The 130,006-nt window shown below is 36.6% G+C and overlaps 7 protein-coding genes and 3 pseudogenes across 14 annotated transcripts; 4 read left to right on the forward strand and 6 right to left on the reverse strand.

Annotated features, from left to right (window-relative positions):
* The first annotated feature begins 7,416 nt into the window (after nt 1-7,416).
* LOC105038537 (glycosyltransferase BC10) lies at nt 7,417-12,658 on the forward strand. Of its 3 annotated transcripts, none has more exons than XM_073259803.1 (3): nt 7,417-8,010; nt 8,611-9,217; nt 11,621-12,658. In XM_073259803.1, exons 2-3 carry the CDS (start codon nt 8,702-8,704, stop codon nt 12,260-12,262), a joined length of 1,158 nt encoding a protein of 385 aa, XP_073115904.1. In that variant the 5' UTR covers nt 7,417-8,010; nt 8,611-8,701; the 3' UTR covers nt 12,263-12,658. The 3 variants fall into 3 exon arrangements, with proteins under 3 accessions (XP_073115904.1, XP_073115903.1, XP_010912680.1); XM_010914378.4 differs by having other exon boundaries at nt 7,418-8,010; nt 8,614-9,217; XM_073259802.1 differs by having other exon boundaries at nt 7,417-9,217.
* A 4,393-nt stretch (nt 12,659-17,051) lies between these two features.
* LOC105038539 (uncharacterized protein At5g01610) lies at nt 17,052-17,795 on the reverse strand. Its single transcript, XM_010914379.4, has one exon. It carries the CDS (start codon nt 17,711-17,713, stop codon nt 17,192-17,194), a length of 522 nt encoding a protein of 173 aa, XP_010912681.1. The 5' UTR covers nt 17,714-17,795; the 3' UTR covers nt 17,052-17,191.
* A 5,470-nt stretch (nt 17,796-23,265) lies between these two features.
* Nucleotides 23,266-23,767, reverse strand: LOC105038696 (uncharacterized; annotated as a pseudogene).
* A 2,832-nt stretch (nt 23,768-26,599) lies between these two features.
* Nucleotides 26,600-32,511, reverse strand: LOC105038540 (endoglucanase 9). Its single transcript, XM_010914380.3, has 6 exons — nt 30,101-32,511; nt 29,005-29,214; nt 28,300-28,593; nt 28,058-28,207; nt 27,574-27,849; nt 26,600-27,264 (listed from the first exon to the last, which is right to left on the reverse strand). Exons 1-6 carry the CDS (start codon nt 30,305-30,307, stop codon nt 26,935-26,937), a joined length of 1,467 nt encoding a protein of 488 aa, XP_010912682.2. The 5' UTR covers nt 30,308-32,511; the 3' UTR covers nt 26,600-26,934.
* A 92-nt stretch (nt 32,512-32,603) lies between these two features.
* On the reverse strand, nt 32,604-37,237 carry LOC105038541 (uncharacterized). The gene is made up of 2 exons (XM_010914382.4): nt 35,970-37,237; nt 32,604-33,001 (listed from the first exon to the last, which is right to left on the reverse strand). The coding sequence occupies exons 1-2, from the start codon at nt 36,924-36,926 to the stop codon at nt 32,873-32,875; spliced, it is 1,086 nt and encodes a 361-aa protein (XP_010912684.1). The 5' UTR covers nt 36,927-37,237; the 3' UTR covers nt 32,604-32,872.
* A 6,085-nt stretch (nt 37,238-43,322) lies between these two features.
* On the forward strand, nt 43,323-55,646 carry LOC105038542 (uncharacterized). Its single transcript, XM_010914384.4, has 8 exons — nt 43,323-43,716; nt 43,963-44,064; nt 45,075-45,286; nt 47,309-47,494; nt 47,621-47,716; nt 47,799-47,870; nt 47,984-48,100; nt 54,174-55,646. The coding sequence occupies exons 1-8, from the start codon at nt 43,407-43,409 to the stop codon at nt 55,440-55,442; spliced, it is 2,364 nt and encodes a 787-aa protein (XP_010912686.1). The 5' UTR covers nt 43,323-43,406; the 3' UTR covers nt 55,443-55,646.
* Nucleotides 55,647-58,789: 3,143 nt separating this feature from the next.
* On the forward strand, nt 58,790-76,683 carry LOC105038543 (uncharacterized; annotated as a pseudogene).
* Nucleotides 58,943-59,047, forward strand: LOC114913934 (U2 spliceosomal RNA; annotated as a pseudogene).
* Nucleotides 76,684-79,973: 3,290 nt separating the features above from the next.
* Nucleotides 79,974-85,516, reverse strand: LOC105038544 (cytochrome c). Of its 6 annotated transcripts, none has more exons than XR_012142212.1 (5): nt 85,252-85,516; nt 82,828-82,961; nt 81,298-81,398; nt 81,092-81,183; nt 79,974-80,667 (listed from the first exon to the last, which is right to left on the reverse strand). XR_012142212.1 is itself a non-coding variant. In XM_073259837.1 (4 exons), exons 1-3 carry the CDS (start codon nt 85,361-85,363, stop codon nt 81,303-81,305), a joined length of 342 nt encoding a protein of 113 aa, XP_073115938.1. In that variant the 5' UTR covers nt 85,364-85,516; the 3' UTR covers nt 81,017-81,183; nt 81,298-81,302. The 6 variants fall into 6 exon arrangements, 2 of the variants coding, with proteins under 2 accessions (XP_073115938.1, XP_073115932.1); XR_012142213.1 differs by having other exon boundaries at nt 79,976-80,524; XR_012142205.1 differs by having other exon boundaries at nt 79,976-80,667; nt 81,092-81,398; nt 85,252-85,515.
* An 11,540-nt stretch (nt 85,517-97,056) lies between these two features.
* On the reverse strand, nt 97,057-100,192 carry LOC105038545 (uncharacterized). The gene is made up of 2 exons (XM_010914386.4): nt 99,959-100,192; nt 97,057-98,564 (listed from the first exon to the last, which is right to left on the reverse strand). Exon 2 carries the CDS (start codon nt 98,387-98,389, stop codon nt 97,205-97,207), a length of 1,185 nt encoding a protein of 394 aa, XP_010912688.1. The 5' UTR covers nt 98,390-98,564; nt 99,959-100,192; the 3' UTR covers nt 97,057-97,204.
* Nucleotides 100,193-130,006: the final 29,814 nt, after the last annotated feature.

Raw genomic sequence — 130,006 nt, forward strand, 5'->3', positions numbered from 1 at the left:
TCCACATAAAGTATCTCTCCAACATCCAATAGAATCAACTTAGCAAGATATCATAAGCTTTCAAAGATCCATCTACTATGGTAGAATGAATTTTTAGACCATGTACACTCACTAGTCACTAAATGTTCCAATTCAAAATTATAACACACAATAAGCTCTTTTTGGAGAGATAATTGTATGCAATAATTTTGTAATGCTTTTGAATTTCTTCAAGGTATCATACCAAAATATCTTATAAATCCTAATAAATAGGCCACTTTGGTAGTCACCATCCATTGAAATCCACAAACCTTCAATTAAGGATCGACTACTCATATGCATAAATTCATTTATCCAACTTAATACACTAATAGTAAGCAATTAATCAAAGATTAATATATCTAATTCTATGAAATACCAGATAGAGGAGTCCCATAAATTTCAATAAATGAGTCACTTTGGTGGTCATCATCCATTGAAATCTATAACTCTTTAAGTCATGGATTAATCAACCATGTCCATAAATGTATTCATTCTTCTTGATACATCAATATCAAAGAATCTATTAAAAAATTTAATATATCTAATTTTTTTAAACATCAAATAAAGAAATCTTGTAAATCTCAATGAATGGGCCAATTTGGTGGTCACCACCTATTGAAATCCATAATCCTCTAAATCAGAAATCAATACCAAATATATCATTATCTAAACCAAATGTAAGAGTATAAAATTTATAATGATATATTTAAGGATCTTTATGCAATTAAAATATATTGCAGGGGTCAAAATATAATTATGTAATAAACCTTTACAAAATTGAAATCAAATAATGTATTCTATAGGGTCTAAAATGCAAAAAGGCTATAAAACTAGTTAACCGGATCGGATTTTGGGTGAAAACCTAAAATCCGAACCCGTTAAAACTCTACTATCTTTTTTGGGATCATGATGGAAGGGGTGTCTTGAGCCGGCGCTCCCCTTCTCCTTAATCGGGTCTGACAGCCAGTGAGAACCTGAATAGGTAGGTCGCCGGCCACCTCCACCGACCGGCGATTTGTTTCCGGCACCCACTGCCAGTGGGGATGAAAGCCGGCGCTTCAAAACCTTTTTTTTTTTTTATCTTTAATGGGAGGAAAGGAGGGCTTGACGCTTGGCACCATCGCCCATCGAGGCTGTCTGCCGCCGCCTGGCAGGACAGCCACCTGCGGTCCATGCAGGGAAGAAGGAGAGCTCGGCAGCTGGAACCGCCGCTCCTCTCGGTTCCGCTTTTTTTTTTTGTGTGTGTTTGGATCTATGGATCCATATGGGGATCAACGGCCCTCGACCGCCATTTCATCCCGATCACCATCTGCCGGACACTGCCGGCTTTTCTCCGGTTGCCGCTTTGCCAAATGGCAAGGTGCCATCAGCCGTGGAAAGAGGAGGGCATGGCAGGAAGAACCACCGGCCCTTTACCTTTTTTTTTTTTTGATTGAAATCCAATGGGAAGTGGCCTACATCTGGTGACTCCGCTCGCTAGGATCACCGTCGACCTCCCCCAGATGGCCGCCAGTTATCAACATAAAAAGGGAAGAGGGCACGACGACGAGAACCACAATCCCTCAATTTTTTTTATATTGTATCCCAAAACTTTAATTCTTCCCACTAAAAAAAAAAATTGATTCCGACATTTTAAAAAAATTCAGTCTTTAACATCAATTGTTGAAAATTTAATGGAAAAAATTTTCTCATGAATCCCATGCAAAAAATTAGAACATAAAAAAAAAATTAAAAAAATTAAAAAAAATAAAATCTAATCAATAAATCATTCTTTAAACTCTGAGCGACCATTAGGGATCATTGTATTAGCATCTTGTAGAAGAAGAAATCAATGATAGAGGCATAGATCTTTCTAAATCAATGATAGAGACATGGATCTTCCTCTCTTTCTTCATCTTATGCCTGTCTCCTCAATAGGATGAGTTCCACCCTAGAGATGCAAAGATCTTAATGCTCTAGGATTTCTCTATAAACAGATATATATAGGAGTGGAGTAGAGATGTAGTCCAATTAGTAATGCTAAGGGGTCCAGCCATTACAAGCCTATTAGATGAGTCAAACTTACACCGATATCTGTCACATCACATGATTAAGACAATAAGATCCAAAATAATATGATTGTAAGTAATTATGTGCTCCTTGACCATTCATTCAGATGACAACTTAGTCTATATTTTTCGTAACAAATCAAAATAAGAAATCAGTTTATAATTATAAAAACTCACTTTATGAGAATTTTCAATAGGTAAAGCCTTGTTATATATTATATCTATGAGCTATGGAGAGAGCCTAAAGCTAGAATATTTTCAACAAGGAATTCCATTATTGCTAAGATTATTAGGTGCATCAAGAGAATATTTGGTTGGAGGGAATAGGGGTCTGAAATCGGAATCGAAATGGATGACTCCCATTCCAACCATTTGATTGGGAGGAGTCCCATTTCGATTCCGATTTCAGAGTGAAATGGGAATGGCTCAATTTATATAGAATGCAATCTCTACTCTCCTATATGGATTCAAATTTTCATTTCAATTTCGATTCCGGTGAAGAAATACTTTGAAAATTTGACTATTTCAATTTCGATTCTTATTTTTTTTTTAATTTTGATTGCAAATCAAACATTCCTCAAATGTAGTGGAGCTTCCTGGCTGCCTTCATGATTTGGTTATATCAGACACTTTTGGATATATTTATATAAGGGCTTCTTAATGCAGCTTGATTCAACCAAAAAAAAAAAGAAAAAAGAAAAGAGAGCTTATTAGGCGCATCGCGGAGAACTTCCCACTCCGGACCTCACGTCTCTCAAGCAAAAAAAAGGCTTTAACTCTGCTGCCATAAAAGGTATGATAGCTTCTAGAGCCACCATATCAACTTTGTTTTCCTTCTCCTTCCGCCGCTTTGCAATCAAAGCTTTCATCTCTGGCTCACTTATTTTTTATTTTTTTTAGATAAATGACTAGAGATAATATATACTAGTCAATGAGGATTCATTTGATTTATTAAAAAAAAATTAATTAATTTTTTAAAAATTATTTTAAAAATTATTTTTTAAAAAATTATTTTCTGTAAATAGAATTTTGATATATTTGGTTGATCATGAAAAGATGACTTATTATAAAGTAGCTTATGTTTGGATGAACATTTATTTTTAAAAAAAATTATAAATATCTTTAATAGATATAAAATTATATATTTTTATTCATAAATTTTATATAAATATTAATATTATATTTATATTAATATAAATATAATATTAATATATTATAATATAACATTAGACCATAATAATTTATTATATTAATATAATACTAATATATTAATATTATATTAACATAATATAAATATTTTAATATAATAAATTTATTAATATAGATATAAATATGATATTATATTAATATAAATATTATATTAATATAAATATTAAAATATAATAAATATTAATATTATATTGATATGAATATTAAGATAATATTAATATAAGATTATATTACTATTCAGTATTTCATCTTAATCACCTATTGATATTTTACTAAATTTTAATTATGGATCTTAAAAGGATATTTTAAGAAAGAAAAAAATACTACCACTTTTCATGTTATGGGAAGTGCCAAAACCTACCTTCTCTGTGGGTTTTCACTTTTCATGAAATGTGGAAAGTGACTTTCTATGAGAAATACTTTTTTCACTTTCTCTCCTCTTAAAACTCCAATCAAATAAGAGATACTTTCTTTACTTCTCATGAAGTACCTCTTCTCTCCTCCACTTCCTGACAACCAAACGAGTCATAAAAGATCAACATATGTTACTAGGCATGGCAAATGGTAATTTACATGGGGAGAGCTGATATTTCTTTTCTTCTTTTTAGATTCAAATAATTTTTATTTTAAAGCACCAAAATAATGACTTCACCCTTACCTTTCCTTGCTAGGTGACATTTCCCAAATTTAATATGTTATGTATGGCAAATTTAATAGATTTTACTCAATCAATGCTGACGCCAATATTTCTTTCTCTCTAATAAACTTCATGGCTTTCAATAGGATTTTGATAAGTTTTATGACAGCAACCAGTTTAGCATTTAGGGTCTGTTCTTTTGAGGATAAAATAGTTATCTAAGAATCTATATTTTTTTAAATAAGTATTTTATAAATAATATTTAGATAAAAAAAATTTATCTATATTTTGTTATGCATTAGAAAATGGTTTGTAAATCTGTTACTTATATTCTTTTATATTATTAGTTTCCTGGATAAGTTATTAAGATCTATTTATATTTTTTATAATATTTTTTATTATATATAATAATATAGTATAATATATTATATTTTATATATTATAATATATAATATTATATATGTTGGGTATAAAATACCTCCAGTCGAAGTTTGTAAAAGGCCGATCCTTCCAGGACTTTTCCGGCTTCCGACCTTGTATGGCGTCTTTCTGAACTCTCTCGACCGTCCGTGCTTCCACAATACCATCCGGACTTCTCCGATAATGAGCTCCCCCATTCATCTACTAAACTGCTCTAAATGCTCTCTGGACTTCATTATCAGTCGATTTTCTATAGTGATCGATCATTCTCCAAATCTCTTCCAGACTTCTTCCGGCCACGAACGACTTTACTCGAATTTCTTCCGGACTTCGTCAATGTCCGAGCTACTCCAACAGCAGGATTTCTACGGTAACTAGACTCCATCCAAGTTTCTACGATGGTCGACCGCCTTCCGGATTTCACCCGAGCTCCTACAAGAATCGAATCTCTACTCCGAACTTCTATTGCAAGCAGACTTCTTCCAAGCTCCTACAAGAGTCGGACTCCATCCGAACTTCCACAGTGGATGGATCACAGACAACGGACAGGCTCCACCAGTCGGATCTCTACTCCGAACTTCTTTCGGACTTCGTCAATGACTGAACTTCTCCAGCAGCGAGACTTCTACAATAAGAAGTCTCCATCCGAGCTTCTACGACAACCGATCTTCGTCCGAACTTCCACAGCAGAATTGAATATTGAATCCTGGACTCCTCCGACGTTCGACCTTCCACAGTGTCCTCAAGACTCCTCCAGCGGACAAACCTCCACAACACCATCTGAACTCCACTGTCGGACGACCCCCTACCGGATTTCTCATGACACTGAACCTCTCCGACGGACAATCTTTAGACGAGCTTCCACATCAGGCAAATCCCAGACGGACTTCTCTAGCAATCGGACTCCTACCGGACTTCACCAACAGAAAGTCCCCGTCCGAACTTCTACAGCAGATGACTCCTGCCTGTAGCATCAGCGCCCAAGGCATTCGACAACAGTGGACTCGTCAGCAACCTCGAAAACATCCGAGCTTCTCTTGGATTGCTGAGACATAGAGCCATTCCGCTCCATCAAATGTCCCAGCCGAGCTTCAACCGTCAGGTCCGAACTCTCTGGCAAGTCACGACAATGGCCACTATCCTGCTCCACTCTCTGTAACGGATTCCACGTGGCTCCACCACTCTCTGACAAGTCGCGATAACAGACACCACTCCACTCTCCATAACAAACTCCACGTGGCCCTGAACGGCCCTCTGATGCCACTACTCTCTGTAACAAACTCCGCGTGGCCCCGAACGGCCCACTACCAGACGGTTACAAACGTCGCTATCAATTAGTTACGCTCTCCGTCTATAAAAAGAGACCCTCAGATACGTTCTTCTCTAAGCTCTAAACTCTATCTTGAAACTCTGCTAAAATCTCATTCGAGTGCTCCATTTTTGTTGAGGCAGAGTACTGACTTGAGCATCGGAGGGTCTTGTCGGAGCACTCCCAACTCCGGTTTAGACTTTCCTTGCAGGTCCCGACGGCAGATGCGATCCCTTCGACTCCAGCTTCTCCGGCGTCGGCGAAATTCTGCACCAACAATATAATATATAGTCATAAAATTATAAAATTATAAATTAAATAATAAAATAATTATATTATATTAATAAAATATTATTGGTGGATAATAGTATTATATTATGTATAAGAAGTATTATATATTATTATTATTATGGAGTTAGAGTTATATTAGGAATGAAATAAAAAGATTATTTTTTTATTAATAAAAAATGATTTATTTATCTCTAGATGGATAAAAATTTTTTTCTATTTCATAGATAAATGCTATACATAGAAGAATAATTTATCTATATAGAGAGGCATGAGAACATATATAAGTTGATCAATGAAAAAATTGATCAATTTTTTTATGATATTTATCATAAAAAGTAAAAAATTTGACTTAGTTTTAGAAGCTTCATCCAAATCCACCTTGCTGAGACTTGGATTAAGACCAATATGACTTGACTTGAGTTCCATTTGTATGACCTCAACTTGGACTTAACTAGTTTGTATTTAGGCTTAAGACAACAAAAACTATCATGATCAAAGTATAAACATGTGCCATCGCTTTCACAAAAGTGGCACTCCTTGAAAAAACCAGCACATGGAAGCTAACTTAGGGGAGGGGCAGGACTAACAAAAATTAATATCTTAAACACAAGAAGGAGATGATGACATTATCTAATTCATATCCTATGAATCTGGTGTCACAAAAAGCTACATCACACACATTTACCCCACACACGTACCCCGTCTTCTCAGCTAGTCCACCCATTGCTTCTCCCATCAGGCCTTAGTGCTCAAGGGGCCCACCACATCACGAAGAAAGGTTAAAAACAAAAAAAGTTGTCTCAACAACGAGAGGCTGCCAATGCCGTGCCACCCAGTTGAAGGTCGAAAATTGATATTCCCTCGGTGAACCGGCATCTTACATTTGCTTTCCTATCTTCTGGATACTAACATAAATTATATATATATATATATATATATATATATATATATAGAGAGAGAGAGAGAGAGAGAATAAAAATATCTAATTAAAAAATAAATATATCTTTACACAGTATCCTAGCTACATAGAGGACTAAATATGAAACTTCAAATGTACCTATAATAAATATAAAATAATAATATACATGACTCCATATTGATCATACGTAATTGCACATATTATTTTCTATTAAAATGTTACGTATCTATAAAAAGTGAATATTCAAACATTACTCTTTTTCGAGGTATCATATATTTACATAAAGCTAATATTGTAACTAATTGAATGATGGCTTATGTAACCAACTGTATTAAGATTGTATTATGAAATTTCATTGTAGTTCATTTTGAATATTATAGACATTTAGTTTCGGATGGTTTAATTTATCTTATTTATCTAAAAAAGAAAAACATATAATGTTGTTAATTTTTGGAAAGAAATCAGGTGTTCATCAACGATATTCCAAAATGGAACAGATATTTGAGAAGCACCCCCTACAATGCCTCACCTTTCATATTGAGTCCCTATTGACCAAAAATTTCGTCTTTGTTCTTTGATTTCATATATAATGAACTATGGAGAAAATTGATATGACGACATACTAATAACGGCAATAGTGGATAAAAATTGCCGTGTATGTGCGAAGACTTGGATGAACTACAGAGCAGTGAATACACAGCGAGTTTCTTCTGGATTATACCACTGGGTCGATATCTTTGCGCAAGATTTCCAAAGATTCCCAAAGATGGGAATCTGGGAATATTTATTGGTGACCAGCTTCGATCTCCAGATGCGCGCACCGCGTCCTCGTCCTTCCGCCGCCTTCTCCGCCTTCCATCTCTCTCCATAAAAGCCATTCAACCTATCTCGATAACGCCGAGGATTCGACGGAGAAGCGGAGGGGAGTAAAAAAAAAAGCGACATTTTTCACTCAAAATCTCCTAGCCTTGTCTTCTTCCCTTCTGTTCCGTCCAATCCTTCGGTCTTGTCGTTCGTTATCGAGGATTCCAATGCGGTCAGATCAGTTGATACTACCCAAGTTCGGAGCTTGATTCGTTGCTGTTGGAGTTGCAGGAGCCCTAGGATCGTCCCCAGTGATCGGGAAGAGAAAAAGGGATCGCCTTTTTTGCGGGAGGTCAGTTTGTTTATCCGGTTCCTTGAGATTCTGGTTTGGAGTATCGGAATCTGTCAGTTTTTACTTTTTGAATCTTCTGATGATTTTGGTTGCTTTTGAATCATCCTGATATATTTTTTGGATAAGAAGAAACACTATTTTTCGTTCCTTTTTTTTTTTTGCTGGATTTTTGAGTGTTTTCTGCATGGAAATCGAATAGCTTACTGAATACATTAGGGATTTCAATCGAAAGGTGGTGTTTTTCTTTTTAGTTTTCATTTCTCCCATCAAGTATTATGTTCTGATCATTGAGATTAAGCTTGATTTAGAGTACTGGTTTTGACGAGGTAAAATAGTATTTTTCATTTTTATTTGTTTAGTTGATCTTTGATCGTTTTCTGCAAAGAAACAGAATATATTACTGAATAGACTGGGGATTTCTGTCAAAAGGTGTGTTTTATTACTGAATGGATTGGGATTTCAGTCAAAAGGTGGGTTCTTTTTCTTTGATCATTGATGGGTTGTGTAACTTCAGTTTGATGTTTCTTGTATAGTTGTTTTAAGGGTATATAATTGATGTATAAAGTTTAATCGGATTGGAAAAACTCTGCCAACTGCTAGCAGGGAGATGGTTTTCATAGCAAGGATAGAAAAGAGGTGAATTTTGTAAATTTAAGGGTGTGGGAGAGTTTGGAATTATAGCAGAATTGAGATGAAGCCAAGGAGGGAAGGGGATGAAGAGGAGGAAGAGTTGTGGGCAAACTCTCCAAAAAAGGATTCGCTGCTTAGGCTCATAAAAATTGTTACGGGCGTAGTTGTTTTCATGGCAGGGACAGTTCTTGGCTTGTCATGGGGTGTGCGTTTCCATCGGCATATATCGCAGACTGATATCTTCTTCCCGACAGAGCTATACACAAAAGATTGTGGGAAGGTTAACTTGAAGCTTAAAAATTTCATTGAGCCATGCCATTTGATGCATGGGATGACAGATAAAGAACTCTTTTGGAGGGCTTCATTGGTATCCAAGATAAAGGAGCATCCATTCAATAGAGTGCCAAAGGTGGCCTTTATGTTTATGACTGAAGGACCTTTACCATTCTTTCCATTGTGGGATAAGTTTTTCAAAGGTCACCAAGGGCTCTTCACAGTTTATGTGCATACATATCCAGGATACACACTAAAGGTCCCTGAGACCTCTTTCTTCTACGATCGTCAAATTCCAAGTGAGGTACAATTTTTCGTATGATTTTATTTGTGCTAAATTGGTTTGTTTATCACATATTTAGCTTGATCTGCTGTTCTCAAACTCATGCCACGTTTTCAATCTATCATAGAGGGTGTTCTGAAGATATGGTAATGCATCATCATTGTTCAGAGTTGCTGAATATGTTGCTAGTGACAATACTAAAGTGAAGAATGAAAATATTTAAAAGTAATTTCAGTTAGTATTATGATGGAGACACAGCAACCAAGTATTTTTGTAACTACAGAAGAAAGTTCCATAAAATCAGATTTTTCTGAGATATAGTTATTTACAACAAAGTTCCAAATGATCTCATTTTTCCAGCATTACAGTTATTTTGAATTCTTTGGAATTTTATTCTATATACTTAGTTTTGTAGTATCCTTTCCGAAAAATTTGCATGCTGCTGCTTGCTGGTATCTTTTATGAAATAAAATTTCCAAGTACATTTTGTTTCTTATTTTCTTCTTTATCTTCTTAAATTTCTCTGTGCTTAAAATTGATGCAATTAACTTTAGTGGCCTCCTTGCTGAAGGAGTGTAATTTTGGATATGATTTGGTAACTCACGAAAGCAGTGTACTTGGACTTTGGAATTTGTAAATCAAAGTATGTGTGCTTTTATGTGGTCAGCCTTTGTAGTTCTCTCAGAGTTTGTCTGTTATTTTGAGGGTTGCTTAAACTAGTAAACAAAACAGTGCACCATGTATGGTCGAAAATTTGTCATCAAGCTTAATGCCTCAATCCAGTTTAATAGTGATTATGATTCTTTGTGCTGAGTTTGGGGAAACATCAGCAAGAACATTAACATACTTCTGTTATGTCCTTCCAACTGCCATTCTTTTATTTGAGAAACGGCATCTACCGTTTCCTCTGTACCCTTGGCAATGATCATTCTTGATTGTAGAGATGGCCCATGATCTGTATTGTTGAAGCAGGGATCATTGTTTGATCTTGTCTATCCTGATCCTTAACTATTTTCTCTCTCCTGTTCTAGTTAACATGTTGAAGTATTAATGTTATAGAAATATCTCCTATAATCTACCCTTGTTCTCATTTTGTATTTGAATTCCAAACATCTGGTTCCTGAATGAAATTCATTTCATCAATATACTTCAATGCAGATTGCTTGCATCTTTTTTCTAGATAAGTCGTGCGAGTTAACTTTTAACAAGACATGTAATCATTTGATTTATTAAGAAGAAACACTTCCATATTCCCAATTGAAATAGAACATTTATGTTCCCACAACTAGTAGATGTACATCCACATCCATATCTGTAAATCTAGTTAAGACCTGTCATACTAGTTCATGCTTTCCATATCATATGATACTTAAATTAATTACTGGTCCTGCCTGAACTACTCTAAATTTGTTACAATAATAAATTGAGTTGGGGCTGGGAAACCCTTCCTGTTACTGTTTTGGTTTTATGAGTAATGGAGATATGAATGGTGCAGATTCCAAAAGATGGTACAGGTTTGTTTCAGACAATGTTGGCTTCTAAACCAGAGACCATATTGTCTTTATGCTTGAATAGGTTCTTATCTAATCATGTCTCTTCTATACTTTTTTGCTTAAACTCTAAGCTTTTTCTCTCCTCTAAATTGCATTTTTTTAATCTACTATGTTGGTGCTTCATGTTAGTATGGTGAATATATGCTGGGGACAACTTTATCTCCAACTAACATGGGCCTTTAGTATCACTTTGGATTCTAAATTCATTTAGATGAGTCATAATTATGTTTTGACTGTTTGCATGCCTTTCTTCCTGTTACAAAACTTTTTTAATTAGTCTAAAAAGCAGAAGATATACCTTCTTTTTCCAATGTATCTTAGTATGTTTATTGTGCTTATATTTTGGTAGTGCACTTTATCTTTTTGCCATAATGTTTCATTTGTTGGCTGCTCGGCATGGTAAAGCACGTTAAAAACAGGTCTCCTTAAGAAATTGATAATTTTGTTGATCATTACTTCTTACATGGAAAAAATCAGCGCAGCAGCTGAGATTGATCCATTAGCTACTCACATAAAATTGTTTGCTTAGACGGTCTTCAGCTGCACATGAGTTCTCTGTCCAGTCGCATTAGCAGCAGTATTATGTTTCTGAAATATCTCTTCTATTGATTTCAAAAAAGTGTTTTTTAATGGGCATTCCAATTGAAGTTTAGTCTATATTTCTGCAAATTTCTTGCCTTGTTGTCTTCTCAGTAAAGATGTTCTCATCCAAGAGTGAATGAATATCAGAAACTTATAGAAATTAAGATGTTGTACACCATACATGTAAATAATTGTGAATTTAGCATGACCAAAGTCTTGGTTGAATTGAAGCATTCCTTTATGAAAACAGCTTAGCTGAATTATGTTTTTATTTGATGTTTGTATGCAGAAGACTAAATGGGGCTCAATATCACTGGTAGATGCAAGAAAGCGCCTCTTGGCCAATGCTTTGCTGGACTTATCCAATGAGCGCTTTGTTCTGCTCTCCGAGAGTTGTATCCCGGTCTTCAATTTCCCGACTGTCTATAATTACCTCATCGACTCTGCCTACAGCTTTGTTCAGTCTTATGATGAAAACCCAATCCAAGGCCAAGGATACTATGACAGCCACATGGCCCCTGAAATAAATCATTCTCAATGGAGAAAAGGGACTCCGTGGTTTGAAGTCCAGCGTTCACTGGCGGTTAATATAGTTGCAGACAACAAATACTACTCTATTTTCAGGAAATATTGTAAAACTACTTGTCACTCTGATGATTCCTACATTCCTACATACTTGAACATGCTGGATGGGATCTTGAATGCAAACAGGACAGTTATTTGGGCTGACTGGTCAATGAGAGGAAGCCACCCTGCAACATATGGCCACGAAGACATTACAGAGGGTATCATTCAGTCTATCAGAAATAATGGGACCATCTGTAGATACAACTCCAAGCCAAGTTCCGTCTGTTTCCTTTTTGCGATGAAGTTTTCTCCTGATGCATTGGAACCCCTGCTCAACCTCACTTCAACAGTTATGAAATTCTAAATTCTTTCTCTACACCTTTGCCCTTGTTTCTTCCTCTCCCTCTTCTCCGATTGGCAGAGGAAATATACTCTTCTCATCAGGGATTCTTACCTTCTGTGTATTTGGATTAGAGGAGGTTTCAAGCATGTGTTTTATGGTACTAAGAACTTGTGTTGAAAAGTCGGATTGTCCCTAAGTTTAATCGAGAGGTTGGCAGGATCACCAAACATGAAACATCTCGGTTATATTTTCTTTTTCCCCAGTTTTAGCTTTGTGAGATATGTATTCAAAGAGGAATTTGAAATTCTGCAGCAGAATGTGGTTGTACACTAGTTTAGTGAATACAAGCTCGTCATTTGTTAGGCCGTCAGACAGTCAGCAAAGTTCAAGTAAATTTGACCTCTTTACATTAGTATATTTGAATTAGCTCAAATAATTGTTGCCTGTTCTTGAGAAAACAGACTTATAAGTTGTTTGGTGCATGGTTGCTAGGCCAAGGGATGATGGATCCATGGATACTGCGCTGCTAAAATTCTAGAATTGGAGAATGGAAAGAGGGAAGTGAAAACCCAGGTCACCAATTATTTTGAAGAGGCCCAAGCATTCTAATGTGGTTGTTCTCATTTTCTTTTGCTTGTTATCAATGACTGCATGCAGCTTAACAAGTTTAGCATATTTAAATTTAACTCTTTGAAATTAGGAGGGAAGCCCCAAAAAATGAAAAATTTCCCAGCTATTAAGAGATTCTGCCTGATCTCTTGAATTCTTAGTGGCATCATATTTGATAAAGTGCTAGGTGTTTGAGCATTATCATAATTTGTTGCCTTTACCTTTTACCTTCATGCTCGATCTTTATTATTCTACTTCATGATTTGGTTTTACTGAAAGATGCCAAATGTGCTTGGTTGAGTCTATTTTTTATGTTGCCCTTAATAATTTTGATTTCTAAACTCCTTGTTTACAATGGGGACAGATCAGATGCCTAATAAGGGAGCCTCTCCCTGCAGAACCACCGAAACCAGAACCGAAACTGTAAACCCTAAACTTGGATCAAAGAACACTGCTATAAAAAGTGGGCAAAAATGAAAGGACAAGTTTCACCCGTTTTATTGAGAAAATGAAGGAAATATCAAAAGGCGAAACAAGAAGCCAAGAACAGATTAGATACAGGGAAACAAGTTGCACTTGGCTAATAAGGTGCGCACCCTGCACTCTAAGGTGTTCGTTTTGACAACTGCCACCAATGATGAGCTATAATGTTTCCTTTCGAATTAGATGTGGGGAGAAACCTAAAATTCATTGCCAGAAAACATTGCTAACTCATCATTTCCTCAGCTGATGGGATTATTATCATCTATTAATAAAGACTATTTTCCTCCTTGAATCAATCACGCGCTTAATTGAAGGCGATCAAAAATGTCCCACAAAGAGGAAGCTCGCAGTGGGATGATTTGGAGATTGGAGATATGAGAGCCTTTGGCCCGCCGTAGCTCAATTGTAGAAGAAAATAATTTCATTCTCTTTCCAGGGAGACTTATAAACTGTCTGGGAATCATGCGTGCATCTAACTGTAAATATTTTTACTGTTCATTTGTTCATTAATTTGAAAATTTTGTTCCAATAGATCGCGGTCATAGAGTTGCCATTATGGCTGTGTTGGAGGCTACTGGTTATGTTCTATTTTTCTTTTTTTTTTTTTTGAGAAATTCAAACTACAATGATCCTTATTTCACATTTTTAATTATTCATTCGAGCACAAAAATTAAAAATTTTATTCTGCAAATAGTAACATAATGAATAACTAAATATCGCTGCTAGCAAATAACTATTATTTGTCATTTTAATTTTTGTAAACTTGGAATTACTTTATAACAGCCATTGTCATGCCCAAAGGGGCGGCAGGAAAAAAAAAAAAGGGCCGCTGGATGAAACCTAGCACGAATCGCGAGGTCATCCGTGCATCACCCCAGTTCCCTGACCGCCACTGCGTTGAGAATTTATCGGGGTGATAGCTCAAAGACCGGTCAGACGTAAACGGACGGCTGCGATTGTAAATCATAACGCTCCGATTCAGACGTTCACGATTTAATCAGATGGTGGGAAACCCAAAAGTACTAAATTTTCGAGTCCGGATGCTTAAATTTTTAACTCAGAAGTACTACCATACCTCCTTTCATACGAAAGAAAGGCTGCTTTCTTGGTAGCCACTCAGTGGGGTCAGAAGAAGGTGATATGGTTCTCATGGGAGGAACAGCTTTCTTCTATCATACGTTCCGAGTTTTCTGGAATTCTATGTATGAATGCTTTCAAGACTCAATTGCTTTCGGATTCCAGATCGCTATCTGCCCATTCGTCGGCGTCGAGTCAACTCATTGCCTTGGAAGCTAGTTCAAGCAGCTGCTGCAAGAGAGCAGGCCGAGCCGGTGCAGGCTCTGCAATCTATGGTCTGAGCTCTCATATCGGAAGAAGCTAAATCAAAAGAACAGATGGATACCAGCATCCTAGGAGATCTCAATTCTGTCATCCCACAGAAGAAAGCAACTGATCATGCTGCATGGTTCGAGAGAAGGTGTTCATAGGAGTCGATGAATTTACTCTTGCTAGAACTTATGTTGGTCCAAAAAAAAAGGAGAAAAAACAGGGCATGATGATTCCACTTTGGTTACAACAACAGGAAGCAGCAGCAGGAGCTGAGAACAGAGTTTTTGGCTGCTGATAAACAAATTGGAGAGCCGAGTGAGTTGCAATTATAATCGGCATTTATACCAATCGTGTAAGATACATACTGAAGCATTGCAAGGCAATGCAATTTTTATCCTCCACAATACTTTTAGAATATCACTGTTCTTTGCCATAAGTTAAATTATATGAAAGTCAATGCTAATTGTTTATTGTTTGTTCCATCAATCATCTACTATCCTCATGCTGTAAAATTGTGACTAAAAATTTAAATCAGCCAGCTTTCCTCTGAACACTGCTCACCAAAATTTTTCAGGTAATATGCATTCAGTGATTTCATACTCGATATTTTCAATTGCAGGTGGGGAGCCCTCATATTAGTTGATAAGGTTGCCTGCGTAAGATCTTGTGGTGGTGGAAGGCAGTAATTTTTTTCCCTCTTTCTATTACTACATTGGAAGGTAGTGTTTCAAGGTAATTGCGGTCATGTCCTGCATCAGGTTGACTGGTTACTCTAGGAAGCAGTTATTCTGTCAGCATGCTATGTGCAACAGCTTTGCCTCCATGTTGCCTGCGGCGAGATTTTATCCTTAGATGCCAATGTGAATCATCTAATGTAAAATTAATAGATGGTTGGTGAGGCATTTAAGGTTCAGATAAACCGAATGGGTCTCCCGAAGTCATATTGAGTATAAGAATCAAAATAGCTAACTACACAATAACATAGGCTCTACTAGAAATAAAGAGTACAATGGATGTGAAAAGTTTTTACCACATGAATTTATATTTCTGTTTCTGGTGGTGATATTGGATTAAAATCAGATGTTCTTTTCTCATAAGAAGACCAGAATCTGTGTGAAAGCAACAGAATCTGTGTGAAAGCTACAGGCTGAACAACTATTAGCCATTTAAATGGAATTCCAATTAATGTAAGCCTTATCCAAACTACAAATTATAACTTAAATTGTTCAGAATTATATTTTATAGATAAAGTAAATAAAGCCTTGCTTTCCTCCCAAAGAAATCAATTGAAGAAAAATGAACCTTAATATCTGAGTTAATAGAGGGGAGGAGAGAACATCATCAAAATCAGAAACCACAGATACATCCAACATCCCAATGAGTGCAAATTAGCATGATAAACTCCCTGAATAAATGGTTAAGGAAGATGCATAATCAAGTTGACACAAACTTATGAAACATGGCTTGCTCTTTACATCAATATGTCACTGTTTTAGGATATTAAATACCAAAAGTAACCAGAAAAAAGAAGATCCAAGTCAAGGATAAAAGCTAAATATTCTGGTTATTCCATATTAAAGCAATCCGTGCGCCACTTAAACCACCATAATTGAGCACACAGATGAGTCTATGTAATACATTGTATTGACCTGTTAAGATAAGCAGATCCAATTAAGGGAGGAAAAGATGATTAAACTGGATACCAGAGTACCAAAACTAAAGCAAATTTCCAGGTTCATGATGCAAAATACTATTATTGAAACACATACTTGAACCTAGTGCAAATTATAGTCCAATTTAATAAATCCAGATCTTCTGAAAACCAAACAAACCAATCTAGGTCAATTTCCCAGCAGCACAAGAAATAAATGATCTTTATTCATTCAACGTCCAAATTCATATAGTATCTCCACAATCGAAAAACCCAGGCTTAAAGTGTGAAGAACAAAGAAGTCTGTGGGAGGAAAAAAGGTTGTGCTGCAACCAAATAAGCAACAGCTTCTTTTGCAATCCTCAAAGTTGGACAGGGGGATGGCACCATGAGAAGGCCAACAAAAAAGATCCAACTCTAATCTCTACTTGTACCACATATAAACGATTAAGTTAAAATGAACCAATTAAAGAAAAACAAATCCAAAAGAATCTAGAACCTAAAAACTCCATGGACATCATTCTCATAAACAAACTACCATAATCAAGCAAATAAGACCCCAATACTTCCAATCTATATTTTTGCAACATCCAAATTCGGCACAAGAACACCAAATAACATCGAAAAGAAAGAAAGGAGACAGCCAATGATATAAAAATTCTAATCTTGATTTAAGAATTTGCTATAAACTCTATGCATTTAAATCACACATAGATGGATCAAATCTACCAAAGCACATTAAAGTATAAAATCCTTATTCATTCAATAATCCAAATTCCAATACAAAAGGCTTATCACCATTAGATCCATCATCTAAAATCGAAGGCATGCATGAAGAGATCAAAAGATTGCTCGTCACCCACAACAACAGAGTCCTCCTAAGCATCAGAAACCAAGGGGGTGGCGCAATCGAATCCGCAGGGGCACCGGGGGCACTCCTCGAAGTTGGACAAAGGGAAGGAGGCCGACAGCGGGCCAACATAGAAGTTGAGCTCGTCGCCACTCCTCACGATCTCATTGATGCCAAACCACAAGAACAACACCTTCACACTGACCCCATTCAAGTTCTTGAGCGTCCCCGACTCCACCGTGCCGGTGATCTTCGTCTTATACTTCAATAGATAGCCGCCGGTGACCTTGAACTCGCAGTCTCCACTGAGATAAACCTCAAAGGTGCCATCTTTCCTCAGAAGGTAGCTCTGTACTCCCTGTGGGAGGATTCCTCTGGGGAAATCGAAGCTCTCGAGAAGATCGTAAGCGGTGGGAGCGTCGAAGAGATTGGTCTCGGCAAAGCCTACGGAGAGGGAGAGGGAGAGGAAGAGGGAGAGGATGAGCAGAAACCCTAGCAGGGTTTTGGGGGTGGGAGCGACTGGTAGGTGGGAGTTTGAGGGGAAGGTCATGGTGGCTGGGAGTAGGATGGGATTGGGTGTAGGGATCAAAAAGATGGGATCTGTTTTCTGATGCGGTGGTGTTGAGGTCTGCAAGGGGATATATATATACATATAGAGACACACACAGATTCCAAGAGTATAAACCTTGGGCCATGAGAAAGAGACTGTCTGGTCTTTGTTTGTTGGTTAAATCGTATCAAAAATTTTAAATTTTTTAAAAATATTTAATTTTATCTTAAATTTTTATCTAGAACATTCCGATCACTAAATTTTATATTTTTCAATTTAAATTTTGACTTTAATTTTTACCTACTTATCATGATTGTGTTGTCACATGATATATATGACCCATTTATGTGGTCTTCTTTTGTTGATCTGAAAAAAAAAAAAATTCGCTTCTCTTTCTCCTATCTTCTTCCGTCTAGATTTCTATCAATAAGAAGATAAAAAAAATCTTTTTATTCTAAATCTCTATCCTTGTTTTTTTCCATCTACTTAAAATAAAAAAAAGATATTTCAATTTTAAATTGGTAGAGATCAAAGCTAATACAACTCTATCTCCTCCAACCTCCTTTCACCCCAACTTCACTATTTCACTCGCTCTCATCAATGGGAAAAATCCTCACTTTCAGTCATTCAAGACCCCCTTCCTCCCAATCCTTCCTTCTTAAAGACATCTCTTTTAGGCCACATTTTCATGACAATAATGGGAAGATCACTTCCTAATTGAAAGTCCAATGCTTTTGCTTTGTATAGACTTTGCATCTTCTATACCCTTCTTAAAGCTAGCCTCATAGACTTCGAATCTAATCCATTCATCTCTTCGGATCCTGAATCTTTCTTTTTATTTATTTTTTATATTTAATTTAATTTTTGGCAGTTCTCTATCGGCCTCTTCTCGATACTCAATCCCACCATTTATGTTGTTATTGTATTTGTTTGGCAAAGAAAGGTAATGATGGTACTGATTTTGGATTTTTCAATTAGATTGAAAGCTTGCAAAGGAGATCAAGTTTGTAGGCTCTAGAATTTTTTTTTTATTGATCTCTTCTCTTATATTTTGTTTATCTTATAATCTTATGTGTCAACACGAAATACCATCCCTAATACTCGTATATTACTTTACTATTATTATATAAATAGATAAATTTTTTTATCACACTATTTTTATTTTTATTTTTTTATTTAAAAAAATATAAAAAAAAAATTAATATGTGATATTATGAAAGATTATCCTATAATCTTACATATCGACATAGAATGTCACCCTTAATACCTATATATTACTTTACTATTATTATATAAAAAATAAAAAAATAAAACTTGACGCATGGCGTTGTAAAAAATTATCTTATAATTTTACATGTCAATATGGAATGCCACTCTTAATATCCGTGTATTGCTTTATTATTATTATATATATAGATAGATTTTTTTATCATACTATTTATATTTATATTTTTTATTTAAAAAATATAAGAAATAAAAAAATATAATTCAATATATGATTTTATGGAAGATTATCATATAATCTTACGTGTCAATACAGAATGTCACTCCTAATATTCATATATTGCTTTACTATTATTATATGAGAAATTATCCTATAATCTTATGTGTCAATGCAGAATGTTATTCCTAATATCCATATATTATTTTATTATTATTCTATAAATAAATAGATCTTTTTATCATACTATTTATACTTTTATTTTTTATTTAAAAACTATTAAAAAATAAAAAAAGACTTGACATGTGGCATTGCGAAAGATTAACCTATAATCTTATGTATCAATACAGAATGTGACCCCTAATATCCATATATTACTTTACTATTATTACTAGCATAGTGGTCGAGCGATACTCGGATCTATTGATTTTACAAATATAGAAGAATAGCCACCATAGTAATAAATTTCAACATAAAATAAATTATTAATATAATAATTTAATTTGCAATCTAATTAGAGCAAACAGAAAAATAAATCAAACATTCAAAGTAATAGTTTAGATCAAAATGAATTAGAATAGTGAAATTATTTAGAAATTAGTAATTTATGGTGTTTAGAATATAGTAGGTATGATGAACTACGGAACATAATTTTAAGATTTTAGCATATAATATTTTGTTTCAGATCATTCAATCTTCGTCAGAATATACGATTGCATTCTTTCTTGGTTGTTTGAATATGGTTGATGGTTGGTATTTATGGATGATTTCATCAGTTATTTTTTCAAGATCAATTTCTTTTCAAGAATCATCTTTTTCATACTTGTCCATACCTTTGCTATTTTGTTATTGCTGCATTACAGAACAAATTTATTAGTAGCTGATTATTTATAAAAATACAAATAATTTATATTTTCTGTCATTATATCAATTTTGTCCTCAAACTATAGTACAAGATTCTTCTTAATTAATTTACATTTGATCTTTTAAAACTCATTGGTATCATTGCTATTTTTTTTTTAATTTTTCGATTCCTACATGAGTGACAATGCAATCAGTATAAGATAAGACGTGTATGATTACTACAAGGAGTCAATAATGAAGTATTTTAGCACAAGCCTAAACATTTGGTGTTGGTAATGTAGTTGATGCCGATATTTCATTCTTTTTATCTGTAGAAATAATCTGAAATAGTAAATTATAGTTAAAAGCTGGTTTATGTAATAGTATTAGAAATATGAATATGAAATTAATGACATAGTAGTTTAACAAATATCTTGAAATTTATAGGTCGTAGTTGAATTGATGCAGAAGTATCAGTTACTTTAGCAATGCTAATAGCCTGCAATGGTAGCATATGGTTCAAGGATGAACTTATTAAATAATTAAATAATATAATGATATAAACCATCCAATATATATTTGATCTAGAGTTATTTATTTTTTGTAAATTCTTCTTCTAGTTTTGTATTTGGAACGAACGTCTTGATCACTATGTAATTATTAAAACCTTGAATTACATTATAGGCTACGACCTTAATCTAAAAATATATGTCCTGCTACATAATTTGTTGATAATAGGAGAAATATTTTCAGCATCACCATTTTGTACTTTTAGAAGCTTCATGGCTGATACTTGGACTATTTTTTTATTTTTTTATCGAATATTACAAAAATGACAGATCCACTATCATCTTCGATATCAATTTGTACTTTGGATCTATAGATTTTTAGAGACTCTATAAGCATTGGGGATCTAAAAATAATCTGAATGAATGATATATTATGAGATTGTGGAATATCTCACCTTGTCGTTGGGAATTTAGAGATTTAGGTTTGGTGATATATATGGCTTAGAAAGTCTCCTAAGTCTATATATATACATAGGAAGTTATTTTGAAATGAAAATCAAGTGATATTTGAGACAATAAATCTTCTTTTATGATTTCTTAATTTTTCTTATCCAATATATATATCAATCCTATCATACTTCCACTAACTCTATCATAATCAAGTATTTCTCTAAGAATTATTATATTGTTATTAGTTTAGACTAATATATAGTATTTATTTATCGAGATATAATCACGAAGAAGAGCATACCAAGTCATGCACAATCATAAAGATCCATTGTAAGTTACTAATAGGAATAGCTATGGTTTCAAGCACTAAAAGATTAAAATCTTATATTATATATATAGTGAGATCTACGTTCTGCTAATCCAAATTAAGATAGAAAAAGAAAAAAAAAACACCATCATACAATCAAGCAAGCAGCAGATCACGATACCTTGGAAAAAATAGTAATATTAATAACTATGATAAAAAAAAATATGAGTTTTCATCTAAGACTGCAAATGGGTCGAATTGACCCATGATCCGATCTGATCCAATCTGCGTAGATCCGATCCGAACTATTTTAAAAGATCTGAGTCGGATTCTAAAATTAGATCCGTTTCATTTTTCAGATCAGATCTGGATTTACTGAATTTTGACCCAACTTGATCCGATCCGATCTGACCTGACCCGTTTCATGAAGACTTATGGGTTAATTTAGATCTTGAGATAAATAACCCGATCTAACTTGATCCGATTCGATCTGAACTCATCTCTTATCTTCTTTTATTCTTATATTACATGAATGTTAATTTTGATCGAGCCTTCTTTAATATCTGTTGTTCTTGAAAAGATATTCTATTGATTTTTAGATTCTCATCTTTTAAAATTTTATTAAAATATTTTGAATTTGGATTAACCAAGTTAGGGACAATGATGAAGAAACTATGATTAGACCTTTTGGATTCCTGGATGAAGAGTGTGGGACATTCGGGCTCTAATAGTCTCATATATTAAGATCAAAGTTTGTAATACAAATAAGATTTATTTATAAATTTTTTATTTATTGATCTTGTTATTTATAACTCATATTCGAATTGACTCAAATCCAGATCTATATCGAACCCATATTTCATAGATCGGGGTTGAGTTATATATGGATCTCATCCGATCTGAATGACCTGTTGGGTCAAAAAATTTAATCATCGATCCGATCCAATCCAATCCGATCTTCTGTTGGATTGAATTTGGGTCTAATATTTAGATTCGATCAAAAAATCTAATCAGATTGGGGTCACTCATGATCCGATCCGATCCAACCTATTTGTACCCCTATTTTCATGATCATCAATCCTCTTTTACTTCCCAAATTTTAAGAATAACTTTGGGAAAAAAAAAAAGAAAACCAACAAAAAATCTTCATGCCCCAAAACAGCCGGCAAGGTGAGGGAGGTGGCTGTGGTGGTGAGCGATGGCGGCGGCCGTGAAGTCACGATTGATGGTGTGGCCTCGACATGACAGAAGTGGTCAATATCGTAGGGAATGGTAATGGCTCCATTTTGCCTGTATCCAAAATCCTCCTCCCCCTGGTGCAGCAACCCCATAAAGAGCAGGTGCTTTAGATACTCCATGGGCACCTCGAACTGTCGCTGCTCCTCCCCTTCCTGCCCCACCCTTTTGGTGGCATCGTCATCACTGGACTCTTTCTTTTCTCATGCTCATGCCTGTGGCCTAGGTGCAGCACCGGCCACTCGAAGCCTCCCAACCGATTGGAGACAAATGAAGAAATTAGGGATCTGGGTGGCGGTCCATCAAGGGTTCGCCCACCCCACGTCCGCTCAAAGCCTCCCAACTGATTGGGGATAAACGAAGAAATTAGGGAAGGAATGAAGAGACAAAAAGAGATTCAAAGAAAGAAGACAAAATGACATACTATAGGAAAAAATATAAAAAATAAAAAAAAATTTGACATGTGATATTATGGGAGACTATTCTATAATCTTATATGTCCACATAGAATACCACCTCTAATATCTGTGTATTGCTTTACTATTATTATATAAATATTAATAATTATCATTATTAATATTATATTATAATAATAAAATAAGATATTAATTAATAATCCAAATTTCGATACGACCATGCAAATAAAGGATTATCACCATTGGATCCATAATCTAGAATCGAAGGGCATGCATGACTACTACCCCAAAAAAAGGGCATGCATGGCGAGACAAAAAAATTATTCGTCACCCACAACATCAGAGTCCTCCTAAGTATCAAAAACCAAGGTAGTGGCACAATCGAATCCACAGGAGCACCGAGGGCACTCCTCAAAGCTAGACAAGGAGAAGGAGGCCAATAACGGGCCAACATAGAAGTTGAGCTCATCGCCGCTCCTCATGATCTCGTTGATGCGAAACCACAAGAATAACATCTTCACACTGAACCCATTCAAGTTCTTGAGCATCCCCGACTCCATCGTGCCAGTGATCTTCGTATTATACTTCAATGGATAGCTCACAATGGACTCGAACTCGCAGTCCCCACTGAAATAAACCTCAAAGGTGCCATCTTTCCTTAGAATGTAGCTCTGTACTCCCTGTGGGAGGATTTCTCTGGGGAAATCGAAGCTCTCGAGGAGATCATAGGCAGTGAAAGCGTTGGAAATTGGTCTCAACGAAAGCTAAGGAGAGGGAGAGGATGAGGAGAAACCCTAGTAGGGTTTCGAGAGTGGGAGCAATTGGTAGGTGATAGTTTGAGGAGAAGACCATGGTGGATGGGAGTGGGATGGGATTGGAGGAATATTTTTGGTGCAGTGGTGTTGAGATCTACAAGGAGAGATGTATATATGGAGAGAAAGAGAGTGATTGTTCTTTGTTTGCTTATTAGAGATTTGGCAACAATTCAGTGGCTGCAGTCAATTATAATATTATAGATTAATATCAGCTTTATGTGCATCAAAAATTATGCACAAAATATCTATACAAAATCTCTTATTATTAATACTGAACCCAGATGATGCTTATCTATTTATCATGTCCAAAGTTATGACTAATTATAATAAATGAAATACTCCAATATTCAGCCACAAATTTTAATAATGATAGGAAGAGAGATGGTAAAAAAAAGGAAGAGAGAGATGATAAAAAATTTAATGGACCCATATTAAGTTTTTGGAGAGAGAAGTTAAAACAAATACTATAGAGGGTTGATATTTGATAACTTTCTAAGTGGTGATAATCTATACTTAACAAAATATCCCTAATAAAGCTGTATATATAATCATTAAATTTATTATGATGTCTTTCCAAATTCATTCAATAAAGAACTTTTATAAAAAAATTAAGATGAAAATGACATTATGTAAAGGACTATGTGATTATAGTCATTATATAAAAATTAATTGGAGATGACAATACTATCCTATTGTTAAAAAATTATTTTATATTGAAAGATATATTTGTAAATTTATCATATTTCTATATACATTTATTTCTAACCAAATATGATAATCTTTTTTTAGTGTTATTTTATGAAATAATTTTTTCACCAACCAAACATAATAAAAATTATTTTTTTTTATAATTATTTTTTCAGATAAATGATATCCAAGAATTATCAAATCAATATAATTAACTAATATCAGCTTTATGTGCACCAAAAACTATGTACAAAAATATCCATACAAAATCTCTTACCATTAATGCTGTCCCAACATGATGCTTATCTATTTATCGTATCCAATGTTATAACTAATTATAATAAATAATATACTTCAACATCAAGCAATTAATATTAATAATGATCAAAAAAATTAATACTATATCATTAATATTTATTCTATATTAAGTAAAGAAATTTAACTGAGCATGTTAATACTAGTATCCATATAGGGATATGGAGAAATCTATAATCTCTATTATATATTGTTATATATATTTATATTTGTGTGTGCATATATCTAATGGAATAGTTACCATCCTCGGATCCTTTATAGACCTCTGTCACCATACTGGCAGCATTGGAAACATATGCACCCTATTCTTCTAATCTTCCAATTATTGAGTGAAACTTCTCTTCTTTGACTACCTCCTTAAGTGTTTTTGCTCAAAATAGGATTTTTAAAACCAACACACTTCTATCATTTAAACTCTAAGTCCTTCAACCCTAGTGGAGACTCTCATTTCAAAGTTGCAACCTTAGCTCCTTTGGTTCACTTGACCATCTTTTTTCAAACAAAGGAAGAATCTTCCATCCACTCTATAATCATCCATGTTCATATTTTTGGGATGCATCACCTAGAGTTGAATCCAGACTTCTAGTTGGTAAGTAGAGGGGTGTTCCTGCTTGAATAAGCTGCCTGTTTGCAAGTTTGCTTGACTTAAAATTAATTTAATGTACACTTAATTTGATTTGGATTTAGTTAAATCTACATTGGGTTGGGTTTGCCGTTGAGCCTACCCACCTCACATTCTATGCACGTATGGTAAGGCTAATATAAACATTGGTCAGTAAAATATTCTTTTCTACTCTGGTCATGTAAAACATTCAAGTACATTTAACCCAGATGAATGCTGAGCAAAGAGAGCATTTTAATTTATTGATGTTGGAGGAATCCAAAGCATCTATGAAACATTCTTTTTAGTTAAAATCAGCCACATACATGGGATGTCATGGGATTCATCCATCCATCAAGTATTAATTGTTAATCAATTCCATGTATCTGTGGCAGTTTGATGGTGAAAACATTTTTTTTTTTTTTTTTTTGGCTTCCCCCATTCTTTTGTAGGAATAAAGATTTAGAAAAGGGAGGAATAGCAAAGAAAACTCTTCAGTTAAAGGAAAATAAGTGGAAAAATATCTGCTCTTCTCTAGAATCTCACCCTTCAGGTTTTCCCTTTTCAGCTGCTTATTTACAAATTAATATTAGCAGTTTTGATCTAGGGGTCCTCAAAAATCTTAGCCTGACTCGACTCGACAATTGTGAAATTTGTGCCCAGGCCTGTCAAAAATTGGGTCAGGTAGGCTGGACGTTCTTGCTCAGGTCTACCGAGACCCAAGAATAAAGTTGTCCATGTACCCTTAAATATATTTTGTTTTGCCAAAAAAAAAAAAAAAATCTATGGGTTTTATTCAAAATTCATGTATATATAATATTGTTTTTCATATGTTTGTAGACCAAGGCTTCTCTTATACTAAAAGTTTGCTAATAACAACCCCAAGCAAACTTTGTAATTAGCCATAATGGAATATTTATCATAATTTTTCCTGTTCCACTCCTTATTCCGTCGTTCAAAGATTCTAGTTATTAGTCATTCATGCTACACAATGTAATTGTAATCAAATTTGAGCTTCTTGCCACCATCATTATTAGAATTGAGATATTGTTTTTATATCAAAATTTGAAGATGATAGCATTGAGGAGTAATGTGGGTTAAAAACTTCAAAGGACCCAAAGAGAAGAGGGAGGGGAAGAAATGCAAAAAAGAATTCACCATTACTAATGGAGTTAATTAGGATCCCATTTGATAACTTGGTACTGAGATAGATCATGAGTTGCAAATATATAAAAAACAAGAGAGGAGTTGTATGCCAAAAAACACTTGTTTTAAGAATTATAACTTTTTGCCTAAAAAGATTACCCTTACGAATTTTTACAAAAATATGTTTACATGTCCATGGTCCGAACTTGCATAGAACAACAAGTTTCTGATTGTAGTTGGCATATAGTGAACAACAATCAGAAACTGAACTATTGCATTGTCTAAAAGATTGTCCAACTACTCAAGCTTTGGAAATATCCAACGGGTAGGGTTGCAGAGGATTCGAACTCCTTCAGACTGGAGATACATATTTAAACAAGTTACTTTGAGACATTCTTGTAGCCAAGTTAAAAGTTATAAATAGTTCGGTAGAAGTCATCAATAAACAACTTCTTTCAAGGTCTAAAGCAAGCTGCCAAGTAAGAGAGAGTTCCAACAAGTGGAGCATTGATGTATGTGGCTGGCTCCGATTGAGCATAGTTGCTCCGGTCATCAGAGAATTCATCATTCTGATCAGGCCCTCCAACTACAGCCCCTATCAAAACATTTGGATTGGCATTGGTAGCATAGTAAAACTGAAAACCCTGGTTGCAACCAATGTTTTGGGAGTTGGACAGAATGCTAGAGATCGATGAGCCTCGGTGGTGGATGCGCTGAGGGAAATTGTTGCCAAAGCCTACCATGTATGACAGCCCCCTTGGATTGTCTCCCAAGATGTAGTCCACCTGAAGAAGAGAAGCAAAGAATAGAATTTAGACACTAAATGATGTCTATAAACCTACCTACATTGGCATTACTTGAGTCTCTGAGCCCATATAAATTTTGATTCAGATATAGATCAAACACAATTAAACAGGCATGATAAAAAAAGTTTTGTCATATGATGCCTGTAAGTCTACCAATACATATGCCCCTTGTTCTCTTAGTCCAGCTTTTGCTAGCAGCTAAATAGAGAGCCTCAACATGAGCTCAAATTTTGAAATCATTTTAGACTAATTAAAAATCAAACAAACAAGACATGAGCATGCAGTTACCTGTTTCTGAACTACTTTCCTCAAAATGGATGGGGTGACAACCATATCACCACAGCTGAAGGTTTGTTTGGAGATCTTCAGGTATTTGGCATAGACTGATAGTAAGAAACTGGCAGAGGTCACATACTGCAGGTTGCTCCCATTCAGCTTGTACAATAGCCCTCCTGGTGTGTAGTTTACACTCCGAGATGAAGAGTCTGGTAGAACACTGCACACAAATCTCTCTGCTTGCTCTTTGAACACGGAGGCTGCTTCGTTCTTCTCCACAAGATACCCCTGTAAAATTCAAGATTCATTATATGCATCTCCTCCATGATCCGACATACTAGAATGACTCGATCCATCTTATAAGAACATATGAAAGAAAGCAATTAACGCGATCAAATATAAGAACTTAAGCATGTTAGTAATTTGATAGAATGTAGTGAGAATTCTATAGAAATAACCAGGTGATATCAAAAGACAACTAGGAAAAAGAGCATACACGAGCCAGGAGAACGCGAGCACCAGGAATCTTGTTATCCCAGCTAAATGTATCTGAGTCGGAGTTGATGCCAAGAGACTGAACATAGCTTAGATAGGAAGAGTTTTGGGTGGCCATGAGCAGCCATGCAGCACCCCATAGAAGTTCATCCTAGATCACAATATAGTTGGTGATTTTTTCTTGTTAACGTGCATTACATTGAAAAAGTGCACACATCAGTGCATGAAAGTGGGCAGCATTACTTGGTAGCCAGAGTAAGAACAATAGAAGGGGCAGACAACAGAAGAGAGGGAATCACTATAGTTTCCTCTGTATTGGTTGGCGAAAGCAAAGGCCTTCTCTGCAGTCTGTAGAAGCTTCTTGGAGTAATTCCCATCGACGCGCCTGAACACAAGGGAGGCGGCTGCGAGGGCAGCAGCTGTCTCAGCTGCAACATCAGAGCCTGGGTTTGAAGGGGTAACCTTGTAGACAGACCGAGGTGTGCTCATGTCCTCTGCTCGTTGCCAGCATTTGTGGTCAGCATTTGGATCACCAACCTGCTCTCAGTTTACATCGTATGCATCCGGGTCAGATCATAATCTCTGAAAAAATTTCTTTTTTGTTCTCTATTGGATTCCATATAGATAATTTGATGAGTCCGTAGTTCTCTCATCAGAATATTATTGTTATCGATCCAGACATAGGCTTGGTACTGTAAATCAGAGAAAAACATACATACAATGGCATGAAAGGATTTTACAGATACAGTGGCAAGGCCACCTCAATTTCTGTTGGCAGCATTTGGTGTCATCAAAGGAAAACAAAACATGGTACAAGTAATGGTACTAATTAAATGTAATATAGAGTCTGCATTTGTGAAAAGTTTTTGTTCAAGTAAACTGAAATGGGTCATTGTGACAACTTTTCATAGCAGTCTAACAAAGAAAAAAGGACTTGATATAACAAACCTGAACATAAAGAGCTTCAGGAAGAGCACTGCAGGCCTTGAGGAGGTAGTCAGTGCCCCAGCGCACTGCTTCTCGAGCATGATCTAGTTCCCTGGGCATCCATATCCCAAATTCTAGGACACTCCATGCGAGCATTGTGGTTGTGAAGGCCATGGGGAAGCCAAATTTAACATTGTCTCCAGCATCATAGTAGCCACCAGTCAGATCCACCTGAACCATTGGGAGTTAGACTGTTGGTCAGAAGGATGCTTCATTATTTACGTCACAAAAATGATCACCAATTTATTTTTTTTCTTAAAAAAAAAATCTACACTTGTTGTCATGAGCAGGGTGACAGGAATTCACCTCTGTCATTATTACACAGGACATTACTATTAGCAAAGGAAGAGTGAATAAGATTAGGGAAAAAGAGACAGAGAAAGAGATAATTAGATTTGGGTGCTCCGATGTGGCAGTCATGGATTCTGTTATCAGTTTGCGTGTTTGAAGATTTGATTTGGAATTCATACCAAGCATACTATCAATACCTTTTTAATTATGGGCTAACAAGAAGCACAGTGCCATCAACTTGTTGCATATAATAAGATTCTCCCAAACAAGGTAACTCTATATTATTTTTCTGGCATTTTAAATTACCTACTTCTGATCTTATCCTCCTTGGTTATGCAATAACTCTATTTTTACACTTTCATTTCGTGATATAAGCATTTAGCGAAGTGCTATTGGATGGTTGAACATTAACAACTGTTCCCAAATTTAGATGGCTGATTTTTTTGAGGGGTGCAGAGAAAGGCATTTAAATTAATCATTTGGATTTGTTTTTTTTGGTAGAATCATTTGGATTTGTTAGTGTGATCAATTATCTTACCAAGTCATCCAACTGGTGAGTGAGGTGCTAACTGGCTGATCAAAGGCCCATTGGCATTCTTTTTTTCTTTTTTTCAAAAAAAAAAAAAGAAAGAAGCCATGCAAATTATTTAGGCTATTTGAAGCCTCATGAAATTACTAATCAAATTATGGAAATCTTAAACCAACTGAAGAAACCTTACAGAATACTATAAAGTTTGTTAGTTCAGATGATATGAACAAAACCTACGTTCTCTGTCAATCCATCGGTGAGCCCGGAGTCGGTCCTCCACTTTAAGTTCTGTCCTGGTGGAAGCTTTCCTGAGCGTTGGCCCTCAAAGAAAATGAGGGACTTTGAAAGAGCATCCCGGTAGTCATGGTAGCCTGAAACACCAACTGCTGCAAAGCCGACAAAAATGCCGAGAACCAGAGTCTTCTCCAATCCCATTTTTCGCATCAAATTGCAATAGTCTGTCCTAATGTTCCCTTCATTAGTTTAAAGCAAAAGGGAAGAGGTGACAGGGTTGTAAGTCAGTTATTTGCATGTGAAGGGCTATTGTCCTCTAAGCCAGAGAAATCTAAACAGCATGTAATCAGGAGAGAAAATGGTCTAATTAAGGCAGCTAACTCTGGGATAACTATATATGGGTGGCAATGAATGAACAGGGATAACTCACTATTTGGAGGGGATTTGCAGTTTAACTAAGAATGGGAAACTTGGATGCTTAACAAATAACAAAATAGTATGAGTGACATAACATAAATCTCAGATCCATTTCTTTATGAATTCCAAAGAACATTGCAAGTTACACTTCAGTCAAAGAAGCTTTAGATTTAAATTTATAAGCAAGCCCATAAACTCTGGTAGTGTTAACGTAGTGCACTCATCCATGCAAAGAGTGCAACATCTTTTTCCTAGCTATTATTTACTACCCTAGGTTCCAACCAAGGAAGCGAGAGTACCAACAAGAGGAGAATTTATATTTTTAGCCAGCTCTGAGTGACTGTAGTCCGTCTGATCATCTGAAAAGGCTTCATTTTGATCAGAATCACCGACGATGGCGCCTGTTCAGATATTAGGGTTAGGGTTGCTGGATTTGTAGTACCGAAAACCAGTTGGCAGCCAATGGCAGTGGGGTGGCTAGCCTAGGAGGGCAAGGAAGAGCCTTTGTGGTGCATCCTCCTTGGTAACCATGTACCAAAACCCACCATGTAGGACATCCTTAGAGGGTTTACCCAGAATTTAGTCCACCTGAAAGTATAATTTGGGGGCACATTGATAGGATATTTTAATGGTTATCATGGCAAAAACCTTATAATCCTATAATCTACCTAACAAAATAATACATGAGAATAGAATACTATTACACTTCCATTCTAAGAATTTACTAATGGCTTTTTCTTTTTGGTGAAGAATTCATTTGTTTACTTTTTTCTATTCTTTGAGGAATAATAGAGGAAGTGAGACACTCTCCCCAAATTTAGTAATTGGAAATCAGAGTAAGTGCAGACGTGGGAATATTTACAGATTGGGAGTATATACAAAAGGACCGAAACAGCTAGAATTGGGTGCAAGTTACCAATCAGCAAGAACCACTGCAAGCTATTAGACACCAATATGGATAGTGCCACCCAAGATTTTGTGACTGCTGTTTTAACTGAGCACAAATTTTCCAACTTAAGGTTTGGAGTGTTCTTCAGAGAATTGTACTAGTAGATGCTTTCTTTTGAACAGAAAACCTCATATCCCACTCTTGCCAAATCTGCCAGCAAAGAGCCATTGTGAGTTCATTTGTTTACTTCTCACTCTACGTACATAGCATATAAAATATTATGAAAGTCCAAAAGCTATTTGATTCTTATATTTTTTATACTCAAAATTTAGCTTCCACTGGTTGATGTTCGTGGTTATCCATGCTAGAAAAGGGAAGTGCCACCTAGAATTATGCTATCAATGATTTACACAAGCTGATTGCTTATATATGACTCCACTTATGTGATGACCCTCAAAGTAGGAGGAATATGGCAACTTGATAGCTATGCAAAAAGCTTGATATCATATTGTTCTTTGATACTCAAAAAGATTTTGTTCTTGTGCTTCCAAGGAAGGATTGCAACCTGAAATTGTTTCCCCAGCATCCTGAAAAGATTTTTATTGGCATTTACTACAATAAAAAAATCATGCAATCTGCATCAGAACACAAATTTCGAAGGCAAGGGATTCAAGGGAGTTTTCTTGCATATTCAGGTAGAGGTTTTTTTTAGAAAGGGGATAATGTGCAATAAATAAAGATTGTTCAAACTTTTTTTAGTCCAAAGGATGTAATGTTCCACAAAACAAGCGTATACATGATACTTATGATAGCATCCATCATGTCATGTCATAGCAGACTTGATTGCTTCCTGTAAGTTGCTAAGCTGCAACATTTTAAGAACACAACCCTAAAGAGAAAGGCAAAGAAAGAACCAGGTCATAAAATAGACGTGCAATCCTGTGCTTCGTGACATTCACCTCACAGGACATACAAGAAGCATGCTAGCAGCAACTCGAATGGCAGCCGAACAAAGGACCACGTGTTAAGGATGTAAGCTGACTTAATAGAATGTCAATCACTTTGAGATCTGTGCAGATGGATGGATGACATGGCATGCCCTGTTAATGTTCACTGAGACTGCTGCATCCCTCACTCTTTATTAATCTTGGATGAAATTTGATACTCAATCAAAGCTGAACTAACTGAACCCTTTTGCTGTTTCAGTGTCTGAAATCATAAAATTGGGAATCCAAAATGATGTTTAACAATGTTATTTATGGGTGACTTTGGAATTATGAGGCATCTACATACTTTCTAGACTAAGAAAACCATAAAATAATGTGGTTCTAGTTCACTGCAGTACTCAACCAAATATGGAGAGCTAACCATATTCCTGTCCTGGAGATGCATAGCAAGAGGGAAGGGGCAGAGAAGTACTGTCCACCAGCCACTTTCAGCCCCCACCTAGATGGTATTACGAGATGAGATCATCTCAAATTCACCACGGGCCATGCAGTGACACCACCTGCTGGAACTCTTCTGATGACGGGCACACGTCTCACCACCGTGAATGCTTCATTGAGGCGTGCAGCACGGAGCTTTAACTGGGACACCTTCTGCTTAATTTAATACACAACAGAGAAAAATGATATTCAGGAAACAAAATGCTTAACCATGCCAGAAGAAGGATAGGTCTTTTATTAAGAGTTTTATGTATCAAGTGATTTGAAACCATATATGTAGAGATCCATTCATGGGAACTTCAAAGAAATAGAAGGGATCATTTTCATGTTAGATTTATAATAACTTGCTCATTAGTCAACATCATTCCTTCTTGATCATAACTTCAGAAAAGCTATGCTTTATCTGTAGAAGATCAATATGGAACTAATTAACAGTTGACGAATTGGTTAAGCAGTAGCAACCAAGAATGCAGAAAATCATGTAGCAGCAGATGTCCAAGAGGAAGATTAGTCTGGACCTGAAACTGATGCAAAAGAACTAAGAAATGCAGGAGTTAACTGTTTAAATAAGCATGTTGCAGGAATTACAAATATCAAGGAACTGCACTCTAAATTTTAACTGCCTCCTGTGATGTAGGCAATATACAACAGTCAGAACAATAAAGATGGCAAGAGTTTGATGGGCTCAAAGGAACACTGAGAAGTAGTACTGAAATCCAGACATGCTCTTTAAATAAAAAGGAACAGCTTGACTTCAACAAAAAGCATAGAAAATTATATCTTGATATAAGGCAAGATCCACTAAATCATATTGATTAATAATGACTATCAAGTCATGACAAAACAAAAAAAAAAAAAATCAGTCCACCGCATATGCATGAAATTTTCATGAACCTGCCAAGAAATTTTGCACCACAACAAGCTGATGTCAATAAGATAGTACAGCTGACAAATAAGATATATGTTTAATAGTTCACTCCTCATTTTACATTCAAAGGAATGATTCACTAAATATCATGGGGGAGACATTGACCTGAACTGACAGAAACTACTTTCTCATAATTCATTAGTAGCATTTTAATGTTTTGCTGAAAACCACCCCAATAGATGCAAGAATTAAACATATACTAAGCATGCACTAATGCTAGTAATGGATAGGATAGAAAACAGCACCAATGACAACCAGTCAAGAAGCTGGCATAGTGAAACAGTGACTAGTATGGAGAGTGAGCATGTGCAAGGGCTGTGTGGGGGTGAGGATCTGGTGAATGGGCAGGCAGCCTGATGCAAGCCCGGTATCCAAGCAAAAGATGATACATAACCTCCACCAGGCATTGAGAGGCCTGGGGGTGTAAAAGATGCTGGAGGAGGTCGTGGACAGCAGTTGCAAGGGACAGACCCCTGCATCGATAGGAGACTCATGTGCTCACATCAGCTAACATCGAGCAGCTCCAGGCACATCTCACCAAGTTGGTCATGTTTGAGGATGCAGAGCTACGTTCTACAGCAGCCCCAGAAATTTTACCAGGTAGGAAATTCTTGGGGATGTGACCACCTCTGGAGGTCATTGCCAGAGAGCTTAAAGCAAAGTGGAACCTTGAATTCCAACTACTGATAGTGCTAGAAGAGGTTGTTGGGTTTTGGTTTGTAGTGAGTAAGACATGCTCCAAATTTGGGCACTAGGTCCAGGATGGTTGCTTGCCACGTGCTTGCACTAGAGGCCTAGCAACCAAACTTTATCGCTGCTACTAATGCTATAAAGACCTGTGTTGTTTGTATGAGTCTACTGCACTTGCCCTGCAAGTACTGCAACAAAGCAGCAGCCCTCAATATTGCCTCTGCTGTGGTATTCGACTGCAAGTGGATCTGTGCACTCACCAGCCCAGTTGCGCTGGGATGGCATGACTTTAATTAATAGCTTTAAAATATTACAGATCATAACATGATATTATGTTTGATAGTATATACTAATAGTATATACTAATGGGTTTTTCTTCGATTACTGATTCATGATTAAGGCTTGGAGGGGAATGCAAGGTTAAACTTTAATTCAGGCTTGACTTGATTTAGGTTGATTTAAGGTTATGAAGCAATCAAAACAGGATATGCTCATCCTACACCATATTGCTGCATCTATTAACTTACATCCCCAGCATCCCTCTCTCTCCAATTCAGTTCTTTTAATGTGGGTGAAAAAAATCACCACCGTCCTTTTTACCCCACCTTAATCTTAGAGATAGTAAGGCCTAGTTCTCTCCCTCAAAGTTCTCATTAGACATATAATACTTTCCTTTAGGTGCTTCCCTTAATTAACTTTATCACTTTCATATGAATTTCCCTTCTAACCTGCTCTTGTGAGAATCTAAATGCTAATCTCTCCTTGCAACATATGAATTTCTAATTAAAAAAGAACTCAATTTTGTTATAAGATGAATTCCGTGAAAGGCTAAGACAAGACAATTCCACTTTGGTCATGCTTTTGGACAACACCATGAGGAAAACAGGAATGCTTTTCTTGTATTATTGGCAATAGGACAAATCACCTTTGCATAAAGAGTTTGGAAGACATGTGCATGCACATGTGCCTCCACCCACTCAACTCCCTGAAGCAAGTAAGCCCACCATATTCCCATGCAGTGCATGATTACCATATTCAGTAATCTCAACATTTGGATATATGTTATATTGCATCACTTTCCACTCAATATTAAGAAAAAAGTTCTCTCTATATTAATCACAACTACAAAATTTTTGTTTCACCATAACCTCAAATTATATCAAATTCAAGAAACCGAAGTGCTGTAAATTGAAAGCATGCATTATCCACAACAAACAAAAAGATATTTTTAATCAAGATTCACAAAGATATGAAGCTTATTCAATAACTTATAGCTAGGGTTTTTTTTCCCATTATATACCTTTGCTATGACTAAATTATATCATGCTTGTTTTGACAGTCAGTTCAACCTACTCATAAATCCACAACTACTTTACCATTAAATTTGTAACAGACATCATCAAAGTAGTCAAATCACAATGTAACATTTCTACTTTCTTTGGTCTAAGAACTGTATAAATCGAGACAATATACGTTCAATACCAAGACCAAAGACAACCTCACCTTGTCGTCAAGGGCAATCTTAAGCTGAATGGTGCGGCTCTTGTGTTTCATTTTGTACAATTTCCTTCCCAGCATAACAAAAGCCATAATCGCAGCAGCTATGGAGATGGACCAAACCGGCCTCATCTTACAAACATAAAATTTAATGAAATCCAGTGGCATCTTCCACCAAGCCAATATTTTCTTCTTTCCTTCGCTGTTAGACACACCCTCCGAGGAACCCAAGCCATCTCCCATCTTCGCCAATTCACCAGATTCCTCCACCCCATGCTCCTCATGCCCTGTCTCGATTCCCTCACTTCCCCCACTTCCTCCAAAATCCAAACTTTTTCCACCCTCATCATCGCTAGGTTCCTGATGCCCAGCCTCGATTCCTTCAACACCGACTTCCGTTACGGAATCCCCTTTATTACCAGGTTCCCCCCTTTCGCTATCAGCCGGCGAACTCCGGTAATCCGACGACCCATCGGACCAAAAACCACTGGAATTCTTCACCGGAAACCCACTTCCTGTACATTCCACCTCTCCTCTCGACCTCCCCATGTCCCTAGAGTCTTCCGTTACTGAATCCCCTTTATTACCAGGTTCCCCTCTTTCCCTATCAGCCGGCGAACTCGGGTAATCAGACGACCCATCGGACCAAAAACCACCAAAATTCTTCACCGGAAATCCACTTCCTGTAAATTCCACCTCTCCTCTCGACCTCCCCATGTCCCTGGAGTCAGAACCGGGATCGACCCGAGTAGGGTTATCCGAATCAACGCCACCTTCTTCGCTCTCCTCCTCCAAGGACGCCTTCTCGATACGGCGATTCTCGGAGTCGAGGGAGAAGTAATCCAACTCGATGGCACCGCCATAGGAGTCGCCTTCGCCATCTAAGCCCTCGAAGGCCTTGGGATCCTCGGAGGACTGGGAGCTGAGCAATTCCCAGTCTTGGAGGTCGGCAGCATCTGCCATGGCGGCCGGAGACCTCGAAGCTGGATAGAGAGGGAGAGAGAGAGAGGAGTTGTTTATGGATTTATTTTTTGGGGTTTCTTCGCTCGACGGGAAAAGGATAAGTTCAGAGAGTGATCCGAGGGATAAATAGAGCGGAGCGAAAAAAGTAGAGCGAGAGAGAGGAGTTGTTTATGGATTTATTCTTTGGAGTTTCTTCGTTCGAAGGGGAAGGATAAGATCTGAGAATGAGGAGAGGGAAGAATAGAGCGGAGCGAATAAAGGAAGAGAGAGAATAGGAGGAGAATAAAAGGGGACGGTGGGGGAAGGGGAGAATAATCACTGCCACGGAGTGGAGGAGATACCTTCTTATGCTTTTTCTTTTGGCATTTTGCAGGTGTTTAAATTTAATCCAAGATGGGAATAGATAATTCTGTTGAGATACGTAGGATTTTGAAATTTATAATGGTTACTCTAAAATCTGAAATAAAATATTTTTTTTAATTTTTTGTTCTTTCAAAAAATATTTCTTTGATTTTTTTTTTTATTCACCCGAAAAAGAAAAGATTTTTGGGTTGCTACGCTTAAAACAGAAATAACAGTCTTTCTTATTCTTATCTCTTGGTATTGGATTATCATCAGTTTAGTAAGAAGGCAAATAAGGCTTGACCTAATCAAGTTATCGACTTCTTGGATTTTGGTTCTGTATGCATGATTATAGGTTTGGATTTGTGTTTTGGCATATGGTACAAATGAATATCGAGGTTCGTAGTGAGATGTATCATCCAAGGACATGGCATGGATGGATGAAATGATGAGTCTTACGTTATGGTAGTGTTGATATCTTATAGTTGATTAATTTCCTGTCACTAATTGCCTTCTTGATAGTTATTATCCACTTCTTTCTATAGAATAACAATGAAATCGGCTCCTCTACAATATGTGATGTACCACAATGTGCAGTGCATCTCGCCATTCATATGGATGGCCTGTGCGATGCACTATAGAGGATACATGCTCGCCAACAATAGCAATGATAGGAGAGAAAAATGGTTTGATTATATCCATCCACTTGCTATGCAAGTAAAAGATGGTTTTCGTTTACACATTTTCAACTAGAACAAATATTTTATATTAAGTTCATATGATATTTGCTTGCATTGAACTTTGGCACGTTTTCCACTCGTTGATCCAAATATCAAAATTTTGTCCATGGCTCCAAGTTGGATGCTATAAATCTTCGTCTCTTTCATAATACGTCATTATCATCTCATGTCCTCTTCATGCGTCAATAGCCTTGTAAGTTTGCTAATTCTATCACGTCGCATTAAAGATATGTTTGGATATTTTTATAGAATTGGACTAAAAAATCTATAGAGCCCATAAACTAAGCCATCCATTAAAGGTTGTTCTGTATCAACCAAATACTATCTATCCCAAAACTTTATGGGAGGTCTTTTTTTTCTTTCTCTAATCGAAACATTAAGATTTAGGTTGGATTTGAATAGGTTCTTAGAAAATATGAGCTAGATTGGCCAAACTTGATTCCTATAGAATTTTGAGCCAAATGTTATGGGAATATCTAAACAAGCCTTGAAACTAAAAAATTCTCCATCAATTACTGGAGATGGGGAAGTAAACAAAAATCAAACAAGTAGATAAAAGATCTATCTAGACTAGGCTTGAGAGCAACTTGTGCCCTTTGAGTTTTGGTATAAATTTGGATCAACCCAATAAAACGATGAATAATCTGAACATTAACCTATATTGACAAGTATTATATTTTTCTTAAATATAACTTGGGGACGGTAACATTTTGAGTAAAACTTAGACCTCTTTCTAATATAAGCACTAAGAAGAAAAATGCATTTGATGGAATAAAACCCCATCAGCACACCATGCAATTAACTAAAAAAGAAAAATTTAATACCAATATGCAAGTTTAACCTATTTTTATTGAAAAGTAAAATCATCAAACTTCATCTTTGGCAGCCTGAATTTGTTTTAGGACGACTGACCTTCACTAAATCCTAGATTCATGAATGTCACTTAAAACTTTTAGTTTCGAATAATTATTCGACTGACATATTAGGATATTATTTTTATAAATATTTTGGATATTTTCTTAAATGCTATGTGTTTAATATGATAGTAAGCATAAACTAAATTCAAATTAGTGAGGATGAGAATGGTCTGTATTGGATCTTTTGGACCAACATAGTAAACAAGTTGGATGATGATGAAATCGAGTTTGAAGGCCTAAACTTTTATCCAATTGACATCGAAACTAATATCTATCCTACAAATAGGAATAAAAGTGGACTGGATAATATTCATTCGGACCCATTTTCATAAATGAATCTATCCGAATATGGATAAAAATTTGAGCATCTGACTCATATCTTTATCTGCATTCATATCTGTTAAAGAAAAATATATATAAATGTAAATAAACAACTACTTAATCCATATCCAAATATCCGGTTCAATTTATAATCCTATTTAATTTTATATATCACTTAAAAATTTTTAAAATATATATATAATCATATTAATATGCTATTAATTTGATTTACTATCAATTAAGTAATATCCTCGATTTTGTAGCCATAAAATTTAATTATTCAATTTATATATATATATTTATATTCATCCTTCAAGTATCTGATTTGTATCTAGATCCGTTTACAATAAATATGGATATAAATTTTTACTTCCGATTAACATCCATATTCATATCTATATTCATCAAATAAAACAAATATGCATATGAATATACTCATATCAGATCCGCATCTAATCCAATTTTCACCCTACCTGCAAATGACCTTTTTAGGCATCTTAATCGACTTGATTATTTATTTCTTAACAAATCTAAAATTCAAAAATTCAAACAAAAATCTTTCAAGAGTTTCAAAAAAGTTATTCTAACCAATAAAAAAAAAGGTAGCTCAATGTACAGAGCTCTAGCAATTGTGGGGTTTGGAAAGGATTAAATTTATATGACCTTAGCCCTTCATGTGAGAATATTCTCAAACATACACTTTTATTTACATGAGATATGTTTGGAATTATAATAACAATCTCTATATTCATTGAGTAGATAGGAGGTAGAAATCTCTACTTTATTCAAAATTTTCAAAAAAAATCTTAAAAATACATAGAAAATCAAACCCACCATGAAAAAGATTTATCTTTTCTAAAATTATATGAAAACAAGAATTTTTAAATTTATCTTTTTTAATTAAAAATTTCACTTACCTAAAATCTTTTTGATTAGAACTAAGCTTCTATACTCAAAAATTCATGGATTAAAATTAAACATGCCATATCATGAATACAAATCAATTGGATTCTTGTCCCCTAATCCCATCATAGAAAAATAAAAAAAATTCTAGAATTCTATAAAAATAAAAATTTTCTAATTTACTTCTTTAATTAGAAATTATACTTATCTAAACCCTTTTGATTAGAACTAAACTCAAATTCATGGATTAAAAAAATATTAGTTAATATATATTATTTATAATATAAAATAATTTTTATTAAAAGATTTTATTATTGTCTGTGCAGAATGCTAGTGGTCATTCAATCCTAAGTCACATATTGCGTTACAAATGGGACCAATATTAAGAGAAATTCTCTGTGCACCGCAGGCGGTGTAGAAAATCAGACATGAAGGACACCGTCTTATTTGATTGATTCATGTAGTTATCATTTTTTAACACATATTTAATATTTTTAATTTTATTTTTTTATTTAAAAATTTAAATGATGAAAATATCTCTGCTCTTTGAAAAAAATCATGACATCCTATATCCATATTATGACATCCGGCATGCAATAAGTCATAATTTGATACTGGATGTTGTAATATGTCATAATTTTTTTTCAAACAACAGGAGAATTTTTATCATTCAAAATTTTCAAACAAAAAGTAAAACTGTAGGCATTAAATATATGTTAAAAAATGATTAGACAAAAATATCCTTTCCATATTATGATATCTTGGGTCATGTTATGATATCCTACGTGCAGAAAGTCACAATTTAACGTAGGATGTCACAATTTTTTTTAAAAATGAAGAATATTTTTGTAATTCAAAAAATTAAATGAAAAAGCAAAACTATGACCATTAAATGTGCATTCGAAAGTGATTGGATAAAAATACCTCTCTCATATTATGACATCCTGGACCATATTATCACATACTGCATGCAGGAAGTCATAATTTGACGCAGAAAGTCATAATTTGCTTCAAATAAGAGGGGCATTTTCGTCATTTAAAATTTTAAATGAAAAATAAAACTGCAGACATTAAATATGTATTGAAAAGTAGTGGTTATGTAGACCAATCAGACAAAACGGGCACTCTATGTCAGATTTTCTACATCGTCCGCGGTGCACAAAGAATTTTCCCTAATATTAAATCGAGAAATTCTTTATGCACCATCCGCGGTATAGAAAATCTGATGTGAAGCGCACCGCTTCATTCTATTAGACTACGTAGTCACCGCTTTCCAACGCGTATTTAATGTCCATAGTTTTACTTTTTCATTTAAAATTTTGAATGACGAAAATGTTCTTCTTAAAAATTATGACACCTATTCTTAAAAATTATGACATTCTTTTACAAAAACTATGACACCTCTTTTCTTTCAAAAAAATTATAACACCCCTTTACAGAATTATGACATCCCTTCATAAAAATTATGATATATCTTCTTCATAGAATTATGACATCCCTTTACAAAAATTATGACATCCTTTCACAAAAATTATGATATCCCTTCATAAAAATTATGACACCCCTCCTTCATAGAGGTGTCATAATTTTTGTGAAGGTATGTCATAATTTTTAAGGAGTATCATAATTTTTAAGAAGTGGTGTCATAATTTTTTTCAAAGGACGGGGGTGTCATAAGTTTTATAAAGGAGTGTCATAACCAAAGGGTAGGGGTATTTTCATCATACAAAATTTTTAAATGAAAAAAATGATCTGCATGTATTAAATGCGTATTGAAAAGTGATGACTATATGGACCAATCGGACAAGGTGGTGTGCTCCACATCGAATTTTCTACACCGCCTGCGGTGCATAAAGAATTTTTCCAGTGAGTTCTCTGAGAAGGATTGATTGACTTACCTTGATCCTCGGAGCTTTGGTTGCTTATATAGAAGATTGTCGAACAGCTGTGAGATCGTATGATCATGAGATTGTAAGATCATTGAACATGCCATTACGGACAAGATAATTTAATCCTTAATCACTCTCGCAAAATTAGAGGAGTCGATTATGCCTAAGTCTATCCACTCGGGGTGGATAGCTATCACACACATCATGAAGCGAGATGGCTGTGAGAATAGAAACAACCCACACATTAAGGCATTGGTCTGCTGAGGCAATGGAGTATGCCGAGCAGACCCTACAATAGACCAGACGCAAGTTGCTCTGCATAGATATGGCTCTGCCCTTGAGTCAGTGGTCCTGGTAATAGCTTGAAGACCTGAGGTGTTCCATAGTTGTCGTGCTAATCCGAGATGATAGCTTGAGAAAATTCTTTGAGCACCGTGGACGGTGTAGAAAATCCGATGTGGAATGCACCATCTTGTTCGATTGATCCACATAGTCACCACTTTCTAACGCGCATTTAATGCCTGCAGATAGTCTTTTTCATTTAAAAATTTTGTATGACGAAAATACCCCTTTATGAAAAAATTTTTTGTGCATCGCGGGTGATGTAGAAAATCCGATGTGGAGTGCACCGCCTTGTCCGATTGGTCCATATAGTCACCACTTTTTAATGCACATTTAATGCCCGTTGATCATATTTTCATTTAAAAATTTTGTATGATAAAAATACTCCTGTCTTTTGGTTATGATATCTCTTCATAAAAATTATGACATCTCTGTCTTTTGAAAAAAATTATGACATTCCTTCTTAAGAATTATGACATCCTTTCACAAAAATTATGATACTCATTCACAAAAATTATGACACCTCTATGAAGAAGAGGTGTCATAATTTTTGTGAAGGGGTGTTATAATTTTTATAAAGAAGTGTTATAATTCTGTGAATGAGGAATGTCATAATTTTTATGAAGGGATGTCATAATTCTGTGAAAGGTGTCATAATTTTTTTTTGGAAGAGAAGGGATGTCATAATTTTGTGAAAGAGTATTATAATTTTTTTAAAAAATATCATAATTTTAAAAAAATATTTTTATTATTTAAATTTTTAAATAAAAAAATAAAATTATAAATATTAAATATGTATTGAAAAATGTAGTCCAATAAACAAAAGAATTTCTCTAAATTTGGTCCATTTAGTTTTCCGACGGCCCATGTAGTGGCAGGCCCATCGAAGGATGCCAACCCTACTATAAAAGCAAGGCGTCTCCAACTCTCTCGATCCAGAGGCCGCTAAAACCCTTTATCTCCACTCCACCGCTTCTTTCCAAATCCTCTCACTCTCCGACCCAAGCCATTTCCTTTCTTGCCCAAATGGCGGATACCGACGCAGCGGCGGCGCCGTCGGTTCCGGCGGAAGAAGAAGCGGTGAACGGAGCGGAGGCTCTCCACGAGGACGCCACGGCTGCCGTGGAAGAGATCGCACCCTCCGCCGCGGATCACAAGAGGAAGCTGGGCGATCTCGAGCCTGGCGAGGACGAAGAGGCCCCACCCAAGAAGCAGGAGGTCGCGACCGACGACCCGGCGCTGGCCGCCGATGAGTCGGGGCCGGAGGCGAAGGAGATCGCCACCGGCGCCGGCGAGGCCGAGCCTGCCCGCCTGGAGGGAGAGATCGACGGCTCAGGTATCGGTCATAACGATTTCGTTTATGACGCTGGATGATTGGGTTCGGTTCGTTCTCGTTGACGTTTTCTTGATTTCTCGGTCTTTCTTGGAGCTTAGGGTTTTATCACGGTAGAATAAAGGTTATTGATTAGGGTTGTAGATTTTATCTCTTTTTAGGATTTTCCGACATTTGATTTGGTTTTAGAAGCCTTGTGATCTGTGATCTACCTCATAGGAATGCTAACCAGTGAGATTCCCGCTGCAGTGTTTGAAAAGGCGAAGTCGGATGACATGCTGGGCGCTGAACCAAAGCCAGAGGAGATTGATGCCGAGCAACTACTTCCGGATGAAGGAACTAGTGAATTGGGTATTTGTCTCTTTTAATTTCTTTCCTCTTCCTCTTTTAGGTGCTTGGGTCTCCCACTCTTGCCCCATCGGAATGGAATCCACTCTATGAGTGTCCAGAAAATGGGGGAAAAAAGAGCAAACGGAGCTTTATTCCTAAATGGCATTCCTCACCTACTTCATAGGATCCTGTAATGTTTCATTGGAAAAAAAATCCCAAAATCGACTGCCATTTTAGATAGAAGATGCTATGACTAATGAAATATGTATGGTACAGACCGCAGGAATGATGGTTTTACTAGGCATTAAACTTCATCTAGGAAAGATTTCCACTATAAGCAAATCAATAATTTGAGGATTGATAGTCATCAAAATGAGGTTTTCATTTTGTTTGGAGTAAATACATAAAGTAGGAATTTAGAAGAGGCATGTAGAGGAGCTGACATGTTGAGTGTACCTCCCACCCGCCTGCTCTCTTCATCAAAATGAAGTTTCGGTTTGTTTGAAGCAATTTTGTAGAAGAGGCATGTCACAGCTGCCCACACATGTAGTTGAACGCACCCAGCTGCCCACATATCTTGAGGATCGATCTTCATAAATCTGAGGTTTCAATTTGTTTTGAGCAAGTCCATAAAAAAAGGGCATGGTATAGCTGTCCACACATGTGGACAAGTTAACATGCTGTGTGTACGACATGCCAGTACTTGTTTGGTGTGGAAGCTACATTAAGGCCTAGTGATGCCTGCCTATCAAGGTGGTGGTAAATGTAGCTTGTGGATTGTTTCCATTGACATGCATGTAAATTTGGACCTCATGTGGCTGGTGGCCTTGTGCAGTTTGCAGGTTGTAAATGCTCCTTGGCTCCCCCCTCTCCCCTCTTTCCTTTATTTTTTTTTTAAAAAAAAAATACAGCTCTAACACGTGGGAAGATCGTTATTTTTGGGCAAATTTTGCTCAGACCACTGTGATGGTGCTGAAATTCGAACAGTTGAATATGAAATGTAACAGTTATTCTCTTGTTTCTGTCGACAGCTGCTGATAGAGGTCATGAAGTGCAGAAACCTGAGGCTCCACCAATGAATGGTCAGCTTGCTTCTGCTCAAAATGTTCAGCAGGTTCCTCCAGAGAATCTTGAGAAGTCTACTCCTGAGGATTCTCAGCAAGGCAGTCTTCCCTCAGCAGGACAGCAGCCTTCAGTTGAGCTAGCAACTTCTTCTGATAAGATTGAAGTTCCTAACAGCAAGGTGATTTCTCTTATGTGATTCTTTTATTGCCATAATTTTCCTTAGTAATTGCATGTTGTGGTAACCATCATTTGTGCATGAGATTGTTTTCATTAAAAGAGTGGTTGTTCTGCAAGCCTTTTTATTGGCAAACATGGCATGTAAGGAAGTATTTATATGAAAACTTCTTTTCCTATGATGCTTGAAAGTTATACTAAATTAGCGGTGAAAACTGAAAATTATGTTTTCTTTCCAACGTGGTAGAAAAGAGGAGCTCTACATGCTTCATCTACCACAGTAACATCCTCCTTAATCTGCGGCCTCAGTTACCACTTGACTTGGCCCCTGGCCTCTCAAAAAAAAAAAAAAAGATGTGATTCATGCAGCATAGTAAAGATACTTACAACGGTTAGAAAGACATAGTATTTCTCAAAAGTTTGATAAAAAAAAAGCCATGGCTTGCCATGATTTAGAAGCCGGTCATCGATCGCTTTTGTAAGTTACTATTGGCTGTTTGCTGGACCGAGCATTAATAATAACAGATTGACAGAATGAGGCAACTTTTTGCTTTTTTGCATGTAGGTGTCAATGTAATTGTTGTGAAATTTGAGGAAACAATTAGTGTTTTGAATTGCTTGAACTTATTCCCTTACCATCCTATGCATCTGCCAAGCAATATCCTAAATTGGCAAAGCTATGTACCTTTTGTAATAAGTTGCTCCTAGTTGTTAATCACTCAAAGAAAATATGGTTCTCTCTATTTTTTTCTACTAGTATATTGATATCTTTCTTGTATAATGATAAAGTTGTGTTCGAATGAAAATAAAAATTATCTTAAATAATAAAAAAGACATCAAAACTCTATCTTTCAAACCTGATAATTATTATTGTGGTGCTAAATGGTAGAGGATCTAGTCCTCATGTACCATTTGTTCTAGAATTTGTTTTGTAGATAGTTATGAGATACTTATGTTAATTACCAGAAAGATAATCTGGTGCTGCTTAAGGGATGGTTTTGTGGAAGAAATTATTTTTCAGTAGTATTTTGTTGGTCCATTTTGGCAGATGGGCCAAACTAGTTGCTTTTCTTGTTCCATAAAGCTCCTATTTTAGCAAATACTACAAAGCAATTAAAATTTTTCTTTTTTTGGTTTCTTGCGATAATATTAGCTTATTTTAGAATTTGTTTGTATACATTTTGTTTCTTATTTTTCTGGATTGCTTGTGTACATCCATATAATTAAAAGTTTAAAGGAAAAAAAAATCTGAAGTCATGAAGTAGTCACATTTTATATAATGAACTATTGAAGAAATTTGGGATGTAAAAGTAATATGCATTCCTAGAGTACCAAGCTCTGGTGCTATCAGGGTTAGCACTTGCAGATGGACTTCGCACTGGATTGGCATATTAGAAGCAGACAGGTGTAAAAATGTGGATTTTATTTGGATGTTAAGATTCGTATCCATATTTGTTTAAGCTACATGGATGCAAATTGTATATCAACAGTACGGTTATAAATCTGGATATAAAATGATAGTTAGGCTTTATGAATCAATAAATCAAAGATATCACCTGATCACCATGTAAAAGGTAAATTAATAATTTTGTCACTTTAAAAGTTCATAAGAGCTATACAAGACTAAGTAGGTTTATAAATAATGCTAGGCAATCGGATATGTATTAGATAATTGTCTATCTATATGTTTATCCATATTTTTTGATGGATACATATATCGATATTAGTCAAATGCTGCAATTTTTATCCATGTCTGGATGTTTTCCAATATAGAAATGAATCTGGACAGATTATGTGGTCCGTTTTCACCCTTAGGTCTATATGTAGTATGCACACACTTTTTTTCTTAGAAAGTGGATGATATTGTTCTTTTCTTCAATTCTGAGTGACAAAGTTAACATATTTATATATCATTTAGCTGAGACAATTTCAGCTCCTGTTAGTGCATGCATTGTGTCTATATTTTCTCAATCAAATTCAAACAAGAACCTTTCCACAAGTTGATTGTTGGAGGCATTTTGTACAGGTCGGTGTTCTTATTGGTAAAGCTGGGGATACAATCAAGTACTTGCAAATTAATTCAGGGGCAAAAATTCAAATCACAAGAGATGCTGAAGCAGATCCGCACTCCACTACTCGACCTGTGGAATTGATAGGAACTGTTGAAAATATCAACAAGGCAAAACAGCTGATAAAGGATGTCATAGCTGAGGTTCATTTAATTTGACATCATATTATATCATGGTGTTTCTAACCTTGACCATATTTGTCTACTCCTTCGGGTGTATGGAAGCTGAAGATGAAGTAATTTCTTATTATATTTCTCCCTCTCTTTTAGGCTGATGCTGGGGGCTCCCCATCACTTGTAGCTAGGGGTTTTAGTACTGTACAATCTGGTGGAGAACAAACTGAAATAAAAGTTCCAAATGAAAAGGTGACTATTCTGTGCCTGATTATTTGTTTTATATTTTTTTGCTTTTGCTTTCTCTGCCAGTTTATATTTCTGCATTCTGTAGGTGGGGTTGATTATAGGCAAGGGCGGTGAGACAATTAAGAATCTACAGACCAGATCTGGTGCTCGCATTCAGGTAGCATGGTTACCACTCATCAAACAGTTATTGTTCTCTTTTCTTTTAAGAATCATGCCAATTTGCTGTTTTGTTATGAACTCAATTGTTGACCTTGTGTCTTTGTTTTTTAGTTGATCCCACAACATCTACCTGAAGGCGATTCATCGAAGGAAAGGACCGTCCGTATAACTGGAAACAAAAAACAAATTGAATCTGCCAAAGAAATGATCAAGGAAGTTATGAATCAGGTCTGTTCATGAAGCTCAAGCTGTCAATATTATGCACTTAAGCAAATAACTATGAAGATTGTTTGTTTTCATCTGTCTTATGTGGGATAAATCTACCCTCTGGTTTATGGGCCAACATTACATTGCAGGGGCAGGGTAATATGATTTACCAAATTTAGTTTAGTTCTGTTATTCACTCATTATATATTTGATATGCTTGTCACATTATTGATGTTTTGCTTCCATTTTCTTAACTACATATTTTTGTAATGCTTTGTAGGATTCAATGTTGGCTTAATCCTCAGTAGTGTAGCTCTGAATTTTTTTTTTTTGGGATCAGTTTTAGGGAATTTTCTGGAGCAAATTTTGTTCATCAATTTTTCATGTGTGACAATGTATTTTTCAGCTAATACCCTATGAGTGACATCTTGGAAAGTTTGATGGAGATGTTGCTGATGTTAGTATTAGGAGTTGAGGTTAAAAATAGACCAACGGAAGAAGTTCGACCCAAGTTGCAGAGCCTGACCACAGATGATTTTGCAAGTAATGAGATAAATTAGTCTTTAGATAAGTGTTCTAGTTGCACGACACTTGAGCAAATGCATGTACGAATGCATATACTTGTGGTATGATTGTACGGTCCATCTTTTGATGGTTAATGGTTGCAATAAATTTTTGAAACAGAAGGTAAAAGGGTTCAAAACAAGATGATGTCTTGGCTGCTGCTAAGATGAAAGGGTGGCCCATATATAAACTGTGTCCCAGCCTTTCCACCACTAGTTTATTCTTGATCTCAATCTCCCTCGTTGATAAGTGGATGCTTCCATTCTGGGTACAATCCATTCACTACTCCTTCACTCATAGTCGTCGGGTCAAATGTTTTGTGCAAATGGCAATCCTTATCTAATACACCACTATTCTAACTTGTTTCCTTCTAATCTTCTCTTGAACCTTCAATCACATTGTGTAATGTAAATGTCCATCACAATCCTTTTGACAATTTCCACATAAGTTTTAACCTGCGTAAAGAGATCCATTTTTTTTTGAAGGCTTAGGAAAAATTCTCTCCAAAGACAAGTACCATATGCAAGGTGCAGAGTTGTCTCATCCTCTCCAGAAAAACTAACAAATTTCTCCAGTTTCATTATTCTTTTTGGATATTATTGCATGTGTGAATCTTGAAGTGAAAAATTGATACTTGAAACTTCCAGAGAAGATGAACTTCTAAACAGGGTTTTGGTTGTAAATGCTTAATCCTCTTCTAGAGAATGAAAAGGAATGCTTCATCAGATTTTTGTAATCTACTGATGTTCATTTTTTTCGATCATCTTACCAACAAAACAGAGAGAAGATTTAGAAGCCTGAGCAAAAAAAAAAAAAGAAGTTATTTTTCTAGATTCCTGCCTAAGGAAGGCTGTCAGATCAGTTTTCAAAACTAGATAATCTTGGACAAGGGCCTCTTGCTAGAGGTAGATGGAGGAAAAATAAGGAATAATGCTGTCTAATAGGTTGTTTGCCTCCTCCATTCAGGTTGATGTCAACTGATTTTGAGACTTGTGCTTGGGAGTTGGCAGATGTTCATCATCGGGCGAGGCTTCAATCATCAATTTATATTTTGACATAGAAGTTGTGGTTTGCACATCGCTAGATGTTTCTTTCGCTTGTTTTTTTTCTTTCTTTTTTTCTTATAAAAAAAAACATTTTGAAAAAGCATGAGTTTATATGATACCGAACTCTGAAGAATAAAGCTTTAGATGGCCACTTGGATGTGACACCCTCATAAAGGTCGGTGTCTTACATGATTATGTTATTAGCAGCCTGGAATTTCTTGACATGTGAGTGAGGTATTCTTTTTGGGCTCATCTATTGGTGCTTGGAGCATTGCTCTGTTTTGAATCTGGAGCAGAATTGCTGGAATCTATTGTATGTTTGATTCATCTTGGAAGGGAAAATTGTTTAATAAGACAGTGTCCCAAGAAAGAACTGTGTAGTGATGTTCTAAGGTATGGTTAGTGATTCTATCTTGTATAGGTTTGCTCAGTCCGCGTGTAACAAACATGAATAGGATAGTGCAGTGATTCTCTTGTATTTTTGGAAATTATAATTTGAAAATTTCTCACAAAAAAGATTATCATAGGATTTGTGTAGCATGATCACTTGTATCACACCATAGATTCTTTTTCTTTTGAAGAAGTGTTCTTGTCATCTTTTGGTCATTGCAATTATGGCTCATGACACTTGAGGTGATGGTGTGTAGAAAATAGATGCTTTTGTGGAGGTGTCAAATTTGGTTGATTTAGTTCTATATAGCTAATCTTGGTTATTGAAAGTGACAATTTTTTTTTTTTTTTTTTACCATTTTACTGCACAAACTGGGGCTTATCATGATAATTTTAGGAGGTTTAACTGGTATCAAGAACTAATACTGTGGATGTTCTCTAAAAATTTGGTGTGCCAAAAACAATCTCAATTAGGTTTGCTCTTGAAGCAAGAGCTTCTTGTATAGGTAGTGATAGCAATGGGTTAACATGAAAGTTTGCAAAAGAAAAGCATGCTACATAATTGTGTGAATGAGCATCCTTATTGCTAAAATTTTCATATATGAACCTTCTTCGAGCAAACTTACAATGAGGTGTAGTGCTGGCTTGTAGTATCTGGCTTGTAGTACTGGCTGTTACTTTCACAGGTTTAGGTTTTGGCGGTCTTTTACAACCCTGATTACAAGGAATGTATTTGGATATTTTCTTTCTAAAAGTCACCATCCCGGATTTTTTCTTTGAGATATATTCCTGAACTTGTATGACAAAGTTCTCTATATGCATCTTAGTTGTCATTACAATGTGGATCTTTGCATTTCAGTGTCGCATAGGCACCTTCTGTCTAGGAAAATGGCAAGATGCTATGCATGAAAACATCTAATGAGATATCTGCATGTTTACAAATGAACACCCTTTTTTCATCAACTGCATGAAGGACGAAAGCTATGCAGATATTCGTTCTTTGGAGAATGAGAGATTTTTGTGTGGATATAATATAGCAACACTTGCCCTATTCATGCATGATCCACGTGAAACTCACTTGATGCCAGTTGCGATGGTTTATTTATTCTGAAGGTGCCAATTTGTATATGGTTGGCTTTCATAATGCAGATATGGCTATACCTTTCACTTGAGGTCAACATTGGTTTCTTGGTGTAGCAATAAACTTCCATTCTTCACTCTCATCTACAGAAGTGGGATATGAGGCTATAACCCTTGCCAATTGAAGAATTTTTATAGTTGGTAAGACTGCTTAAGACTTAAGAATCAAATTCATAAATTTGTAAGACTGTCGTGATGGCCTTGGTGTTTTGTAGTGGCTGGAATGTTCCATGCTTGCACAGTGTTCAGATAATGCGCCATTCTAGATAAAGTCTTGATAAATTAGTGCTTGCATGGTATCTATGTATTCGTAATTTTGAAGCATATCATGCCTATGCTCTTAATTTTACGCTACTGCCGTTGAGATTGTGTGTGATTTGAGACAATGCATCTTATTGTGCTCTTGTATGACTTCCAAATTTTCAAATTTCTTCATTATGTTGTTGTTTGTTCAACTGCTGCCCTGTTTCACTTTCATGTTCATTTTGCATATTCATATTTTATTTTTGTAGTGATTGCTGTTCAAGTCTCATGCATTATCAGAACAGCATAGGTTCCTCTTGGTTACATTGTATATCTTTCCCCATCCTAGAGTCCCATGAAATATGATTTTTGATTCATGCGATATTGTGCAAGTCATGCTGCATGATTATAGAAAGATCGTTGAAGAACATAACGTCTGCATCTTTTTTCATACCAGGTTACCTTTTTTTAAATTTAAGAATTTGAGTGTCGTTTAAATATGCATCAGCTAAACTGATTGGTATGACTGTGACCAAGAGCTGCTTTTCCCCTGATAAAAACGAATGGCTGCATGACTTCCTAAATTATCTATTTGCTTGTGGGTCATTGAGGACTACTGACAGATTTGCAAGCTGTAATGCTGATCTTTCAGGATTATTTTGAGTTTTCTTGTCTCTGCTTCTTTTTCCCCCTGGGCAAGTCTTCTTTTGACTTCATTCCAAACTATGGTAAGCTTCTTATTTTTCGGGGGGAGGGGGGACTATAATGGCCACCAGTAACCGTCTCCTTGATTTCACTGAACCTTTTGCTAGATGGTTCATATTTCTGTTCCCAAGAATACAGCAACCTTATTCACAAAGGATTCCATTCATTTACATCTGCTGTCTGTTAATACTCAACTTGGATTGAGAGTATGATATAAACCAAAAGGATGACTTTGGAAAGATCACTGAGCTTTTTAATGAGTTAGATTTAGTTATATGTTATAGAAAATGTTCTCTTTACAATAACTCCAGAATGCCTTCAAAACAACATGAGTCCTGTAATGTTCATGAAAACCCAGCATTGAAGGTTTTCAAGGTCAGCGATCTCCGGACTTTAGCAGGATATCAGTTCAAACTTTTCATTCATAGTCCTGGTCTTTCGATATTGCGTCTCTGAATTTTCAAAGGAAAGGTTTTAAACCTTGTTCATTTTCATTCCACATCTTGTGCCTAAACTTAGGGCTGCAAATGTTCCAAGCTGCTCACGAGCAGCTTGGGATCACCTTGACGATGGCTTAGTTCAAGCTCAGTTAAGTCAGAAAACAAGTGAGGACCAACTGCTCGGCTTGTAAACAAGCTGAGCCTGATTGGGGATGAGCTGCAGAACTAAAAGGAAGCTTTATCGGCTCATTAGAGCCGAGCTTGAACATGAAATGTCAAGCCTGAGCCTATAGACCACATCCGAGCCTGAGCAGCCTGATACTCGGCTCAGTCAGTTTGTTTGCACCCCTACCCGAATTCATAATCTTTTGTATGATGTCATATTCCTTGGCTTTACTATATTCAATGTCTGCATCCTTGTTAATCTGTCTTTAAATATCCTGGTAACTATAATGATGTTTGGAATGTATCTTTCACCTTTGCATATCTTAAAAACGTGGTCGCTCACCTTTGTACTCTACCATTTGAGTTTCCTGGTTGAGATGCAACACTCTTTCTAGGCAATTGGAAATGGCTTATTATTCTCTAGTTGATCCCTTTCTGACTTGTTATCGATGTTTGAGCATGCTCCATGAGGGCCCAAAATGTGCTGTTAAAAACCTTGGCTGAACTTCTGTCCCTTCTGACAATATTGCAAATTATTACTTAATATTGCTTATGTAAAATTATGTTTCATTCAACATTGTTTGGCACTTACATGCTATTTTTATAGATTTTGTATCAAGCATCAAAAGCATTGACCTGCAATTTTAGAGGAGTTACCACTGACTTGATCTTTTAAGGCATATAGATCATGAGATCTTTCTTTTACCGTAAGAACAAGAGGTAGCTATACAACCTAATTCACATTGACACTTGATGGAAATCTTCAAGTATGTGCAACAATTGCAATGGTCGTGTAAAGTCACATTGAAGCTGTAATTGCTATTTTTCCTTTGGTTCTGACTTCAGAAAGCTGGATGTAGCACTAAGTCATTTTTGTTATGCTTGATTGATGGTTTTCTACTGCTGTCACCTGATTTTTTTCGGATAATAACACTGATGGTTAAGGTGACTGTGAATTCACAAGAATGGGCTTCTTACAAGTTGTCTGGTAAGCATGGCCACTCAAAATATTACTCTTTGACATAATTATGCTATCCTTTTGTAATAGGTGTTAACTTGCTTGTATATCCCTGTTTGCATGCATATACAATTTTGACTGGTATACCAATTTATCTGCATTATTAGTTTCATGTTGGACCATGTTCCTCTGCAAATGGTTTATAACTCTGTTACCTGTTCCAAATTTTGATTCTTATATCAATTTTCATTATATATATATATTTTGCTTCATATCCCTGAATACTTATAATATTAATGCCTGGTTTTGGTTCTGGATTATTAATATTCTTTTCACAATCTGTTTGGGGTCCATCGAAATCAGCACCCTGAGTATACTTCCTGATGCTTACTGAAAAATCATGGACTGCACTGTTTCGACTATCTGAAACTTGATTTTTACAGGCTCCTACAAGGCCCTCACCACTCTCTGGTGGATACAGTCAGCAAGGTTTTCGCCCCCGGGGGCCTACAGGAGTAGCCCAGTGGGGATCCTCGGCAACAGTGCCAACACGACCAACCATGGGTAATGACTACCAGCAAAGAGGTATGTATCCACCACTACAGACAACACAATATCCTCAACCGTATGGCAGCTATTCGCAGCAGCCGCCTCCGAGAGGTGGCTATGGTGCAGGCTGGGATCAGAAGCCAGTAGCTCCTGTTCATAGCACACATCCAAGTGGTGGCTACGACTACTATGGTCAAGGTGGCCAGGCAGCTGACAGCCAACCATCTAACCCAGTGCCTAACCCTTCTCTAGCATCAACCCCTGCTTCTGTGAACTATAACTATGGGCAGTCTCAAGCTCCAGTTTATGGTCAACCAACACCTTACGCACAGCCTGCCCCTACACAGCAGAACTATGGGCATGGCTATAATGAGCCAAAGTATGATAACCAAGCAACTAGCCAGCAGTTTTATGGGCAACAGCCCATGGGCTCGCAGCCAGGTGTCTATGGACAACAAGCAGCACCACAGCCAGGCTATGGTCAACAGCAGGCTTACAGCAAGCCATCTTATGGTGCACCACCTCAAGAAATGCCTCCATCTTATGGGCCACCTAGAGCAAGTCAGCCAGGAGATCCTATGTATCAGGGCTCTGGATCTTCATCCTATGGATCAAGTGCACCCACTCAACAATCATATCCATATAGTTCAAGTGCACCTTCGCAGCAGCCGGCACCTGCTTATAATCAGACTTATCCTGCGTCAGGTGCTATGGATGGGTATCCACAGCCACCATTGGCTGCTTATTCCCAGCATAGTGGTCCGGCTGCTCCTGGCTATGGTCAAAGTGGACAACCGGTGCCTGCTTATACCCAACCAGGCTCACAACCTGGTGGTTATGGGCAGTACCCATCATCCCAACAAGGCTATGTTGAACCAGTCTCTAGCAATGTGAATTATGGGTATCATGGTGGGTCAGCTGATGCAGGTTATGGCAATACTGCCCCGAGTTCAGGATATGGTGTACCACCACCTGCAAGCAGTCAGCCAGGGTATGCTCAGCCACCATCAAACCCATCAGGCTACTACGAGCAGTCCGTTCCCTCTCAGACAGGTTTTGGCAATCATCCAGGTACCGCACCAGTTGGTTATGTGAAGAGTGCGTCTCCACAGCCTGGATACGGAGGCCAGTATGATTCTGCTCAAATGTATGGTCACCATTGATGCCACAAAGCCATCTTTCTTGAGTTTTAGATGCAGTTATGACATCAAAGGTGATATCAGCTAGATGTTTGATATAAGGCAGTTACATTTCAGAGTTTGGGCTCTGCAACCTAATCTGACTATCATACTCTCGTTTGATGTATTTGCTACCTAATGGATCTGTTTAGTTACATAATCTTAGTACTTAATTGTTAATTCTCTTAATATTGATTTTTTGCACCACCATGGCTGGTCCCATGTCTGGAGTAAGGGAGGGTTTATGGATCTAAACAAAGGAGTTCCGGTAGACCTGGATATTTTTTCTGACAAGTATATTCTGCTGTATTTCTGTCTGCAGTGGCGTGTTTGTTGGCAGCTAGTTATGATGTATGTCATCAAGTTTTCGTTCCAGTCATGCAACAGGGCTGGTGGGCTCCGTAGACCAAATGGAAACATTTGAAGTTCATGGACGTTCCTACGAGAAATACATGCTTTCTTGGATAACAAGAGCAGAGTGCCGGATGGTAGCAAAATTGTCCATGAAGACTCAGGAGGGTTACGGTTAGTCTCGCAGGTAATTGATTCTATTTTGGGAGATACACGCATGGAAACCCAGTATTTTCTTTGTCAATGTACATGTGCTAAAGACGGTGCCCGATTCAAGTAGCTGGTAAAAAGTCGCCATCGGCGCCTACGGAATTACACTTTGAATTGGGTAAAGCTTGTTGCTTTTCCTGCCACTCGCCTTCACGAGAGTGTAAAGACTCAACTTCCATGGCGGATGGTCGGAGGACTTGCACTTAATAGGAGATGGTCGTTGGGCATCGAGTAGTTCGAAAATCGTAAAATTGCCCACGGTGTGGAGATTCTTAATACACGCTGATAATTTATTTGAACTGATAATTGAGCGGGGCACCATGATGAGGATTATCGCACCATGTATAATTGTCGAAGATGAACTCCATGAGGTAAATCAGGTGTACGTGAGTGGAAAGTGTTGTCTAAACCAAGTCCCCCGTAACCCAAAATGCCACAAGCCTGACCTGGCTGTTTGCGCAAAAACACCTTTTTAGATCAAATTTGGACCTCTGCTAGAGGTCAGTGTATATCCATCCTGATTTGTGATCTGCAGAGAGATTCTGTGGATGCAAGAGCAGCAGTCCTAACTTGTGAGATCTTCTAAAATCCTCTAAACATTTCTATCTAGTTCTACGGGTGTTCGAGAAACACTTGGCTTTGACAAATCATATCTTACGAAAGTTGAAGCTGTATCAGCTAGTTCACACAACAATGTTAATTGCCTGCCTTTGCCTACTGCAAGCACTGTGGAATTAAAATAATAGTAAATGCCTCATGCTCTTAAGATCAACATGGAAAAAGCTTTTGATTGATTTCAATGGGGTTATCTAACACATCTTCTCCAAGTATTTAACTTTCATGATAAGTTTATTTTCTAGGTTCTTACTTGTGTTTCACACCTCTAATTTGCTTTTCTTATAAATGGCTCTCCCTTGGATTGGTTCCCGATCTCTTGTGGACTGCATCAAGGACATCCTTTATCCCCATATTTATCTATCCTTGGCTTTGAATTACTCACTACTTATTTTCATGGAACAGTTCAGTTGTAACGTTTCCGAGCTTGTAAACCAAGACCACAAGACCCAGTAATCTCCGACATCTTATTTGCTGATGATTGTCTTTTAGTTGCCCGAGTTGCTGGTGATGTCTTAATGTTGAAATATATTTTGGAAGCTTACTGTGATACTATTGGGCAGTTAACTATTCCAAGTCTCACATCACCTTTAGCCTTAATATTGGTTCTTCTATTAAGGAGTAGTCTTTTCATATCTTGCAAATGTCAATTAAAAGAGATGTTTGGAATTATTTGGGCATATCTTTATCTGCTGCTTCTTTATCTGCATGTGACTTTAATTATCTTATAGGAAAGCTGGACAACAAAATAAATGGGTGGAATTGGAAGACTCTATATCATTTACCGATAAAGCAACCCTTCTGCAATGAACTTCTGTTTCCCTTTATGCCATGCATTCAGTTCACTTGCCTATTCAATTCTTAATTTTACAGAGAAAGAGTTTTCAGTCTTCTTATAGGGTTATCCTTCAAGTCAAAGAAGCCTTCATATGCTTGTATGGTCCAAAATCTCCAAGCCAAAAAATCATGGTGGTCTTGGCCTGCAAATCTTAAGAAATAGGCAGTTGGCATTAATGGGCAGAATAGCTATTAATCTTATTCTTCATCCCACTTTCTTAGGGTTTCAGTTGCTTCAAGCTAAATATAATTTTAGAGGCTTTTGGACCAGTTATCATGGATCCCATAAATACTCTATTATTTGGAACAAAATCAGTATTATTGGCGCCCAGTTGCAGAAGTTTCTTATTTGGATGATTGGTTCTGGTACTTCTATTAATGTTTATCTTGATCTTTGGATTTTTAATGTGCCTCTATTTAGGTTGCCTACCTTTATCAACTGAGACATTGACCTGGCTTCTTTTAATATTGTAGATTTTATTGCTCCTGATAGGCAATGGAATTTACAAGCTTTTAACTCATGTTTTAATGCTGATCTAACTCTTGTTATTACAAATTGTCATCTCAAACTCAAAACCCAACATCTCCTCAGCCTTTCTTTTTTTTTTTTTCAGGTGCTCAAAGAGAGAGTCAAAGTTGTTAGGAAACATTAGATTTCAGTAGTTTAAGAAGTGAATGCTTTAATTAGGAGCACTAGTGCAAAATAAACTGTAAGTGCATATTATAATCATCCATTTTGCCTCATAGAGTTGTACTCTATAGCTGAGGAGATTTTGACAAGGAAAAGGCTCTCCCATCCTTCCATCAATAAGTTCTTTGAATATTTGCAAATACTTGAACAATCTAAGAGTAGAATTATTACAACACAGAGTTATTAGTGGTGTTACAACGAATATTCGACCCAATGATTGCTAGTTTGAACGGCAAGCTCTTAATCGTCAATCTAATATATGCATTATTATTATATAAAAAGAATTTATTTAACTAATTCATATATCTTCAGTTACTGAATATTTATTTGATGTACGTTAAGATGTTTCATTCCTTACTCATTATTTTTACAAAAAAAATCATTTCTCTTTCATAAATGAAAGTGAACTTATTTTATTTTATTCTTTATAATATTTTTAAAGATTTATTGTTATAAAAATTTACTTTATTATATTTTTATATTTATATATAATTTTTTATAAACTTTTTAAAAATAGATAATTTATGTTTATTTTTATTTATAATATATAAGAAGTAAATATTACTATTGAGTGGTTGTTACAACGGGATTCTTCTCAATGGCCTTTGCACAGAAACTGCATGGTGTGCTACAATAACCAAAGAAGTTTGTTGCATAAATAAAAATAACCACACGATTTCTATGCAAGGAACATTGGTTGAGAGGAATCCTATTGTTACTGCATGGAACTTGTCATAAATCAATGCAGCATTTGAACATCAAAAAAAAAAAAAAGTAATACAACATTTCTCAGCCTTTTGTCTAAGATCAAGCGTGGCATTTGTTCTTGTCATTTTGATATCTAATATGTGGGTCATGGACCCACCATGATATTAAGTCACGCTCATAAGAAAACAATAAGCATACAATCAGATGGAATAGGGAAATATATTTATTCTAAAAATAAATATTTTTTTGGTAGAAAAATAAACATAAATGTTAAGAATAAAGACAAGTTAAGTACAGAAACCTAAACATAATATTTCTATACATGGAAAATCATATATTGGAATTTTGTCCTACAAAAGCTTCCTCGGACCCCGTTTTCTGCTTCCATTCTTCCCTCTAGCGGGTCTCGCCGAAGCATGCCACTCTTCAGCATCGAAGAACCCGGCGTTCTTCCACAGAAAGAACGGAAGAACTCGGCGTCCAGCCCCCAAGAAAGAAACCATGGAGTCTTCGAACCTTTCGCCGCTTCAAGAAGAGGGTTCTTAAGGACAACCTCCTTCTGCATTCTCTTCGGATTCCATCCCTCCTCGACCCGCATCTCAGTAAGAATGATTTCATCGTTCCTCATCCTTTTGGTATCTCTTTTCCATTGATCGGAAGTAAAGTTTTTAAGGATCGAATCGAAGTTTATTTTTTGGCAGGAATTCTTGCATACACTGTTGTGTTCTGAAAAAGAAATCAAGAATTCATTCTGGTCGGAATTTATACGACGAATTACGTTCGGGGGAACGTTGATGTATCTTGACAAAAGTTCTTCTTTGATGTGAGGTTTAGATGGATTCCTGCGGTTAAATATGGAAAAAAAAAACGTGAAAAGATTTCCCCCAAGTGTGTTGTGTGTCTAGATCATACTAATGGCCATATATAATGCTATTTGAGGAGGAGTTCTTGCATGTCTAAGTTTTTTCAGCAATATCCAAGGCGATCCAAACCTGTAAGATTTTCTCAACTGATCAACAACCCTTGCATGACCTGCCGTCCATGTGTATCTTAGTTTCTATATTTTGTTGCAGAACTTTGAACTATGAGAGAAGACAGGAACTTGGTCTCTTGATGATGATGTACCTGTTATAAATATATCCATCATGGGAAAAAATCTGGTACAGACAAATAACTGATGGAAGTAGCTGCCACAGTAACTAGAGGATTACCTACTGATATGTAAAGGCATAATTGATATGGTTGTAATTTAACCCGCCAATCTTTTCTATCTGATTTTATGTTACTTGAAACTTCCATTTAACAATTTAGAGGTGTATGCCAAACAGTTAAAACTACTTGGAATTTATTTCAGTGAGCATTCTTTTGCTGGCTTAGAGCATACTAAAATCTGTACTTGATTCACTTTGTCTTGGTTGCTGTTTGATCTTATGGTACATATTACCATACTCAAATGTACATGCAGGAGTTCACTTGAAAAGTACTCACCTTTAGAATGGTCAGATTATCTTGACAAAGAAGAAGATGTAACTATTCCAGGAGCAAATAATGTGAGTAGGCTTTATAATCTATGAGTATTCTTATTGCTATTATTAGCATTGTGATTATCATCGTTGTTTCTTTTGGCTTCTTAATTGCAGGAAGATTTGTATAACATTGTGTGATGTCTCTTTTCACCATTTTCATTGTTTAGGTCTTTCATGTTTACATCGCCGGATCAAAGGGGCCAGTTGTTTTTTGCCTACGTGGAGGTGGCTACTCAGGGTATGCCTGACTTGTTTTTGGCTAAAAGACTACAGGTTTCTATGATGCTCACGCTGTGTTTATGTGTGTGTGTGGGTGTTTTTTTTTTTTTTTTGCCTCCCATATAAACTGATGATTACTGCTTCCACTGGTCAGTTACATGGTTAACCAACAAGTTCATAGGCCACATTTCAGCATCAATCAAATTTCATTATTGTGAAGCTCTTACTCCTTTAGATAGTTAAATTGGTCCAAAGATGACAACTTCAAGTGGTGTTTAATTAATTAAATGATTTACAACATTTAGGCTATGAACATTTAAGCTATGTTTGTTTGCTGGCTTTGCTTATCCACATATATCAAGCATGCCCCCTGAAAAGGAGTATGCGAAGGAGTTCAAAGCAGGAAGAAGTTGACGAATTGAGGGTAGCCTTTGAATTTGAAATCCATAGATTTTAGGGATAATGTAATTACATTTTTTTTTTTGGGAATTTACAATCTTGGAGATGCAGGCATTATGTGCTTGCAACTCGATGGTCTCCTTGTTCTCCCTGCTTCCCCTTCTCATCCCCATCACCCACATGAGAGGTATGGGGCAGATAGTAGGCTTCTTGCATCTGGACTGTGCCCTTATTCAGTGCATTAACCACTGCTCTCATTTTGAATGGTGATGTTGATCAACCAATCAAAAGTAAAGCCTACATGATTATATATGCCCACTGAATATATTTTGTCTTAAATACATTTTTCAGTGCCGATAGATGTATGGAAGGGGTTATTACATTGTTTACTTAGTTGTATCACAATTACCTTTTGGTTGATGACCATAAATCCCAACTTATTCATTTGATAAGTACTTCCACATCTACCATAAAGGCTAAAATACTATTTTTCAGATGGCTATATCGATCGTAGTTCAATTCTTGAAAGCTAAGTTTGACTTCCAGATCCATCTGCATGAGGTTGTCATTTGATGGTTAAAGATGCGCAAGTAGAGTAATCTCTGGTCTTGGACTGTTTACCTGGTCCTATACTTATGGAGTCTGGAGCTGTGGGTTGTTACAGAAGGAAGGCTGCAACATGGAGGTCATCTGTTCGCAACTAGGAGTGATTGAAACTTGAAAGTACCCTACCGTGAGGCGGTTGTGTATATCTTCTTACCGTAAAAGTTGATTGTCTGTTTTTGCAATTCTACTTGATTTTCACACAATGTATCGGAAACATTCAAGTGTGACCTCAAATGAAAACTCAATTTTTGTGATGGATTTTTAATTTGTTCCATGTTGTAGGGCAACAATAAATAAATAAATAAATAAATAAATAAATAAATAAATAAATATATATATATATATATATAGAGAGAGAGAGAGAGAGAGAGAGACTTCATTATTGCTTACAAATAGTACCTGAATTTTTCAAAATTTTGGTTTCTTGATGCATCTTCTCTGACACTAGATCACTCTTCTTAGGACCATATTTTAGAGTCATGACAGTACCATGTTTTCTTGTCAATTCAAGCAAAGGGTGTCGAATCCAACATCACTTCAAGCAAATGTTGACCAAGCTTTGGGCGAAAAGGATACATGGTCCTGTACATGAATATTACCCCTGCTTCCCTTGTCATCCCTATAGTCTAAACCTACTATATCATCAGATCTTCCCATTACCCAAAGAGTGCCAAATAATTTCTTTTCAATAGATATATTTTATGTGCTACTTGTCTCTCTACCATTCTCTTCATGACACTTTTGAACAATTTTTAAAGATGCCTTGATCTCAGAAGTAATTGATTGATGCAGTAACATCAATTTTGTTTGTTCAAGACACCATCTGTGTTAGGTTGATTTGTTGAGCTTGTTTACTATCGGCAGTGATTAGAATACTACCATGCCATGAATGATCACTGGGTTGATGTTGCAGGACTAATATCAGAAAGAGCACTACCATGAAAAGATCATAACCTATGGAATCTTAATCATCTCACACATTCCCTGTTCATTTTTATATTTTGTATGTGGTGTTTGTGGAATGAAAAATAATTCCGTAGTGTATGCAGGTTTCCATTCATAATGTGAACCATAGCCACCAAGCCATATTGAACTACCTTGGAGGTTGACATTATGAATCATTCTTCACCATTTATTTTAATCAAATCTGGACTTTAGGTTGGCACAAGCCATTTAACTCTTTTCTCAAAGCTTCAAATACCATTTACAACAATCATAAGGGCATCATCTAACGGAACCTATATCTGTCAAAACCTCCTGCTACAGGCATACACCTTCAAAACTCTTTTCAAGCTTCATTTTATATGAAATCAAACTTAGTTTTTCTATAGCACTAGTTAAACTTTTTTCATGTAAATTTCAGTCTTTTTGCTTTTCGTACCAAAATTTGAGTCACCATGTGAAGCTTCAGGCACCTGTAATAGCATGAGACACTAGAACTCAAAGAGTTGAAGTCTGTTTTCCACTCATATGATTATCAGAACTCAAGCGGAAACCTCTAAAACAGTGAATTTCCCATTGTACCCTAAATTGGCATATAAACTGATGTGATGTTTGGTGTTTTACTGGGAAGGCTATGCATCAATATGAAAGGTCCATAAGTAATATATATCCTTTGATAAGTTTGATTATCCACTTAAGCTCATACATGCAAGAAATTAATATTCCAGCTGAACCTTTTCTTTTTGCAAGCATGAAATTTTATTAAACATAGAAAAGAAAAAGAAGTGCGAAAGCGGTCGTACAAATTCCTGGAACCATGCAATACTGGAAAATAAATCTCAGAAAGTCCTTGAAAGGGCTAGTCTGCTGACAATGACCAAGCATTCTCAGACCAAAGATACTGCAGTCTTCAGAGAATGAACCCGATCTGTGCTTATTCTTGGCTTCCGCAAAATGCTTCCACTTGTCTTCAAAAGTTCCTAAAAAACATAAAATAGGACAACACTATGCCATTTTGGAGGTGTTAGGTTAGTAGCCAGCGGGAATTGACTGACTGAAAAACCCTTTACCATAGGAGCAAAGCTACCATGAGGTAGTAATTTAGCTAGTCCTTTTCTGAACAAAAGAGAATTAGACTTTTTTTTTTGGTCTTTTAACCATATAATGTTGACAATAAAGTTTGCACTTATGGAGTTTATTTTGTATTTAAAATAAATGGCTTTTTTGTGACATGCTATTTTGCAGTATGGAGGGTTCTGTGGCTGTGCATGTAGCTGCAACGAAGGCAATGGCTAATGTGCATGGCCTTGTTGTTGTTGACATTGTCGAGGTTCATTTTGCACTTAAAAGTTAAAATATTTATTATTATTGCATTCTAATTTTTTAATCATCCTTATGTGGTTAAAAACTTTGAAAACAGGGCACAGCCATGGCATCATTGGTCCATATGTAGAAAATCCTGTCAAATCGAATGCGGTACTTCCCTGCCATCGAGAAAGCAGTATGTACCATGCCTGTGGAAGTTCTGGAATTGCACATGAAACTGCTCCCCATATTTTTTTTTTTGAATTTGTATGCTGCTCGTTTGTTATTCTGTGTCTCCTTTATTTTTGTGTTATGACAATATGATACTTCATTTTATGGTTAGGCTATGGTAGAATTTGAAAACACATTTAATTTCATAAGCACATATTTTACATGAAATCAACAATGGTAGTTGTGTATTTCACCAGTTATTTCATTCGTCAGTGTTACTCTTTAAATTATTCTATCGATCAGATGACATAAGATATTTTTGGCGTGTAGAAGTACAAATATTAAATCTCAATATATCCATTCGGTGGTCACTAGCTTAGTCAGAACTCAGAAGCATACTGGGATAGGGCACCTGTGTAGAGTGTGTAGGGTGTGATATGATTGGTGGGTGATGTAATCTTGGAACAGAAAAACTAAATTTCTTGTGCTGTTTCCTAAAGCTCAATAATATAAATCTGTAGTGTAATATCACCACCGAGCTTGTTCCTAATGCCTTAACTGTGAGATAGATTATCAAAACAAGAAGGTCAAGGAAGATGCCAACTTGGAGATACGAATCCTGCATCTAACATGATGGCCATCAAACAACCATAATAATGACTTGATACTTGCTGTTAGCTTTAGAGCATCTTGATTCCAGGAGGTTTAGGAGTGGGTGCATGCCATACCCGATAATATGTATGTAGATATGTAATAAAGCATCATCAGCAGCAGCATTATATACATTCGCATTCCTTTTTAGGTAGTCTATTGATGTCGTTATCATCTTTTGGTAGTGCATTAGTGTTTTAAATAGTAAGAATACAAAATACATATTGATAGTCTATACCAAGCATTCCCATTTTTCTGAATTTTAAAATATTTGCTTTCCTAATTAATGTTAGTTTTATTTTTTTCTTGAGTTTTAGTACTTATGTTCTCCAGCTTATTAGTTATTTCCACAACAGCAAAACTGTAGCTTGATCAATCACGAATGCATGTTTAACAATGCATCATGAGTACCTTATCCAGTTGATAGTTACTGTCCAAGCTTATACTGTTTAGCAGTTTCTTACATGGTGGGTCATCTCATTTCCTAAACCCCATCTTGGCCCTACCCAAGCATGTCAATGTAGAGGTGAGCCAGCTTATTAGTTCTCACTCAATTCCTACATGACAGGCTTGTGCATTCCTTGTCTATTTTGAAACACCAATATTTATTCCCTTGTTTCCACTTCCTTGCTTAAAAGAAAAGCCTACAGCAATTTTGTTTTCATTATTTTTCGAACCAATCGGCATTCAGTATACTTTTGCATATTCTATAGAGATACATCATGTCTTAAAAAGACTAATTGATGCACTCGTCATGAGTTATATCTCTGCACATCATGTTTTATAAGAAAATCAAGAAGCAAGAGAAGTGCAGCTGCCAAAAAAGGAGTGCATTTATTGACCATTAAAACCCATCTAAATCCCACTAATTATCTACATTGTGCAATCCCCAGTCCATGAACCCCCAACAACCCCTACCCCAGCTGCAACTCTCCAAGTTCACAATTTTCAGAGAAAGAATATACCTAACCAAGTAGAAATAAAGCATAGAATTTCAATAATTGCACTGCTGCTGCCCAACAAAGTTCTGACAAGAAATTTAATATTTGTTTTTGTTACTCCATAGGAATAATTGCCTAAGTAACCCTAGGTGATTGTCATAGCCTATTGCCTTCAGCTGACCCAAATATTTCATTTATATTTTTAGAATTTCAATAAGCTGATGCTTTAACATGCCTGAATGCATATGTGGTGAACATATAGTACGGTTCCCTAAAATTATTCACAGCTTGGAGATAAATTGTAATTTACATTATTCAGATGTAAGTCATACTTAAGTATATCATGATTATATCTTTTCAAATGGTAGAGGCTGCATGGCTAGGTTGTCTTGCTGGAGGCTGAGCTTAAGTAAAAGTTTCCAAAAGAAATATATAATCACTTCTCTAATACGTGAAAAGTTATTTTTATTCCTTGTGTGCAATGTGGTTAATCTTTTGCATCAATCTTATGTTTTACTTCCTCTAATTTTTATGTTTACATTTATGAACATAAATGTGTGCATGTTTATGCATGTGCTTGTATATTATATGTTTGTCTACATGTATATAACTGTATGTAACATACTACGTTATATAGTGGTCTGCATGAGCATTGCTGAAGTGTTCTGAGGCCCACCTAATACCTACACACCCTGATGCCACTAATAGAAACAGTATTGCTATATCAATTTATCCTTTATGGGAGTTCATATTGTGTTGTGGAAGGACTATAAATAAGGAAAATAATTTCTACTTCCTTTAAGGATTGGCATGCACAAACATTGAATTAGAAAATACTATGTTTGATGCATTGAAGTTCTAAAATTTTCACAGGTTGAGTGGAGTGTCAGAGGAGGCCCATTAAGAAATGTTGAATCCGCCCGTATATCGGTTCCATCAACGTTAAAATATGATAATTCAAAGAATTGGTGAGCACAAGCATGTTTTACAATCAGTGGTTAGGACAAGCATGTTTTACAATCAATGGTTAGCTTTTTGCTTTTGTTCATCTGTATCTTAATCTCATGCACTCGTGCACGTTTATGTTAGAATTTTACCAATGACAGTACTTAATCATGCAGTCTGCATTTGTATCTAAACTTCTAAAGTGAATGTTTTCTGACAGTAAATATTTATTTGCAGTTTTACATATCGCACTTCCCTCGAAGAAAGAGAAAAATACTGGAAAGGCTGGTAGGTATATCATTTTCACTTACATTATAACTTGGTAAGTTTTGGGTTGATATGATGCTATTACTGCTTCTTTTTGTCTATGGGCATTTGACTTTGTGATACAGAAACCTAAATTCTGTAGCTTAATTTGAAAATATTGCACTTGCATGATAAAAGGAGAAAGGAGGGAAGAAGTGCTAACTAATTGACATTAAATTGTGAAAACTGTATTATTGGAGCATGTAACTATAAGAGGCAAAAGAATAATTCAATTTCTTCCATTTCTTTGTAAGGTGATGTTCTGACACACAGAATCTTGCTTTTTGGTTTTTAAACATTTCCTTGCCTGCCAAGATTTAATATTTTTAAATCTAATCATTACTTGTTGCCAGGTATGAGGGCCTCTCAGAGAAGTTCTTATCATGCCCAGTGCCAAAGCTCTTACTATTAGCAGGAACGGACAGATTGGACAGGTTCTCTCTACCAACTTGCATGAACAGAACCGTGTCAATATTTTTAATTTTAGTGGCCATAATTTATTTTACCAGCAGGCAAACTTTTAAGTCAATTTTTTATGGCATTTCTACCAATTTGTGTTGCCTTTGAACTGGTAATTCTGATTAATTAATTGTTCGTGTATTTTTGAGGTCACCATCACACCCCCCTGGCAAGATTCTTACAAGTTGGGTATATGACATGTTTTCATATGTCAAATGAAAATCTAGGTAAGATTCTCTTCCATTTAAAACCAACCAAGCCCGTCTTGTATGTGGGCTTGATTTCATGGGCTAGAAATCTGTCATGAGAAATTCTTTATACACCGCCTGCGGTGTAGAAAATCCAACGTGGAGCGCACCGCTTCGTCCGATTGGACCAAGTAGCCACCACTTCCCAACGCGCATTTAATGCCCGTAGTTTTACTTTTTCATTTGAAATTTTAGATGATGAAAATGTCCCCTCCCTTCTGAAAAATTATGATATCATGTGCTGATATTATGGCATCATGTGTTGAAATTATGATTTTCTGCACAAGATGTCATAATTTTTTCACAGGATGTCATAAAGAGAGAAGGGCATTTTCGTCATCCTATAATATCGGCATAGGATGTCATAATATCAGCACAGGATGTCATAATTTTTCAAAAGGGAAGGAGCATTTTCGTCATCTAAAATTTCAAACAAAAAAAGTAGAACTGTGGACATCAAATGCACGTTGGAAAGAGGTGGCCACATGGCCCAATAAGGCGAACTGGTGCGCTTCATGTCAGATTTTCTACACCGCGGGCAGTGTACAAAGAATTTCCCAATCTGTCATATTGATTGTAGGAATTTCCTATAACTAGGGTTGTATGGGATTTGCACTCTACAGTCAATTGTTTTTCCTGATTTTTAACTCAAAAAATAGAGTAAATATGTAATTTAACTAATTGATAGATGTGCAAGTTCTACAGACATGTATTTAGTTTGGAAGCAAATTATTTACTTTAAGAGGCTATTTGGTTGCTTGCATCTAGGCCTCAGATGCTGCAACGCAGTTGCAGGGGAAAAGATGTAAGGTGTTTGGTTGCCTACAAGTGGCCTAGATGCAGGCAACTAAGTTGCACCCTAAGGCCCTTGTGTTGCATATAGGTATGATTCTCTTCTATTTAAAACCAACCAAACTGGTTTGTTGTATGCGGGGCTAATTTTTACGGGCATCAGGAATCTGCCACATATCACGATTGTAGGAATTTCCTTTAACTAGGGTTGTATGGGATTGCACCAGAGTCTTTTTTTTTTTCCTGATTTTAACTCAAAAAAATAGAGTAAATATGTAATTTAACTAATTGATAGATGTGCAAGTTCTATAGACATGTATTTAGTTTGGAAGCAAATCATTTACTCTAGGAACCTATTTGGTTGCTTGCATCTAGGCCTCAGATGCTGCAACCCATTTCAGGTGAAAAGATGTATGTGTTTGGTTGCCTACAAGTGGTGCAGATGCAGGCAACTAAGTTGCACCTTAAGGTCCTTTTGTGGCATTAAGAGATGCACTTAGAAGTGGCAGCAAATCAAAATAATCGTAAAAGATGTGATGATTATAATAATAAAAGATTATCATGAACATTCTTATATGATAAAAATAATAAATAATTATTATCATAATATCATATAGATATAATAATATTATATATAATTATAATAAATACAATAATATAATTATAATATGACGATACAGAAATCTAGTATTATTACTAAAAGTATATGATAATAATTTTGTAATATAGTTATTATCGATATTAATCAATTTATGAAATAAAATTATGTTATAATTATATGAATCAATATTATAGTATAATATTAATTATAATTTATAGTACAAATCTGCTATATTATACTGTCATATTATTATGCTATATTATTATTATATTTCTATATGGCATATTATATTACATTACAATATATTATGTTGTAGACTTATATTGTATTATTAATATAATATAGCTAACCCCAATTAATTTGGGATTAAGGCTTAGTTGATTTGAATATATTATTAAAATAATATATAGTAATATTATTATTTTATTACAAATAATAATTTTCATAATATCATATAGGATTATGATAATATTTTATTTAGTTATAATATAATATAATAATAATATAGTGATTATCAATATCAATCAATTACTGAAATAAAATTACATTATAATTTTATGAATTGATATTATATTATAATATTAATTATATTTTATAATATAGTATACTAAATTATACTATTATATATTATATCATGGAATACTGTACCATCCCATACGATCCGATACGGGGCATACCGTATCGTACCATACAGATCTCATATCGATATGCCGTCTCAGAGCGTACCGACATTACTATATCATACTGAACCATGTACCGACATTAAGTAGGATTTTACCAGTACGGGGTATGGTATCGAGACAGCGAACCTTGTATTATACTATACTAGATAACACATTAAGAATGGGCAGTTTTGGCTCTACTTTATCACCTGACCTAACCTATTTGGTTGTTTTGAGTTGTGATTGCTTCAGTTTCTTTTTGGGCAGCACACAAGGTAAGAATTGAATTTATCATATGGGTTAGTTTTGAGCCAGCTCCAAAACTTGTTTTGAGAAATTAATACATGAGTCTGGCAGAATAGTTTGCCTTGGATTGGGTCATTCTGTCCCAAGATCCTACTTATCTTTGTTATAGGCCGAATTACCTGAGCTAAAATAAGTAAGAGATATGATGAGCTGCACAGGAAGAAAAAAATATATACCAAAACTTCTACATTGTTTTAAAAATGAATTTATACAGACATATGTTTACATAGGCATCTGCTATTGAAGATAATGTTGACAAACTGCTATGTATCAAATGTTATTTGCTAATATATAATATTCTACCTTCATATGCTGTGATATTAAATTATTACTGACATATTGATGAACTTCTCAGTTCTTTACTCACCCATGGCCTAATCTTTCTGTAGTAAAATGCAACTGACAGAATGTAATATAAAGAACATCTGTTCATTTTTCCCCTAACAACTGTTTTCCTTCTTAAAATTCTCTGCTTTCACTGATATAGTCTGTCAGGCAACCTTAATACATGTATGATCTTCATTGGCTGTTGTGTCATCTTGGTTGCTTTCCCATCGCATAATCTCACTGTGAATAAAGACTGTTAGATCAAAAGCAAATGGACAAAGCATAATGTCATGACTACTGCAGGGTTGTGAGCTTTTATGGTTTTGTCTTATCTGTCTGAAATTGGTGAATGCCTCCTTTCTTTTGGGATGAGTACCATAATAATCACATTTGATCTTCTTGCTTGAATTAACCTTGATCAACTATCACTTTGTTTGCTTGAAGATCCATGCACTTGAATCACAGTGCCCTATGCCTCCTTGCAAGAAGTAGTTAACATTTGCCCTGAAGGGTTTGGCATCTTCTTTGATGTCTATCTTTGTGCAAAGCTTTCATTTCCCTCTACACTTAGCTTGAGTAGATTGAGGGATGTTGCTTATAATTTAAATATCTAGTGTTATTAGGTAGTGTTGGACATAATGCAGCATTAGAGTAGAGCAGTCATGTTGATACCCCTTTCATTACTATAATAAAGTGTTTTTAAAGAAAATGGTACTTCATCTTTACCTCCTTCCAAAAGCCTACATTTTCTCATTGTCGTTTAAGAAGTAAGCCATCCAAGACAAACTCTCTTTACTTGCAATGCAACCCTGTAACTGGGAGAAATTTCTAAAGACATTTGAGATTTTACAGGTGAAGAAAATGTAGCCTTTGATCTTTGAAACAGAAATTCACTCTCTATCCTCCACCACAACCACCAACCATCCCCAAAAAGAAAAAATCACCATAACCACCACCACAGAAAAGGAAAAAAGATACCCATGTGCCTATTGTGTGCTTTGTACACCTATAATGTAGTAACGTAGCAAAAGTCTCAAGAGACAAAATTGTAGAAGGTATCTTCTCATACTGTCTATTGCTCCCCAAACCTGGTTTCATGAGCTACCCCAATCCAAAACGTGCTCCTCCCATCCTACACACAGCATTCCGGACAAAAAACCAAAAAACTGCAACGGCTGGTTTGGTTACACCCAATTCCTGTTGTATGGGCCATCTTCATTCATTATAAAATGAAGTGTGCTTGACCCACATATCATTTCCAGTATTATTAGTCTGTTTATTTCCTGAATTTGTGATGACAATATTATCTTTGAGAGCATCATAGTGATCTACCATTATAATGATAGATACCATTCATCAAAATTTGACACATGGTTTGAGAATTACTATTATAGTGGCATTATATACTTTTCACTCATCTCTGAACTTTATTTTGTGGATTGACTTCAGTTCTTTAGAAGGATTGAATATGTCTAGCATATGTCATATTCTCGATAATGCCTTGGCTTATCATGAGCAAGAAATAAGGAGTCAAGTATTACATGTGAGATAGTGGTGGTTTCCTTCAGCCTTCTTATAGCCTTAAGTAGCAACAAATGCCTACCCCCGCACTTGAACCCACCTTAGAATCATATTTTCTCGTTTTTGAATTCCATTTGGCTAGGAAGTGTGGGTTCTAGAATCTCGAAATGCAGATCGAAGAGGGAGAGGGGAGGAGGCAAGAGAATATTCCATTAAAAGGGAGGAGCACTACATGATCCCTAACCAAGATCCATCTATTAAGTACAACTAGCAAAATCCATCAAGAAACTATCATTTGAGATATAGATAGATAAATAGAGGGAGAGATTGAAGGAAGCTAGCGGTAGGCTTGCCTCCTTGTGTCGCTTGGTATTCTTGACGGCCTTTATTGGTGGAGAGCAGGACAATCATGGCAATTGGCCATCTATTCTTGCTTCCACTCATGGGAAGGAGAGAGGAATCATGGAGCTCAAGGTGGCCTCAACTCCACAGGCCCCGCCCTTCCTCGTTTTTACCGAAAGGAGGGGGAAGTGGGGTTGTGGTCATCGAGGGTAGATTGGCTTGTGGTGGGAGCCCCAACGAAGAACGTTGGGGAGGTAGTGGGTGTTGAAATCAAGGATGAGCTTGGGAAGCTTTTGGGATACTGAGGATAAGCTAGTGGGCCAAGGAGATTGTCATGGGAGGGTTGTAGACTCTAGCATCAGGATTCTTTTTTGGGGTGCTCGACGGGGAGGAGGGGAGGTGGGGGTGTAGGGGGGGTGAGGTTTGAGGGGGATTTGAGTTTTGGATTTTGGCGGAAGGAGAGTGTTGTTCGTGGGTGAGGTGGTAATGGTGGTTAGACTTGGAATGAACAGTGTAGATCGGTTACATGATGAGAAAACATGGGTGCTTGTGTTTTGTTGGGGGAAGAGCAATTGAGGGTTGCGGGGGTGGGATGGGGTCCAATGGCGGGTTGGATTTGAGAGAATGAGGATATCTCTATATGGAAATAGGGATGTTTGCTAATAGTACTTATATTTTTTTATTTATATAAATGTTACATTTAAAATATTTTATTTTTTGTATGATAACTTCTTAGATACTTCCACCTAGTTTTTTAAAATCTTGATGCTTCCATGTATCCACACTTGCATTGGTACCCGTTTCAGGCTGCTAAGCTATGGCCTATATTTATTGCAGGGATTCCTGCTACGATGTTGTCAAGAAACTCAACTTCTTTGTGTGACTATGTAAGGCTCACATAGCTCTGTAAAGTCTTAAAGTATTCTTGCCATGTCAATGACAGTATAATTTGAAATCTTCTTAAAAAGATATGGATTCCTTTTGCTGAGTAGATTTTTTTTCAAAAAAAATGAAAATTCTTGTCTGCTGGACATTCACATTCCCAATAATATGAGGAATAATGAGCACCTGTATAGACATGTGACGTCACGGAAGGTTTCATATACTAATACTACATTTTTTGTACTTGCATAATTATTTATTGTATGCATTCAAATACTGTAGCTAATGTGGTTGAGTTAGCAAAATGTCAATATTCATTTGAGGACAACTTGTTACCATTTTTAGATCTATTGAAGCTTAGTTAAGGTGTAAATATTTGCATCTAGAGATTCATTGGACTATGTTGCAACAGACTTCTTACAATTGGTCAAATGCAAGGCAAGTTTCAAATGGTGGTTGTCCACCACACTGGGCATGCTATACAGGTTATCCATTTTCTTCCTTCACAGGTCTTTCATTAGATTATTACATTTCAAGTATTGAAGATTGCAACATTGCAATAGATCCACCAATAGGAGCAGTTATCTCAAATCATATATAATGTGCCATAACCCCTCACATATGTCACTCCCCTTTATAATCACCTACTAACCATGCATGATAATGTTACTTTAGAAATACTGCTGAACTCATGGAGTTTCACAAGTGACGTGGTCAGTGTGAAAAGTACACAATCAGCCAGTTAACTTATATAGTGAAGTGTAAATGATGGAGGTAAAAATTACAGAAGAAGTGGTCATAAATGCACTGTGTTCCTCAATCTCATGGGAGGCTGAATCATTTGTCATTTGTTTAGATTATCAGTAGGGAGGAATAGGAGCCACTGTGATGTCCATATTGGAGGTAGACCAACAATGTAGAGTGCCCACATGCAAGATTTTCATCTTGACCGCGATCTCGGTTTGTATCGATGTTGGGCACCCTCCTATATAATACATATAAAGTTTCTGCTCTTTATCTTGGCTCACATAAAAGATATCAACAGATATGACATATTCATAATGGATGATATTTTTTAATCTTTTTTTTACTTCTTCAAATTGATTTTCTTAATTAATAAATCTTGAAATCAATGCTTGGATTAGTAAAAACTCGGATTCACTATACTGCTGAGATTCTAGTATCTAGGCCCTAAAAAGTCGGCCGAAATCTTGAAAAATCTTAGTTTCCTCCAAGTTTACCAATATACCATATCGGCTGAGATAAATCGAGATCTTGGTCACTCGTCGAGATAATTAATATCCCTTGGCCCCAAGCAAAGAAATAAAGAAGCATATTCACTGAATTAAAATAAGCGAATGTGCAATTGTCTGTTTAAGATGCATGTGTATCCAATTAAATCGAGAGGGGGAAGTACCAGACTTGGAAAATATCATTACCCAAGACATCAAAATAAAGCAAAGAAGTTTACAGCTATAGATGCCACCTTGATGGTAGTCCTACTCTTCCACAAGTGAAGGGCAACTAAAACATGGGTGCACATATTAGGAGAAATTAAAAGAAAAGCAAAGGGAAAAAAACATGAGGTTGCTCTGCAATGTAGCTTGCAGCACAAAAATATACACGTTGTTTGGATTTTTGGCCAATGCATGGATTGTTAACTGTTCAACGGAAATTAGATTCATGAAAAATTTATAACTTGAGAGGTGCCAAATGACTGCTAATAACTTTAATATGATCATATGTGAGGAATGGTAGCATGTTTATGAGATATATTGGTAAAGGGAAATTAACTATGGTCAAATTTGTAAGAAGGAAGTATAAAGAAAAAAACATTTAAGGGTAGAAGGATCTATTGACTTGGTATGATGTGCAAAAGCATATGGAACAAATTAGGTTGACAGTAAGGTAGTATAAGAGTTAACATCATTCTGAAGCTACCTTTGTTGGGTCTATTGGAGGTGCCCTTAAACCGAGCAATCATAAACCTTGGTGAACTTAGGGAGATCAACCTGCGTCAAATGGAAGTATCAGAGGAATACTGATCACATTCTTGCTTCTTCATGCAATTCTAGCATGCGTGTTTATGATCTCTTCTGATAATTGCACCATTTTCAGCTGGATAAAAGTCAAGTAACTAGAAAATAGATGGTCACATGTGCTACTTGGTAGTGGATTTTGAAGAAAGATGGATGAGTCTATGGGTGGTGGGACTAAATAAAATATATCGATAGATGATTAATTGAAGGATCCAGATAACCAAAAGTCATGTCTGATGATTTGTGAGGGTTGGTTTTAGTTTTGGTCATTAAGATAACTCACAAGTGACATCTCTTGTAGTCAGGTGGATGACCGTGAATTTTGTGACCTGATTGCTCCACTAGCAAGTGAAAATACTTGAGAAGGGAAAATTTTGAACAAGCATCATTGTTGAGTATGGGTTCTGATGGGCAATAACAAAACATGGGAAGTTTCTCTAAGAAACTAGACGTAGGAAGAAAGCAATGGCCAGAGTAACACATGGTGGGTACACAAAAATTAATAAATTAAGTTTACATGGTGGGTCAAGCCAATCAACAGAGAGCCTCCCAAAAACAGAAAAAAAGGGTGGAACCCGAAGAAGCACAAGGGGCATAGAGCTCAATGAAGGTGGATGGTTATAGACTAGTCTAGGTAAGAGTAGGAAAATTGCGCTTTCTATGCTAAAAGAATTACATGTCTATTGAGTCTCTAAAGGAAGAAATATTTTGGGAAGATAGAAGGGAAACAATACAATCTTGCTTAACCAGACTGAATAGCATGATTTTAATGTCCAAATCCAAGGAAAACCTTTGAATTTCAAATTTGTGGAGGAAACTATTGAAGCACAGTGCCTTTTGGTGATTTGGAAGTAAAAGAACACAATTAAAATGGGGGAAAAAAAGAAAAGGCATGTCTGGTTATAAATGAGTAGCATACTCAGCCGAAGGAGTAGTTGGTGCATTTTCAAAAAAAAAAAAAAAATGGTGTATGCTCACTAAAGATCCAAGGAGAGGGAAGGGTGGGGGGGGTTGCTGATGTTCCTCTATAGGTGTCAATGCTCATAGTGTTGAGGAACTTGAGATTGTGATCTTGTTTGCTATCATTCAATTGTCGATTGAACTCGAGTGATATCAAACTGAATCACAATGCTTTGGTCAGAACATGTTAAGATTTTCGATGTTGTGAGCATTAGGTTAACAGAATTTGGTGATAATTGGCACTTGCATATTATAGGGGGATTGGCAATGGATGAGACAATTCTCGTAAGTCATAATAGTTCCTGAAGTTATCATGAAGAGCCCAAGAAGGTGTTCTGTGACTTTGATACCACGCAATCTAAGAGCAAAGTGCCAAAGGTGGCAATGATATATTAGACCTAGTAATGCAAGGTACTGATCCAATTTTGCGTTTACGTTAATCTATACACCATGTGTATGATAACTGATGGCACATACTTTGCATGAGTATGTGTGAAATAAATGTCACAGAATTTTCTTGGTTTTTTCCCCCCATTAATGTCAACTATTTTTATTGCAGGAAGATGTCCCTGAGGAATTTGCTTCACTTATACTGAATTTTATATCTTGCAATCGGATAGGCCCTCATGATGTTGAGGTTAATTGCTTACCTCTTGGGAAGTTGCTTGAGATGGATTTTGTTTAATTGTTCACTTATTCATGATAACTGTGTTGAAGATATCTGTTTGTTTCATATGTTCAGTAAGCTAACTTTGTTTTCAAAATGTTTTCCAGAAACATGTCATTAACCATATAGTTTGTTTGCTCTTGTTTTGTGTTATGCTTAACTATATCATAAGTAAATATGCACTTAAAATTAAAACAATGAGTTGTCTGATTGTGAAAAAGAAAGGGGTTTGCTTACAATGATAAAACAAATTAAGTATGCTGGGCTCATATTTGACTCGTGTGAATGATGCATTATAAATTTAGCCAGATTCCTCTGTTCCCTGAGTAATCCTGTTTAGAACATTTTTGTATTTTTGCTGATCCAGCTTATAGCTTGTTGAACCCATTTCTGCATGCTTTTCTTGGTTCATCTAAAATCCATCCTCCGTGCTGTATTTAATGTACTCCTAGCTGTATTCATACTTCCAATAAAGTTCTATAGCTGTATGTGTTTTGTCCTTGTAAAATCTTGTTCATTTTGAAGTGGAAATGGATTATAAAAATCCTTTTGACACTTGGCTTGAGGATATGGCTTGAAGGATGGCCTTGAAACCAGGCTCTAAAACCTTGGACAATTAAAATGGCATCAGATACTACATAGCATGGGTTGCTTAGCTAAGTAGAAAAGTGAGGGAGCAATATGACTGTGCTTCTTTCAGCAAGATTACATAAATTGCATGCTACATCATGATGCAAGTCATGATGACCCAAATTGTGGGTCTGTCCATATGGAATTGCATAGACCAACTGGCAAGAATTTCACTGTAGTGTAGCATATCCTCATTTCTGTATTCTATTCATAGATACTTAACAGCATCTTTCAAACCTCATGATGATTTCAAACTTTAACTCTCAATTTTTATGTGTTATTTTTTTTCAAGTTTTGCCTCTTTCTCAACCTTTGACAACAGCTTATATGTAAGGGGCTGATTTACAGATAAAGTACTGATCCATCGGGATTCTAAATTGTTTTATGATGGAGCTTATCTTTTTTGAATCTTTAATATAATAATCAGGATGTATGCACATATGCACATCTTAATACAAAGTATTGTTAATGACTTTTTATGTTTGCATCTTTTTTATACCTGCTTATCCCTACTTTAATAGTTAGCATGCATGTGCAAAATATGGACGTATTAACACTGGAGTAATTGTCAATAAATTTTTCTCATTGTATGAAGAAATATTATGATGGAGCATCCAAAAAAGATATTTAATTTTAGATTGAGAAAATCGGTGATACATATATCGTTGCATTGAAATCTAATAGGCCATCACCAGTCTCATCATCATTCATAAGAACCTGGACTTTGTTGAGGCTTTGGAAGTGGCTATTGTTAAAACATGGTATGGTTTCATTCCAAGGACCAGAATATAATTTCCTGTTTTAAAAAGATCGTGAGATGATTCAGAGGGCTTTCTTGAAATGTCGTGAAGGCCTTGATTGATTTTTAGGGAAAGATGTTATAAGTTCCTGGAACTTTAAACAATATGAATCATTTCCCTATACATTTGGAAGGATTTCAATAGTTTGAAAATCTATGTTATTTTATGACCTAAATCTCAAGGTCCTCATATGTCACTTGGTCCGTGCATTTCTACCCTTTTTGCAAAGAACTTGATAGCTAATAATTCATGGACAAGGCCCTTAATATATTTGTATTTGTGAGGAAAATTACTTGCAGCCTCATAAATTTCAGCTTGCATATGAAACTGGCCAGTTTGAAATTCTAATTATTAAAAAATATGATATGTAATACGTGTAATTCCCTCATGTTTTGATACACAGATAACTAAAAAGTACAGTAGCACTTCCGTTAACCTCTTGAATTTTGCATTTTTGCTTGAAGTCTGCATTTTGATATCCAAAACATTACTAAAACGGGTTCTCTGATCAACTAATGGTAAAACTTGGTTTTGTCAATTAACATGTCATGTATGCCACATCCGAAGACTCATGTTGCAATCCACTTCTTTCTGCCACATGCTTGCTGTGTGCTGAATTCTTGTGTGATATACTAGAAGAGTCATTACAATTAATTTAAGTCGGTGCTCAAAACCTTGTGACTTGTAGAACCCCTGGAAACTTGTGTAGAAGTGTTCTTTGTAAAGGTTCAGTGCGGTGGTTTCATTTTACCCATTGGTGGTTGAAGTATTACATAATTCTATCCTAGGATGTAGGGGTTACTATGACCTACATGAATCCCACCTGCAAATTGTGAAAAATCAAATTTGAAAAAATTTCTTCATTAATCCCTTGAGGATAAATTCTTTTTGTTCAAAATAAACAGTTGCTTAGCAACTGCATGTGCCTCCAGTGAGCAAGTTTCTGCTTTTACAGCACAGTTCTTGGCTTGAATGTGAAAGCACAGAACAGCTTTGGACTGTTTTGCTGTACACATGTATCTCTTTGGATGCATAATGGCTGCTTTGAATGTTGCAATAATATCGGTTGTCGGTATATGGTATAGTGTTACTTACATTTCATTGCTAATGTGCTTATCATTTTATTGAATGAATTGTTACTTTAATCATGAAATTGCTATGAACGTGATCTTTTGTGCTCTTCCACGGATATCAGCCCTCATCCGACGGCAGCAGTAGGCTGAAACTAGTAGTTTCATCATAGTGCATAGGAATATTAAGGGGGCTACCAATTGCTGAATGATCAGTTTATTTGATCCACATGGAAGGGCTCATCACAATTTATTTGTAAAATGAAACTGTTAAGGCTATACTGCAATTTCTGCTTGCTCGTGACGCTGAAAGAAAGAAGGCCTGCAAAGAAGAATCTTTTGTTTGTTGATACCCCATGATTTTAACCATGTTATCTTGTTTTTTCTACACCGTGCATGTTTGGAGCTTGCTAATATACTGTTTGATTTATTAGGATTTTTATGAATCTATATATAATGAATCCCGGATCAGCGGGCACTGTCTCGATACATACAGGTGGGTCACGACTTCAACCATTTTGTCAACCTGGCCACACACGGTACACGTACCCATTAAGTTCATGTAAAGTTTTCGTACAAAAGTATACCCTAATCGATGGACCATGGTGTGATAACCCAAAGCTCGTTCGGTAAAATGAGAAATTATCCAGATATCTCTACTAGCTAGCTAGAGGGGGCAATCGGATCGGATTAGGTATAAATGGATCAGATCATACGAATCGAGTCAAAAAATTTTGAATCTGAAATCGATTTATTTAATAAATAAATTAAAAAAAATTATAAATTTGATTGGACCTGATTCATTTACAATCTTTATTATTCAACTAAAAAAAAAATTCGATCCATTTATAATCTATTTATAAAAAAAAAATTAAAAATCTACTCACAATCTCCAATCTCTTCAGCCCTACCCTTGTCGTGCTCTCGATCTGACTGCCTCTTCGTCCTCTCGATTCTCTTCGCCAATCAGTTTAACCCGTGCTCTCAACACTTCTAGCTCCATTTGATCGAAGCTCTCGATCGTCTTTGGCTCCGTCTTAAAAAGTTGGGGGTGCTTTCGATTGTCTCTTCACCAACTGATTCAATTCATGCTCTCACCGCTTTTAGTTCCATCCAATCGAAGCTTTCGATCGTCTCCAACTTTACCCTCGATGATTTGATCGTACTCTCGACTGCCTCCGACCTTCCGCTCTATTGAGATCTTTCAATCGCCTCCAGCTCTCATCCTTCGCTTCATTGAGATCTTTCAACTGCCTCCGACTCTCCATGTGGTCATGACCTCGGCATCATCTCCAGAATGGCGGCGACATGAAGGAGGGTCAAGGGGAAGAGAAAACCCTAGCACAATGAGGATCTAAGACTCAGATATTGGTGAAAATCATGAAATACAAAGAGTAGCATGACACCATCGAAAATTGGTGAAAATCAAGAGGTAGCTTGGCGTGTCATCCACCATGGGATTTGACGTGGTCCAATTGCACCTACAAAAGTAGGGCATTAGGGGAATTGGAAAAAAAATGTACACTGTATGCTGTATGAAGGAGCCTGCTGGCCTATTATCTAATCCATTTAAATAATCTAGTTTATGATATATAAATTAATTTAATTCAATCTCAAATTTATACGAATTAAATGAATTAAACAGATTAGATATATAAAATATGAATATGATTTAAATAATAAATAGATTAAATGGATCGATTTGTTTACCATCCAAATCTATTTAGTCTAATCTCAAATCTGTTTATAACGGATTAAACACAAGATCGAATTGACCGATTGAGCCATATTTTACCACTCCCTACCGTCAATGTTATTCAAGCAGCATCATAACAAAGATTCAGACCATTTGAAATTTCACAAAAATCTACACATAAATCAGCTTAGAAGCACAGCACAACGTACCATCATCTTAGAAAGGTTGCTGGGGTGTCATGCAACGGCACCACAGCAACTATTTTACAGCAAAATGAATGCATCTTGGAGGAAACAATGCCCTGAGAAGAGGCCAAAAAAAATTAGTAACCTCAAGCAAGCAAACCATTTTCCAGGTTTTATTGGAAATCTTATTAGACAAAAAAAAGAAAAAAGAGAGGAATTGCCGACTGAACATGACTTATGATGCTGTGGATTCCTTAAGATACGCAATCAGATCTGCACGTTCTTGAGGCTTCTTCAGACCAGGGAAAACCATCTTTGTACCAGGAATATACTGCACGTACAAGAGGGAAACCATGAGATAGATGCACAGTGACCTTCTCAGCCATATTTCAGATTTTAAAAAAATAAGGAAAGAGGAAAACAAAAGGAGCAAAGGAAATGGAAATAGGTAATCAGCAACTGAAGGTCCTAAGATACTAGAAGACAACAAATGACTAACGGCAAAAAGTACATTCCCGGGAATCTTGCAAACCGATCATGAAATGAAAAACAGAGCTTTTTTTTTTTTTTGGTAAGGCAAACAGAGCCTTTAAACATGAGGAAACACAACTTCATCCAACTACAACCATTCAAATGACATTGCCATATCTATCCATCTGAACTGCTCTTCAAACTCACCCACCAAATTCACTGGTCTCAGATAATCAGAGATCATCGGATCAACCATCCCTTTACACACAACAAAAACTCTTTAATGTGCAAACAGTACTAGCAAGCTTCAACAACAAAAATTGTTGATGTGTCAATGACTTGCCACTCCACCTCTTCAGATTCTTAACAAGCAACATAGCATATACTTAGGAAATTTAGGTCCTACATTAATGGGCCAAACACCCAGCTTGATTGAGCCTTTTGTTTGTTTTTGTACAACATATAATATGTGGGGTATTAGATCATTCATAAAGAGCTGTTTGACTATAAGTTTCTGTAATTACTCATGCATACATGTGTGAAAATCATGGCATGGCAGTTTCTGATGGCCGTCTCCTTGCATCTTTGGCACCCAAAGGTGGTTAAATGACCACTTTTCTGTCCCAACCTTTTTTAGGGCCCACCGATAATAGAATGATTAAGATTCAAATAAAGTGAATCCCAACACATCATAAAATATCCCAAGTACAATATTAAGCTAACTTATACGTAATTGCCTTATACTAAATACACGAACAAAGATTTGCAGAATCATCAAAACAACAGCAACAAAGGCATATATAGAGTTGCTGACTAGTAATTTATATTCCAGAAACAAATGGGCGCACATGATGCATCAAAGGCTTATTGGTAAATGGCATTCACACAAATCAAGAAAAAAAAATTGCTTATGGAATTTTAAATGTAACTGGCATTACATCATGAAGAAAAGTTAGTCAATTATTATTAGAGAAAAAGCTATACATCGCACAAGGCACTGGCCAAAAATAGAAAATCACTGAGATTGTATTTTACCAGTAGGATGAACTTAAACAGCCAACCACATCAATTATCCCATGAGCACTTTGGATAATTTAGAAGTCACGTTAGGCACTCATTTTTAATCCAGTCTTCTATACTGTGTTTTGAGGTTGGGCACAAAACTTAAGTCAATGATATCAAGCAAAATCATCATATAATATAACTCTTTAGGTATTTACCACAGAAATTCAGGCTTACAAACTATATTACATGTTATCTATGTTTCTGGCGTTGGGTTAGTAACCTACCTTTTTGGGATTAAGTAGGTAGTCATATAAAGTTGATTCCCCCCATATCACGGCCATGTTCTTGTTTGCAGTAGAGTAAGAATAACCAGGGGTGGTACCAGATTGCCTCCCAAAAAGACCGTTCAAGTTAGGACCTACAAATATCAATGAACTTTGGTCAGAAGTGCAAATTTCTGCTTGGTAAAATGATAAAGATATTGGAAAAAAATAATTATAAGCAAAATGACAGAAGAAGGTAAGATAATGGAGGGAAAAAAATAATAAACACGATATAAGCAAAATATGCTATGATGGACAGGTGACCATTATTGGTTTCCACCTAAGCATCCAAAATATGTTAAACAGACAGCTATTATCAAGCATCTGCCCACTTATGATGGTTGTACAAGGAAACCTACATGAGCACATTGGGATTATCGATGTGTATAAAATAGCTTTCCTTTTCCTTTAAGAAGGGTTCTTTAGCTAGTAAACCATCAAAAACTCTCTACCCATTTCAATCAAAATTAAGCACATGTTTGTTGGTTGATATATATACACTAACATTGGCCAATTGGGAAATGAACTCTCTAACTATGCTTATATACAGCATATCAACGTGCATTAAAAGGTACTATATAGTCTCCTAAGTTATTTTTTTTAGAAAAAAAAAATCCTTCCATTATCTTGGTCACCTTTCCGCTGTGTCCTCGCTCAAGTTTGAAGGTTTCATGGGATCCTGTTTCTTAGCTCAAGCTTGGTCACCTTTCCGCTGTGTCCTCGCTCAAGTTTGAAGGTTTCATGGAATCCTGTTTCTTAGCTCTATCTTTTACATAGATGGGACTGAATATATACAACAATAGTACAATGGAGATCTCATGATTCATGGATCAGTTATAAATGAGCTGCAGATTCTAAAGGTCAAAAAAACAAGAAAGAAAATATTAGCATATGTATAGAATAAATCTAGATAGATTTTGGTGTAGAGGAATTTTTCCATGTGCTTTATGTGCCAACGAATCTGGACAGACCTTTGGTGTGGAGGAATTTTGCTATGTGCTTTGCATGCCAATTCATCTGAACAAATCTTTGGTACAGAGGAATTTTGCCATGTGAGAGATGTTATTTTTGAACCGGTTGTCTGGCGGTATGGTACAGTATGATACCACGCCATGCCATGCCATTCCAAGCTGTACCGACAAAGGAAAAGTCAGAAAGGGAGGGAGGGAGAGGAGGGGGGAGAGAGAGAGAGAGAGAGGGAGATGAAGGACAAGAAAGAGGGAGGGGGAGGGGGAGGGGTAGAGAGAGAGGGAGGCAGAGAGAGGGAGGGAGAGAGAGAAAGAGAGCCCTCACTTATCCTCCATACCAAATATCCATCTAGATTCACTGGCACACAAAGCACATAGCAAAACTCCTGCACACCAATGATGTATTCAGATTTATTTTGTACATATAGTAATAGTTCCTATCTTCTACTTTTTTTAAACTTAGAATTTGCAGCTCATTCATAACTGACCCATGAATCATGGAATCTCCGTTGTATGATTCCTGTATACATTCGGTTTTGTGTTATAATATAATTCGACCCCTTGAGCCTTCATATTATTTTACATCCACACAATAAATCATGTGGAAATAGTTGCTGATATCCAAACATTCCGCAACAAATGCTACCATGCATTATTGCTCTACATAGATATAAGATGACTCAAATGTTACTCGTCTTTGTTTCACAATTTAAAAAATCACATGCATATCCACCAGCATTAACAACCCTTATGGAGTAATGTGTGATTAGTAAAACAATTTAAGCTTGTAGATAAATCAATGTAACGATTGTACTCACCAAAGCACCAGGTCCCGACAAAATCAAATGAGACAAACGATATCGTGCAATAACTAAGTATAAATCTAGAAAAAGAAAAGAGAACTGCTATTATAAAACCTCAAAATATTAAAGTATATTTATGCTAAATAATATCAGACCCTTAGAAATCACTAGAATAGCAAACACATCGAAATAACAGCAATCATCAAATAAGAAACATGTTTCATATTATCCCTAAATTTTTTAAAAAAATGATATGAATCTAATGAGGAATCCATGAAATCTTGAGAAAACATAGAGTCAATACTGCGCAAAGAAATGGAATGGATCTCAGGAGAAATCGAGGGAATCTTGAAACAAAGATATAATATACTAGGTGGACAGCAATCATCAGAAGCTATAAGTTCCACATCAACCCAAAACTAAAGAAAATGAGATGAATTTCCAGAAAGAAACGATGGAATCTTGAAACAGAGAAAGATCAAAGAGGAACACACGGAGAGATAAATTTTAAAAAAAAAGTAGAAAAATGAAAAAAAAAAACAAACAAAACATAAATCATGCAGTTTCATCATATAAAAGAGTGCTGGAAAGACGACAGCATATCAAGAACCCACCTTGCTTGTGGCCGGCTCCTTTCTGGACGGTGTGGCACTGGGCGCACTTCGTCTTGAAGATCTTCTCCCCGGACTTGGGATTGCCGGGAGGAGCCTCCGAAAACGTCGCCATTTCCCTCGAGAAAGCACTCTGGATCGATCGATCTAGGGTTAGGGTTTCCTCTCCTTCCTCACAAAGAGACGCGGAAGCACGATTCGGTCTCAGAAGCCTTCGCCTCAGGGCGGGCGGCACGGTTCGGTAAAGACCCACCCTTACGAATAAAACGACCGGACTGCCCCTCCCTGAAAGGAGGAGATTTAGCGGGACTCAGGTCAACCTGTTTGGGGGTATTTTCGACATTAACGATGAGCCTGGAACCGGCGGAGGAGATGACTGCGAGCTCGGAGCGTGGTCAGCGCACGCAAGCGGCTTTGATGCATTCAATATCGACCGTTCAATCAATGGATCTACATGACGTGTGGGTGTCTGGTGGCCTATTCGTGTGTCAGGTGGTGAAGGAGTCTGCCCGTCAAATAGCACTAACAACAACAACTTGATAGTTTAGGTATAAAATCGCTTCCAGGAAACCAAGACGACACCTGAACCTGAAGCCCAGGCAATTTTAAAGAGTGCTTTACCTAATTAATTTTAAAAAAAAATTATTTATAAAAATAATTTAATTTTTAATTTATTTATCAGATTGATGCAAAAAGAATAAAATGTTATTTTCAATAATATTTTATTATCACCGTGTCACCCATTTTTTTCCTCCATTTTCTATATAGACGGCGTCAAAAAAAAAAAATTAAAATCATCAAATCAAATGGTGTTTTTTAAAATATCATATTATTTGATGATTTTAATTTTTTTCAAAAAAAATAAAAAAATAAAAAATTATAATTTTAAATTTATAAAAAAATAAAAATTATAATTTTGATAAAAATAAAAATTATCATTTCAAATTAGTATCCCCATTTCAAATTATCTTTTTAAAAATATTTGAAAAAAAATTGATGTAAAAAAAAATAAAAATATCATAAAAAAGAATTGAAAAAAAATAAAAATTATAATTCTAAATTTTAAGAAAATAAAAATTTTAATTTTAATTCAAATAAAAATCATCATTTCAAATAATAATTTCTTTTTCAAATTAATTTTTTTAAAAAACTATCATAAAAGAAAAAAAATGAAAAAAAATAAAAATTATAATTTTGAATGAATTTTAAAAAATAAAAATTTTAATTTTAATTCAAATAGAAAAGATAATTTTAAATTATTTTCTCCATTTAAAATTAATTTTTTTAAAAAAAATCTCAAAAAAATATAAAAAATTAAAAAATAAAAAATACTATAAAAAAATGAGAAAGAAATGAGAAAAAAATAAAAATTATAATTTTAAATTTAAAAAAATAAAAATTTTAATTTTAATTCAAATAAAAAACATCATTTCAAATTACTTTCCCCATTTCAAGTTAATTTTTTTAAAAAAATATTTCAAAAAAATAAAAAAATAAAAAAATAAAAATTACCATAAAAAAGTAAAAAATTTAAAAAAAAAGAAAAAAATAAAAATTATAATTTTTTTTAAAAGAAATAAAATTTTTAATTTTAATTAAAATAAAAAAGATCATTTCAAATTACTTTCCCCATTTTAAATTAATTTTTTTTAAAAAAATTCCAAACAAAGAAGAAAAAAATGAAAAAAAATAAAAATTATAATTTTAAATTTAAAAAAAATTAAATTTTAATTCAAATAAAAAAAATATAATTTTAAATTATTTTCATCATTTAAAATTAATTTTTTTAAAAAAATATCCCAAAGAAAATCTTAAAAAATTTAGAAAATAAAAAATATCATAAAAAAGAAAAAATGAGAAAAAAATAAAAATTATAATTTTAAATTTAAAAAAATAATAATTTTAATTTTAATTCAAATAAAAAATATCATTTCAAATTACTTTCTCCATTTAAAATTAATTTTTTTAAAAAAATATGTCAAAAAAATAAAAAATTTTAAAAATAAAAAGTGCCATAAAAAAGTAAAAAATTTAAAAAAATAGAAAAAAAATAAAAATTATAATTTTAAATTTAAAAAAATAAAATTTTTAATTTTAATTAAAATAAAAAATATCATTTCAAATTACTTTCTCCATTTCAAATTTTCTTTTTAAAAAATATTCCAAACAAAGAAAAAAATGAAAAAAAATAAAAATTATAATTTTAAATTTTAAAAAATAAAAAGTCAAATTTTAATTCAAATAAAATATATAATTTCAAATTATTTTTCTTATTTAAAATTATTTTTTTTAAAAAAAATATCTTAAAAAATCTTAAAAAATTAAAAAAAAATAAAAAAATATCATAAAAAAGAAAAATGAGAAAGAAATGAGAAAAAATAAAAAATATAATTTTAAATTTAAAAAAATAAAAATTTTAATTTTAATTCAAATAAAATATATTATTTCAAATTACTTTCTTCATTTCAAATTAATTTTTTTTTTCATACCACACCGTACGTAGTTGTTCGTGTACGTACCAGATCGAGATGTACCAGTGCGGTCTGATTCATCTCATAATTAAATTATCCGATATATTATTATTATTTACGTTATAATTTTTATAGCCCTTTTAGCATAACTTTTTCTCTTCTAATATTCTGAGACACATTAGAGTATGTGTATTCATATCCACAAAGCATAATATCCAATCATTTAAAATTAAATAATATAAAATAAAATTAATAATTAATAATATTAAATAGAATAAAAATGTCAAGTGTATAAAAAATAGTATAATAAAAGTTTCAAAAATACTAAGTATAAATCTAAAAAAGGCTAAGTCCCACAAGGACGTCGTGGTGCCCGTGGTCGCTTAGACCTTCTCAGGAAGGTCATCAACGGCTGCTCCTACTGTGATGGCTCTTCCCCTATATTAGTGGAGGAGGTCTGCTGGTCATACTGCTCAGGAATAACTAATGCTGTCAGATCATCTACGGACTGAGCGACTCGCTCAACTCTTTCTTTTGGATACACGGATGGGCCTGAAAAGAAAGTATCATACTTATGTAGCCAACTGGTACCCGATGATGTCATCTGGAGGATGTAGGAAGGAAGGTACTGCCATCTATGGATCAAAAGGCGGTGGCATCTGTGCAGCATCTAGTGATGATATCTGCGGAATATGCGGTGATGGCATATGTGGAACATATGGTGACGGCGTATATCTCATATTTGGCGCATCGGCTGCTCCATACTAAGGCGCACAGCTATATGGATTAACACTAATCACCATCAATATTTCGAAACTTGTTCTCTCTATCTCACGCAGTATTCAAATCTGTTCGTCCTCATCAGTCGTAGATAAAGCACGACAAGCATTCAACACAAGACCCTACATAGAATCAGTCTACAAAATAAAAATAAAACAGTCAATATACTGTAAAATATAAAATAAAAATATAACACAAATAACATAAACTAATTTTCGTAATCTTACCAAAAGACGCACAGCAAAACTCTCATCATCGTATCCAGAAACTGCATACCGAGGCTGTCCAATGACTCGCACTGTAATGCTAAAAAATCAAGCCATGCAGTCCTCGGTATATGAACGATCTCTCAAAATGGGATCACCATGAACAATATGATCTCGACGTGCATCTCAAATATCGATGTACTCTGCATGTCTGATACGCCAATCAATATGAGCTCTCCCTCGTCGATCAATACGATGAAGTCTCTGGTTGGTATCAAACTGCTATGGGATGTCCTGAATCTAACCAAATTGCCGCAGGATACGATCAGAAAGATGCCACTCTACCACATCAAAATAAATAAGTGGCACCCTAACAGTCCATATGTCATATCCAACTATACACATCTGCGGCAATATAGCCAATATCTTATCTGTTTATGGCTCCCACAAAAACTGATAAAGTTAAAATAAAAAAAATTAGTAAGCTAAAATTTTAATAGATTATGAATACTGTAAAATGATATTTGTAAAAAAAAATCAAATTTATCCGTCTATATGTATCAACTAATGTATCCAACTGGCACCTATAAACCCGTGCCACTCTCGTCGATACGTGATAAACGTTGAATGCAACGTTCCATCTGTTTCACAATCTAATCATGTTAAATAAGTTTTATCGGATTTAAAATAGTAAGTTTCAAATAAAAAAAATAATATTTTTATACCTATATCTCAATGGTTCATCTAGTTTGAATGGAACATTAGGATTATACTGCTCTGATGGTATCTCGAGCAACTGTCATCGTAATAGACTGATAGTCGGCATATGCTCTTATATCCAAATCTATAAATTTTAAAAAAAATCATACATGATATACCCAATATGAACTATAATTGAATATCAAAAATAAAAATTTTTAATTCACATACCTATAATAATACAAGATAACCACCAATCTCGCTTTGATCAGCATAAGAACCCCGACACATAGCTCTGTACAGGCAAGCTAGTACTGTACTGCCCCAACTGAGTCTATGAGCGAAGTCTAAATCCTCTAATAATGGCAAAAATATCAACTTCATCTTATTCGATGAAGTATCGGATAACAGGACACCACCTAACAACCGCAGCACTTGAATCCTAACATACTGCTGCACCATCTCCTCTGGTGCATCATCCGCAATATGAAAATATCGACAACGATCGTCCAAACACTCAATTCTAAGTCGTGAATGATCGAAAAAATGAACGTCGGGCTCAAACCCTAGCAATTGCAAGCACAAAGCCTGCCACTTCGGAATGGTAAGCATGGGATCAACTCCGATAACTGGATCGCCATCAATTGGTAGTCCAGTAAGGATGCTGACATCCTGTAAAGTGATGGTCGCCTCACCAAATGGAAGATGAAATATATGTGTCTCTGGACGCCATCTCTCAAGCAAAGCAGTAATAAGACCAATGTCCATCTGTATACGACCAATCCGATATACTCCATAAAATCTAAGATATCGTAAATAATCCAGCACTCTATGTGGGATGTCCTCTGTCCTTCAGAAGTCAGCATCGGATCATCGTAGACGAAGATGTCTGAGCTTCTGTAATAAAATATAATAATTAGATAATATATATAATTTTTTTTAAAAAAATTAAATAGTAAATATGATTGGAATGCTTACGTCGCCATCTAAAATAGTCTGTGATCGATAGTGCTCCTGTAATCTAAAAATACTGCTGTCTCGAGGATCGAGATACCGCGAATCATAAGTCATAATATGCTAATGAATCTAAAATAATGATATTATCACAAGTATATTAAAAAATAAAAAATATGATAGCCATTAATTTTATGAGAAATATATTTTAAATACAATATTGTCACACAATACAACTTAAACACAAAATTCAGTTCATCTCTGGATATTAAACACGTATATTCAAATACAATCTCATACAAATACATAAAATAATAACCAAAATACATCTTCGGAGCCTTTAATTTCTTCCACTACTTGAAGTTGAAGTGTGTTGAAGTATCCTAGGACAGCGGCGGCGATCATGACCCTGTTCCTTACAAATGCCACAGTGGTTCTTACTTCTTATTTGCCTATCATCCATCTCATTTCGTAGTCTTGTTGACTTTGGTCTACCTTTCTGCTTGGGTCTCAAACGATGATGATCAGGAATACATTTGAACATACGTGTATGCATCCAATAATCTTCATGTGGTAATGGATTAAAGTCACCACTCCAAGCATTCATATATGCTGTAATTGTATATGCATCATCCACAAAACCACTAAAATGTACAGCAATTTTTTGACACACAGTTAAAATGTGGGAACATGGATATTTGTACATGCTCCGCTTTTCATAAGAACATTTTCTTTCAGCTAAAATAACAGTATGAAAATTTTCTCCACCTCGTAATCCTGCGCTTGCTCTCCTCGTAATCCTGCGCTTGCTCTCCTCGTAAACACTTCATATATACCTCTTTGAAGGTTGAATGCTGTTACTCAGTGCTGGTTAGCTTTAACTTGATCTTCAGCAATCTTAATTGCAATATGAGGAGTAAAAAGATTATTTGGATTCTCCTCTACATATCTCAAGGGTTGGGCATGTCTCGTATTGAAGTATTTCACAAGACGATAAAATATCATTTGAGCACAAGCTGTAATTGGCACATTTCTTGCTCCTCATAAAACACTGTTAAAAATCTCCGACAAATTTGTAGTTAAGACACCATAGCGCAGGCCATCATCATGTGCCAACGTCCACTTCTCCTTTTCTATCTCGAACAACCAGCTCCAAGCCTCTTCATTCACTATTCTAATCCTACCCATGATAAAGTTGAACTTGCGAACTTGATGAGTGCTTCCTGCTTGCCATATTGCTCTTTTCAGCTGCATATTTTTAAAATGAGTGTTGAAATTATTGCAGATATGTCTTAAGCAGTATCGGTGATAGACATGTGGTGGACTCTATCTAATAGACTCATCTGTGATGGCATTTAATATATTTGGATATCTGTCAGAAATTAAGCATATTTCATTTCTATCTTTGACGATATGTGTTCTGAGCTAGAAAAGAAACCAATTCTAATTTGCAGTCGTCTCCTCATCCACAATTGCATATGCTAATGGAAATATCTCATTCTCTGCATCAATTCCTATTGCAATTAACATCTTACCTTTAAACTTTCCATACAAGTGCGTGCCATCAATGCTGATTATAGGACAGCAGTGCGTAAAACCCTGGATAGATGGTTTGAAAGCCCAGAAAATATAATTTAAAACTCGAATATTGAAATTCACAGTTTGAAAAAAATTCCATGAAACAGCTGTACCGAGATTTGCATGTTGAAGTGCAGCTATATAATAGGATAATTTAGCATAAGACGGCTCCCATTCTCCATAAATATTAACCAATGCCTTCTGCTTTCCACACCATATTTTTCTGTATGACACTGTATATTAAAATTAATCATTAACGGTTGCCACAATAGCTTCAACTTTAACATCGAGATCTTTCTCAACAATATGTCGGACTAGTGTGCCAATCATCCTTCCACTGATATATTTGTGGTCTCGACTCAACCCCGTAAACAAACAAATGTGAGGATCCTCATATTTTGTGATTTGAAAATATCCATGTTTTTTCAATAATGCAGTACGAAGCCTCCATTTATAATTTTGAACATTATCTGATGATGCGCATCGTACAGACCATAATTTCGAATACGACTGAACTACATTGTATGTTCGATGATTCATAATGTGATAAAGATCAACAGCTCTCCTTATATAATCTTTACTCTCAAACATTAGACCTTTAGAAAATTCAGTCATCGAGGAGTCCTAAAACTGATAGTCAGAGTTCAATCTTCGACCAGCACTAACATAACCACCATCATTTAAATTTATATTATTAAAAAATTATGGGGATTTGTGCAAATGAGGTTGAGGTTTTTTCACATTAATATTAGCCTGAACATCTTCATCATCATTCTCATCTTCACCACCATCATCATTACTGCTACTGTCCTCATCCATCCAATAGTCTTCATCTCCGCTTTCATCTGACTCAAAGTCTAGATTATCAGAATTTATTCCACCGATTACCCAGTCATCATTCCCTATATGAGTGTCGTCTCCTGCACTTACCACTACTTCTAGCAAAGGAGAAGTCACCATAGTAGAAAACACAGGAGAGTCACCATAGGACTCTGAATAATTGGACAACTAGGACCGGTAGTAGTAGATTATTATTTTGTAAGTATGGCCTCAATACTATCGGTTTGCACCATAGAAGTTACGAAAGGTGAGGAAGGCCCAACATTATTGTCCGCTTGAGTTAAAAGCCGACTATAGTATCCAAAGCTCGGTACATCTTTCTTTTCAATATATAATTCTAAAAATCGACATTCTGAATATTTCAAAGGAAATGTCAGCATTTCTTCGACATCTTTATTGTCATCAATTGGAACTAAGATATAATTGCTCTGCATTAACTATCCCAACAGATTAGGAGATTTTTATTTCAATTTTATTTCATATTTTTCTTTGTCTACAGGAATACTACTGTATAAATGGTCCAATAATTCTTGATGTGATAATGATGAAGATACTCTAATCATCCGATTTGCAGGGTGACTGCACTGCACACCTGTTTCATCATTCTGTATCATGCCATCATAATACAATAGTACACGAACTCGAGTACTGACTATTTTCTCAGAGAAACTTATGACAAAATCAAAATCAAAATATTTAGTATTACTAATTATTTTATCGTTTCAAAAGATTTCATGATAAATGCATCATATTATCAACAAATAGGTACAGATAGATTCTATCCCATTCGAAAATTACATTAATTCTATAAGTTAATTACATTAATCAAATGATACGCAAAAGGGACCGAAAAAAATTTCGGCAGTATTTTTCCTTAGTTCTCCCCACACGACTGAAAATGTGTCAGAAGAACTAAAAAAAAATACTGTCTGAAATTTCTCTCGAACCCTCCGCATATCATTCAAATAATGTAATTACCTATAGAATTAAATGCAATTCCCAAACTGTCCAAACTGGATAATCAATTGATCAATGTATATATTTTACGATACCTGTATAAAAATATATAATCAAATATATATTTTATACAGATATCGTAGAATATCCTATATTGGTCAACTGACAGGTCTACATTTTCATGAAATGTAATATATTTTAAAATTTTTAAATTAGGATCGAATCGAATTTTAAAATAAATCTGAATCTAATAAGATAAAAATAAAAAATAAAAAAATAAAAAATAATAAGATAAAAATAAAAAATAAAAAGATCGAAATAGAAGGGCGCCGCAGGGTTGCACGGGCCCGCCGTCGGGGGGCCGCCGCCAGGCCTGCTGCCGGCCGCCGCAGCCCGTCGCTGGGGGACTGCCATGGGGCCGCCGCCTGGGCCCGCCGCGAGGGGCCGTCGCCGGGGCCGCCGTCGAGGGCCCGCCGCCGTGGGGCGGCCGTCGGGGAGGGGCCACTGTGGGTGGGGATGGGGCAGGGCGGCCGCCGGGGAGGGGCCACCGTGGGTGGGGATGGGGCGGGGCGGCCGGCCAAGGGAAGGGAAGGGCCCCACCGCCGGCCAAGGGAAGGGGAGGGGCGGGGTGGGGCGGCCGCCGGCCAAGGGAAGGGGACCACCGACCGGCTGTCGCCGGCAGGCCAAGGAAAAAAAGGGAGAGAGAGAGAGGAAGAGAGAAGGAAGAGGGAGAGAGAGAGAGGAAGAGGAAAGAGAGAGAAGGCTGGCCCAGGGAAGGGGAGGGGCGGGGCGGCCGCTGGCGGCCCACCGACGAACCAACTGGGGGGGGGCGCGCAGGCCCACCGCCGGCGGGCCAAGGAAAAAGAGGGAGAGAGAGAGAGGAAGAGGGAGAGAGAGAGGAAGAGGAAAAAGAGAGGGGGCCGGCCAAGGGAAGGGGAGGGGCGGGGCGGCCACCGGCAGTACATTGGCGGACCAACGGGGGGGCGCGCGGGCCCGCCGCCAGTCGTCTATCACCGGCGGGCCAAGGAAAAAGAGGGAGAGAGAGAGAGAGGAAGAGGGAGAGAAGAGGGAGAGAGAGAGGAAGAGGAAAAAGAGAGGGGGCCGGCCAAGGGAAGGGGAGGGGCGGGGCGGCCGCCGGTGGACCAAATGGGGGGGCGTGCGGGCCCGCCGCCGGCCGTTTGTCGCTGACGGGCCAAGGAAAAAGCGGGAGAGAGAGAGGAAGATGGAGAAAGAGAGGAAGAGGAAAAGAGAGGGGGCCGGCCAAGGGAAGAGGAGGGGTGGGGCGGCCGCCGGCGGCCCATCGACGGACCAACCGGCGGGGGCGCGCGGGCCCGCCGTCGGCCGTCTGTCGTCGGTGGGCCAAGGAAAAAAAGGGAGAGAGAGGAAGGAAGAGGGAGAGAAGAGGGAGAGAGAGAGGAAAAGGAAAAAAAAGAGGGGGCCGACCAAGGGAAGGGGAGGGGTGGGGCGGCCGTCGGCGGCCCACCGGCGGACCAACCGGCGAGGGCGTGCGGGCCCGCCGCCGACGGGCCAAGGAAAAAGAGGGAGAGAGAGAGGAAGAGAAAAGAGAGAGGAGGGAGCTCACCATCGTCGGGAGCTCGCTGCCGTGTCGCCGGAGAGGAGAAAACGTCGGAGAAGGAGAGAGGGGGTTTTTTTTTTGGGGGTTTAATGGTTCAAAAATGTCAAAAAAAATGACGTTTTCAAAAACACCATTCTCTTTGGCATTTTCTTTCAATTTTTTTTTCTTTTTTTTAATGATATTTTTAATATTTTTAATATTTTTGATTATTTTTATATGATTTTTTAATAAAAAAATTAATTTAAAATGAAGATAGTAATTTTAAATGATAATTTTTTATTTTAATTAAAGTTATTTTTTAAAAAATTTATAATTATAATTATTATTTTTTTACCATTTTCTCCCCTTTTATTCACTTCTTTTATGGTATTTTTTTTATTTTTTAGAATTCAAATCAAAATTTTTATAATTTAAAATTATAATTATAATTTTCTCCCATTTTTATCCTTTTTGGCATTTTTTTAGGTATTTTTTTCTTTGTTTGGAATATTTTTAAAAAAATTAAATTTAAATTAATTTAGTAATTTAAAATGATAATTTTTATTTGAATTAAAATTAAAATTTTTATTTTCTTAAAATTTAGAATTATAATTTCTATTTCTTTTCAATTCTTTTTTTATTAATGTTATTTTTAATTTTTTTTACATCAATTTTTTTCAGATATTTTTTTAAAAAAATAATTTGAAATAAAGATATTAATTTGAAATGATAATTTATATTTTTATCAAAATTATAATTTTTATTTTTTTATAAATTTAGAACTATAATTTTTATAATTTTTATTTTTTTATTTTTTTTAAAAAAAATTAAAATCATCAAATAATACGACATTTTTAAAAATACCATTCCAAATGATGTTTTAAAAAATATCATTTAATTTGATAATTTTAATTTTAATTTTTTTTTAACATCGTCTACATAAAAAATGAAAAAAAAAATGAATGACCTGACGACGATAAAATACCATTCAAAATAATATTTTAATCTATTTACATCAATCTGATAAATAAATTAAAAATTAAATTATTTTTATAAATATTTTTTTTAAATTAATTAGATAAAGCATTCCAATTTTAAAAGAGCAAACTGAAGCCATTGGAAAAATGGCCTTTCTTTTTTTTTTTTTCATTTATTGGGGTAGCATCTTTGGAAACAAGACACAAGCCCGCTAACAGTATGAAAAGAGAAACAGGGAATTAAAAACTTTGCTTTTTTTTGCCAAAGGCTATTCACACCACTGGCATGAGACTCACAAGAGATTCCCACGGCCTCCCATACCTTTCCATTGTAGAAACCAGAGTCAAATTTCCACCGTAAAGAGATATCGTACACAAAAAGCAATTGTGCAATTGCTCAAGTAGAAGGCATGATGATTAACATTCAGTAGTTTTCTGAAGAATTACAAAGAGGATGAAAAGGAACGATAGAAAAAAGCTCAGTGGTTAGGCCAACATCAAACTGCGCTGGTAGTGATTATTGGAATAGAAGGCAACTTGCAAGTCAAATATTGATAGCCAGAACAGCAAATTCAGAGAACAAGCTGTCACTAAATACAGCTCAGCAACATCCAGACTGGCCATAAGTTTCCAATGCTGCCGAGCCTGTTTACAGCTGATAACAACCTGTGCTGGAACTGTCATCATTATAACATTGCTGCGGGATATTCCATACACTCAACAAGTCTATGCTAAAGACTTGTAGTAGAGCACTGCACGGTACACAGTGGAGGAAATAACAAGACAAAATAGAAAATATGAACAATGAGCAAACCTTGTTTAATGTTGACCGCTAAAACACCTTTACATGAGTCTTTGTTTACCACAAAACTGATATCATTTGATGAAAAAAAGAAAAAAAAAGAAGATGAAGAGAGTAAAAGGCTTGCAGATGGTTCTTTAGTGCGTAGGAACTTCTCTAAGTGGAATCATGGGCCTGCCAGGAAATGGGGGGGATCCAGAAGGTGAACCAATGTGGAGGGAACCATGAGCGAAGAAGCGAACATCACCAATGTTTTCTGTTTGTGGGGATTCATCCTTGACCATGGTGCGAAAAGATACGGAGCCACGCTTGGTGGATGCATCAGAGTTCCTACTTGTGTCTTGATAGCCCTGGTTAGCAATGAGAGAGACACCATCATAGTAGTAGTCATCATATGGCATTCCTTCAATTTCTATGTGTCCTATGTCTCTCAGTGCCAAGGAATCTGCCACAGGAAAATATACTAGCATACATATCCCCACCATCGTGCAAAATAACAGCATGAGGAAGGCTAGGAACACAATGGCCTCATAGACCAAATTGCCTGGGTGGGGGAGGACAGAGAATCCAAGGAGCAGCACCCTTAATGGAGGAAAGAGGATAACTGAAGATGTCAGCACATAAACTCTTCGTCGCAATCCCTTGTTGATCACCAAAGAAAACAATCGGGTTCCCACATATGCGACGCAGCTGATGAGGAGAGCATAAAAAATCCCAAGAACTATAGTGCTCAGTAAGGGATAGGTGCATACACTGCTGTCATTGGTCAAAGTATAGGTGCATGAGAAGAACTTTGACATCTTTGTTCTCTTGCCACTCTTCTCGTTATTGAACTTGGGTCCAACTAAAATGAGGACAAATTGCATGATGAATATCGGAAGACAAGAAAGGAGGACATAGCTGATGGTCCGTCTGTTCCATCGTTGACTCAGAGTGTCTGACTCCCTCTTCTGCAAGGCAGCATAGAGGAGGAATGCAAGCATGAGAAAAATACTTGGTTCTGCAAACCCTAAATTCGAAAGGACATAGAACTTGCAGACATTCTTCTGCCATGGTTGGCTGGAAAAAGGTCTTCCTTTTTCTTTCAGAAAAGTTAGCCTAACAATCTCTCCAAAGCCCCACCAAATTGCGATTAGAATCAAACCGATGCGTGTAATCCAAGGCCCATTAAAGTAATTCAGCTGGGGAAAACCTCTTCGGTGGATCTGTAGCTGGAAATACAAAGAGCGGTAGATGCAAATCAGACCCAGAATAGCACCTAGAGAGACGAGGGATATGGTCACCACACCGATTGCATCGGCGGCGATTCTGGTCAGGGGCATCACCCAAAACACAGATTCCACGCATACTCTCTGCCAGCAGGGATACCAAAATGGCCCACAGGAACCACTAAATAAGCCACCTCCTTTGCATCAAGCACGGCTACTCTTCTCATGTGCAACAATATAACTTCATCCTCAAGAATATGCTTCTGATTGTTGAACCACCCAGAACCATCTATAATCCAAAAGAACAATTGTTTCACTGCCTTGTATAATTCGAACTTCAAAATAATACTTGTTAATGGACATGCATGCAGTAGATTTCTTCTGCTTTTGACATTCAACAGAAACCTCAGACGACAGAATATGAAATATCACAAAGGCCACAATTTAAAAGAAGACCAAACAATAAATGCTGCTCCCATGAACCAAAAATATTTTAGTTAAAAAAAAAAAAAAAAAGAGCAATTGTTAACAGATCGACAGCTTCAATATACTCCAGAGGCTGCATTCTTTCGCACTTATCTTCAATATAGCATATATTCCAATAACATTAATTTAAAAACTACCCAAAAGGCAGTACTACTGGACCAACACTGCAACGATCTTTGATGACACTATCCTTGCCATAAAATCTTTGATTACAAAGATGCACATTAAACATACCCATGCAGCAAGAAGAACAGCCATTTTTTAGTTAACCAGGAATGACAGGAATGTGCAATCCCTCATAATAATTAAAGTCCACCTCAAAACTCATCTTGACAATTAACTTAACAACTATAAAGCTATGCCTACAAACTACGTAAACATAATAATTTGTCCAAATTAAGCAAGTGAAAACATTCTCCAGAGAATTTGATTCCTTATAATATCGCTGTTCTTATTTTATATTTAATCGCAATACAAGAAATGGTTCTTCCACTCTAAGAAGTCACTTTAAAATGGTTCTTCCACTCAAAGAAGGAGAGAACAATAAGAGTGCTACAAGTTCTATTTCAAAACGTCCCTGGAGCAGCTTCCAATTCAGCAACTACGTGTTGTGCTAAGGAACTTTTTAACCCGGCAACAAATGACAATCAAGACATCGGTCGCTTTTTATTGCTAAATGTAAAAATAAAGGACGAAGATAATCCGATATTAGATATTGTTTACGTTAGCAAGAACGTCTTGAAACTTTAAAAATCAAAACTTTGGCCGCAATTCTATGCCATCCACAGTTCCATTACCATATCTGCAATCTTTTAGGTCAAAGCAAACTACATTTAAATCGCCACCATCAAAAGAGCTACTCCATTGACTCAAACAAATAAATAAGTACTAGCTACAGCAATGAATAATAAATCCAAGCACAAAAGGAATCATTTTTATGTTTGAACAGATGCAAGAATAGCTAAAAAACCCCTTACTTCGCCAACAACACCCCATTACATTAAAAAAAAAAAACAAAAAATACCAGAAAACCATACAAATCTCTGCTCTACACAATTCACAAAAGATACCGCATATAACACAAAAAAACCGAAAACCAAGCAAATTAAGCGTACTTTCCACCATTTTATAAGAATCAAAAACCAAAATTCACCCAAAAATACATAAAAATAGAAACAAATGGAGAAGCACGAGTACCTCGAGCAAGATCACAAGCATTCCATGCAATATACGAGGAGGAGTGATGTTATCAAAAAGAAAGCCCTAATCTCGAGCATTCCGAGAGAGACACTGAACCAAATCCCACGATGCCGGCCCCGGACGCGAGCTCTCGAACAGCGCAATCCGGATTCCAGAAGAGCCGAAGTAGATCAGGGAGCTCTCGTCGTCGTAGATCGAAACCCTAGCGATGAAGACGAGAGCGAAGAGAGGGAGAAGAGAGAGAAAATGGAGGGGAGAGGGTACGAAAGAAACAAAGAAAAGGCGAGGGCTGGGGGGTGCGGTGGGGATGGCTGGGTTGCTGACAGCCTGTCTCCAGCTGTCCTCTGGTTCGGTAACAGGCACGAAGGTTCGGGAAGCCAACCAAGCCTAGGTGGCCTCCCGCTCGTTTATTCCCGCCGCCGTACCATGGAATAAAATAACGGTCGTTATAACGCTGATGGCCGGTTTTGACAGCGACCGTTGTATTTTATATATATTAATAGCGGTTATAATCATTTTCATGTGACAAAAGCTTTTGCAATATTTACCGGGCGTGCGCGCGCGCGTGTAATTTTGTTACGATAAGATTACTATTTTTTTTTTTAATACCTTTGTAGCCCCCTTAAGAATGATGCATGAGGAGTTGCTCATAAGATCCTGTATTTTCTAGTCAAAAAAATCACAAAAGATCAGTAGGATGGAAGATTTTGATTTTTACCAGCAGTCTCTAATCATCATATGCTAAAAAATTATTATTATTGTATATGATAACTCAAATTGCTTGCATGATATTTGGGATTTAATTTATCTTAGTTATGTTTTAAGAGATTATGATTTTTTTTTTCTTGAGAATTTTTTGAGGAACATAATATATTTCTAAGAACTACATGTTTTTTGAATCCAATACAATACATGAGGAGCATGAAAAGGTTAGATTCATCATATATTGCTATTCAAACTACTTAAAACATTTAGATATGATTTGAATAAGAATATAAATTTTGTTATTGATAATTTTTAAAATATTATAATTTAAAAACTTTTTTTTGTAAAAAAATTTTTTTTAGAAACATGACATATTTTGTGTATTAAAATCATAAGTTAAGAAACACATCTGATCAAACATTTTATGTACAAAATTACTCTCAGGTTTCTCAAAAATAAGTGGAATATAATGCATATTGATTTTTATAATCCTTCTATAGTATTATAAATGATTGCAATCACTAAGCATGGTCATTCAAATTATTTCCATGATACATGAGATATTCATGTGTTACATTGAAGAAAAAAAATAAATTTTTACCTTTAAAAGTATTAGAACTAATATTTTTAAAAAATTTTGAAAAAATGATACGATATTCTTATAAAAATAAAGATTAGATTTTTTTTAAATAAATCCAATCTATTCCTATCTTTCAACTCCTTCATATTACATTCTATGTTTTTTAAAAAATCTATATTAAATATATATAAAGACTTAATATTCTTTGAAAGCGAGAGAAAGCATTTGCTGTTAGTTAAAATAATAATGATAGTCTTTTTATGCTAAATAACATTTTTTTTTTATTTGTCACGGTAAATCCAGATAGCCTCCGACCCATGCACTTTTTTTGCTCATACGATGTCATTATGACTTATGACCGTTAAGAGTCGAACGGTCAGTAATGGTTTCCGTTGAGTCTGTTATCACACGATGGTGGTGTCATCTGAAACCTGGGCTTTGAGTCGTCTTGACGTGGAGGCAAGTATATTGACATTTGTGCCCTTACGGGAGTAGACATCCGAGGGGTACTCTTCTTGGAGAAGCAAATAGAGGGACGTGGGCAATTGAGTAATTTAAAGTTACGGGTCGCCTTATTTCTGTCGTACGTGGGCCAACGGCGGCGAGTTGTCGACACCTGCTGAGGCCGGGAAGCGAGGAGCAAAGATGGAGATAACGCTATTTTTCCGGATACTTACGTAGAACTTTTTAAGATAAATTATTAGAGATAAATCATACCTATATCTAAAAATTTAAAAAACTAATTTTATTTTTTTAAAATTTATTCTTGATCTTTGGTGCAAGGCTTCAGAAAATAATAGACAGGATCGGTCGTGGACCGAATTAGATTATCTTGCGATGGAATCCGCAACAATTTCTGTGAAAAAATCTCAAAATTGGTGGGATACCTTTCGGTTTAAAATTTTTCGATGATTAAGTCAGATAGAACTTATAAACGATAGTAAAAATAAATGAATAGAAAGATGAAAAAAAATATAGATAAATAAAAAGAGGACTCTTATTTTTTTTAGTGGAAAAGCTAAAAATGATTCAACAAAGTGTTAGCTCTATCTATTTAAACTTATCTTGCGGAGGATATCCTGTCTCCTTTTATATAGAGAAGATAAAGAGGTCTGCTCAGATTGTTAGTAGGATTGGCAATTTTCGACGAGATCTATTGAAATGGACACGATAATATACGTATTTAGATGAATTTGAGTTTGAAATAAATGGATTTGGATTATAAATGGATTAACTTATTTATAATATGATAAATTCATGTCTTAAGTGGGTTGACCCGTATAACTTATTTTAATCCATTTGACCCGTTTAACTAAATTGGTTAAAATAGGTTAACGGATTATATGATACGTTTAAACATGTTTAACATATTTATTTTAATATTATTTGAGGATAAATGAGAAAAATCAAAAAATTATAATCCTAACTTAAAACAAACAATGATAGAATTATGCGCTGTGAATTAACATAGCAAGTAACTAAATTATTTTTATATTATTTTAATTTTTTACTAAATTTTTATTATTTTTATTAAATTTTATAAATAAATCAAATAGTTAAATAGGTCGTTGGACGGGTCGTGTATTCGTTTGACCCACTAACACGATTATTAATCGTGTCAGATGCATTGTGTCGTGTCAATCCGTGTACATTCGTGTCGTGTTCATATTCCATAAGTTGATCCGTTTAATTAAATGAATTGTGTTTGGATTGAGTTAACCTGTGTTATACCTCTAGATCGATATGATCCTTTAACAATCCATGAATATGAATTGTCAGTCTTAGTTGTCAGGTCATTAGGAAAATTTGTTAGGCCGTTAGATTGTTATAACAGAATGATCAGTTATATAGAGATTATAGAAAATTTGTCCATATGACAATTGACTGTAGTATAGTTGGAAGACAGCTGATGCTAAGCTAGAGAATAGCTATCGGATAATTGTCCATACTTTGACAGTATGTCGGCGATTTACCGATGTGACCTCATTGAGATCAGGGACCAACTGAACTAAGTATCTTATCTCTTTAGTATTAATAACCATATCGGCTAAAGGCCGACATAACTCATCGTAAATTGGTTAATAGCTGAGATGAGCATCATGCTTTAAGAACAACTCTGGACAAATCAAACAAACCAAATATCAGATTGAAGAGGTAGATCGAAAAATGACCAATATGACTTGAAAAAATATTCATGATCTAGATAATAATCTATTATCACGTGTTCGAATAGTGAGAACGGATAACATGTGCTAATAAATATTTTAATACATAATTTAATAAAATATTAATTAAATTTTAAATAAAATATATTAATTTAGATTTTCATTCTTCATCTCAATTATTTCGGATTTTTTGTTATAGCATGTGCTCATTTTTAGATAAGAGTCCTTTATTTAATTTTTTATTGATCCCATAAGACCTTATAACGGTTTATTATTATATTAAAAAATTTTAAAAATAATCAAAATGACCTTAAGTGACATGATAACCATATAAAGATATAAAAAAAAATATATATTTTTGACATAATATATGAATATTTTTAATTTTTTATATAAAATAAATAATTTTATAAATATTATTAATTTAATTAAATATAAGTGTAAATTTTATAAATTATTGAATATAAATATAAATTTTGAATATAAATATAAATATAATAAATATAAATTTTCAAAAGATTTTTGTAATTTCCCTAGCTTTTTATTGAGTTGCGCGGCGGAATGCGCCAGCTCATGGTAAAATCTTCTGGTGGTTGCATAAGTATTTCTATTTAAATATTGTCTCAGCTGGAACGCGGAGGACGATGGGCATTTGGAGAAACCCATCACATAATAATAGCCAATAAGAAGTGATCTGCTCACACTGCATGAGCAGAGTAGATTAGTTTTGAGGGGGGTTTACTATTCAAAAAATTATTTTATTTAAAATAGATAGGAAGGTAGATATTAGGATGATGAATGTGAACCTATAATATTTTAGTTTATTTATATTATAGCACAGTTTATGAATAGATCGAATATAGTCTCAAAAGTCTAACAAAATTTTATTTTCTACTTTATAGAAAATCAAATAAATTAATTTATAAAGCTAAAGTAAAATTGAAAAACAATCGGAAGCAAGCGCAGCACTATCCTAAGATATATTTTCGTCCCTCGTATCGAAAATTTTTGAAAATACCATTCGAAAAAATGACCGATATCCTTCATCTGCGAACATGATCGTAGAGAAGATTGATGAAATCACTTTCAACACCTAAAAAAATGAAGAGAAAATATTGCAGTAAAAAAAGTGATGTTGGAAAAAGCTTAGAAAGAAGGAGATTAGAAGTCCCTTGGATGGCTTGCTGGATTAGGTCCCAAGGAGGCCTTTTTATAGTCAATAAATTCTGAACGTTCAGAAATTAAAAGTCCAATATTTAAAAATTAAATGCCTAATGTTCAAAAAATTAAAACAATAATTGAAAGTTTAAAAGATCAAATAAAAAAATTAAAATTAAAGATTTTGGTTTGGTCGGGTGCTAAGCCTACACCTGCACCCCGACCTAACCCAGTTTGGCTCGATATGGTTTGTGCGCACGTATATTAAAAATTTTTCTTCAAACCTCCTCAAATGCTCCTAAGGGCTTAATCAAACTCTTTTCTTATATAAAGGGCTCAAAAAATCTTTTCACACCCAATGTGGGACTAAAAGATCTCAATCAAGATGGTTAAAAGGAAAAATCCTTGAAGGAAAACTTATTTGAAAAATTTTGAGTTTCCAAATTTCAAATTTTCATCTAACAATCCCCCACAAATTCTAAATTTTTTCAAATAATAGTAAAATAAGTTAAAATATAAATTTTTAGTACTTATACTATGCAATGGGTAAGGTGTTTTCGTAAGATTTAACTTTACTTAGTATAAATAGTTTTTATATGAAGAAATCGGAGTGAACTAGATCTTGAACTATATTCTTTGGATCTAGACTTCAACTACCACACTTATAGTATAGTGTTCTTCATCATGAAACTATGCATTAGTGGTTCTACACGTGTATCTTGAATTTTTTTGAGAGTTACTAGAGGTAGCTCAGATCCATATCTACGGTTATGTACAGATACTCTCATATAAATAAGCCCCTCCAGAGATGTGTGTAGAGTTACATCTCATGAAAAATATCATTTCGGATCTCATTTAGAGCTACAGCTCTTCTTTAACCATTATATAAGAGCACTAAACATCATAGGTATAGAATATATGTATCAATTCAAGATATACTCTTTGACCAACCAATTAGCTTGTTGTTACCATATTGAATCTTCTTCAAGGAATCTTCTATCATAGAGATTGGGTTTCTACTATTGGAAGGTCCATTATAGGTAAAGTACCATCCCTCCTATTCAAGCTTTTAATGAGAAGTCAACAATATTTTGATCAGATCTTCTAAAAATTTAGTACTATTATATCATACTTGTATTGTCATCTGATAGACTTTTGTCTCAATTTTATATGTCTACTAGTTTTAGAATTTACGAGTTTCTTTTTACAAAAGTCAATTACAGCTCTAGAATCACAGTGAATAGATATAGAAAGAATATGAGTTTGTATCAAATGAATAGATGACCATAAATTTTTTAGCCACTCAATATCTAAAGATGTAATATCAGTGTTATTAACTCTGTCTCCATTGTGCTTCTAGCTATTATAGTTTACTTTAGATTGCCAAGAGACAGCACTACTATTAAGAGCAAAGATATATCTAGAAATAGACTTAATATCTAAAAAATCAGATATCTAGTTGGCATTACTACATCCTTCAAATATAGTTGGATAACTAATATATTTAAGCTCATAAGATATGGTACCTTTAAGATATCGAAATACTCTTTCTAAAGCAATCTAGTGAAACATGCTAGGATTACCGATATACCTACTCGATCTAAAAATAGCATAGACAATATTAGGTCTAGTTCTATTGGCTAGATGCAAGAGTGATCTAATAATTTGAGCATATCTTTCTTGATTCAAAGATTATTATCAGTATTTTTTTACTAATTGAACGCTATGATCATATGGTGTAAATACAGGAGAATGATCTAAGTATCTAAATTTATTTAAGATCATTTCAGTATCATGTGATTGAGTTAGATAATAGGAATTAAATGATGTATTAATTTTCATTCCTAAGATTACATTAGCCTGATCAAGATCTTTCATATCAAAATGATTTGATAATAAAGTTTTGATATCATTAATTAGATCAATATCTGGTGCTAGTATTAGTATATCATTTATATATAGACAAAGGACAGATTGATTATCAAATCTCTTATAATACAGATAATTATCATAGTGATTAATTTGAAAATCAGAAGAAAGAATAACATTATCAAATTTTTCGTAGCATTACTTAGATACTTTTTTAGTTTATTTAAGGATTTGAGCTTATACATTTTATTTTCTTATTCGGGCACCAAAAAATCTTTAAGTTGTCTTATATAGATCTCTTTTTCTAGATTACTATGAAAGAAGATAATTTTGACATCCATTTGATAAATATGAAATTTATGAATAGAAGCTAAAGCAAAAAGAACTCAAATAATAGAAATCAAAGCCTACTTTTTGCCTAAAACCTTGAGCTACAAGCTATGCCTTGCATTTTTCCATAGATCCATCCATCCTAAGTTTTTTATTAAAATTGAAGGTAAATCAGTAAGAATTTAAATATTGTTTCGCGCATATGAAAGAATTACCTTCAAACTTCCTCAGATATCCCTATGGGCTTAGTCAAACCCTCTCATATAAAGAGCTTAAAAAATCTTTTCACTCCCGATATGGGACTAAAAGATTTCAATCAAGATGGTTAAAAGGAAAAATCCTTAGAGGGAGACTTATTTGAAAAATTTTTAGTTTTCAAATTTCAAATTTCCCTCCAATAATTTATATCCATGATATGTTTGTTGGGTGGATAATTTATAAGTATGTTTTAGTTTGTAAATTTATTTTTCTCATCTTGCTTTTGCATAGAGAGAGGTAGTGGAAGAGAGGCAAAAAAACAGAAAAATTACATCAAAAGTTGTGGAGTTAATCAAACATGAAACCAAATGAAGAGCTCTTAGGAATCATGGTTAATGCCTAAAAATTTGGAACGCAGGGGATTGTGTCATCAAGCACACTAAACAACTCCTAATTTGATTCTTCAGGGTTCTTTATATATTTTTATGCTAATTCAATTCATTTTTAAAGTTAGATTCAATATCTTTTCTCACTCAACCTTAATACTTGTGCAAATGTTTCTGTCATTCAAGTTTTTTTTTTTTTTTAACCATCTTCAATTGTTTTATCAATTTTTTCGGTAAAAAAAGTGCTTTATCATTCAAATGTTCTGTTGATTTTTTTGTTTTTGTCACCGTGCTTTTGTGTAGAAAGAGAGGACGTGGAAGAGAGCAAGAAAAAAATACATATCAAAAAAGAAGCACAATGCTAAAGTGGCATGAAAACAATTGAACAATCCCTTAAGAAATAAGATTGCTGATCAAAAGCTTTTGGTTATAGGGGATGAGACATGCAGGTGCGTGACTTTTCACCTTTTCCTTTAATCATATACTAAATTTGCCAAGAATATTGATATATTTTCTACTACTTTAGCATTATCTTTTTTTTTGGTGCACATGTGAGATTAGTTTACATTCTCACTTTTTTTTTGGGGGGGTAAGTTCTTACATTCTCACTTTAAAACCAACATACATGTAAGTGCTTCATCGATCAAGCTTTATATCATTATTAAGCAACTTCTTCTTCCTATTTCAGTACCATTTGAAATACAAATCCTTGAGTACATATACTACTCATGTAACAACGAAACAATAGATAAATTCAATTATCAAAAAAGAAGAAAAAGGAAACACACATACACACACACATATATAAAATTTGAGAATTACCAATGAAATACATCAAAAAGTTTGTGGAGGTGATAGTATGTGTTTGGATGAAATTTGTTAATAATTCATGCAGAAGACTACAAGGGATTTTTTGAAAATGTGTAAGAGGATCAAGGTAAGGCAATTATCTTTGGAATAATTATGAAATGAGCCTTTTAGAGGGTTGGACATCAATAAGTTAAAGCCCATATATTCAAGTAGTGGTTCCATTGGTGCCTTGGAACAGAGAATCCCAGGCTCAACCTATAATGGGAAAGCAAATGTGGATCAAATCTATTCTGGATCCTGAGAATTTTAAAAGCTTGTGTGATCCATTGACTCAAGCAACCTAATCATCCAATCTAGCGTAGATTGACTAGCTTTTGACTTGTTTGGGTCAACCATTTTAAAGGTGCTTTAGAAAAATTTACCACTTCACAGATTTGACTATAGTTCACCCTCAACCAGGTTAATAAATGTGCCCTTGTGAGGGATGAACCACTGATTTCCTACAGTTTGGTTAAAACTAGGAATAACAGCCCATGGATTCATAGATCTTTTTTTTTTTTTTTTTTTTTTTTTTTTGGGGTAGAAAGGTACAATGTATTCATTCATGTAAAATTTATGCGATTACAAAAATGCGGCATATAAACAACTAACAACAGGCTCCAAGATGGAATACGGACAGGTGAGGTCGAACACAGTTAGTGCAAGATACTTTACAGGACAACATTGTATGAGAACAGAGTGACCAAAAATTGGTGTGTAAGAGTATGAACATGAAAAGATCCCCCAAAAAGAGTATGAACAGGCCGAAGGTACCATCAATAAAATAAGCATGGAAGATGATGAGTTTTTAAAATCAGAACCAACTCTGTGTCGAAGCCGTGTCTCCATAATTGTTTCCAATGTAATTTTCCAATTAAGATTGTCCTTGCACTGATGGCAACAGTGAGTCAGTGGCTGCATATATAACATCAGCTGATAGCATTCATAGACAAGTTGATTAGAGAAAATGAGTTTGATATGGGTATTGAGTACCACCCACCCTATGAAAATGAGTTGGACATATCTTAATACCTGCAAGAAAGAAATGAAAGGTCAGTGCAAAACTCTCCTTTCTTTTCATCATCCTTTTTTCCTCCCATAACTTTTTCTTCCTCAATTCTTTTTTCTTTTCATTTTACCATTTTTTTCTCCTCCTTTTGTTTTCCTCCATATTTTGTTTGCATTTTGTTTTGGACATATTTTTTCTTCCTTGATTCTTTTAAATGCTACCCATTGGCTATTACAACCACCAATGCATCTCTTCTGGAACACTTGAGAGACATTTGATATTCTCTTCTATTGCCATTTTTCTTGAAGATCAATAGGTTTTGTATAGCTGGGTATGCTGATAACACCGATGTGGATAAGTACAGAGAGTAGATGGATTGTTGTTGCAAGCTGCTCTGCCGAACTGAAGATAGTGGTAACTTTATAGATAATAGTGTCCATAATGCTTTTGATTTTTGAACCCCGAAGATCGAATTACTCCAGCCCTTGCAAAATACTTCCTTCCAACACCATAAGAACAATTGTACAACAAGTAACTGCAAGGTTTCATCTGAGTATTCCATGGATGTTTTGAAGCAAGATTGATTGACTTGTCCAGAACCAACCCTTTACAATAATAGGTTTCATTTGGATCAGAACCCTCCCCTCCTGTTGATATTTTATACTTCCATTTCTTCTCAGCAACATTGAAGCTAAATAAATCCATCCTTTTATCTCCTACGCAATGCTTCATAACTAGAGGAGCAACCTTGATTTTGTAATGGTCCGGGTGTATTGTATTATGGGATGATTGGATAGCTGGATTGTGGTGAGATGTACCTTGGTACATGTACTTAATTTTGGACGCCTTTGTCATGGAGGTTAGCCTTTGAACAGACATAATAAGGCAGCATATGCAATAATACTTCTGCATTGATGGATCAATGACGGGGAAACTGAACATTAGAAGCATCTGCAAGGAAAAGATGCAAATAAGTGACAATCTAATTCACACATCGATTTCCATTCAAAATCACCATCCAAAGCTTTATTGGCAAGATAATCTGATAACAATTTACCTTGCAAAAAGAAGTTGAGGATTTTCAAGCTGATATATCATGAAGTAAAGGTAGATGTCTATGCTTGTTTTTGTTTACAGTATGAATCCAAGCTATTACTGTGGTGGAGTCTCCTTCGAGAATGATGTTTGAGGAATTGTATTCAGTTTTAGCAATTTTGAGCCCAAACCAAGCGGCACTTAGTTCAGCTGAAGGAACCGGCATATGAAATAACAATTTACCTCCCACATGAATGATTTTTGCATTATGGTCTCTCAGCACATAACCTGCAGTAGCTTTGTTGGCATGAACAGAAGCATTAAAATTTACCTTTATTGTTCCATAAGGAGGGGTAACCATGTAACCGTGCGTGAAAATGTTGGTGGCGATATGGGAGACTGTGTAAATATCCCAGTGCCCATCTGGAACAACCAAGGTAGCCATAGTGATAGTGCTTCTAACAATTTGGTACGAAGTGGTATAAGAGTTACTAAAAATTCTATCATTTCTAGCATACCAAAGACCCCAAACCAAGCCGGCAATTAAAGTCTTGTGATACTGATTGGTCTGGTGGTTGCCCAAAAATGATAGCAGCTCCTGCAAGGAGTTGAGAGGACGGGTCACCTGAGTCGTGAGTTGAAAATGGTTCCAGGTGTCCCTTGCAAAAGAACAAAATAAGATGACATGGTCAATGTCCTCCAAAACCGTGGAGCATATATCGCAGTTCAAATTAGTTGAGTCAAGCAAACCACAATGACCCACATAAGCTTTAGTAGGCAACCCATTCCAAACAACCTGCCACCGAGACGTTTCAACTCTGGGAGGGATGTGTAGCTTCCAAATCCACTTAAAATGATCAGTTGGAATACAAGGTTGAGCTAGAGACAATAAAGACAAATCATGCATGTCTTTTAAGGTGACATGGGGTAATTTAGTATGAGCCCAAACAAGCTGATCATCCCAAAGACCTTCAGGAATAGGAATTGTCATTATGAGCTGAGCAATATCTTGGGAAAAAAAGGCTATTTAATATGCTTACATCCCACTGACGATTTTGATTCAGCAAATCAGAGACCTTCAGGATTGAGGATTGATCATCCACATTAAGCAAGGTAGGTGAAGAGATCAACAGAAGATTTGAGATCCAAAGGTCGGAATACATATTTATGTTGATCCCCGACCCGATGAGCCATTAAAATTAAAATTGCATCTTAGACGCTACCTCACAGATTTTGGCCCAAATTAAGGAACAGTTGTGAGGCCTAGAATAATTTTGCCAAGATCGAAGAAATTTGTATTTTAACTCGAATAAGCTGTGCCCATAATGTATTAGGATTAAGAATCAATTGAGCAGCTAGCTTACCCAAACATTGGGTTTTCCGCAAACTCGTAAAGGCATTATACCAAGGCCCCCTTGATCTTTTGATAAACAAACTTGATCCCAAGCGAGTCTATGGGACTTTCGTTGATCTGAATTATGCCTCCACAAAAAGGCCCTAAATTCCTTCTCAAGCTGATTGATTATATACAAGGGCACATGAATCAAGGATAACACATATGATGGAATGGTTGAAAGAACCAAACCAAGAAGAGTCAGACGGGCTGCAAATGATAATTTCCTCTATTTCAAGACTCTAATCTACAAGTAATTTTATGTAACATTGATTGAAAGTCATTTCTACACAAAAGAAGACCAGACGTAGGGACACCCAAGTATTGCCAAGGTAGTCTTTATAATTGACCTTCAACATTTGATGAGTCCTATATCTAATACGAATTGGTGTAGGTGGACTAAAAACAATTTGGGACTTTGCATAATTAATGGTTTGCCCAGAGTGATAACAATATGCATCCAAAATGGCAACAAAACAAGTAGTATCCTTAATCATAGCCCGTACCATAATTAGACAATCATCCGTATAAAAAACATGTGAAAGGATAAGGGCCGACATATGATAGCCTCTAAATAGATGATTTAAAATAATACTATGCATTAGAGTAGATAAAAATTCTGAATACAACATAAAAAGATAAAGAGATAATGGGCATCCTTGTGTGAGACCACGAGATCCAGTAAACCATTGAGTAGGCGATCCATTCAATAATACTTAATGCAAACTGAGGAAAGCAGACACATGACTGGATCCATTTAATAAATTTTGTATGAAAACTAAATTGATGAAGCATACGAAATAAGAAATGCCAATGTATCCTATCATAAGCCTTTTCCATATCTAACTTTAATATCATAAGACTTTTCAACCTTGGGCCCTGAAAAGTGAGTGAGCAATTTCTTGGGCCAACATAATATTAGACAATATGTAACACCCTTGCACAAAAGCACCTTATTCCTTAAAAATCAAAGAAGGCAATGCAGGTTTTAGTTGATTAGTAATAATTTTAGCTAATAATTTACAGACAGTATTACACAAGCTAATTGGCTGGTAATCAAAAGGATAAGCTGGGTTAGGTTTTTTCGATGAAAAGATTATATAAGTTTGCTTCCATCTCAGGCATGAAAGAGGTCTGAAAGAAATAATGCACAACCTGAACCACTTCCTGTTTTATAGAAGATCAAAATAATTGAAAAAAGAAAGCAGGAAAACCATCGGGCCAGGGGCTTTGTCTGCGTGCAAACAATAAAGCCCATGCTCAATTTCTTCATCAAAAATTGGAAAAATCAGATCATCACTTTGGACCAATGTAATGGTGGAAGTGTGTAAAGGATAGTCCAATTGTCCCAGATTGCAATCTTGAGTCCAACATTCCATGAAGTGGACCAGTAAAATACAATCAATCATATGAGGTTCAGTATAACATTGATTGGAAGAGTCTTGAATGCTATGAATTCTATTATTCCTATGATGCAAAATAGTTGAATAATGGAAAAAACTAGTATTTGCATCCCCCTCCCATAACCACAAGGCCCTAGATTTCTACTTCCATAGGATCTCGTGCCGATAAAGAGTCTTATGGTATTCAGCTAATAAAGATAATAATATCTTATGAAGATCATCCATAAGCCCTCTAGAGGATGCTTCTTGCATTTGCAACTCATAAATTTGATCATATAACCTAGTTGCCCACACAAAGATTTCCTAACCTACATTTCCATTTTTTAAAAGCTTGTTGGACTATATTTAACAACATCGATAATCTATTTTTAGGAGTGTATTGATCAAAATCTTGCCAAGCTTGATTAATGATCTGAGTACATTGATCAGATAATTAAAATTTCTCAAAATGAAAAGGAGTCGGTCCACGATATCTACAAGCGGAGATAGAAATGAGTAAGGGACAATGATCAGAAGCACACCGAGTTAGATATTGAACGACTAACTTAGGATATATTTGAAGCCAACTGTCTTAAACAAAAGCCCTATTAAGATGTTTCCAGATGTGAGCAAGACCAAACCGATTATTGCACCAAGTGCATTGGGGCTTTTGATATCCAAGATCCATCTGAGCAGTATGAGTAAGAAACGAGCGGAACTCACGGATTTTCCTAGTGACTCTAAAGGCTTTACTCCCTCTTCTATCTTCCATGTTAACTATGCAGTTAAAATCCCCGACCAATAAAAAAGGGACGTCAAGGGTGACAATGGTTTGAGCTTGGGACCAAATAGCCCGTTCAATCATATTGGTGCTAGCATATCCTTTAGAACTGGGAATCCTAGGCTCAACTCATGATCGGTGACTGTTGGGCTGGTCTTTAAAATTGGAATTTCAGAAATTTGTGTGATTGATTGACCTAGTCAATCGAAATGCTCAACTTTGAACCCACTTTTAATTGTTTGGATGGATTAATTTAAAGAGGTGCTAAAAAATTAAAATAATAATATTATTGCTTTATTCTTTCAGATTAGGGTTTGATCCGGACCCTATTAGAAACTTGCCATCTCAAGTTCCAACCCATTGACATCCTTAGTTACTTGTAAGGTATATTTGGTAGGAGATATGAATGTAACATTTTTCAACAAACCTAAGTTACGAGATTCTATCATCTTTGGACATTACGCTGTCAAAAAGTCATCATCATCAATTATCATTATTATTTTCATTATTCACTTTTAGATCTGAATTTTCACTATTTTAAATTTTTTATTTATTTTATTTATTTATGATGTGATTGGAAGATTGGACCATGATAGATCTGCGGGTGAACCATTGATGTGACCTGAATAGCCAAGTGGTTTGGTGTGTAGGTTGGATTTCCAAATCCAGCAAAATTTCCATGTACTTGCAAAAAGTAACCATAAACCAACAGCCTCGCCTGTTCACTAGCTTGAATCTGGATGAGAAGGAAGATGGATGCAAATGGAAATGGAAAATGAATCAAATATTCACCATCAAAGCTAGCTACTTTGTGAAGACCACTGGAATGGATTTATATTACACTGAAATAACCATTTCCCTCCCCGTAAGACGATAACTTTTTTTACCTGGCTTTCTTCAAAGAAAAGGAGGATACACGTCTCCATCTGTTCCACACAACTTCAGAATCTACAAATCAAGAGCTCTTTTGGAGTGGAAAGCCATTGTCAATAGCAACATACTTTTCTGCAGCCTGGTATTCTCTCTGACATGGATTTGGTGTTTTTTGAAGGCAAAAAGTCTCCAGTATGACATGCATTTGATGTATTTAGTAGGAGAGGTATCTCAGAATCCTGGAGAACACAAAATTTACATCGGCAACAGATATCGAGCAATAAGCACCTGTTCTTGGATTGGACTAGTTGCCTCTCTAGCTTCCCATGTGGATCCTCGACAAAGCTTTCTTTTCTGTCTTCCTTCTTTTCCACTTCCTTTTTGTTTTATCTGCCTTACCTTGTATCTTGCTCCCATGATTTCATTTCCGCAATGAAATCTTCGTGAGATTTTTTCAGTCCCTTCTATTCAATTACAAAAATAATAGGATATATTTTTAACTAAAAATATTAATCATTAATGACACATTTGATTCATGATCGAAATCGAAATCGAATGAAATAGAAATCGAAATGGTCATATCATTCGATGCATTTGATTTGTAACTATAATCATAATGAAATTTGAATACTATAGAAGAGTAGGGATTAGATTTGGAGTAGGAGTGGCAAAATATGATCCGATCCGCATTAGATTTGTCATAAATAGATTTGAATTTGATTTAAATAGATTCAGATCATAAACAGATCAATCTGTTTAACCGATTTATTAAGTAGATCGGATTTGAGTTTAAACTTCTCAACATATCCAATCTGTTTAACCTATTTATGATTTTTATTAAAAATTATTTGGGCCTGTGGCCCCGTAGGCTTCTGATAAAATTTAAGTAGTCCGCCTAAATTTTGGTCCATTCCCGCGGTGATCCACATTTTTTATTTTATTTTTTTTTTTTTTTTCGGTCGCCCTCCTTTTCCTCTTCTATCTCTCCAGAACCCTAAGTTCTCACCTCCCCATCCTCCCAACCTCCACCTCTGCCTCTCCAAACCCCTCCAATCCCAATCCCACTCCCTCCTCTCTCACCAAAATCTCATCTAGTCCTTGATTGCCCCGATGAAGAAGGCCATTAGGCAGGCGATGTCGAGGGCTTGAGCGAGGCCGATGAGGATTCAGTGGGCGGCGGTACCCACGAGGGCAAGGGTGATGCCCAACGGGCCAAGAATCAAACTCGGGGCCCTGGAAAGTGCACATGCAACACCATCGGAGAGAGCCAGACAGTGGCGAGCGTGATGACGACAACAGCGATGATCAGAGAGAGGATGATTTACAGGATGATCGGAGAGTCGAATGATCTACAACTTTGTAGCTGCCTGGGTACTACTCCCCTCCCTCGGCCATGCCCTCATGAGCCGCGGTAGATGCTCTCCAAGACCGCTTGAACGAGCTCACGACCACGATTGGGATGGGAATTTGGAGCTCTTCGCCTGAATGAGCTCGCGATAAAGGTGAGGAACCCTCTCATCCTCTTTGGTCTCTTTATTGTCCTCTCCGATCATCATTGGTTTTTTTATTTTTAAAACAAATCGGTGAGGGCGGAGCAGAGGGGGGTCGGGCACAAGGGCGAGCGTGCCGCGATGCCGGCGAAGGCAGAGGGGTGGGCCGCGTCGAGCCTAGAGCATGGCGAGCCCTAGAGATCGGAGATAGAGGTGAGAAGCAGATTTTTATTTTTTTATCATGTTAAATGGATCACAAATGAATTTTTTTAAAACTGGGTTATAAATATAAACAGGTTAAATGAGTCGGATCGGATAATCTGTTTATTAAATGGATCAGGTTCAGATTTCAATATCCGATCTATTTAATAAATAGGTCAGATTTAGATTTGGACATTTTTGACCCGATCCGTATTTGATCCGATCTGATCTGATTGCCACTTCTAATTTGGAAGGATTGGAGCATTCTGTTTCTCTTTTTGAAATCAAAATGAGATTTCCTCCATCCAATCATTTAGAATAGAAATTATTCATTCCCATTGCAGAATCTAATTCTTCCCCACCAAACATGCCTTAAATGGATGACAATAAGAACACTCCATGCAAATATAAACAAGGACTTATACTGCTTTATCCCGAAACTAATGGTATCTATTATGGATAAAAGTTCTCCTAGAGAAATCTTGGATGAGTTAATCCTGTTACTTCATTGTTGTCTATTACAGTGGTTACTATGAGTACCTCGGATCAACATGCCAATCATGGAACATCTTAGGTCTTTAAACTATCACCAGGACTGCTGACTTAAGAGCAGAGTAATAAACAGTCCAGAGCAACTTGCATCGGATCTATCGTATGGTCTATCCGATGCACTCCATTGCCTCGACAGGTCAATGCCTTAGCGCATGGGTTATCCTTGTTATTACAGTCGACTCACTTCATGATGTGCACGATAGCTTCCACCCTGAGTAGATAGACTCAGATGTAACCAACTCTTCTGATCTCGCAGGAGTGATTAAGAGCTAAAATATCTTGTCCGTTATAGCATGTTGAAACGGTTCTGCAATCTCAAAATCTCACAATCTTCATACAGCTATGTAATCAGCTATTCGACAGCCTTCTATATAAGTAATCAAAGCTCCAAGGACTAAAGTAAGCCAATTAATCTCTCTTAGAGAACTCGTTGCTGCTCCTATTATTCTCTGAATCTGACTTGAGCATCGAAGGATCCTTGTCAGAGTAAAAATCTCTGGTTTGAACTTGTTTTGCAGGTCACTCCAGCATCAGTATCCCTACACGAGGCTCAGTCGCCTTCTCTCTGACCTTGATCAATTCGGACAGCAACAGATAAAGAAAGAATGTAATCTTCGTTATACCTCTAAAATGAGCATCATCTTGGCTCTCCAATACTGCCACCTCTCACTGAATGAAGAGCCAAACCAACAGCTAGGTACAGCAATCGATGATTGAGACTCTCCTGCTAGCCCAACCATGCTGGTCACAGTGGATCAATTCAGCCTACTCTTCCAGTAGGTCTAAAATTTGACGACCGTCGTTCAGATGGTCTAGACTGTTTTGGCATCTCTCCCAACGGCACTACAGCCTGCTCAGGCTGCTCCTGCATCTCTTTCAGCGGTGCAATCGATGGCCTTCTCGATGGCACCATCGGTGCCTCCCACGATGGTTCCCCCATCGAATTTGGTTCCACATTCGACTCCTCAGCTGCCACCACAGTCAGAGCCGTGGGTCCCTCCTCAGAGATCGGAGAGGAGACATACTCATCAGAGCCATTCCAAGGCCTAGCAGCCAGCCAAACAGAGATCTCCTAGCCTGTGTTTGGGGCATGATTCAACCCCCGATCACCATTCTCCAAAGCATTTCGAGGCCTACACTGTCCGAGATCTTAATATCGAAAGATGGTTTCAAGTGCTCAACAAACAGATGGAAAAAAGGATTGAGAATGCACTCAACAATAACCACTCCTTGATGCAATCCTATGAGGGGTTTAATAGTGAGCTATCCTTCATCCCGAGGATAGTGCAGGAGTCATTCCCTCAGTACTTAAAGCTGCCTCAGCTAGAAGTCTATGACGGGACCACCGATCCCATCGACTACTTGAAAACCTTCAAGGTGGCAATGCTTCTCCAGAGAGCATCGGATGCGATCCTCTGTCGATCGTTCCCTCCAACTCTCAAAGGGATGACTCGACAATGGTACTCAAATTTAAAATTAGCTTCCATCCACTCATTCGAAGATCTGTGCCAGTCTTTCATCGGCTACTTTGTCAGCAGAGAAGTGATCTGGCTATCTTTATACCATCAAGTAGAAGGAGGGCAAGTCGATCCGTGCTTATGTCAACCATTTTCATGCGATGACTCTGGAGGTCCGTAATCTGGATCAGTCGACCATGATGGCCATAACGATGGACGACCTACTGAAGAATGACTTGAAGAAGCCATTGATCAAGACTTATCCTCAAAATTTTTTGGATATGCTTGCCCGTGTGAAAAAGTATGCCCGCACAGGAGAGGCCTTTATAGATGAGATCTTTGCCAGTTCTATTGCGATAGGGCAAAATAAGGAGTACTCTCCAAGATGGAAGGAGAGAAACCATTAGCACTTTCAGTCTTCATTCATGAGGTGGAGGAATGGGAACTGAAACCATCGATCTCAAAGTCCTTAAAGAAGGGATTGGCGACCCTCACCCCTCGGGCGTTATAATAATTATACACCCTTAACTATTTTCAAGGGAGAGGTATTGATGGAGGTCCGAACTGAGCTGCCCCAGCCTCCACAGATGCGAACGAAGTCAAAGCACCATCATGATCCAAATAAGTATTGCCTCTATTATCGTGACAATGGTCACGATACTGAAAATTGCCTACAGCTCTGAGATGAGATAGAGAGGCTCATCAGGCAAGGGAGATTGAACCATTTTGTCTAGAGAGCGGCACCTCAATGTCGACCTCCAAGAGCTTAGCAATCATTTTTTTTGCCTCAACAATCATTCCCTCTACCTCAGCCACAGTCAGTACCAGTGCAACAAGAGAGACAGGAAGTGGGGGGACAGGCAATAGTAGAAGACCAACCCATCTGAGGAGAAATCCATATGATGATTGGGGGGTCATCTAGGTCGGCAGAGCCTCCAAAGACGAAGAGGCCAAGACTTGAAGATGAGGGTGAGGATGCCATTGTCTTCATCAAGCGGGATGCTGAAGGTGTACTTATCCCGCACAATATTGCAATGGTTGTAACAGTAAATATTACTGATTTTAATATACATTGTGTCTTTATTGATAATGGAAGCTCGATTGATATTTTACATTTTTCTATCTTTACTCAAATGGGGTTCACTCCAGACCAGCTAACTAGATTTGACACCTTGATTCAGGGTTTCTCCAGAAATTCGGTGATTCCGAAAGGGATGATTAGGCTCCCTCTTACCGTGGGCACTCTGTCACAGCAAACGATAATTTTAGTCAATTTTTTGATGGTCAAACTTTTCTCGACCTACAATGCAATCCTTGGCCATCAAGCTTATGAACCTTAAAAGCCATGGTGATGAGCTACCATTTGATGGTGAAGTTTTCCACCAAGAAAGGAGTGGGGCAAATCTGAGGCAATCAAGCCATGGCCCGTCAATGCTTTGCTGCCAAGCTTTGAGCGGAGGGCTAGCCAGTCCAAGCGGAGGTCTAGGCTGAGCTTTCGATAGGGTTGGATGCTCGTGGTGATTTGATCGAGGAACATGCCCAGCCCACTAAAGACCTCCTGGATGTTCCTCTAAGGAGAGAGGATTCCGATCGAATGGTAAAGATTAGCTCACGCCTGGATGAGGTAACCAAGAATCGACTAATTGCTCTTTTATAGGAGAATGTGGATCTATTTGCTTGATCGACCCAGACATGCCCAACATCGATCCGACGGTGATATCCCATCACCTCAAGATGGATCCAACTCATCTCTCGATGAAGCAAAAAAAGCAGAGTTTCACCCCGGAGTGCCAAAAAACTATAACCGAGGTGGACAAGCTTCTCAAAGCCGGCTTCATCAGGGAGGTCATGTATTTGGATTGACTGGCAAATGTTGTGCTGGTCAAGAAGGTAAATGGAAAGTGGTGCATGTGCATGACTTTGTAGACTTGAATAAAATCTACCCCAAAGACGGTTATCCACTTCTCCAAATCGATCAGCTGGTGGATGTCACTTCTAGGTATGAGCTCCTCAGCCTCGTGGATGCCTTTGTTGGTTATAATCAAATCTGGATGGCATCTGAAGATGAGAAGAAAATAACCTTTATTACTAACCGTGGGCTTTTCTATTATAGGATGATGCTCTTTGGCCTAAAGAATGTAGGGGCTATCTATCAGCAGTTGGTGGATAAAATTTTTAAAAATCAGCTCGACCGCAATATGGAGGTGTATGTAGATGACATGCTTGTTAAGAGCCAAGCTGTTCCAGACCATGTTGCCGACCTTTAAGAGATCTTTGATACTCTTCATCGGTTCAAGATGAAGCTGAATCCAGTGAAATGTACCTTTGGAGTCACTGTCGGTAAATTTTTTGGGTTTATGATCTCACGAAGAGATATTGAAGCAAATTTTGAAAAGATCAAGGTGGTTTTTGAAATGACACTGTCAAGAACCATCGAAGAAGCACAGCATCTTACCAGTAAGGTCGTCTCGCTCAATCGCTTTGTTTCTAGATCGATCGAGAGGTGCTTTCCTTTTTTTTTAGACCTTTAGATAGTTGAAAGACTTTCAATGCTGTCGAATGCCAAAAGATATTTGAGAAGTTGAAACAGTACCTTAGCTCTCCACCATTGCTCTCAAAACCTCAGTCCGATGAGGAATTGTTGTTGTATATCACCATTTCTCCAATAGCAATCAGCTCAGTGCTTATCCAGAAAGAAGAATAGGTTTAGAAGCCCATATACTAGATCAGCAAAGTCTTTCACGATGTGGAGACTAGATACTCTAAGCTTGAGAAGCTGATATTTGCACTAATTGTCACGGCAAGAAAACTGTGGCCTTATTTTCAGGCTCACACAGTGGTGCTACTTACAGATCAGCCAATCAAGGCCGTACTCCATCACTCAGATATCTCAGGATAGATTGCAAAGTGGGCACTGAAACTTGTCGAGCTGGATGTACAGTACCATCCAAGGCCTACTATCAAGGCTCAGGTACTGGTGGATTTTATTCTCGAGTGTACCATCCCGAATGGAGAAAGCTTAAAAGCTACGGAGGGCTCGAGAGGATGCAAAAGCTTAAAAATCGGAGAAAGCTCGACAGTGGAAAAGGCAGATGCAAGGTCCGCCTCGTACAAGCTGTGGATACTGCATGCTGACGGTTCGTCAAATACAACAGGACCAGGGGCTGGGCTCATTTTGATCAGTCCTGAATGAGATATTGCAGGGTACGTGCTGTGCTTTGAGTTTTCGGCTACCAACAATAAAGCAGAATATGAAGCTTTGATCGTCGGTCTCAAAGTGGCAGGAGAAGTAAGGGTCCAACATTTGAAGGTCTTAAGTGACTTCCAGCAGGCAGTTGGGCAAATTAAGGGCGAGTATGAGGCCCAAGAGAAAAATATGAAAAAATATCTTCAAAAGGTAAAGGATTTAACCTCGACCTTCATAAGCTTTGATATTCAACAAATTCCCAGAGCAGACAATGCCAGGATAGATGCGCTATCAAAGCTAGCAACTTTGTTGTCCACTGATTTGAAAAATGGAACCTACTTTGAGGTGCTCAAAGCCTCGATCCTTGAGGAGCCTCTCATTGTCCAACAAATTGATGAAGAATCCTGTTGGATTGATCCCCTGCTCAAGTACCTTAGGTCAGGTGAACTACCCACTGATCGTAAGGAGGCTCGGAAGATAAGAAAATAGGCCGTCCATTATGTCTTGTATGATAACAAGCTATACAAGCGGTCATTCGCCCTGCCTATCCTATAATGTCTGCGACCATCCAAAGTAGATTATGCGCTACGAGAGATCTATGAATGAATTTACGGAAGCCACTTAGGGCGTAGATCCCTTTCAAATAAAATTCTTCGACAAGACTACTACTGACCTACTATGCAGCAGGATATAGGTACCTTTATCAGAAAATACGATCGGTGTCAGAGGATCTCTAATATTCAACATCAACCAGCAGCACTCCTAACTTTCATTAACACCCCGTGGCCATTTGCTCAGTGGGGGATGGATATCCTTGGTTCTTTCCCCCTCACGTCCGATTAGCGTAAGTTTCTACTGGTGGCCATCGATTATTTTATGAAGTGGGTCAAAGCCAAGCTCCTGACTCGTATATCTGAGATGAAAGTAAAAGATTTTATTTAAAAATCAATCATCTGCCGTTATGATCTTCCCTGAATACTGATCACAGATAATGGCAGGTAGTTTAGTGGTGCCTGACTTCGTGAATTCTATAGATAATATAGAATAGGGTATCGCTTTACCTCTGTTGGTCACCCATAGACGAATGGAGAGATGGAGGTGATCAATAAAACTCTCCTGTAAGGCTTAAAGGCCAGAATAGATTGAACTGGAGGATCCTAGATAGACGAGCTTCATCATGTGCTGTGGACCTATCGAACCACTCAGAGGCTCCCAACAGGTGAGACTCCTTTCAACCTTGCATTCGAGATTGAAGCAGTCATCCCTGTGGAATTTGGGCACCCCTCCTTCAGAGTCGAAAAATATAATGAAGATACCAACTGTGTATAGCTCCGAGCTAATCTTAACTTGATTGAAGAAAGCAGGAAGCATACCGCTATCAGAATGGCTGCATAGCGTCAGAGGGTGGCCAGATACTACAACGTCTGAGTCAAAATCAAGAAATTCTAAGTTGATGATTTGGTATTGTGGTGAGCCGAAGTTTCATAGCCCACTGAGCAGAGAAAGCTATCACCCAACTAGGAAGATTCTTATCAGATGGACGAGATAGTACGATCGAAGATCTATCGGCTTAAATAACTTGACAGGACTCTACTCCCAAGACCATGGAACTCGATCAACCTGCGCATATATCATCAGTGATGTTATAATATTATGTTGTTGTATATCAATATAAATACTCAGATTCACTTATCCCTACTTGCTTAAGCATCATGAATGGCCTAAACTTCTTTTGTTGTGAAGAATTTCTCTAATTGGAACCATGTCTAACAGATGAGGACTAACCATAAGGATCCTCGATGATCGACGACTAGTCCTTGGTGACTTGGAGGTGGGACTAACTCACAAGACCCCATTAGAGCCCAAATCGTGCGAGAAGTGGAGGGCGACCCCAAGGGATCTTCGGTGGGCTAACTTATAAGACCCTCAGTTTGTAATCGCAAAAAGTATACATGCTACCTATGGGCACATGCTACCTTTCGCATGAAGATGAGAAGTACACACACTGCTTATGGGCACATGCTCCTCTCGCATAAAAATAAAAAGTACACATATTGCTCCGCTCATAAGATGAGCCAAGCACATGCTACCTCTTCCCCATAGGGCAGAGCCAAGCTGCCATCCGTAGGGTAGAGCCAGGCTGACGCCTGCAGAGCAGAGCCAAGCTGCCACCCGTAGGGCAGAGCCAGACTGCCACCTGCAGGGCAGAGCCAAGTTGCCACCTACGGGATAGAGCCAAGTTGCTGTTTGCAAAGCAGGGCTAAGATGTCGCTTACCGAGCAGAACCAGCGGCCCTCTAACTGGAACCACCTTCAACAAAGTTCGTTCGAGATAATTTTATCTTGAATTGGAACGAGTTCATTTAAATTTCTAAGGTCTAGATTGATACTAATTGAAATAATTCTAAGTGCCTTAGGTCGAGGTCAGTCTCTGCATATTGGGTTAAAGTATGCAGGCTTACAAAAGATAATTTTTTTATTCATTTTGATATTTGCAAGAAGAAAGATGGCATCCTTAGTGCCACCTTATAAAAAAATATATTTACAAGAAGAAGGATGGCATCCCTAGCACCACCTTACAAAAAAAAATATATTTGTAAGAAGAAGGATGGCATCCTCAGTGCCACCTTACGAAAAAAAGAGAAAGGAAAAGCGGGAGTAAGTGTAGCAAACTAAAAGAAAGCCATGAAGGTCATGCCAGTTCAGAAGCAGATCTCCATCGGTCAACGAATCCAGTTCGGAGCTCTCGTCGTTATGGATGATGGCAACTATCGGATAGTGGATGCTCTCCTCGATCCCCAACTCAAGGATGAGAAAGCTTAGTCCTCATTCGAAGCCTCGTCATCGCTATTTTTGGGCTGGAAGAAGTGGACCTCCAAATACGACATCATCTGCAGCAGGCAGGTCTTACAGTTTTTAAAATTATCGATAAATCCATCGACAGCAATGTTGATGGCCTCCCTCTTAAACTCTACAAAGTTTCGATACTCCTGAATACAGTCGGCTCGGACATTAGAAGAAATTTACTCGAATTGGGAGGTGTGATGACCCTTGAGCCTTAGCAGAGACCATGAGGCGGAAGGCGTCCGACGAGAGAAAGATGGACCAGCACCCCTGGTTCTCACTTTTTTTTGGGCCTCTCTTATAAAGGCCCACCTCTCCTTCACTCTGGCCTTCATCACCGGCAAAGGAGGATGCAAAGGGTGACGCGAGGGTGATGCCATCACAACAGAATGAAGGAGTTTTTGTGAAGAAAAAAGATAAGAGATTGAGTTTCTCCATCCATTGACCTCTATTTATAAGCACCAGAGCCTATACCAACCGCCAATCGATGGCTTGAGGGGATACGACTGTCCACCAATTGATAAATGGCGTATCTTCCCACCATCAGAAATAAATCTCAATGATACTTCGAGAGTTGGAACACAGCTACGTGGCATATGCCTATAGGCCCCACGTTCTTCCCTAGGCATCATCCTTGTCGATGAATCAACAGCCATCATTCCCATGACCACTAGTACTGAAAAGGGTAGAATGAAGATGCCACCTGGATGACTGTCACAGATCGGCATAAGTTAACCATTGCTTGAGATTGGCATGTGCTAGCTATTGCCTTGGATTAGCATATGCTGGTGGTTGCCTCTGATCGGAAAATGAGAGCAATTGCCTCTAGCCGATCATAGCTCGAAATCACTGTTGAGTCCCTCTGTTCGAAACATTCCTACTTCCTACGATCGGAATTTAATTCGCTGCAAAACTTGGTGTCCTAAGCTCGTGTACTGCATAATAGTGTACAATTACAAGTAAAAAGCAGAAAGTAAAAAGAAGAATGAATTTTGTTCATTTATTCTCTACAAAACATTTACAATGGGAGTTTTTACAATGACCTTGAAGGTTCAAGTACAGAAAGAAGAAGAAAAAATAAAAAGTTTAAGAGGCAGTATCTGGAGCTGAGGCATCTGTCGTAGACTTGTTGACTGCAGTAGGATCCCAGATTTCATTTAAAAAATTTAGATTTAGTTTCGGATACTTAGCGATGATCCTATTCCAGACTGACTGCCTCCCAAAGTCATAAACGTTAGTAGCAAATTCAACTTTCTCATCTTGATACTCCACTGATGCTCAAAAGTCTGCAACGGCCTTAAAGGCAGCTTCCGTTGCCTTCTTTTTGGCTGCCTCCAGTTGAGCTTCAAGCTCCTTTATTAGTCTTTGCAATCGAGAGTTCTCTTCGATTGCAGCTGTATTTCTCTCGAGCTTAGTATCAAGCCTCCTATTCTCCTTAACAATCGAGAGTTCTCCTCGATGACCAGTCTCAACGCTGCCTCAGCATCCTCTGCTCTTCTCTCGACAACATCGGCTCTCAAAAAGGTCTCTCCAGCCTTACTGCCTTGTCCTTGGCATCCTTGAGTATCTCGACCTCAAGCTGGTACCTTTTTGTCTCAGTTGAGAGGTCGTGGTAGCTCTCCATGTACCCATTTAAATAATAAAAAAATTGATAAGAGGTAGTTCTTATCAGTAAGCATCGTAAATGTATAAGCAAAATGAATAAAATCGTAGGAGCCCCAACTTACCCAGATGATGCACTCTACAGCTGCTTTCCTCACCTCCTTCTGCGGTATATCCAGTAGTTTGTTTGCATCGACCGGAAGAAGCATCCCAGAGAAAAGCTCATTCGCCAGCTTGTAGTCTCTCAAGGCTGAGGTCTAAAGCCTCAAACTGATCAGTGCAGTTCCAGAGACCCCGAGCATAGCCCCAGATGTCCCAGCCTCCTCGACTAGCTTATCTCCTGAGGAGAATGCAATGGTAGGAGGAGTCGGCAAGCTCAGAACTATGTCTTTAAAGGTCCGACTCGTTTGGCTCCTTCGATCTCCATCGAAGGCTAGGGAGGTTGAGCCAGCTCTTACCATTCTGAGATCACTGACGCAAGGAGGTTCAGGACCTCCTGATCTAGAAGCTGGTGGTGCTGGGGGACTTCCGATCCTAATGCGGGTTCTCCGACCGCCCGTAAGCTCAGCTGCCCTTTTTCGACGGATCTTCTTATCTGGTTTCTCTAGTGAGCTTGTATCCTTCTCCATGACTACCTCTACAACCAGGGTAAATAAGTTGTCGATAAGAGTATGGTGAAAATCAAAGAATATAAAATCCTGAAGGTGGACGATACGCACCTTGAGGGGCAATCTGGCTGATGCCGATGTTGAACAATGTTTGAACTTATAGCAACTCCTTCAGCTCCAGGATCTTGAAGTCGTGCATGGTTGCCAACTCTTGCCTCAGGCATTCATTTATTGAAGGCTCTTTTAGTGCAGTCTCTTAAGGTTTACCCCAAGCAACGAAGCCCCCCTCCTCGCCGAACGTCTAAGAGACAAGGAGGAATCATGGTTTCCAACTATGAACGGCAGTGGGGATCCCAAAAAAGATAATGGGCAGACATCCTTCTTCCTTCACGATGTCATGTACCACCAGCCGTGGGACTCCAGATGCCTTTTGAGACTGAAGAGGGAATGGAAGAGAGTGACACTGGGGTCAATCTCTGCCAACATGCATACTGCAGTAAAGCCACAGATATATTGCCACGAGTTCGGGACTACCGAGCATGGTGATATCTCGAAGTACTGAGAGAGAGCTATGAAGAAGGAATGAAGAAGGAATGAAGAAGAAGCCGTAACCCAACCTGGAAGCAGTCCTCGCAGAGACTCATCCGACCTGGAGGTGGTTGGCAGATCCGATCACTCGGCCTCGAAACCTCCAGCTGGAACGATGAAGGAATCTGAAACTGCTTGTGTAGCAGTATTATATCCCTCTCGACTAGCTCTGATCGAAACCCTAGCGGCACAAAGTTAGGGTCTCTGGAAGCCATTTCACCCACGAAAGAAAACTTTCAGAAGCAAAGAGGGAAGAAGAAGAAAATTTGCAGCAACAAGACATGGATAGTCAAAAACCCTAAAGGCCTATGCCATCTGGACCTTAAATATACCTGAGGTCAAGGTGATCTCCAAATGATATTTCTTTTCAGAGTATTAATTACTCGAAGCATAGATTGGCAAAATTTGAACGGACACCTGACATGTGGTGACTACAGCTCCTGCCGCTGATTTGGTAGTTAATGCCAGTGGCAGACAAATCATGCTCTGCACCACTATCGGAGAGACATGGGAGATGTGCGGTGGTACTTATTATATATGGGTGATTAAAATTTTAGTCTTTTCAAAAACCCTCATAACGGATGATGAAGACTTTTGGTATGCCATTGACCTCGGATCGTAATTCAGATTGTGGCACAGATCATATTCGGCTTAGCTAGTGATTTAATCAACATTGCTCACATCAAGTCAAGCACACAGTGAACTTTAACAGTGAAAGATGAATTTCATTTATTTTTATGTAGAATTTGATTACATCACTTCAATTAAAAAAAAAATATTACATTGAAGTATTGCTAAGATGGTTTGCTTCGGAACAGTCTTTCTCAGCACTGGCAGCTTTTTCAGTTGGGACGGCAGTGTGGACCTTGCTTAGTTCACAGAGTAGCATACCATCCTTACAAACTTTTTCATGCTATCCACCACTATGGCTAACAATCTCTCGTCTATACAATCGGCTTGAAGGAGCTCGATAACGTCCACAGGGAGATACGTCTGGGCTATTGCTTTACATCTCTCAAAGCCCACAAAAAATACCATCTTGCAGGTCTGATTTATAATTTCAGTCTCTTTTTTCGTCAGCCACCTTTCCCCTCTCTCGGCGTTCTTAGTTAGGCACTCCTAATCTATGAGCTTGCACCAGAGGTGGCGGTTATTCTTTTCCTACTCTTTCAACCTCTCCTTCAAGTGCTTCACTGTTGATAAAGCCTTCTGAAGGTTAGCTTGAGGTACGATCGGCTCCGAAGTCACATGGATTCCCTTGGAGGCAGAACCCTCACTCCCCCGAGATGTCCTCTCTCTGTGGCTTGCTTTGCTTGAAGTCCTAACCCTCTTAGGTGAACTGTTGCAGGGACTTCTGGGGGAATCATGGGCCTCATAAGGAGTATAATCCCGGCTTCTCTTCCATCCAAGTATCCTCCTCAAGTGCTCCAGGTCATCACAAGTGCAGCGTCAATCTCTTTCGGCCCTAGATCTTTGCCTCTCGAGGTTCTCAATCCTCCTTTCAGCCCTCCTCAGCTTATCATCCCGACGATTGATCATCTCTTGGGCTTCTTGGAGGGCCTCTTTAAAAGTACTGAGCTCCTTCGCTAGCTCACCATTTTTGCTCTCCACCTGCTCCAATTGATACCTCAGCAAGTCTATTTCTCCCCTCGCAGCTGTAAGCTCCAATGCCGAAGTACCAGAGGTGGAACCGATGAAGCTAGCTAGGTAATGCCCCACCAATGCAAAATTTTATAAATAAACATCAAAATATCGTAGGTTGTAGGGGGTTAAAAGGAAATGCCAAAGGACTTTCCACCTGGATGAGAGATCTGAGGGCACCCAACATTTACTGTTGCGCTTTTATCCATCCAAAAGTTGCCCCTCGAACGGAGGAAGAAAGTCCTTCAAAAGTCTAGCCACAGCTTGGGGGTCTCCTGTTGCGAAAGGGGCGGGAGGTGTCGGTTGTAAGGGATCCACTTGCATAACGATGGGGGGAGGATGCTCAACTGGAGGCACTGGCTTCGAGGACTGCTCAATTTCTATCACCATTATCGAAGCCTCCTTAGGATGACTGGCCGCATCCTCTACCTGTGTCACTGCAGCTGGAACTTCTATGGGGCTACTAGTTGTTTCCGCCATTTGCACCCTCTCCATCGGCATCTCCTCTATTGTTGAAACCCCTTTTGGTGGGGTTTTCACCACGTCCTCTGACAGAACAACCGTCGGTTTAACAACTGGGGGTGGATTTTCATCCTTCGCTGCCGTAGGAGTCGATCCGATGGCTGGAGCTTGAGCATAGCCATCCACTGAAACCGAAGGACCAGCAGTCGGGGCCTTGGCCTATTTCTTTCAGGTCAATGCCAGTTCAAGCTTCCTCACAAGTTCTGAGCTCATTTTGTCTTTGAGGGATTTGGAGTAGGAAAGTTTTGTGATTACTTTTCTCTGACTAAACACCCAGGAGTCTAATTTAAAAGAGGATCGAAAATGAAGACAAAAGGCCATCACCTAAAAAAATAAATTTTTGAGAAAATCATCAGCTATGGGGTTCCATCAATTGCTATCATTTACAACAATCATTCCAAGATGACGTCAGCAACTTTAAATGCCGGACACTCACGAAAGCATGAAGGCGCATATCTTCAGATCTGAGGTATAACTTCTGGAATACTCCTTTCGTCTGATTTTCAAACTCAAGAGTAGGGGGATAACGTTACGGTGATTATCGTGAGTACCTCGGATCAGCATGCCAACCATGGGACATCTTAGATCTTCAAGTTATCATCGGGACTGCTGACTTAAGAGCAGAGCCATAAACAGTGCAG

Source organism: Elaeis guineensis, chromosome 1 (genome assembly GCF_000442705.2).
Source record: "Elaeis guineensis isolate ETL-2024a chromosome 1, EG11, whole genome shotgun sequence".
Classification (NCBI taxonomy): domain Eukaryota; kingdom Viridiplantae; phylum Streptophyta; class Magnoliopsida; order Arecales; family Arecaceae; genus Elaeis; species Elaeis guineensis.

Bases quoted from the DNA above. Each gene is read 5' to 3' on its own strand.
- LOC105038537 (XM_073259802.1), top strand. From the start codon at position 8,702: ATGAAGCCAAGGAGGGAAGGGGATGAAGAGGAGGAAGAGTTGTGGGCA. The intron at 9,218-11,620 runs GTACAATTTTTC...GTTTGTATGCAG, and splicing joins ATCGTCAAATTCCAAGTGAG to AAGACTAAATGGGGCTCAAT.
- LOC105038539 (XM_010914379.4), bottom strand. From the start codon at position 17,713: ATGACCTTCCCCTCAAACTCCCACCTACCAGTCGCTCCCACCCCCAAA.
- LOC105038540 (XM_010914380.3), bottom strand. From the start codon at position 30,307: ATGCGAAAAATGGGATTGGAGAAGACTCTGGTTCTCGGCATTTTTGTC. The intron at 29,215-30,100 runs GTAGGTTTTGTT...CCAATGGTTCAG, and splicing joins CCGATGGATTGACAGAGAAC to GTGGATCTGACTGGTGGCTA. The intron at 28,208-28,299 runs GTAATGCTGCCC...ATTGTGATCTAG, and splicing joins GTTCTTACTCTGGCTACCAA to GATGAACTTCTATGGGGTGC.
- LOC105038541 (XM_010914382.4), bottom strand. From the start codon at position 36,926: ATGGCAGATGCTGCCGACCTCCAAGACTGGGAATTGCTCAGCTCCCAG. The intron at 33,002-35,969 runs GTGAGGTTGTCT...TAAATTAAGCAG, and splicing joins AGATTGCCCTTGACGACAAG to AAGGTGTCCCAGTTAAAGCT.
- LOC105038542 (XM_010914384.4), top strand. From the start codon at position 43,407: ATGGCGGATACCGACGCAGCGGCGGCGCCGTCGGTTCCGGCGGAAGAA. The intron at 47,717-47,798 runs GTGACTATTCTG...TGCATTCTGTAG, and splicing joins TAAAAGTTCCAAATGAAAAG to GTGGGGTTGATTATAGGCAA. The intron at 48,101-54,173 runs GTCTGTTCATGA...TGATTTTTACAG, and splicing joins TCAAGGAAGTTATGAATCAG to GCTCCTACAAGGCCCTCACC.
- LOC105038544 (XM_073259837.1), bottom strand. From the start codon at position 85,363: ATGGCGACGTTTTCGGAGGCTCCTCCCGGCAATCCCAAGTCCGGGGAG. The intron at 82,962-85,251 runs GTGGGTTCTTGA...TGATATTTGTAG, and splicing joins AGGAGCCGGCCACAAGCAAG to GTCCTAACTTGAACGGTCTT. The intron at 81,399-82,827 runs GTAGGTTACTAA...TTGTACGTGCAG, and splicing joins ACCTACTTAATCCCAAAAAG to TATATTCCTGGTACAAAGAT.
- LOC105038545 (XM_010914386.4), bottom strand. From the start codon at position 98,389: ATGCCCCTGACCAGAATCGCCGCCGATGCAATCGGTGTGGTGACCATA.